Raw genomic sequence first — 144179 nt, forward strand, 5'->3', positions numbered from 1 at the left:
AACAAACAAAGGCCCAGGACCAGATGGCTTCACGGGTGAATTCTATCAAACATTTAGTGAAAAGCTAACACCTATCCTTCTCAAAGTTCCAAAACATAGCAGAGGGAGGATTACTCCCAAACTTGCTCTACAAAGCCACCATCACCCTGATACCTAAACCAGACAAAGATGTCACGAAAAAAGAAAACTACAGGCCAATATCACTGATGAACATAGATGCAAAAATCCTCAACAAAATACTAGCAAACAGAATCCAACAGCACATTAAAAGGAACATACACCACGATCAAGTGGGGTTTATCTCAGGAATGCAAGGATTCTTCAATATATACAAATCAGTGTGATACACCATATTAAGAAATTGAAGGAGAAAACCATATGATCATCTCAATAGATGCAGAAAAAGCTTTCGACAAAATTCAACACCCATTTACCACTGCAACAAAAAGAATAAAATACCTAGGAATAAACCTACATAGTAGGTTTATACAGGTAAAAGACCTGTATGCAGAAAACTATAAGACACTGATGAAAGAAATTAAAGATGATACAGACAGATGGAGAGATATATCATGTCCTTGGATTGAAAGAATCAACATTGTGAAAATGACTATACTACACAAAGCAATCTACAGATTCAATGCAATCCCTATCAAACTACCAACGGCATTTTTCACAGAACAAAAAATTTCACAATTTGTATGAAAACACAAAAAGACCCCGAATAGCCAAAGCAATGTTGAGAAAGAAAAATGGAGTTGGAGGAATCAGGCTCCCTGACTTCAGACTATACTACAAAGCTACAGTAATCAAGACAGTATGGTACTGGCACAAAAACAGAATTATCGATCAATGGAACAGGATAGAAAGCGCAGAGATAAACCCACACACCTATGGTCACGTTATTTTTTATAAAGGAGGCAAGGATATACAATGGAGAAATATTGCCTATTCAATAAGAGGTGCTCAGAAAACTAGACAGCTACATGTAAAAGAATGAAATTAGAACACTCCCTAACCCATACACAAAAATAAACTGAAAATGGATTGAAAACCTAAATGTAAGGCCTGACACTATAAAACTCTTAGAGGAAAACATAGGCAGAACACTCTATGACATAAATCACAGAGCAAGATCCTTTTTGACCCGCCTCCTAGAGAAATGGAAATAAAAACAAAAATAAACAAATGGAACCTAATGAAACTTAAAAGCTTTTGCAAAGCAAAGGAAACCATAAACAAGAAGAGACAACCCTCAGAATGGGAGGAAATATTTGCAAATGAAGCAACTGATGAAGGATTAATCCCCACAATTTACAAGCAGCTCATGCAGCTCAATATCAAAAAAACAAACAACTGAATCCAAAAATGGGCAGAAGACCTTCATTTCTCCAAAGAAGATATACAGATTGCCAGCAAACACATGAAAGAATGTTCAACATCACTAATCATTAGAGAAATGCAAAGCAAAACTACAATGAGGTATAACCTCACACCAGTCAGAATGGCAATCATCAATACATCTACAAACAATAAATGCTGGAGAGGGTGTGGAGAAAAGGGAACCCTCTTGCACTGTTGGTGGGAATGTAAATTGATACAGCCACTATGGAGAACAGTATGGAGGTTCTTTAAAAAGCTAAAACTAGAACTACCATAAGACCCAGCAATCCCACTACTGGGCATATACCCTGAGAAAACCATAATTCAAAAAGATACCCTGAGAAAACCATAATTCAAAAAGAGTAATGTACCACAATATTCATTGCAGCACTGTTTACAATAGCCAGGACATGGAAACAACCTAAGTATCCACTGACAGATGAATGGATAAAGAAGATGTGGCCCATATATACAATGGAATATTACTCAGCCATAAAAAGAAACAAAATTGAGTTATTTTTAGTAAGGTAGATGGAACTTGAGACTGTCATACAGAGTGAAGTAAGTCAGAAAGAGAAAAACAAATACCTTATGCTAACACATATACATGTAATCTAAAAAAAAAAAAAAAAGGTTCTGAAGAACCCAGGGGCAGGACAGGAATAAAGACGCAGATGTAGAGAACGGACTTGAGGACATGGGGAGGGGGAAGGGTAAGCTGGAACGAAGTGAGAGAGTGACATGGACATATAGACACTACCAAATGTAAAATTGGTAGCTAGTGGGAAGCAGCCGCATAGCACTGGGAGATCAGCTTGGTGCTTTGTGTCCAGCTATTGGGGTGGGAGAGCGAGGATGGGAAGGAAACGCAAGAGGGAGGAGAAGTGGGGGTATATCTATATGTATAGCTGATTCACTTTGTTATACAGCAGACACTAACCCACCATTGTAAAGCAATTATACTCCAATAAAGATATTTTTTTAAAAAGATTACAATTAGATACAAGTAGGCAGAAATATTTTAAATTTATATATAAATTGTTCTAAGAAAATAAGTATTAGAGTGATATTATGGCAATGATCTCATAAAGTTCTTAAATATTCTCTTTGTATTTTATGTTTAACTCACAAATGGTATTACTATTTCGTCATACTTAAATTTAATTAATCAATTTACAAATGTAGGTTATAAACACTTTGGAGCAACTCAAATGCATACTAAATGTGATAGTATTTCAGTTTTACTCTTCACTGAGGATTCATGCATATGAACAGAAACAACTCATGTCATTCAGGGTTAGAAAGATGAGTATACTATAGTGATAACTAACGATATGTCCTCTTCTCTCTGGTTCCTACACAGGCACTGAATCAGAAGACTTCAATATAAAGATATCAATTCAAGTTTACGTATTTAACTTCCCCATTTACCCAAATCCTATTGGAAAGTCTAAGGAAACATAGAAATAAGAAAGATAGAATTAAAGATGGCAGACCAGCTTAGGTATTATCAAAGAGGCAGATTAAGTAATTTGCCAACCAATGGATAATAGTTTGAATTTCAACCCTGCTGTTATGGGTTGAATTGTTTGCTTCAAAAATTTATATGTTGAAGTCCAACCCTTAGTACCTCAGAAAGTTACTGTTATTTAGAAGCAGGGTCTTTAAAGAGGTAATTAAGTTAAAATGAGATAATTAGTGTGAACCTTAGTCCAATATAACTGGTGTTTCTATAAGAAGAGGAAATGAGGACACAGATAGGTAGAGGGGAAAGACCATATGAAGACCCAGGGAGAAGATGGCCATCTACAAGCCAAGGAAAGAGATTTCAGAAGAAACCAACCCTGCAGACATCTTGATCTTGGACTGTTAGTCTCCAGAACTGTGAGGAAATAAATTTCTCTTGTTCAAGCCAACAAGTCTATGGTAATTTGTTATGGCAGCCCTAGCAAACTCATACGGCGGGCAAAAGAAGGTACTACCTCAAAAGTAATTGGCAGTATTTTCCAAACAAATATCTGGAAAACCCTTAAGCATGGAACCATATTTGAAAAGATGCTATAACCTCAGTTTGGGATGGCAACAAAGGTAGATGGAGGAGTCAAATTTAGTTGAGCCCCAAGCAACTGGATGCAGCATTTGTCCAGTGATTTCACTTAATGTAAATGAACACTAATGGCTTCTCATTGAGACATAAAGACAAGAGTGAATGAGGATAGCAATGTAATAGGTAAATTTGGGTTATCATAACAAAAATGAGTTAAAACAAAACCAAAAGGTTCAGAACTCCACTTACTTTCCATAGCATTCCTAGTGTTCTAACTGTGAGTTTCCACTGTCACCTGATGCAGACACCTACAAAATCCAACTAGTAGAGGCTGGAGGAAATGTTGGGGAACAGCTCCAACAGAAAACATATCAAGAAGCTTTGAGAATTTTACAAGAACCCTATGCCTCAAATGACTTCTCTCAAAGTCTACTTGGCATGGAGAACCTGAATCGTTGAGTGGAGACTTTAAACATCTTGAATCTGGTGGACTCCCACATTGAATGCAATACACTTCACCATCTGCAAGTCCAACTGTAGACTAAGCACCAAAAGGAAAAGGAAAACCACAAGATCAAGAGCTCCTAAAAGGGAGACCAGGATAAATTATTTTAAATATTCCCCTAACTAATGTATACCAAAGTAGTTGTGAGTAATAAATTCAAAGAAAAAAATACAGTTAAGTATATCTTGATTTTTTTTCTAAACTTTAATTCCTAAGTTATTAGATTCTAATTCTTGGGTTCTAAATTCTTATTTATAAAGTTTACTTTGAACTTTACAACTAGTTGACTGTAATCATTTAAAAAATTATTTGACTAGAAATGATGTAAGCAACAGTGATGTACTGGAATCAGTTTATAACAGTTCACAAGAGTAAATTCAGCATACATTCCTAATTCCACATCTGGTGGCATTGATGCTGATAGCTTGAAATTTGCCATGGCAGAAATATTTACACCATAAAAATCAGCAACTTCTAAAATTCAGGTATTTTGGTTTTTATTCCTCCAGAGATTTACCTGTTAAGGATTTATCAGTACCCATACTTATAATAATTATATAATGTAGTTTGCAAGTTTGAGGATGAATGAGTCAACTCATCATAATAATTAAAATACAAGATGTTGGGGATTGACTATAGTAAAAATTGCACAGACATACAGGAAGAAAGCTGTAAAAAGTTATTGAAGAACATAAATGAAAACATACCAAGTAGGTAGGAAGTCTAAATTTTAAAAAAGATGTCAAACTTCTCCCAAAACTATTCTTTAAATTTATTGTAATTCCAATAAAATATCTACAATTTGGGAGGTTGATCCAGTTAAAGTTTACTTTGTCCATTTGGAGAAAAAAAGAAATGCTAAAGTATAGACAAAAAAAAAAATGTTTACAGCAGAATGATAATAGATGTCTCTAACCAGATCTTGAAGTATTTTATAAATTCTTTTTATTAAAAGAATATGGGACTTTCCTGGTGGTGCAGTGGTTAAGAACCCACCTGCCAATGCAGGGGAAAAGGGTTCGAGCCCTGGTCCAGGAAGATCCCACATGCCGCGGAGCAACTAAACCCATGCACCACAACTACTGAACCTGCACTCTAGAGCCCATGAGCCACAACTACTGAGCCTGTGCACCACAACTACTGAAGCCCACGTGCCTAGAGCCCATGCTCTGCAACTAGAGAAGCCACAGCAATGAGAAGCCTGTGCACAGTAATGAAGACCCAATGCAGCCAAAAATTAATTAATTACTTTTAAAAATAAAATAAAAAAATATGACAATGAAAAATAATGATTATATCCTTGGAATGATGTGGAGTACAAGAAGAGATAGATACTTAAGTTTATTATATTAAAAAAGATAGCATTTCAAATCCATGAATGAAAGGGCATTGTTTTATAAATAATATTGGAAGAATTGGCAACAGTTGAGAAAAAAAAGTTACATCCTTGTCTCCCACCACTCTATTATGTTGAAGAAGCAGGACTCATAGGTCACAATTATAAACTAACTTTGTCTTGTCTTCATTTTCCTTTAAATATGATCTGAGGTCTGCTGATATCCATTTGTCCCCATTTGTGACCCTTTGGGACAAGACCTAAGCTGACCCCACCTGGTGTGCTTTTGTGCTGAGGGGCATAGTGAAGGAACTTTTGATCATAGGAAACATTCAGGAAATTCTGTTCTGAGAAATTCTGGGAATGCAGATCAGCCAGTCAGCAGCAATCTGTCCTTCATTCTAACATCAAAGAACCTAGTAAGCTAGTCACTTGTCCCTTAAGTTCTCCAACATTCATCAGACACCTATCCACCATGTCCTGAAACTTTAGAGGACACACTGAACTTGCTAAATGGTATCCTTAAAGAGAAGGGAGAGGGCTTCCCTGGTGGCGCAGTGGTTGAGAGTCCGCCTGCCAATGCAGGGGACACGGGTTCGTGCCCCGGTCTGGGAAGATCCCACATGCCGCGGAGCGGCTGGGCCCGTGAGCCATGGCCGCTGAGCCTGTGCGTCCCGAGCCTGCGCTCCGCAAAGGGAGAGGCCACAACAGTGAGAGGCCTGTGTACCACAAAAAAAAAAAAAAAAAAAAAAAAAAAAGAGAGAAGGGAGACCCACCTATGCCATCCCTCCCCATGACAGTGGTAGTGAGATTCATAGGACACTAGGAGCTTTATTGCAAGAACATCCATTCCTTTAATTAGCAAATCGTGACCCTTGTCTATCCTTGATGTAGTTGAGAGGTTGAAGAGTCCTGCGACCATTACGATATAAAACTCTAGTGGCTGCATCATGTTCTGGTCCCTCTAGATAATTTAGCATATAGTATCTATTGTATCTTGGCACCTTAACACAACTTTAATTGTAGGATCATGTTATACATATTTATAAAAATAAACTCAAAATGGAGTTAATATACCATGGAGTATTCGAAGAATATATGAAGATATATTTATAATCTTGAAAAGAAAGGACCTTCTAACCAATTTTAAAAGATCTATAGATTTGATTAAATAAAACACTATACTGAAGGAGACAGAATATTAAAAAAGCAAATTACAAACTCAGAAAAACATATGCAACATAAATGACAAATAAAGGGTTAATATCCTTATTGTATAAAGATTAGCACAATAGAAAATGGCAAAAGTGGCATAAACAGGCAAGTCACTAAAGAAGAAATATGCATGGCCTTTAAATATATGAAAAGATATTAATCTCACTAATAAATGAATGTAAACTAACACAACAGTGAGGATTTTTGTCTATCAGGTTGGCAAATATTACAAAGATTGACAGTTCTTAGTGTTGTTAATTTGGGGCAACAAGCATTCTCACACATGAGAGAATGTATATTTTAGCAAATTTTTGGTTGGTAATCTGGTATAATTTATCAATTTATAAATGTATCAATTTATATCACATGAATTGCCTTTGACCCAGTGCAGTGATGCACCACCCAGACCCCCTTGTAGGAACTCATTCCCCCAGCTGCTGGGAGAGCTGCTGGCAGACAGCCCGAAGCTGTCAACAGTCTTCAGGAGTCTGAAAGAGAGCCACCTTGCTCAAAGGCAGGCCAGCCTCCTTCCTTGGGTAACCTGCAACCAATGACTAATCAATTTAAGGATCATCTACCTCACTCCAGCGTGAGACAACTCAAGCCATCCCATGGGCCAGCCCAGCTTAAAATTTCTCTGGAGGATCAGCTAAGGTTCCTTGAGACTGCATGGCAGCCAACTTCTCACTAGTCCCCTTCCCTTCCATTCCACTGGCATTGACCCAGGAGCACTTCCTAATATACCTCCTAAATGTAATCTTCATTTTAGAGTGTGCTATTAGGAGACCCAACCTGCAATACCCAGCAATTTTACAGGTAAGATTTTATCATATTGGAATAATCACAGTTTTATGAAGGTGTAACAGGCAGAATGTCCATTACATATTAGTCTATAAAAGGAAAAAAAAAACCACCAAGCTAAATATCCATTAACAGGAGTGTGGTTAAATACATTATAGAAATCATACCATAAAGTTAAAAAGCCAATTATAGAATGATACACATATAGTTAAATGTTTAAATATTCCTATATGATATGTTTAAATATGTGTTTATACATGCATAAAAGGATTTAGGAAGATACCGCAAACTCTTAGGCATGTTTACGCAGGTCTCCACATACTACATTTCTGTGTTTGATTTTGTTGTTTACATAAAAAGCTACTGAGATACCCAATAAACAATGTAAAAACAGGATCACTAAACAAATATAGGCTGAATGTTTAGGCTTGGGTCTCAACTTGGATAAAGAACACAATATGAAGGGGCCTTCTCTAACTTTATGGCCACTGGCATCTTCATGATGCAAGCTCACAAATTATTTTGCTTTCCTCAATTAAAAAGTATTTTATTAGGATAATTGTTAGCATGTCTCTAGAAACATAATCATTCTTCATTTTTTATGCACATTCACATAAATATGAAGACAACAACAGAAAGTGAAAAGGACAACAGGCTATGACTTTAAACATTTAGGTTCAAATTCTGGTTCAATCTCTCATTTAGTTTATAACCTTAAACATGTCTTTGTCTCTCCTCATCAAAGGTGAGAGGTGAATATGAGAATGCGTGTCTTCCTCACTATTGTGAGGATCGGACGCAATGACCTCTAGAAAATTTCTTTGAAAAAAAAGGAAAGTAATATACTAACATAAAGGTAAAAAGTAGCCATAAGTTTTAAATTGTTTTGCCATCTTGGAGATCAGTGTTATCTCACCTGAGTTTTCAAGACCTATTTATATTGGCCATTCTCACACAGCTCCAGTTCCCATGTAACATCTGTGGGCTGGTTTGTTTGAGCCAAATGGAGAAGTAGCTAGTGGGTCTATGCATCAGAGAAACAATATCTTTTCTAGGATGTATATGTGTGACTGGGAGAACAATATTCTAGTCCAGTCTCTGCCAGCAATTCCTGATATGACCTTTACTAGTCACTTTCTCCTCTAGGCTTACTTGATTAAAAATAATAAACACATACATGCGTGCACGCATATGTACAGACATCCATCCATACATACATACATACATAAATAGTTCAGAAAATAATGAAGGTATCAAGCAATATAATATATAAGTTTTCTTCCAGTTCAAAAGCACTTTCACTATGTGTTCTTGGACATACTATTTTTTTTTTTTTTTCTTGCGGTACACGGGCCTCTCACTGTTGTGGCCTCTCCCGTCGCAGAGCACAGGCTCCAGACATGCAGGGCTCAGCAGCCATGGCTCATGGGCCCAGCCGCTCCGCGGTATGTGGGATCTTCCCGGACCAGGGCATGAACCCGTGTCCCCTGCATCGGCAGGCGGACTCTCAACCACTGCACCACCAGGGAAACCCTTGAACATACTATTTATCTTGCTTTTAATATTCAGTTTCTCTGAGCTTCAGCATGTTACTGAGTAAAATATGGACAAACAGTGAAAAAGAATAATCTCTGGGATCACTCTTGACTCTGAAACTTCAAAGTCTGTTTATGGAAAAAGTGTCAAATATGTGGGTGTAGGTGTGTGTACGTATCTCACTTTGGCAGTTAGTCCGCAAGTGATGGACCTCAAGTGGGGAGGCATTCATTCATTCATCCATTCATTTATTCATATATTTTAATAATCTGAGTATTTATTTTTGGTAAAGTAGTGAGGTGAATACAAAAGTGAACAACACAAATGCCCTCTTTCCTGAAGTAACATTTAAATAGGAAAAATACAAATTATATGGAAATAATGACAACATAAGGTAGAAACTAATAAGAAATGCATGAGAAGTATAGATAAAACATTAGAAATTCAGAGTAGGGAGATAATGCTCCCACCTGAGGCAGTCATGGAAAATTTCATTAACAACATGACCTTTGAACCAAACCTTAAATATGGGGAACGAATCATTCCAAAATTCTTTGTATACAAAGATCTCAGAAAAAAAATTCAAGAGCAGAATGAGTTATACATGCAGAATTTTTTCCTCCTACCAGCAAGTCACATACTAAGTAGCTTGCTGTTTATTACAAATTTTAGAAATTTCTTGCCTTGTATTGAGAGCAAATTAGATGAAAATGTAATTTACTGGATTTTTTTCCTTTGGATTTACATTTGAAAAAACACCATTTTACAGCCTAATTGATTATAATAGAAAATCTAAAAATCAATATTACTCTAAAGGTGACCCAGGGGTCTCTGAATAGGTGCACTAATGCTGCTTATTGATAACACTCTCAATAATATTTTATTGTCCTAACAGATAAAAACCCCTATACCCAATAAACTGAATCTGCTTTTTTTTTTATTGCTTTGTCTTTGAAATTGTGGCCCTTGGTCTTAAAACCAATGATAGAGTAGTTACAGATGAGGAAAAGATATGGTCACTTTGGAGTGTGATGCTTACTTGTTAGAAATAAACAAGTCAATTTTAGCAAAATAAAACTGACTTAACTTTGTGCTAAGATCTCAGACTTAATAGCCACTCCAATTCTCTCTGACATTTAAAAATTATAAGGCACTGAAAAAAGAAATTCTTAAATGTCAGAATCCTCATAACTTCTTCAACTTTTGCTACTGAATTCTTAACTCCTTCCCCAACACCACCCTGCCACCCCAGAGTGCCATGCATATAGTTCTGCTAGCAGAAAGGCCAATCAGCCTGAGACACATTTCCCATCATTATCCTCAAACCAGCTCCTCTGAGAGGCTCCTTCAGAATCATTTCATTGCATCATTAGACACATTTTAAAGGTGGAGTTAATGAAAGGAGAAAGGCTGAGAAACTGAGGCACCACAGTTCTCTTCCCCGTGTTTCCTTTCCATTAACTTATCAAGATAACTATTTTTGGCCACTGCAGTTGTGCCACATTTGCCTTTAATCTAGTGAAGTCTGAGTCAAAGTAGAGCTGAAATCATATGGTAATTCTAAATGAGGTGGCGGTAGTAGGGAATTTAATAATAAGAAGATGATGGAGAAGGAAAGATCAAATGTAGGAGGAAAACAAGAAGGGGGGAGGAGGAAGAGGTGAAGAGGAAAGAAAATATAACATTTATTCATATTTACTAAAGGGAAGACACGCTGGAATTTTGTATAAACCATGACACCAGCACAGTGCACCTCTTTTATGTACAAGCAACCAGCGGTTGAGTTTCAGAGGGGTATATAACTTGCCTATGATCACACAGCTAATAAGTGGGAGAACTGGGATTCAAACCCCCACACTATGTCTCCCTAAGACAGGAAGCTGGTAGCTCTAATGAGATGTTTGTGTTTAGGAAAATTTACAGAAATAGTCCTCAATCTAATAATACTAAGTCATTTCACGTGACTTATTGAACGTCTGTCAGTATAAAAACATCTTTTAATCTATTTCTTCTATCAATCATAACACTGAAATGAAGAAGAGATATTCTGATCTGCTTTCTTAGTATTTTATGTGAACTCATTTCTTATAAATTCCAATTTTACAGACCATAAAATAAAGGGAGGCCCCATTCACTTTTTTCTCCTATCAAATTTCAATATACATTCTCATAGATGGTGCGTGTGTGTGTGTGTGTGTGTGTGTGTGTGTGTGTGTGACTAATATGTACATATAAGACACTGCACTTCATAAATTATTATTGTTAGGCACCATCTCAATCAATTCCCTTTTCTCAGTTCTACATTCTGAGGAGTCCTGCTGATTCTGTTTTCAGGGTTGTCATTGTTGTTGTTGTTTTTTCAACATTTACTGACTGCCAGCAAAGGAGATTTTATTTTCTACCAGTTTCCTCAATTTAGAAATAAAGTAATTATCATTATGGAGAGTATTGGTTAATGTTCTACAAAAAGGAGATTTTAAAAAAGGAAACCTTATTTCCTAGTCAATGAAACCATCACGTTATTACAGGAACATTTTCTCTTAATTCTTAAAATATCATCTAATCAAACAATCCAGAAAACCCTGATTTGAGAGTGACCCTTTATAGCAACAGAGGGATTTCATATTGCCTTGTTAGAAGTAAATGAACTGTGTTCTCTCTAAATTCTACCATATTTGTGTCCATTCTCTGATTTTGCTTTAGTTTGGTTGTTGTCTATAAAATTGCTGATAAGTAATAAAACACAGGTCAAAATTATTAAACCCTTGTTGCAAATACCACCAAATTATAACAAGGAAACATCAACTGAAAGCCACAATTCCTAGCATTTACCTGTAAAATATAGCTTAAATAACAGGATTCTTTTTCTTCTTCTTATGGTGGCTTAAGGTTTTGCATTGCTCCCATAGCTTGCCATCCAAATGAAAGGAACTGTTTCTAGAAACTTCTTCGGTAAACTTCACTTGAGAATAAACTATCTTTAATTATTAAATATTCATAGAGGGTTTTAGTTATTTTTGTCTGGCAAGGAGTTGGTGCCATATAACCACTTGTCTCTAAAGTATAAGGAAGGAGGATGAATGCATGTAATACTTGCCCTGGCTAATTCTTCCTAATCCATTTCCCTTCTTTAAAAAAGGACAGTACAGTTTTGGTCTTTTTTATGATGTTTTAAGGTTCCATAGTGCTCTTAGAAATGTTCTCTGACTTGTAGTTCTATATGAATTAAAAATTACATGAGGCTGTAATGCTCTTGCATAGACTAAGACAACCAGGGGTAAAACAGTGAGACCCAGGGGAGAGCTTGGGCAAAACCACGGTGAGCCAAAAAACAATGCTCTGTGGTGATAGTGTTGACTTTTCTTATTATTACATGACGTCTCCCATTAGTAAAAGCTTACTTAACCAATTAGTTGTTCCATTCTCCTCCTGTAACTTGATGTCTCAGTAGATTTATGGCCAGCATTTCTCAACATATATTTTTAAGGAATATTTGGTTCAAAGAAATGTTAGCAGGTGTTAACCTGAAAAGGGGTTCTAAGATCAAAGAAGTTGTTGGACTACTTAGACTATAGAAAGTTAAACAGGTTGCTTTTCTCAAGGTCTTCTTAGAACTTTTAGTATGATAATATTTACTGTGACTCACAATAAGAACCATATACATCTACAACATTTCTTGAATGTATCTGTCCTTTGAAACTTTTTTCATACAATCTGCTTATAAGAATAATGCTCAACAGTATTCACTTTGGAAAACACTGAAATACATAACTACAAAATTACTGCTGGGTGCATCTTTACATGTAAGAGGCAGGCAGAAGGGTGGGTAAATGGAAAGCTTACCTCTGCTACTTTTGAAACAACTGGCTAGGAAGGGAAAGGAACTTGAAACCATTACAGGAGAAACAATTAACAGAAAAATGGGCGTTTTACATGGAAATACTGACTCCAAAGTGATACGATGTGCATTCTCTTTACATAGATGGGTTTAGCCTTATTCTAACCTCATGAGGTCAAACTGGTCACACTAATTGTGGTTACTGTGTAAACTATCTCAAAAGGTAATGAAACTTTTGTCACTGTAGATACTGAAACATAAACTGAATGACTATCTTATAGCAAGTTAGGGGACAATGGGATATTGATTGGTTGAATAAGATACTTTAAAGAACCCTTCTAACCTTGACAGACTATGGTTCCAACACTGTAGTTTATAATAATCGGTTGCTGCACAAAATCACCAAGATACAACTGGTAGTACATTTTTCTCTTAGAAATTCTTTAAAAAGTGTCACAATTGATTATTTTATTTCTTCTCCCCAAATAGTTTAGTGGCTTTCACAATGTGGAAACTAGGAATGCAGGAGGCATTCACAGAGCACATCTATCCATGCAGATTTACAGGGAGAGATTCTTATCTATGTTTCTTGTACCATGTAGAAAATCTCCATAATGCTTCACTCTAAAATTCTGTAAGAGCTTTATTTGTCTCCACAAATCAAAGAATTGAAGATAGTATTCTCAATTCATGTACTGCAAATGAAGTCATGGAATTTTATAAGATATCGCCTGAGAACATATACACAGGTATTTTGGGAGATGAAATTATCATCATCCATAATGACCCTGTGAATGTTTGCAATTTATTTTAAAAATATTTATAAATTATCCATGTGAACTTGTTAAAATGTTATGTTTTTTAAATAGCTAGTAGAACATCTACATTTGGCAGTATCTCCAATTCTTCATCCACTTTGTTTTTCATAAGGTCCTAATGTTAAAGGATTCAACAATCCACATACTCAGCCCAGGAGGTGACCAGGAAAACAAGTTCAGTGTTATGTGAATGCTGTCACTGCAGGACACTGTTAAGTCTACAGCAGCAGTGTGAGGAATTATTAGCCTGTCTCCTCCAGATCAATGAAGTGTTTACTCTTTCAGGTTTTGTGTTTATTCCCTATAAATATCCTAACTATTGATATCTATTTAAAGAAGATTCAGGCTCCAAGGTTTCTCAGTCTCCCACAATGTCCCCTCACTCCAGAATCATGGCTTGAAATTCATTTATTCCTTAAGTCCTGGATAATTTTTATCATCCTGACACAGTACCTCATTTAGTTACATAATAAGGTTTTAATACATAGCTTATGTACATACATATATTCATATGCACAACTATTTAAGCTCTTCTATCATTTAAGAAGTACGAATAATGGAGGATTCCTACCAATTTTCTTCTCTGCATGATATAAGAAAACAACCTGGAACTAAGAGTCGGAAGACCTCTAGGACCAGTCTTTTGCACATATATGCAAACTTTGCTTTTAACTCATGTATCATCAATAGCGTAATTCTCTCCAAGACACACTCCTGAAAATTTAACAAATTCTCAAGTCATAACCTTCAAACTTAACAAGTTTCCAGTAAAACCCACTTTCTAAACTATTTCTAAACTATTTTAAAATAATATTATTTAAATTCCAATATCCAATTGAATATGGATTTCATTCTTTTGTAAAATAGGTAGTGATATTCCATCTAGATCTGAATTTTCTATTAAATGTATTTCTACACAATAGAAATTATAATGAATGGGTTATATATTTGCTTCAAAATTTGTCAACATTACTCTGGCTCCATAAAGTTCATTTCTTTTCATTTATATCCAGGAAAAGTCATGACATATGTATTTGGCTGTATTTGTAAATTAAACATCTTTCAAGTCACAAAGGAACTATATATTGCATGACTTCTTCAGTAACAAGTCATAGAAGAAAATTGCATTATAGGCATATATTTTATGAACAACCATATTATTGAGTATTACATATAGGTAGTTGTCATCATTTTTACAAAAATACATGAAAACATTTCCATGCCCTGTTTTCTTACTTGATTTATCAACAGATATTCAATGAGTGCCTATGTGCCAGGATAAATGCTGCCATGTGATCAACATCTTCTTAGAGTGTTACCACATAGAAAGAAAGATGGACAGTGAACAAAGAATGACAATCATGGTAAGAGTAGGAAAGAGAAGCACAGGATGCTTTTTCTCTGAGATAATATGAGGAACAATAATACTCCCAAACTCCCTCCCAGATTCTCTCACTCTCTGAGACACCCGGTTTGCACAAGAGTGCATCATCTACTTTTTGTGTGCAGATACAAAGATCTCATAAGGGTATGGGATTATACGTCAGTCAGAATCTGGCCAGAAAAATAGAAATGAAGAGAATTTTAAATTGAGAATTGGTTACACAGGTATTGAAGGACTGGAGAGGCAACAAAAAAACATGGAAGTAACACAAAGATAGTAACCATGGGGAGAGGCTACCTCCCTAGAAATGGGGGCCCAGAGGGAAAAGACTGGGGGTAGGAGACCCGAGAAGTTCAGAGGAAGAATCCTACATAGTTAGGCTCCTTCTGAGGACAGGACACTCTCCAGCTAGAGCTGGGGCCTCTGAGGGGGCATAATAAGAATGGTTCTAAGAGCGTGGGGAAAAGGCTGCAAACTAGAATCAATTACCAGTACTCAGGGTGAAGGCCATCGCTGGGGTGCCGTTAAAAGGAACATCACACAAAACAGGAGCAAGTCGCTTCTCCTTCCTTCAGTCACAGAATCTCCCCTTATAAGCCCCCTATTATCAGAACTTAACATGGATACAGCTGGCAAAAGAGAGGTGAAGTTTGCAGAGTCCCAGCCCCAGTATCACGAAGCTTAATATAGAAGAATGAATTTGGAGATAAGAGACAATAGCTTAATAAGAAGTACTGGGAACTGAAGAGTGTGGATCTGAGGGTTGGAAATGCAGCAGCTCATTTTGAGGGCACTTGATACCCCCAACCTCTTACCTCTGCTCCTCTCAGGCCTAGGGAAATAGTTGCTCCCTGCAGTTTCTTTGTGTTTATGTCATCCTGCTGCCCTTCCAGCCCTCCAATAGCAATTCAACCAATTCCTTACTTGAAATTTTTATTATTTCTGTTTTCCCAGCAAAGCATGGGCCTTGCTTGACCTCCTCTATCTAAATCTTAGAGATTCTATACCAGCCCTGCTCAGTTGCTGTTACTTAAGCTGCCTTGCCTGCCTTAAAAAGTCTTCTCTGCCCCACCTGAATCCTGCCCAGCTCTCCTAACCAGTGCCTGATGTTGATTTGCTTACCTCTATTACTAGTTAATACAATTCCACTTTACATCCTGTGTTTCCATCAAAAGCCATCTTACTTCCACTTTGATGGATTTCATTTCTAATCTCGGTATCATGTCAATGTACGGAAATATCTCACGGGAACTTCCAAAGACATTCATTAGAGAATTGCTCTGTATCCCTTCCTAGCCCCTTAGCATGCTGTTTGGAAGGTTTTATGTGGGAGGGTATATCCTTGAACAGTGGGAGGAAAAATTAAGGGAGAAAAATGAATGAATATATATATAACCTAGTTGATAACTTATTCATTCGTTTACATACATTAACTCATATAACTTTCCAAATAACCCTGTGAATTAAGATATTATTCCCACTTGACAGAGGAGGTTCAGCAAACTGAAGGAATTTACCCAAAGCTGAGCCCAGATTCAAACCCAGTCCTACCTGATTTCAAAATACGTATGCCCACTTATTTAATACTTTTCAGTGGAGTAGCAGGGTCACAGACTCTAGTCCACATGAAAACTTCCTAGCATAACTTAGGCAAAGATAAAATACTGTCCCCATATCCAACACTGATTGCACTTTTTATATATAACGATTTGGAATCCAATATCAATCCAATTCAACAAAGACGTATTGAGCCTCATGTATGTGGCAGGCATGTGATAATGATTGCTAACACATTTATTAAGGGCCTACTATGTGTTGGGTACTGTTTCGAGAACATGCCTCATTAATTCTCAGAACAACTCTTGTAAGACAGATGCCATTATTAACAGCCTCATCTTACAGATGATGCAAATAAGGCCCAGAGAGGCAAAGTGATGTGGCCAAGATTCACAGGTGGGAACTGGCAGAGCCAAGAAGAGAAGCTAGGCAGGGTGACTCTGAAGCCCATGGTCTTAACCGTTATATGGTATTTCCTCATGTGTAAAGGCTGAAGAGACAAAGTGAATAAGACTTAGGCAAAGAGATCAGAGTCTAGGTGGTGGAAAACATTAAGAAACATAACAGATATGAAAAAGACACTTGTAAAGAAATATAAACTGTAAAATAGTGACTAGTTTTGCCAGGCAAAATCAAAGATAACTTTTGAGCTGATTCCTAAGGAGATGAAAGTATGGAGAAGGTTGATTCTCTCTTTAGAAGGAGAATCAACAGATCCTGGTGACGTAAGGCATAAGAGAGAGGTGAGAATCCAGGATGGCTCTGTGGAGGAGCAAATCTGAGGAGGTAGATTTGGAGATTCATTTTAGACAATTTAACTTTGAGAAGTAGGGCACCAAAAACGGTCTAGATTTGAAGATAAGAGTCACAACTGTTTTACAGATTTTGACATTTCTAACACAGAAATTTCATGGGAGTGGATGGTTTCCTAGGAAGAAAATGTGGAGACAAAGAAGTTGAATTTCTCTCACTCTTCTTCTGGGCAGGTACCCACCATGATTACATGGGTAGCTGAGATAAAAAAGCACAGAACTGAGAAAGGACAAAGCAGCCCCTGACATCTGGGAACTGGCAGCCTTGTGCTTACTATCAGCTGGGCCTTGGTGTTGTTAGGAGCTGGCCTGGTTCTGTCAGCTACATCTTGGTTTCTCCTGTTGAACATCAAGGATTCACAGAACATCAACATCATACAAGGGCGCTCTGTGATCATGACAGACAAGACAAAGACCAGTCTGTAATCACTTCTGAACACAGACAGAACATGAACATTTCCAAACCACAAAATGATCAAACATCCCTCATCCTGGCTAATATAAGTGACTGCTGCTTCTTCACCAATGACAGCATTAGGCTCGCTCTGGTCTGCCCTCCTGGCTCTGGAAACCTTACGGGAGCTAGGAGTGGATGCGGCACCTTGAAGCCCAGGTGTGATGCTTGGAGCAAGTGTCCAAGGAACTCCCTCCCCTTCAGCACCTCCCAGCGAAACCCCATTGCAAGACCCTCAACCTGGGGAGCCCTCCTGATAAATGAAAACTTAAAATACCCAGTACAGAATTGTCCCCACTTGCAGACAGAACCCAATGCACAGCAAACAACCCCTGCTTACTTGGAACCACTCCACACGTAGCCAAAGTCTAAACCTTATAATAAGTCCTTTCTAACAACCTCTTACTGAGATAGTTCTCTGCAGAGGGCTCAGGTCTGACTGAAAATGTGAGGAGAAGCCTCTAGAACCCCTTGGGGTCCTGGAGAGTGGAGGACCAATGTTAGAACCCTCCCCAGGCCCATGAGTTGCTCCATGGCTACTGGGGACTCGGGACTTCTTAACTTGGCTGTCCCCACCCCACACACAAAGGCCCCAGCCCACTTCCAGAGAAGGTCTGGCAGGTAAAGCCACTGAGTCATCCACGAGTGCAGTGAGGCAGTTGGGAAGGATAGGTGCCTCAGGGACACAGCGCGGGACCCGGTGGCTCTGGGGGAATATGGGGCTCTGGAATCCTCACACAAGGTAGGAGCGGATGCAGCACCTTGAAGCCCAGGTGTGACGCTTGGAGCAAGTGTCCAAGGAACTCCCTCCCCTCCAGCACCTCCCGGCCAAACCCCATTTCAAGACCCTCAACCTGGTGAGAAATTAAAATTAATGAACACTGTACATTGCTACTTTTTTTGACTTGATTTAATATAGCCAATATGCACTTATGAGTCAAATACTCTATTTGTTGAAAAAGCGTCTACTTGCATGACTATTTCACTGTGAATGTAAAGCGAGAAGAGTGGAAAATCTTACTGTGAATGTGACATAACTTCTCAAAAACGTTTGTTCAAATTAATAATAAAAACATTGATCCTTAGTCGCTACTGATTGCAAACACTCAAACTCTAACCATAATTTTAAAAAAGCAATACATCACTAGTAGATTTAGACCCATACGGAGCTATAATTTTTTTATAATACAGGTGAAATAAAATTAGTTACAATGACCATGTGTTGTTTAAATTGTCAGTCATTGGTTTCCTTTATTTTTACTACTCAACATATTTTTGTTTCTATCCTTAGAAACAACGATAGGGAATATTTACAAAAAAATTCTGGTAGACTGTGAAAAGTAGAAAAATACCTTATTTTTCATTGTTTCTTGACATGACATAATGTGATCACATGTGACTGATGCAACCTGACAAATCCAGTCACAATATGAAATGTCACAGGAAACAAGGGAAAACTACTATCTTTATCCAGACTGAAAAGAAAAAAAAATACTTATCATGAAATATAAAAACAAAGGCTTTCGAATATGCGCAAATAATATGCCAGCATGGAGTCTGTTCAAATACCTTATATTTAGCCCTTTTGAGATATATTCTATTATGGATATTAGGCCAGTGTCATGGATTTTAGAAATTATTTTTTCCACTGAAAAGTATTAGAAATAACACAGCCTGAGGCCCTTTTCTGTTTTTAAGCCTGTTTAAATACAACTGGAACCCATACTTTCTAAAGGACCTCTATTCTGTGGTTTCATAACTCAAAGTTTGTGCTTTCTCATTGGCTCCAAGGTAATTCTAAACAGACTACACTTCAGCTGAGCTGTTTTTCTGAGACTGTACCCTGCCTCTGAACTGTGCTAAAATAACCTTGCATTATCCTAATTAGGATTATTCACAATACACACATATTGCAGAGAGCCATTTTCATTTTCAATTAGTTGAAAAGAATTAGTTGCAGTGATACTCCTATGGTCCTGAATGCAATTATTATTAAATCCAATATTTTTTATTGCTGTTAAAATTATGCTCCTTACAGATATAACTTCGCTAATGGAGTAAAAAGATGGTCTCTTCCTGACAAATCATTCTCTTCTACAGAAAACTGTGAAGGTAACAATACATTAACGGAAGAAAATATATGTGTGGTAAAGAGGCTGTTTAATCACAAGTAATGGCAAACCTAAAATTAGTTCCAATTAGAAGAGAAATGCATGAAAACCAATCTGAACGTAGCAGATAAAGGGTGGCATGAAGAAAGATTATTAAGCAGTAGCATATAACAGGCCCCCAGGTGTAGTACTTCCTCATTATACCTATTCTCAAACAGCAACATACTGAATGTACAGTAAACCAAAAAAAAAAAAAAAAAACCTCCAAGAAATAATTTTACATGGTGGCTACACTTCAGATGAACAAGTACATGTTTTTTGGAAGACAGACCACAACAACTTGGTTTTTACTTCCAAAACACAGTGGCATGTTAATTGCTTGATCAGCCAAATGAAACTAAATGTAATTAAAACTAGTGTGGGGTTAATTTGATCCATAATTATGTTATATAAAGTAAATGAAAATTATTTCTTTCCTAAATTGCAATTCATTAAAATTACAGATATTAAAATAAGATACTATAAAATTACATGAAGCATGTACACATTAATAGCCATTAGTAATAGCTTGATATTTCTATCTAAGCAACAGTTTATTAGAATGCTAAAAGGTGATATTTGACCGCTCACATGACTGATTTTTTTTACTTTGTTTTTCTACTCTTCTAAGAAATTATTTTTTTAATGAAGCAAAGTGTTCTAATCTTAGTCTGTTTTTGCCATTTTCTAGATATTTATCATCTGCTTAAATACCTTTGGATTAATGCTCATTGAATCTTCATTAAAATACAAACACAGGTATTTAAAAACTCAAAATGGCATACAGGTATGTACATTTAGTATGACACCAAATGCATACATTACAAGTAAAGTATTTGGAAGATTATTATTCAAAGAGCAAATTCTACATCTTTAATTCAAATTATAGTCATATATCTATTTATAGAATATTTTTGTCTTAACTTCATTAAAAAAGAATTGAATGTAAAAAAATTAATTGAAAGTAAAGGAACTAACATTTACTGAGGGCTTATCCTGCTTCAAGCACTATGCTATGTGCACTTTAAAGAAACTATTTTCATCCCTTTATGAAATTGATATTGTTTATTCTTCTCCTTTTACATATAAGGGAACTGAAACTCAGAGAGACTAAGGATTTTGCCTGAAATCATGGAGCCACTTAGTTGTAGCATTTACTGTGAGGTGGGGAAGGGTTCTCTTTTTTTAGACATGATGACAACACAAGGGAAAACAATTAATCTGCTGTGAAACAACACAGTGTTTTAGTTCCCACTTTAGATTCTGTTTCATTGAAGATAACTTGTTTATTTCTGTGAAAATAAAATCCAGAAGGTCATAGCATATCATCTCTGCACCCATTCACGTGACATTAAATACAATTTGGCCAAACAATCCTATCATTCTAATTCCAAAATTATCTAACAAAGCCTCTTTAGTAACAGAGAAGGAAATACTGACGGCTAATGGATCTATCCTACTGAGTAGTAACGAATGCCTTACACAAGATTCCACACAAAGAAAAAACTCATATTTAGGCTAGGAACAGAAAGCACCAGCTGATTATTATACTGTGCAATTGGAGGGAAAGGAGTATAAAACAGTAGAAGGTGTGTACAGATTCTACTGAAGAAGTCTGGCCTTCCTATATGTAATAATACCCTTTACCATTACTTGTTTTGGGATTGAGGACAAGAGTGGTGACTTGAAGATCTGGTATAATTTAAAAGGAAAAGAAAGCATTTACAGTAGGATGTGCTTACAACACATAGCAATAGCAGTTTATCTGTTAAAGACCAGAGATATTAAAACCAAGTCTAGGGGACTTCCCTGGTGGTCCAGTGGCTAAGACTCTGTGCTCCCAATGCAGGAGCCCAGGTTCAACACCTGGTCAGGGAACTAGATCCCACATGCCACAACTAAGAGTTAAATAAATAAATAAATAATAAAAATAAATAAAATAAAACCAAGTCTAGCTGAAACTTCAATGTGCCACAACACATTTATTTATTGCTATTAAGCAAGGTATCTGCATACCCAGGAGAATCTGATATACTTTGCACAATAAAGTGTCACTATATTACTATTAGTAGTAGCATGCAAATATTAACAAATATTTCTCAATAATTGATTATACTGTACTAATAAGGACAGCCATCCTTTCGATTTCTTGGAAGTCATCTGCATTTCTCCTTAAGTTAAAGCCAGATATCATCCATGAAAAAAACGAAACTAAAGGATAATCGTACTTAACAAGTTGCCAGAACACATTATTTACAGTAAGAATGTGTGCTTAACAAACCAAATATTTAATATTTCATGCATGAGAAATGGGCAGACATAATAGTCATTAGTATTCCAGGTGAGGCAGAACATGCAAATTTACTCAGCTATTAAGGAATGAGTCATATGCTATTTAATATAACAAAATAGTTTATGTATATTAGAGTAAACAGTGAAATGACAATAGGAAAAAAAATGGATTTGGTTCAGATGTTGAGCTGCTCTGTAAACCAATTATCTATCCGGAGGGAAACAGCTCTGTCTACAACTACTTAGGCTCTAGGGCCTATTAGAATCCCTGGAGTGGGCTGTTGTTGCTGTTCTCAAGGGAATTTACCACGTCACACTAGAAATAGCTGACAATAATTGGAAAGCCTGCTCCTGCCAGTATTGCACACATTTTTAATACCTTCCTAAGTATTATGGGAGATAATACACAAGGTCTTTAGAATTCTAGTCATGCCACAACAAGCCATGGAAAGGACAACTAGACAATAGCCCCAAACTGGACTGTGACAGGCTAATTATTGTGGCTTCATTATAAAACCTCTTTTTACATAGGTCACCTGGGAAGTATAATTAAAAATGCATTATTGGTGTATTTTTTATTGAAGCAATTAAATTAAAAAGCCAAAAAAATAATTATATGAGGAGCAAATAATAATGTTGGTCAACAGCGTTTATCTGAGAAAGAGAGAACATGTTAGTGGTTCATTAGCAGTAAATGTGTTAACGGGAATCTGTTTGAAAAATGAGCCATAGAACAGCTTTTAAATACGCAGATTAAAGGATTTATAATGTCAAGTTTAACACAGAAATTACAGACAGTATTACATAACAATGAGTAATAGCACCTTTAATCTGACTTAGTAAAATGATTTACATCATGCTTTGTGCTGCTTCAATTGTATGTGCATTATATGTGCTGCATCTCAGATAGATAATTTCCCTTATATTTTTTACACACTTATGGATCTGCTCTTCCTGCTTTCTAATTATGTGGTACATCTAAATAATTAGATGTTAAAATAGGTATTATCCAGGGGCACAGTGTTTGTCTTGGATATCCATTCTATGTAGGAATACCAGAACATGACACAATTTATTTAGGAAAATTTTTACAAATCCCTAAATGTATCATGTCACATCAACCCTCTCTCATCTCAAAACTCTCCTGGTACTTCCTTACATCATCATCATCACCACCCTATAATTATCATGATCATTAATTATTAATGAGAGCTCTCTATGTGCCAGGAACTAAACATTGCCTATATTGTTTAGACATTTAATTCTCCAAATAACCTTCAGAGATTGGTATTTTATCTCCATTTTTTAAAATGAGGATAATCAATTAATATTTAATCAACCTCTCTGGATATATGTACAAAAACATATTCTTCTTCAATAGACTAGCCTAAAATCACAATCATTTTTTCCTCTATCCTACTGGAAATCTTCCATCTCTTAAGCCTGTTTATTTTAACTGAGTATTTTCCAAATATATAAAAGTAACAAGAAAGCATCTACTAAGTAAGAATCTCACAAGCAACCCTTATAAACCCTTTGGAGAGGAAAACCAAATTCAGGGAGGTGGAGAACATCAATTATAAAGGGCGGTGAATTTCAAGATTAATAAGTGAATGAATGGATAAATGAGAGAACTTTGTGGTTAAAACATGGGACTTTTGATTCAAGAAAAATATTTTTACGGTTTACAGAAAAAAAAGAGTTCTATTTATTTTCCTTTTTTTTTTTTTTTAATCCTTTGTCCTTTGATTCATTTGTAAATATTTTCTCCCATTCTGAGGGTCGTCTTTTCGTCTTGTTCATGGTTTCCTTTGCTGTGCAAAAACTTTAAAGTTTCATTAGGTCCCATTTGTTTATTTTTGTTTTTATTTCCATTACTCCAGGAGGTGGATCAAAAAAGATCCTGCAGTGATTTATGTCAAATACCGTTCTTCCTATGTTTTCCTCTAAGAGTTTCATAATGTCTGGTCTTACATGTAGGTCTCTAATCCATTTTGAGTTTATTTTTGTGTATGGTGTTAGGGAGTATTCTCATTTCATTCTTTTAAATGTAGCTGTCCAATTTTTCCAGCACTACTTATTGAAGAGACTGTCTTTTCTCCATTGTATATCCTTACCTCCTTTGACATCGATTAGTTGACCATAGATGCGTGGGTTCATCTCTGGGAATTCTAACTTGTTCCATTGATCTATATTTCTGTTTTTGTGTCAGTACCATATTGTCTTGATTACTGTAGCTTTGTAGTATAGTCTGAAGTCAGGGAGTCTGATTCCTCCAGCTCCTTTTTTTTCCCTCAAGACTGCTTTGGCTATTCGGGGTCTTTTGTGTTTCCATACAAATTTTAAGATTTCTTGTTCTAGTTCCATAAAAAATGCCATTTGATAGGGATTGCATGGAATCTGTAGATTGCTTTGGGTAGTATAGCTATTTTCACAATATTGATTCTTCCAATCCAAGAACTTGGTATATCTCTCCATCTGTTGGTATCATTAATTTCTTTCATCAGTGTCTTATAGTTTTCTGCATACAAGTCTTTTATCTCCCTAGTTAGGTTTATTCCTAGGTATTCTATTCTTTTTGTTGCAATGGTAAATGGGAGTGTTTCTTTCTCTTTCAGATTTTTCATCATTAGTTTATAGGAATGCAAGAGATTTCTATGCATTAATTTTGTATCCTGCAACTTTACCAAATCCATTGATTAGCTCTAGTAGTTTTCTGGTGGCATCTATAGGATTCTCTATGTATAGTATGATGTCATCTGCAAACAGTGACAGTTTTACTTCTTCTTTTCCAATTTGTATTCTTTTATTTCTTTTTCTTCTCTGATTGCCATGGCTGGGACTTTCAAAACTATGTTGAATAATACTGGCTAGAGTGGACATCCTTGTTTTGTTCCTGTTCTTAGAGGAAATGCTTTCAGTTTTTCACCATTGAGAATGATGTTTGCTGTGGGTTTGTCATACATGGCCTTTATTATGTTGAGGTAGGTTCCCTCTATGCCCACTTTATGGAGAGTTTTTATCATAAACCGGTGTTGAATTTTGTCAAAAGCTTTTTCTGCGTCTATTGAGATGATCATATGGTTTTTATTCTTCAGTTTGTTAATATGGTATATCACATTGATTGATTCATGTATATTGAAGAATCCTTGCATCCCTGGAATAAATCCCACTTGATCATGGTATATGATCTTTTAATGTGTTGTTGAATTCTGTTTGCTAGTATTTTGTTGAGGATTTTTGCATCTATATTCATCAGTGATATTGGTCTGTAAATTTCTTTTTTCGTAGTATCGTTGTCTGGTTTTGGTATCAGGGTGATGGTGGGCTCATAGAATGAGTATGGGAGTGTTCCTTCCTCTGCAAATTTTTGGAAGAGCTTGAGAAAGATGGGTGTTAGGTCTTCTCTAAATGTTTGATAGAATTCACCTGTGAAGCCATCTGGCCCTGGACTTTTGTTTGTTGGAAGATTTTTAATCACAGTTTCAATTTCATTACTTGTGATTGGTCTGTTCATATTTTCTATTTCTTCCTGGTTTGGTCTCGGAAGTTTATACCTTTCTAAGAATTTGTCCATTTCTTCCAGGTTGTCCAATTTATTGGCATAGAGTTGTTGTAGTCTCTCAGGATGGTTTGTATCTCTGCGGTGTCTGTTGTAACTTCTCCTTTTGCATTTCTAATTTTATTGATTTAAGTCCTCTTCCTCTTTTTCTTGATGATTCTAGCCAATGGTTTATCAATTTTATCTTACCAAAGAACCAGCTTTTAGTTTTATTGAACTTTGCTATTGTTTTCTTTGTTTCTATTTCATTTATTTCTGCTCTGATCTTTATGATTTCTTTCCTTCTGCTAACTTTGGGTTTTGTTTGTTCTTCTTTCTCTAGTTCCTTTAGGTGTAAGGTTATGTTGTTTGAGTTTTCTTGTTTCTTGAGGTAGGATTGTATTGCTATAAGCTTCCCTCTTAGAACTGCTTTTGCTGCATTCCATACGTTTTGGATCATCGTGTTTTCATTGTCATTTGCCTCTAGGTATTTTTTGATTTCCTCTTTGATTTATTCAGTGATCTCTTGGTATTGTTTAGCCTCCACATGTTTGTGTTTTTTAGGGTCTTTTTTTCCCTGTAATTGATTTCTAATCTCATAGTGTTGTGGTCAGAAAAGATGCTTGATATTTCAATTTTCTTAAATTTACTGAGGCTTGATTTGTGACCCAAGATGTGATCTATCCTGGAGAATGTTCCGTGTGCACTTGAGAAGAAAGTGTAGTCTGCTGTTTTTGGATGGAATGTCCTATAAATAGCAATTAAATCTATCTGGTCTACTGTGTCATTTAAAGCTTGTGTTTCCTTATTAATTTTCTGTTGGGATGATCTGTCCATTGGTGCAAGTGAGGTGTTAAAGTTCCCCACTATTATTGTGTTTCTGTCGATTTCCTCTTTTATAGCTGTTAGCAGTTGCCTTATGTATTGAGGTGCTCCCATGTTGGGTGCATATATATTTATAATTGTTATATCTTCTTCTTGGATTGATCCGTTGATCATTATGTAGTGTCCTTCCTTGTCTCCTGTAACATTCTTTATTTTAAAGTCTATTTTAACTGATATGAGTATTGCTGCTCCAGCTTTCTTTTGATTTCCAATACGTTTTTCCATCCCCTCACTTTCAGTCTGTATATGTTCGTAGGTCTGAAGTGGGTCTCTTGTAGACAGCATATACATGGGTCTTGTTTTTGTATCCATTCAGCAAGCCTGTGTCTTTTGGTTGGAGCATTTAATCCATTTGCATTTAAGGTAATTATCGATATGTATGTTCCTATGACCATTTTCTTAATTGTTTTGGGTTTGTTTTTGTTGGTCCTTTTCTTCTCTTGCGTTTCCCACTTTGAGAAGTTCCTTTAGCATTTGTTGTAAAGCTAGTTTGGTGTTGCTGAATTCTCTTAGCTTTTGCTTGTCTGTAAAGCTTTTGATTTCTCCATTGAATCTGAATGAGATCCTTGCTGGGTAGAGTAATCTTGGTTGTAGGTACTTCCCTTTCATCACTTTAAGTATATCATGCCACTCCCTTCTGGCTTGTAGAGTTTCTGCTGAGAAATCAGCTGTTAACCTTATGGGAGTTCCCTTGTATGTTATTTGTAGATTTTCCCTTGCTGCTTTCAATAATTTTTCTTTATCTTTAATTTTTGCCAATTTGATTACTCTGTGTATCAGCATGTTTCTCCTTGGGTTTATCCTGTATGGGACTCTCTGTGCTTTCTGGACTTGGGTCGCTATTTCCTTTCCCATGTTAGGGACGTTTTCAACTATAATCTCTTCAAATATTTTCTCAGGCCCTTTCTTTCTCTCTTCTCCTTCTGGGACCCCTATAATGAGAATGTTGTTGTGTTTAATGTTGTCCCAGAGATCTCTTAGGCTGTCTTCATTTCTTTTCATTCTTTTTTATTTATTCTGTTCCACAGCAGTGAATTCCATCATTCTGTCTTCCAGGTCACTTATCTGTTCTTCTACCTCGGTTATTCTGCTATTGATTCCTTCTAGTGTATTTTTCATTTCAGTTATTGTATTGTTCATCTCTGTTTGTTCTTTAATTCTTCTAGATCTTTGTTAAACATTTCTTGCATCTTCTCAATCTTTGCCTCCATTCTTTTTCCGAGGTCCTGGATCACCTTCACTATCATTATTTTGAATTCTTTTTCTGGAAAGTTGCCCATCTCCACTTCATTTAGTTGTTTTTCTGGGGTTTTATCTTGTTCCTTCATCTGGTACATAGCCCTCTGCCTTTTCATCTTGTCTATCTTTCTGTGAATGTGGTGTTTGTTCCACAGGCTGCAGGATTGTAGTTCTTCTTGCTTCTGCTGTCTGCCCTCTGGTGGATCTATTTTCCATGTTAAAGCTGAGTGTTGGTCTAGAGCTAGTTATTACCTACTGACTCTAAATTATATCTTGACATACTATGATTAGATAAATTAATAGTTTTAGTATTGTTATATTGCATTAGTTCTTTATTGTTATTTTTTAATATCAGTAGCACCCATTTTTGAATACCTACTGTAAACCAGGTCTTGTGCCAGAGCTTTTACATGAAATATCTCTGAACCTTCATACAAAACAGAAACAAATTTTTCTCATTTTACAGATGAGAAACTTGTAGTTCAATAGGTCAAGTGACTTTTTCAAGGTCATGTGACTGATAAATTGAAGAGTTCAGATTTGATTCCCATTCTACCTGACTCCAAATTGCACGCATTTTTCCAGTATTCCACTTTGTTTATGAAAGAATTTATAAAAGGTATTAACATAATTTTTATTTTTTTCACATGTAAATACTCCTTAAACCAAATTTCAAATTCAAATTCATTTTAAATTCATAAAGTTCAAGTAACCAAAATGGTTTGCTGGGTAATGTATATTGGTAATTGGGACTTATCAGGATAACCATAATAATTATACTGTTTTGGGTTTCTGAGAAAAAAAAATAGATGAACTAAAATTGTGAATTGAGTGTTAAGTATCTATCTTTAGAGTAGAGTTATTAAAAATTGGAAATCCAAAATCCATAGTGATATGCGTAACTGTTACTTTGGCTATTAATCAATATTCATGTGGTCAATATTAAATACATGGGAAAATACTGATTTATCATCTGTGAAATATGATATACTAAAAATCTAAGGTTTACTATGAGTAACCTAAAGTACTATGAGTACTTTCCTCAAACAGCATGTTAGTTTTTTATTATAGTCATTTAAAAAAAATTTTTTTTTTTTAATTTTTGGCTGCGTTTCATCTGTTGCTGAATGGGAGCTTTCTCTAGTTGCACTGAGTGGGGGCTACTCTTCATTGCGGTGCACGGGCTTCTCATTGAAGTGGCTTCTTTTGTTGCAGAGCATGGGCTCTAGGCACATGGGCTTTAGTAGTTGTGGCACATGGGCTCAGTAGTTGTGGCACACGGGCTCTAGAGCAGAGGCTCAGTAGTTGTGGCGCATGGGCTTAGTTGCTCCACCGTATGTGGGATCTTCCCAGACCAGGGATCGAACCTGTGTCCCCTGCATTGGCAGGTGGATTCTTATCCACTGCACCAACAGGGAAATCCCTATATTCATATTTTAGTAGTACATTTGTTGTTTGTAATAGTAGCTGCTCTAAATTTTATGGAACTAATTGCATATATTGATTGTCAGAACATTATATACAAATTGAATCAAAAAAGGGAATCTATGATTCACAAAGTAGGACCACTTTAGAGTTTTTCCACTGAAACCTCAAACTAACAGCTATGTCTTGGCAGAAGATGAGCTATAAATTACAGCAGAGTCTAGGATAATGGAGTGAATACAGTAATGTTAGATCTCTGAAGCATATGGCAATAAATTGTGAGATTATAATGAAAGAGAATTAAAGAGCTTGTTCCCAAGGTAAATAGCTGATATTTTAAGAAATTCGGTAACTGGATAATCACTGGGTGGGCACATTATCTAAATGGTTATTTAAACCCTCTTTACAGCGTTGTTCTACTCTCCTGTAACCCAACTGGATAAAAGATATCATTGCTGTAGATAGTCACAGACAGCATAGGTGTTCAATAGAGCACCCAATGTGCATCTAGCACTTTAAAAAGTTCAAAGTTAATTGTAAAAGACCAGGTCCTGAATCTCAAGGGTTTGACAGCAAAATTCAGAATAAACGTATTTGAAATATACGAAACTCAAGTTGATTTGTCTCTAACACCTATCACCTGACTTATCTTTTACCTGTGTCTGGTCTAATGCTGATGTTTTATAAACGAGTCCCAGAAGCAGCCCAGTACACCAAACTGCATAAAAGTAACTGAAGTTAATGGAATTCTTTCTGAACCAGCCATTAACACATTGCCTTATTTATTAATTATTTTGTTTGTTTGTTTGGAAGAGGAGGCATCATTTCTGGTCACCTCTTCAGGCCTTCTACTTAATGTCTGCAACTCTTCTTTTTGACCTTAAAAATTTTAATTGCTAAAAATGCTCTCTTGACATACCAGCTCTGATTCTAAGACTTAAATAATAATAAAGCTACCTAGAATTTACTGCACCCCAGACACTACATGCAGCGTGCTTTATATATGTCTCATTTAATCCTCACAGTAAATTACAAGGTAGGTAGGACTATTATTCCTATTTTACAAATGAAAAGAATTGAGGCTCAGGAAGGTTAAATAGGGCCACACAGATCACAAGTAGTAGAGCTGGGATGCAAAACTAGGTGCATTTGACTTTAAACTCTTGCTCTTTTCCATTATGCCCTACTGCCTCAACTAGACTACAAAGAAACAATCTCCCTTCTAGTCTCTTAGGTTGACATCGTGGTAACAGACCCTATCTTTTAGAATGAATTTTACAGGCAATACTGATTAGGAGAAACTCACACACTTGTCCCAACCACTACTTTCTGTCATAAAGGCAAATGAAACATTCAACTCATGAATTACACTGAGTCCCACAGCAACATCTGAGATGCCCAGGCTGAAGCTAGAAGCCTATGATTTTGGGAAACTTGGTAGGTAGAAGCTAAAAAAAAAAAAAAACATTAAAAAATCACTTTAAAGCTGCAAAAGTTTCTTATATGACAAGAGATAGAGATTTCGAGCAGATTTCTTCTGAGAAAACCACACTAATGGTCCTCTTAGAGATACAAATAAAAACCAAAGACCCTCTACCAAAACGGAAACTAGAACTCCTTCAGGTACAAGAATATAAATACTGTCTATATTTGAGACCAAGGGAACTTTAAAGGAAATATGTCTTATCTAGGAGGCATGAAGGTATTGAGATGTCACATTATTGAACAGGATTTAAGACAGGTAAGGGCCAGAAGTTGATGGATCTGTCACCAAAAGAGATTTTGTGAGACTTTAAACAGAAGTAGAACTTCTTCAAAGTGCAAGCTCTGAAGTGAGGCACAGAATTAAGGAGAAGAAATGTTTCAGTCTTCCCTTCTCTGCTCCAGCACGTTGGTCTTGATAGGCTATTTTGAATGGCATCTTCCACTTTTTATTTTTTTAGTTATTCATTTTAGGTTTTCTTGGTATAAATTCTATAACTGACAAATGATGATGAATATGCTTTCTTCTTACCCTTAGTTTGTATATTTTTCTTTTATTACCATGGTTCCTGTAATGGCAATTATTTTTAAATGATATGAAGTCATTAAAACAGTGAGTTTTTGAGCATCTTTGGGAAGGATGGACTTGAAAAAGAGAGGCCAGAAGGAAAGGGAGCAGCTAAGATGCTATTGTGTGATATGATGATGGCCAGGACTAGGGCAACAGCTAAGACAATCAAAAGGAAGGAGTATATCTGAGAGACTAAAGAATTGTTTGGCCTCGGTGATGTAGTAAGGAAATGATTTAAAATTTTCCCAAACTTCAAATCTATATCATAACTTTAATTTACTATAACCACAAAATTGATAATATTTTATTTTTTCAATGTTTATTTATTTTTTACTTTATTATTATTATTATTATTTTGGCCATGCCCTGTGATGTGCAGGATCTTAGTTCCCTGACCAAGGATTGAACCTGTGCCCCCTGAATTGGGAGTATGGAGTCTTAACCACTGGACCACCAGGGAAGTCCCAACCATATTTTTAAAGTAGATACCAATATATCCGTCTAATCAAGGTAAAAGAAATTGAATAAAATTATCATTTTACAAGAGTTTCAAAAGATTAGAAGCTTAAAGAGAAATTAAAATATTTAAATGTTATATCTCTATATACTGATATTTAATTTAGTGATGTCAAAACAATTCTTAATATTTAATATGTTTACAATACTTTCCCAGTTTTCAAAGTGACTTTGCATATATTATCTAATTGATTCTCACTATAACTCTCTGAGATAAATAACAGCAGTGATACCCAACATGTTTCTAGCACTTTACAGATTGTACAACGCCATTGCATTACTGATGCCCACATTTCCATCAATCATTCTATTGCTCAGTCTGGGGTTTCTATGTTAACTGAAATATATTTTCGATACCAGTTCATCAGATTTATTTTACTGAATGTGATCTATCATCTACAATGCACAGATATTAAATGTCAATCCATTAAGTTAGATTATTTTTATCTGTGGAGTTTTTCTGACATTAATGTCGTATATGATGGTTACAGTCTATTTCCAAAAACTGATATGAATGCTCAGCTTTATAAAAAACTTTCAAACTATTTTTCCAGAGTGGCTGTACAATTTTACATTCCCACCAGCACTGTATGAGTGATCCAGCTTCTCTGCATCCTCACCAGCTTTTGATGTTGTCATTATTTTTATTTTAGCCATTCTGACATGTGTAATCATACCTCTTTGAGGTTTTAACTGGCATTTCCTCAATGGCTAATGCTGTTAAACATCATGTCATGTGCTTATTTGCCATCTGTATGGCCTCAGGTAAAATGTCTGTTCATGTCTTTTGCCTATCCTCTAATTGGATTGTTTGATTTTTAATGTGCAGTTCTGAGTTCTTCATGTTTTTTCTTTGTTTGTCTTTTGTTTTTTTGCTGTACGCAGGCCTCTCACTGTTGTGGCCTCTCCCATTACGGAGCACAGGCTCCGGACGCGCAGGCTCAGCGGCCATGGCTCACGGGCTCAGCCGCTCAGCGGCATGTGAGATCTTCCCGGACCGGGGCACGAACCCATATACCCTGCATTGGCAGGCAGTCTCTCAACCACTGCACCACCAAGGAAGCCCAATGTATTTTATATACTAATCTTTAACCCAGTATGTGTTTACAAATATTTTCTCCCAGTCTGGAGTTTATCATTTCATCCTCTTCACGTGAGATTTTGCAAAGCAGAAGTTTTTCATTGTGATGAGACCCAATTTATCAGTTTTTCCTTTTGTACTCTCAGTCATTTATCTGAGAGAAATGAAAACACATGTTTACAGAATAGCCTGTACACAAATTTTCTTAGAAGATTTATTTGCATTTGTATTTATTTATCTGGTCTTAAGGAAAATCAGAAATTAAAATAGATATAATTTTTTTTTCCCTAGAACCTAAGCCCCAAAACAATCTCACTCAGTTCTCGTCTTGCTTTTCATCATTCCTATCAATCATCTGAATTCTTCCTAGAGGGGAAAAAACAGTTGTCTATCACATGACATTTAGTAAGGTCAAAATATATTTCACAAAAGATTTGGTTTGAGTAATGTGTGGCTTATGGCCATATGGATAATTATTTTGATTAATAACATTTCTTTCAAAAATAATATTTGGTATCAATTCAATAATACTTACTAAGTGTCTACTATGTGCAATACCACAGATACAAAAAAGGTTTATTAAGTAATCTCCTCTAGTTGCTTAGTCCATATCAGAGTAGAGATGTGAACAAATCATTGCAATATGGTGTGATAAGTATTGTGATGGAGGCGCTGAAGGAAGAAAATAACAATGCCCGGAGAGGTGATCAGGTAACGCTTTACAAAGCAAGGGTTACTTGAATCTAGTCTTGAAGTATTGTGTAGCAGTTCATCTGGTAGACAAATTAGGGGAAGAGCATTTCAATCCCAGGAAAAAGTATAGAGGCACCAAATAATGTGACATATTTAGGAAACTGCAAGTCACTGGGTATGACTGCAGCACACGGAGTGAGTTGGGGAGTTGTGGAAGATGAAGATGGTTGAATGGTTCTACCTGAACCATATTTTGCCTATAGTGAAAAGAAAATCATGACAATATTTTTTGAGTATAACAAGGCTATGATCAGATTTAAACTGTTAAAAGCAAACTTTGAATTATCTAGGAGATGGTATTAGAGAAAGCTGAGGTTAGAAGCAGTGAGACTAGTTAAAAGGTTGTACTCAGGTCCATGTGAAAAATGTAGCATCTATGGAAAGTGACAGTTGGGGGATACGCTGAGGAAATATTAAGAAATATTCAGAAAACAGAAACGACAAGATGGTAACATTATATATGGGTGGTGAAGAAGAGAAAGGGATCAAGAAAGGATTCCTGGGTTCCTGACTTGAGTTACCCTATGAGTATACTGTCTCCTGACTTGGATAGAGAATGCAGGGAAAGGGACAGTCTTACAAAAGGAAGAACAGAGTGTGAAGTTTGGGGTATCTCTTGGACATCTAGGTACTCTAAATCAGCACCTCTTAAACTTGAACATGCTTACATGAATCATTTGAGCATCTTGTTAAAAGGCAGAACCTGTTAAAAGGCAGAAGCTCTTGTGGTAGTGCCTAAGATTTTGCATTTCTAACAGGCTCCCAGGTGATATTGACGTCATTGGTTCTCAAAGCACATTTTGAATCCCAAGACTATGGCGTGCTGACATTTTTAACCTGAAGTGCAAACAGGATGCCTGCTAATGACAAACTGAGGTTTGCGGAAGGAAGGGACGGAGGCAGGGAGGGAGGGAGAAAGAAAACAAGAAAACAATAATAAGAAGGGAGGTGGGTAAGGCAGAGAGAATGAAGGTGCTGCAAGAAAAATGAGAAGAAATGTGCACTAAGGAGTAAAGAAGTATTGATAAGTAGCAGTTTGTCAGCAACAGTGACCTTAGTTGCTTTTAAATCACACCTGTGTCAAAGGATGCCTATCCCGCCCCTATCAAGAAAATATTATAAAGTGATGTAAAAAAAAACAACTTTTTAGAATCTGCCAAAGTTTAGTATCAAAGAGCCACTGTGAACTAGAGAGACATAAAGGCTGTTCTTCTGAACCCAAAGTTTTTATTTTATTTAACCAATGTAATGAATGTTGTATAAGGATACAGTTGGTACATTTGCAACAAGATGGTCAGTATCTCATAAGGAGTAATATTAAATCCCAGGATAACATGAAAAAAGAAATTGCTGGGAAAAAATAAAGAGCAATTCAAGAGATCCAAATCTATCTCCCATGCTACAGGACTTTAGTTTTTAACGTTGTTTTGTTTTGTTTTGTTTTCAACATTAGGCTGAATTCTTACAGGCTTAGTAGTTTTTAGTGTGGTCCTGCCAGAAAGGTGGTAACCTCCATGACCTCTCCAAGTCCTTTCCAACCCTCAAATTCTATGGCTGTGCACTCCTCTGTTTCTCCTTTTATCTGTCAAAGCTTAACTTGTCTTTTCCTATTGCATTCAACTCAACAAATACCAAGCGTACTTCATTTTTGTGAGTTTAGTAATTGTTACTCATTTTCATTCAATTATTTTTTTCATCTAATTGTTTCAAAATGTTTTAAGTGTATCTAAAGGAGAAAATAACCAAATGCCCACAAATGTATCCCATTTTGAGAAGTAAGCACTGGTCTATATATTCCCTGCCTAATCATCTAAACATAGTCATAGACAAGGAAATTACTAGGTTAATAGTAGAAAATAATCATTTATCAGGAGAGAATCAATGGCACATTATTTTTAGCATTATTTTATCTAGGTAGTTTTGTTCTATCAAATATTTGTTCTGGTGCCAAATTAGGCCGCAAGTTTAATTTTTACCAGGGAAATATATATATATATTTGCTAAACCAGAAAGGAGAAAGTCCATATTAAAAGTAACTATGATTACTGAGACATTCTATCAAAGCCATAAATAATTATTTCCATTTTTCATTCAGATATCCCAAAGTGTTTTAATATTTCACAATAATGAACTCATTAATCCTTACATCCCCTGATGGTACAGGTAAATAATCTGATTAACCTTGCTTTGCTATTTTTTTTTTTAAGATAATTGTAAAATGACTTGCAATGCTGTTGTGTTTTCAGGGAGGGGGATACTAGACAATTCTTGATTCTTTCATCTTCACCAAGACCCTTTTACCACCAAGTATCAGTGAATGAATTTGTGTGAAATTGACTGATGTTTTTGTTACTAGTTGTTGCATTTTTTTCTTTGTTTTTTTAAAATTTATTTTCAGCAGCCCATATCTTGCTTGCCTTCTTACTCTGTCAGCAATATTTCACTCATAACTTGTTCATTTGGTTTCTTTCTAGGTCACCCTATAACCAAATTTTTCTGCTTGGACATTCTTCCCAGTTGAACACTTTCTCTTAATATTATTACAAATTGAATGCTTCCTCCAAGGCTGTGTATCTTATTATGTAATATCAAACTTTATTCCATTTTGGTTAATTTTACTTTAAGTTATTTGTTCTGCCCGAGGTCACTAAATTGAATACTACCACTTCTATTCCCTTTCTTCCTTTTTACTCATGAAAAATCATTCCAGTTACATTTCAGGAGGAATCATCTGCCCCAAACCATTTGCCTAAGCTGTGTCTCTAGAGCATAACCCAAATAAGTCCTTCTTTTTTATTTTTCCTCCCACTGAAAATCAGAGCAAGCCATTTCAAAGATTTACCTATCAGTACATTGCTAATTATACTAAATCATTTCATTTTAAAGATGAAGAAATCTGGGAAGCAGTAAAAATATAGAAGAGAAGGTTTATTAGTGTGTATATAGAGAGATGGAATTCAATAAAGAAAGGAGAAATGATCAGAAGGCATAATGGGGGAAAAAAAAAGCAATACTAATGTGGCTTTTCAAATTAACATGAAGTAAAATACTGGAAAGACCAAAGCTATCTTCTTTCTCCTCCCCCCTCTCCAAGACACAGGGTATAGAAAAAATTATCAGAAAGTAGAATCTAGTTGCTTCTTTTTGGCAGGGGAGTAGGTTCCTGTTATTCCATATGATGTAAAAAATGAATTTAAAAGGGTTATTCACGTTAGGTTTCATCTGACATTGCAACAACTAATCTAGCTATCAGAATGAACCAGAGTGGTGGATGGTTAGAGAAACCAGATTGTCACACCAATCATGTCTTTTCTACAGTTCTTTCTAATAAGTAATCAACTATATACTTATCTGTGTACGGATTGGTAAAATATGGCTGTCCATTAATGACAAAACAGCAATTCATTTCTTGCATATAATATTACACACTGTGATGGCTAATTTTATATCTCAACTTGGCTAGGCTATGGTGCCAAATTTGTTTGGTCAAATACCAGTCTAGATGTTGCTGTGAAGGCATTTTTTAGATGTGATTAACATTTAAATTAGTAGATTTTGAGTAAATCAAATTACCTCCCATTATGTGGTAAGCCTCATCGAATCAATTGAAGGCCTTAAGATCAGACACACTGAGGTTTCCACAGGAAGAAAGAATTCTCTTCAAGATTTCAATATAGAAACCTGTCTGTTTCCAACCTGCTGCCCTACAGAATTTGGATTCAAGGACTGCAACATCAACGTTTGCCTGTGTCTCCAGCCCATTAGCCTTCTCTATGGATTTCAGACTTTCCATCTACCAAAATTGAATGGGCCACTTCCTTAAAATCAATCTTTGTCTCTCTTCCTCTCTCTCCCCTGTTTCTCTAGATAATCCAGACTAATACATGTGCTAAAAGGATGTCTTCGGCTGTTGCAATACAATTTATATACACCTCTATATCATTTCATTCAACATTAGAAGAACGGTTTATATCCATTACTTTGGATCAGTAAATATAAATCAGAACACTTTTAAATCATTATTTGTACAAAGACCCTATTCTTACTGGCACTCTCCAAGAACCAGGTCCTCATCTACTAATGCCCAAATTATCTACATGTCTTATTCTTCCTTCTCCTATATAACAATGCCGGTTTTATCTTGATAAAACACATATATCAAAGGGTTATTTTAATAGACAAAACTCTAAAAATTCTGTAGTATATAAATAAGATAAAATCCTCCCTGACCAGTTCCTAGTACTGAAAACCCTTCACAATTAGATCTGCCTCTGTAACTTTATTATCTCCACAATCCCCAGCATAAATCCTATATTCTAGTCAGAGCAAATTCCCTGTTGTCCCTAAAGATGTCAAGTTCATTTTTGTCTTCCTTTTTCTTTCTGCTTCTTTCTTCCTTTCTCACTATAATGATCTTACTCTCCTCTACTGCCTACCTAAATCGTACCTGCTTTTCAAAACCTAGCCTATGTTTCATATTTGCCTAAGAATTCCTAGACTATTCTAGTGCAAGTTGAAGAGCCCCTATTTGAGTGCTAGAGTATGTCACAGAGTATCACAGACTCATGAAGTCACAAATTTTGAAAAGCCATCAATAATCATCCATTCCAACCATTATCAAAGACATGAAAATACCTTTACAGCATTCTAAACAAGTGGTCTTTCATTCCTTTCCTCCACACCTCCAGTGATGAAGAATTCAGTACCTCCTGACCATTTTATTTTATGAACAGCTCCAATCTAAGAGAAGTCTTCCTCTAAGTCATATTTTGACATGTACAGTAACATCCAAGAAATGAAATATTTTTGAGACATAATTTATAATATAAATGCCAATATAAAAACTACCAAAATACATTAAAATGATTATCCCTGCATAGATACCAAAGCAAATTTTGTCCAAAAATGTCCATTGGAACAATTTTTACAGTCCAGAATTTGTCTTTTTTTTTTCCTAGTCTCTATTTTAATATTAAATAATGACTTCCAACTATGTTCCAGTTTGGCTACAATGATATGCTTATACAGACAGATTGGGTTTTTAATTAATCACGTGATGCTTTACATCTGCCCTTGTCTTTATTCTTTAGCAAACTAGATAATAGTCTCCTCTGAGTCAGATGCTATCCTAGAGCCCTCATTTTTCTCTCTTTGTACTTAGATCAGTGCAAGGAACATCAACTTCTCTCAAATAATTGCTGATTTTAAAAACTGATTTAAGGAAGGAAAATGTACACAGCAAAAAACATTCCTGGGACTTCCCTGGTGGTCCAGCATTTAAGACTCCGTGTTCCCAATGCAGGGGCCCGGGTTCAATCCCCGGCCAGGGAACTAGAGCCTGCATGCTGCAACTAAAGATCCCACATGCCACAGTGAAGATCCCACAGACGACAACAAAGATCCCACCTGCCACAACTAAGACCCGGCACAGCCAAACAAATAAATATTAAAATAATAAATAAATTTAAATTTAAAAACTCCTAAAATATTTGGTAGAATCCAATTTCAAGATCAAGCCACAGAGAAAATTTCCTTTTACTTTTTTTGTTTTGCCTTTTCCCCCTTGAAAATATATGCCTAACAACAAATAGTGAAGTTCTTTACTCAAAAAAATGTGCTGGTCTTTTTTTCTTAACTGAAAATATGTTACTGGAATGAAGTTGACAGATATAGATAGCAATAAAAAATATTGTACCAGGGCTTCCCTGGTGGCGCAGTGGTTGAGAGTCCGCCTGCCGATGCAGGGGACACGGGTTCGTGCCCCGGTCCGGGAAGATCCCACATGCCGCGGAGCGGCTGGGCCCGTGAGCCATGTCCACTGAGCCTGCGCGTCCGGAGCCTGTGCTCCACAAAGGGAGAGGCCACAACAGTGAGAGTCCCGCGTACCGCAAAAAATATATATATATAGTACCAAAATCTTGAAACAAAATGATAAAAACAAGCCTACTTACCCATATATATTTTCAAATTAAGTACCATCTGTGAGCTTTAACTGTGATTCTTATATATGAATCTCTTGAAGTTTACCTCTGCTTTACTGCACTTTCCTGTAAGTAAATTGAATCCAGTGCTAATAGTTTTGCAGAACATTGTATAACATGAATTTAGAGTTATGTCTGTTTGTTTGTTATTTGCCTGTTTTTACTCTCTTGTGTATCCTTCTTGCTCAGAGAGATACTGAGGGGGTCATTCTTTGTACATCTTCTTCATCCTCTGATAATCTTGCAAGGTAATTAGTTTAAAAAAAAAAGATGTAGAAGGTATAGCAAATATGTAGCAAATTGGTAAAAGAAATAGTCTAGTTGGGAAATTATGCTTAAAAATAAAGACATTAACTGTACTGGGCAGGGAGGAGAATATCTAAAGGCATAATTGGCAAGGTGATTGACAAGATGACCTACTAGATTATTGTTTCCATCTCTAATTTTAGTTTATCAAGGAGGATTTTCATACTGCAATTAAAAAAATCTTCCACGTGTCAAGTACTTCTTTTTTGTGCGTAGCTGATACGTAAATGTTTCTCAAAATGTACACCAACAATCTTTCTGCCAATATAGCCAATCAAGTTTCCTTCCTTACTAGTCTCCTAGGAAACCAGTACAGTTTCAGAAATGGATAGCAGAGAGTGGAAAACAAAGGGGTAACCAATCCCCCATTTTAATGTCTAAAAAAATGCAGCTTTGTCATTATTAAATGGCTAAAAGCTATATATGAGCACTCATTATATGAGGACCACCTCAAAAATTCTCCTATAAGGGAGAGTATTTATTTAACTTTATAAGTTTGATTTTCACAGGAAAAAAGACATAGAAAAGTCTTAACTGACTGCTCAGATGTGAAAAATGGTGGCCCTTAGTTTTTTACAAATATGTTGTGGCAGTTTTGCTCGTGCCTACCTCTTCTCAGCAAGATTCTTTTTCCTGCCATTATTCAGTAACATAAGCACTGTTTTTGTTTAGAAAATCCATTCTTTCAGAATTGTATCTTCCAAACAGACAGTTTAGATCTACTAGTGCATCCAAAACCTTATGCATTGATTCTCTTATTTGACTCTAAATCCATAATTCCCTCTCAATAGTTTCCCTAAATTCTCAGTGGGAAGAAAAACCACTGCTCAGCATTCCCAAAGAAAAAAAGTGAGTATCTCCCAACTAAAATTCCAAATGCACACAAAAAATGAAAAAGTAGTTTCTCCTAAACTTCCTCTCAGGACACACAAACAGGCCTTCTGTACCCTCCCTTTATTTAATTCCCTGTCCTCGAGCTACAGCTATTTGAGCAGCAGCCAATCATTGTGCCATCCCCAGGCTTATTTACCAGGTCTTGTGTACTCCTGTTATCATCTAGTATCTAGTTGTTCCTATAACATATATTTTTTTCAAGTAGTAATAACTGCTGTGAAACAGAGAATAGGCAGACAGTGGACAACTGCAGAGAGTCTTTAGGCAGAACAGTTATGCATCCTGCCACATTCTCACTGGCATGTGGTTGTGGTGGCAGCAGTGGCAATCCCTTTTGACTTTCCCCACCCTACACTAGGTGAGTGCTAACAAAGCAGCACCCTTCCCCTTCCCACTAAGGCAACAGAAGAGCACTTTTACCTTGATCTGTCCTACTCCGGGTAAGTGCCAGCAACAAGGAGACAACACTCCTTGCCAGCAACAAGGAGACAACACTTCCCAGACTTCTAGCCTGCAGAACTAGGGGATAATAAATGGATGTTATTTTAAGGCAAAAAAAAAAAACCTAATAAAATAGAACAGAGTAAACTGTGAGTGAACTCTTGATTAGGTTGTAACAATTTCACAAGTTACCTTAAAATGGGTTTATAGGTTTTATCCACAAATCCCAGGAAGACTAATGTTCATAAAGCACTCACCAATCATAATGACCATATAAAAAGGACTGAGTTCAGCACTTCTAAAAGCATTATTTAATGCTTTTGTAAGTAAAGTTATTTCTCATTATTCAGATAGCAAAACCTGACTCACTGAGGTTAAATGACTTGCCCAATGTCACATGGAATTGATACAATTAATGGCAGAGGTGAGTAGAAGGAGGGATTATAGAAAAGGAAAGGAAAGGCCAACTGGGCAAAAGTCTAGGCTATTGATGCAGGAAAGCACAGAGGAGAAAGGGAAAAGGGTAAAAAAAGAGTGAATACATACATAGGAAGCTGACATTCCCTGGAGTTCAGAAGTACAGATCTACATGTGGTCTGGCTCTAGATAGGGAACTCCCCTCCCAGATAAGCTGTTTGGTGTGCTGGTGACATCAGGGGTGGTAGAGGATATGCCAGTGGAAGTGTCCACACATCCAGGTTCCTGACAGCTGGGTGTGGATGTCCAAGAGTAGTTGGAGCAGAGTTGAGCCTAGATGTTACAGAACCATAAAGAGCATGAATTCCAAAGTGGAGAGTCCAGGACAGTGTTTTTGAAAAACAAAAAGGAATAAAAAAAGATCTATCATGAAAATTAGTTAAAAGTAATTAGTCATAAAATGGTTGTCCCCTGAGGCCAGAGAAGCAACTGGCCCTAATACATTTGCCTGTTTTACCCTGAGGAAAGGAAAAGTTGTTCCAGGCAGAAAGTAATAATGACTGGTGCTTGCAAGGGTATCCAATATAAGTAGGTATTCAACAAATGCTTGTTGCAAAAATTAATACCCAAATGAGTGATTTAATAAATGAGTGAATAAATGAGTGCTAGACTATGAGTCCCAAGATCTGAGCTTTAAACCTATTTTAATTTCCAAATATATGGATTATCTTGGGCTAATCACTAAGTCTCATTTTTTACAAATTCAAACAAATAAATTACCAATCAAGAAAGTACCTGCCAACTATGAAAGAGAACACTTAGGAAAAGCAAATGAAACTTTGACTATGAAAATACTAAGTCTGAATTGCTACACAAATGAAAGGCATTGCATTTATTATTTGGAATCCATTGGAAAATATGTAAAGTGCTGGGTCAAGGAAAGACAAAGATTTGGGATAAAAATCATGGTTTTCATAATAATACTTTTCAGAAAGAAAAAAGTAATGGGAATTACTGATGAATCCTGATGAAGGATCCATAAATATATTTATATCCATAAATATCTATATTGTGAATATCACCATATTTAAATAAAAACGTATAAAGGAAAAACAACAGTAAGAAGAAAACACAGTTTGTACATTTTTGTTTCCAATTTTTTCTTTACTTTTCCCATATAAAGTAAGTGAGGCATAAAATAATACCATAGCAAATTGCCTTTTCTCAAAAAGTATAATATAAAATATAGTAAAGTACTGAGTGATCACTAATGGTTACATTATACTTCTCATATTTAATTTATATTCCCCCCACAACTTACTTTTTTTCAGCCTTTACAATTTATAATTTATCATATTTTTAATGAATTGAATCCCCTCAGTTATACATGGTTTCCAGAAACGCTTGGTAACTACCCTGTTGTTTTCTGCAGAAGCAGTTTTTGAAAAACAGTCAGAGACTCCTAAACATGCTTCTAATAAGTGCCTTGCACCCTCAGAGATGTTTCCTGAGCTGTTGTTCAAGTTAACACTGAAGAAGAAGATTTAATGATCTGCCCCTTGAGATTTTTTTGTTGGTTCCCAGGAATGTAGCAAGTGTACAATAATCCCTTTATTAAATGCTTGTGACATGCTTTGTTACTACTGATGTATTAAAGAAAGGCAATTTTCCACAATTCATACTTTCTTCTATCTGCAAAAATTCTGATAAGAAAAAGAGAAGGGTTTCACTGTACATCTATCAAGTTGTAGGTAGATAGTTATTATTTAGACAGATTCATAAACATATAGAATCCAAGCATGCTCTCTCCCCTATTTAAATATACTAGATTTTACTTCCTTTAGAAAAGAAACTTCTTGCACTAAACTGTGTAATGTTGGAGTCCTACATACACTACAAATAACCCAATTTGTCATAATATTTCATTTCCTAAAATGGTTTGATCTCCATTACATAATTTTTATTTTAATGTATCCAAACAATGTTCTCAATATTAGTTTATAAGGAAGAGAAAGACAGGAATTTATGTCAACAAAACTATACACAAAACCCAGCAGCTCATGAGAATGGAGGTGATTAATTTGTGCTTCAGCATACCGCTGTGGCCATCAGGAGTCTGGGACAGTTCCATTCTCTTACACAAGCATGCTATGTGGGTTTGGCCAAGTCCCCTACTCAACGAAGCTTCTGTATCATGAAAGTAAAATCTGTGAACTTTCTGTAAACATCACCTATGAACCTATGAGTTGCTCACTGAGAAATACTTGAATTATGTCAATTAGATTTATTTGGTTACCAACAAAAGCAACTGACTGGCTAGCTTACAGAGAAATGGAAATTATCAGAAGGATATTGTGCAGCCCACAGAAACCATGAGACAGCTGGACAACCAGGCCCCAAAAAGGACAAGAATAGGAGCAACTCTCAGGTTCCATAGGAAATAAAGAGCATTCTCTTCAGGGAGCTGATTTTTTTTCTATCTTTGTAACATTTAACTCAAAATTCCTTTTGTTAGAAGAAAGAGTTCCATGGGCCTACCTGAGCTTATCATTGGCTAGAGGGTATCAAACCCCCTGATTTAAAGTTTTCCTAATCTGACTCATAATGATGAACAGTATTTATACTGAAGAACTGTATCTGTTATTAATTAGATAAGATTAGATTAACTAGATATTAGACTATCTCGAGGTGAATTCAGAAGTGAAGAGTTGATTCTAAAAAACGACAGAAAGAGAAGAATCAAACATTTAGTTGGTCATTTAATATATCATTTTTTTAGACTTTTTGTAATGTGGGCACATTTTTTATGGAATTTAGGATTAAAATGACAAATGCAATTTGTTTCCAAAGAGTGGAAAATAAGTGAGCACTGATCAAGAGAAATGGTGATTCCACAGAAATTAGGTTCAAGTATACACTTGGGTTAATAGATTTGCCCTCAAGTAAGAAAATAGCCAGAGGAAATACTTAGATATACTAAATCTATGGATTTTTCAAACAATTGAGAAGTCTGGTGTGCTGTTTGCTTCCAACAGAGCCAACCTTTAACTTTGATGGCATATGATGCTATTTTACTTGACAAGCTTCTCCTCCAAATCACCTCTAAATTCTACCACCAGAGAACCACCATTTTTCTTCTCTCTTTCATTCATGTGTCCATTTGTTTACTTGTTCATTTGTTTGTTAGCACACAAATCCCCCTACTAGATATAACCCTTTATATCAAGAAAGCATTAATATTAAATGCTATTTGAATGCCCTTCTTCTTCACAAAAGGCAGCCTGGACATCTGGGATGTGTTAGAAACTGACCAGAGGCACTTAAGAGGCAAAGAGAAGGAAAGCACTGGAAACAGGGAGGCTGCCTGAGGTCCACTCTACTGGAAACCAGCTCTCTGGGCCTCTCCACCGAATAGTTACACCTAAAATCCCTAGTGGTTGATGAAACTGAAAAACTATATCTACATGTATTTGACATAAAAGCTATAGCCCTTGATTTTTATATAAACTCCCCGCCCCCAATTAGCTATATTTCTAGTTTGTCTTTGCTTGAAATATAGACCAAATATTGCATGGGGCTAGTTAACTAAGACCTGTTATACATGTTGGACATGATAAATTGTGAGCTTTTCCTTCCCTCAGTTATGTTAGTGCCTCTTTAATTTCACTTCAAATTATTGATTTTATTAAAGTTAAAAATTCAATCAAAATATTCTTTTTAATATAATAAACAAAAAACATGTCAGTAACCATTTCTAAATTGTTCACCTATATCTATCACAAACTTCAAGTTTCACGGCTCTCCAGTACATTATAAAATACAACGTAATATTATGGAAAAGCCTGAATTTCTTAGGGCAAAATTTTCTTTGGGTCACTGACTTTAATTAAAAGATTGTAACAAGCTTATACTTAAACACACAGAATATGCTTACAACTGTCTTCATAATGTTTAAATACCTTCTTAACAGTGAAAAAATAGGCAACCACTTTATTTGTTTGCATTAAACTTTTTAAAGCCTGGTTGTTTTCTTTCCCCACACTGGATCAACTTATTACTTAGCTTTATTCTATCACAGTAATGATGAATATTTTGTATTTTAAGTACATACAATCCATAGTTAAAATTAAAATGTTCTAATATTTAAAAATATGAAAAGAACCTCTGAACAATATTCCTCAAGAGTAGAATAAAGATATCAGGGTATGTGTAGTTTTAACGTTTATCCTGGCAGTTATAACATACACTGTTAGGATCATTATAGTAAAATAGACAGTGACACCAAAGTGAAATTTCAGTTTTAAAACCAAAACTAAGAAAAAAGAAAAGCATGAGGCAACAGTTGTAAAATTACAAATAATTTTAAGTAACTTTTAAAACTTGGAACAGAAACATAACTATTTACCGATGAAACATTCCAAACTGAATTGCTCCAGGGCTGAGTGCCATTACCTCTCCTGGTTTTCTTCCATCTGTCTCTCACTTTCTAGATTTTGATTTCAGACTTGTCAAATTTTCTCTTTCTCAGCAGTACACGTTTTTGACAGTAGAGGGCACTTTGAATTTAGACAAAGCCCAAGAAATCTCTGAATCTTCATTCAGAGAGCTTTTGTTTGACTATAAAGAAATAAAATGCAATTTTAGTGTACATTTAAAATGACACATTTTTAGACTATGTGATGCTAAAGTTTGTTTCTATTATGTGAAATCAGTCTCTCGCTTTATATTATTTTATAAAAATACTGTAATATGAATTTCATGCAATATCACTGTGTCTAGAAAAGATCTATGACACAATAAAATAACAAACAAATTAGGATCAATCTATGAATAGATAAATCTTTGATTTTTTTTCTAGTTAAAAGAGCCAGTGAAGAACAAAACTGCATGTACATGTTAAGTGACACATTAAAAACTACATGAAAATCCTAAATTACACTATAAAACTATAAAATGTCTAAATGAAATTGGAGACACAAAAATTCTATTTACTCAGCTCACCACAGAAGTATAAAGACTTCATCCTTCTTTTTATAGCTACTTAAAGAATATTCTTAACGGAATGTAAGTTTTCACGTAATCTCACATATCATTTTATAAAAATTCCTTCATTGTCACATTGAAAAAAGTATTTAAATGACCTGACAGTCTGTTCTCTTGTCTTTAAGAAAATTCTTTTCAAAATCTTCTAAAATGCTACATCATGTTGAAATATGTAAAATAATTTATCTAAATGTAGTATAATTGTTTTTCTAATACAAAAGAATATCTTGATCACATTCATTTATGTGACAAATGTAATCTTACTTGTAATTATTCCACCCCACTTCAAATAACCAAATAACAAAATGTAATGCGTTTTAAAATTTCAAAATAGACAATTACTTCTTCTGTATACATTTGTCACCACATCAAATAATTTCCTCTTCTAATTTAAGGCACTAAGTTCTTTCCTACTTAAAAAAATTTCATTTCTTCATTTAATTGAAACCAATTATCTTATATTTACAAGTTGAAATTTTGAAGTTTGGCTTATTTATTCTTCCTAACCAAAAATGCACCTACTTAAAGCTAATTGTGAGTCTGGTAGCTTCCAAACTATGGAGAAATCCCCAATTTTGCCATTTAGGGGTTTATACTCAAAAACACAATAAATCTATTTAATTCTCCAGCAAGTGAACAACTTGCCTAAACTCTTCAATTGTTAAATGGCCAAGTGTATAAAGACATATATAATTTGTACGGCGGAGTTAAAGTTCATATATGTAAAATATTGTAAACTTTTAGGGTAGAATTTAAAAGTCACATGGGGTAGGCTTAATGAAGGCAGACAGGTTGGCTATAAATGCCAAAAAATGTACAATTAGTATTGCTTGAATATTTACTAGAGGAGAGAAATCCATACTAAAAAGGCTCATTGATTTTTTTGTTTATCTAATTAAGGAAAATAAAGTTGAAGGCTTCCACTCACCCAGACTTCCAAAAATATGAGAAAAATAATATAAAGATGTGTGTGTCTCATATATAACCTTGCCCTGCATAACTTTCATAAGAGAAAAGCAAATAAACAGCAATTGTCACTACTCTAAATGCACCCGCACTCCCTAAGATTTATCTTTACCCCTTCACTCATTTATTATTGCCGGTAAACTATGTATTTGCCACTAACACTGTCTGAATAGATCTGAAACAGTAAGTGTAACAGGCTCAAATGGACGTGCCTATTAACCCTTCCCTCTTCTCTCTTGCCCTTTAATGGCCTATAAATTCATTCAATCTGTAGCTACATTTGTGTTCCTTTTCCAACAAAAAGGGTCATAATGTTGTCTCTGATAATACTGAAATTGCCTCATTTGTTCATCTTCTTTCAGTGCCTTGGAGCTGGTACCCCTCTCAAGTGATGCCCAGGTTATCCCCATCAACTTTGAAAATTACGGTCTTGTTTAGTCCCTGGCAATCTCACCCACAAAATGTCTCGGGGTTTGATGAGCCAACCGGAAGACAGATGCCCAGGGAGGCCCAGGTCTAACTGGCTCCGGGAACTAAGGCCTGAGGCTGCAGGGACAACTACTAGAACCAACCCGGGTGTCATTCTCGTGTATCGCGGAAAAAGAAAGGCGGCTTTGCCAATCCCCAAGGCAAGGGAGGGAGCAGCCGGTCAGCTGACGCTGAGAAGGGAGCGAAGGAATGAGAAGAATGTGCTTGCTCAGAAGATGCGAGAGATAGGGACTCCCCACTCTGACCCCAGTGCTGCGGCACCGGGGAGAAGCCGGGCCTCCCCACAGCTGTTACCACTCGGGCTGTCACCGCGGCGGCCGCTCTGCGCGCCGCCGGGACGGTGATGCCGGGGCTGGGCCGGCCGCCGCAGCTGCTTCTGCCTAGACTGTTGCCCCTGACCCTTCTGCTGTTGCTTCTTTGATTTTAGCATCAGCTTTTCTTTTCTTTCTTTCTTTTTTCTTCTTTTTCTCCCCCCTCCTTATTACAAGAGGCAATACCTCTTATAAAAAGCAGAAAATAGCCTCCACCTTTGCCAAGAGAGCGAGGGCGCCCGGGAGAGGAGGGAAGGGTGGGGTAGCTAAGGCCTCTAACACATCTGGGTTCCTGGGGCCCCTCCTGTCTTTTCTCCCCCGCTCTGCTTAGCATTTTCCTTCCTGCTGCAGCGATGCTTTGTCAGCCTTGGGCTGGGAACCAACTCCCGCGTAGTCCCCTCCTCCTTTCCGACTTTCGAGGACGCTTCACCCCTCACCCTTCCAACCAGGAGAAAAATACTAAAAGGTAGAAAAGGGACGTAAATCCTCCAAGAGAACTTCATCTTCGGCAGTACACATTTTACAGGGATTCGTGTAAGAGAAAACGGATCTTTTCAAGTCCTGGGACAATAAAATAAAATTCAAACGGATGAATATGGCAGGTTGGGGAGCAATTAACCGCTAATTTGGAAGAACTCTTCTGGAGGATTTTCCTGACCAGCCCATTCATGTTACTTCCCTTTCTAAGATCCTCTTCCCCTTTCAAGGCTAAAAACGGGGTATGATTCAGCTCATAAAAATATGTCACAGCAATTGGAATTTACCCTTTGACCTTCTCTCTCTCACCACCACCTCACCTAAACACACACATACACACACACACACTCACACACTCACACACAGAAGCTGCAATTCACTAGCTAGCCCTGTTTTCACTAAACAGATGGCTGTGTCACCGGTGAAAACTGCCTTTTTGCACAAGATAAAACTTCTAAGATCCTAGGATAGCACCTATTTGCAAAAGGAGCTCAAAGCCCCATTTTTCTGCAGTGCACGTGTGAATGCTGAGATAGTCTGGGCAATAGAGAGGTAGATAGATAAATAGATAGATGTTATATGCAGAGGAGAAAAAACAAAAAAACCTGTCAGTAAATAGCAATCTTTCTTTTAACATCATTCTCTATGAAATTTGTTTTTATGGGTCAGTTATGGATGATTATATTCAGCATTTCACATTCAGAAGCATAACTCTTTCAGGGATTCTAGTGACTAGATTTAAAACACACAGGAAAGGGACAGAAAGCTGAGTCTAAAATGTATGAGGAAAGTTTTCTAGTTTTTCTAAAACCCTGTTCACCTTTCCAAATAATTTTTCCTTGCCTTTGTGCTGTGAAAGCCCCATTACCAGCTATGGAAAAAATAGTGCTAAGTGTTTTGTACAATTTCTTTTTGTGTGTGTGAAGCTTGAAAAGCCAAGAAAATGGGCAAAATACTGAATCAGGCCACCAGGGCCAGTTCAAATGCACAGAGAGACATTTTTACTGCATTATTTGAACTATTACTAAATAAAATGCTTTCTTCCTCAGAGCTTGGCTAAGTACTAATTTTCCAAAACATGAATACGACTTCTGGTGGAAAGTTAGAAATAATTTAAATGCATGACTACACTGTTGCACCCTCTCAAATTAACAGTATTCCTTCAGCCCTACCCTACATCCTGAGAATGGTGCAGACTCAAATCACGTTGGGAGGGTCTAAAATGTCCAGGAAGCGTTCGAATCTAGAGGTTTGAGAACATAAGGGACAAGTTTAAACACTGTTTTCTCCGTGAATGTGGGGACTAGAAATGATAAATCAAAACAGTTTCTGGAAGTATTACCAGATGCCTAAGTAATGACTAACTGACAAGTTAAAAAAGAAATTGCCAGACGGGAATTAAGTATGTATCATACTCTTCTTTTTGAAACAATTATTTCACTCTTCTATGTTTGCACAACATGCTGCAAACACTCACATGCTTGAACTCACAGCCCAGAACTTACAATAAGAATAACAATGCATAAAAAACTACATAAGGTCTTTACTAAGTAACTCGGCACCATTTTTCCCAAATCTGGAGAAAAATCTCAGATTTTCTGCAGTAATTATTCACATTTACTAATGCTACCTCTGCTTGGTACAGCACAGATGATAATTTAACATCAGTCTTTAGGTAATAATTTTTCTCTACTATTTCTATGTGCTGCTTAAGGTTTGGGGGGGGTTCCTTCTTTTTATACTCTCCATTTTGTTTGGAGTTCATGAATAAAGATAAATCTGCAAGTAATCCTGGATACCCTTTATCACTGTCTCTAGCTTAGTGGTGGTCTGCCATTTTTATTGAAACTTGGGCACCAACTGCTGGTTAGAAATATTTTTCATGGAATTCTTTGTACTTTAAATAAACTACTACTTCAGGATGTGCCATATGTCCCTCATTCATCTTTAAGGCACAGAATCTCATGTACTTTTTGTGAGCTTTGACTGAAATATCTGTCTCACATATGCAGTCTCCAGCAATCTCTGAACTCATTGCAGTTTTACTGATGACCTACAGCAAATTAGGGCAGAAATGTGTACTTTGAAGGTTTGTGCTATGACTCATCACGCAAACAAACAAAATTCATTTTGAAAAATCGAGCCTATATTCCTTTTTAGCTCTTTTTACCAGAGACCAGTTGTAAAAGGTCTCTGTGTGGGTTTCACGTAATGAACATCACAGAGGGGGAAAAACTGCTATTCCCTTTGGCATTTCTCCTCTTAAGGTAGAAAAATACGCATCTGCTTTTCCCGTGGAGAGGGAGATAATATGATAACCTTCTGATTATATACATAAGCGGAAACTGATCAGCTTCTCTTTTGGTTCATTTTTAAGGGCAAGTTCCAGTTGGATTGTGCTAATGCACATATTCATGAATCTCTCCAAACAGGATTCACGGCTCTCCAGGGAATCCTTGAAGTGTGCATCATTGTTTCAATGAAGTATCTTCATTATAAAACATAGGGACTATAAAAGGTGAATATCATTTGCCTCAGCCTAATATAAACTCTGGTCTGACTTTCCTCCACTATGATTTCTTTCCTTCCTGCCTTCCTTCCTGCCTTCCTTCCTTTCATTCTTTCCTCTCTTTTTTAAACAAAAAGAAAAAAATGACAAAAAAATCATATAAGATATTAGACAAAATCGAGGAAAAAATGTTTCTTTTCAAAGTCAAAGTTAATCTCCTTTGAAATGTTATATAGGTAGGGTTAGAAAACTTAACTCCAAAATCCAAAAATCCTTATATTTGTACAAATGTTTTATTTGATAAAAAGCAGCTTATGGAAATTTTTGGTCTCTGGGTGTGCATAAGTTTCTTGCATTGAAAAAATAAGGCCAAAGGTGGAAGGTATAAAAAATAAGTAGGTAAACACTGTTAAAGCAGGCAAAGAAGAGAGGCACTATCATCAGAACAATGTGATGAAAACAGGCACACAGATTCTTCACCTCATTGGCATTATTGTAAAGGGAACAATATCTTGAACGGATCAGTCTTTTATTTATATTTGTACCAAATATAAATCCTAATGTTTCCCCTTTCTTCTCTTTAGAATTCTTCCAGAGAACCTGAGATTTTAAGGAGTTCTACTAATGCGTGTGTTACAAAGAGGTCTTTATTACAGAGGACATGAATAGAGGTCTGAGTGAGACTACAAAAGCCCTACACTGCACTCGGGTATAATGGGGTGCTTTATAGGGAAGGAACACTGTCTTTGGGGTATGAAGGACAGTTTAATACAACATCTATTGCAAGGGAACAAAGGAGTTATATAGCTCACAAATTAGGGTATTCACATCCAGATATATTAGTGGTGGAGTGTAGAGACTTGGAATTCAGTGTAAAATGATCTTGTCATCCAACAGAGCACACTGTGGAATGTGGCATTCCTTGGATGTAAGTTGTATAGTCATCAGAATAGATTGTACAAGTCACAAATAACTGACACTCTGTGACTCTATAGCGATTAGCTCCCAAAGATAGTAATTCTTAGTGGCACTAAAAATAAGATGAGACATCTATGATTAAGCAGGAAATGACAAATGTAATTCAAGATACTATATATTCCAGTTGTCTTAGTCTCTCCGTGAAAATTAATTGAGGATAATATTTTTTAAGAGGCGTAAGGGGCACAGCACATACAACGTGGAGTCCATGATTTATTGTTTCAGTTTAAGTCACCACTTCAGACAGACAAATCTCAAATCTCTATTGTTTGATATGCCACGAGGTGGGGAAAGGAAACAGGAATTGAACAAAAATTTAAGAACTCAGCACCATGCTATCGGAGCTGCTTGTCAAGTGGACAGGCCAACAGGCAGACTACAGTACACTCCCTCCTCACCACTGAAATTAGTAAGGTCATGGCTAGTTCTATGTTGCTAAATCCTCTGGATTTACTTTCAATCCTTGATTTACTGTTACTGTTTTACATTTGACATTTGCATTTGACACTTAACCACACACTCTCATTCCCTTGGCTTCCCCACCCTCAACCTTCACAATTTTACCCCAACCCTCTCTAGCCACTCTTTTCTTACCCTGCTTCTTGGGCCCCTGTGCCTTAGCCCACTCCTAAAACAGAGCTATTCCTCTTAGATCTGTCTTCATCCCTTTGTTCTGTCCATTTTAAACCTTCTACTTGGATGATGTCAACTATTCTCATGGCTTTAATTATCTGTATAATTATGAGGCTGACTCTCCAACCCCAGCCCTGATTTCTCCTCTGAGCCCATGCTCATGAAACTAACTCTCTCCTGGAAAACCACATAGATCCCCCACAAGAACCCTGAACTGGATGTGTCCAAAGCTCAATTCATATTATCCTCCCCCCTCTCCCAGATTTCACCTATTCTCTGCCTCCTGTTTCCTCATCTTAGAATGGCATCATCACCCAAACTGTTGCTTAAGTCAGAATGAATCATCCTTCTCTTTTATGCTTTACCACCAGTTAGTCATTAATTCCTACCCTCCATCACCATTGGAGAACCACTGGTTCAAGCCACCATGATCTGTCATTATGATTATTGCAACAGACTTCTACCTGGTCTCCCTACTTTAGTTATACTCTGATCTAATACTTTCTTCCCAATTTTCTTTCTGACAAAAAATACAAATCTGACTATGACAAAAGGGTAATGTGTTTATGTAGGGTGAAGGAGAAGGCAGAGAAGATAGATATTATGCACAGCATGATACTTTGAATACTCACCCAATCCATTAGCACATCCTGTTGGCTCCATCATCAGAATATGATTTAAATAAGATTTTCCACATAAATTACTGCAATAGTCCCTAATTAGTCTTCCTATCTCAGTCCTTATTCTCCTAGAGTCTATTTTTAAGAGAACGGTCAGAGTAATAGAGTTACCACTAAGTCAGACCGCATTGTGCCTCTACTCAAAAGCCTCTAGTGCTTTTCCATTTCATTTGAAGTCAAGTCAAACTCTTAATGGCCTACAATGACCTACCTGATCCAGCTCCTGATTTCATCTGATTTCATCCCCCACAGTTCTTCCTCTAGTTCACCATAGATTCAACACTTAGCAACACAGACCAAGAAAATCGAGTCGACCAATGCCAAGGTAATTTTGGGACCAAATCCAGGTTCTACAATTACCTGGTTTAAAAACCCTCAGCAAATTATTTTATCCCTCTGAGCATCAGTTCCCTCATGTTTAAAACTAGGATAAAATGCCCATTTCAAAGGGCTTCTGTGAGGAAGTTAGGTATGTAATAAGATGTATGCCTGCCATGTAAAAGGCATTGTTAAATTTTATTCTTTTTCCCAATTTAATCACCTTCAAAACCAATTCAAGAAGGATTTCCTATTTTGAACACAAAATTTTTCCTGAAAACAGTTATATTTATTAATTTTTAAGCCTAGTAATTCATATGTCCTATAGTAGATCAGATTTCAAAATGAATCATTGTTATTCGTGTTATTTTATCCTTAGAAAATTCACTGAATTGTCTTCATTTATCACTGCAGTCTAGAAACATATAGAATCCTATTATCACATATAATCTTGTTATAGTTTTCTCTTTTTTAATTTTCTAAAATATTTTAATATAAGAACAAAATGCTGACATGACACATTGAATCAATTATTTGAATTGTACTGGGATTACTTCAATAGATTGCTAAAATAAACCCTGGAAGAATTCAGTTATTTAGGTTATAGACTTTGCAGCAGTGTCATGAGTTTCATATCACACATTTATAAAAGAAGGCAAGCCTGTGTTCAAATCCCAGTCCCAGCTTTCACTAGCTCTGCAACCTTGAGAACATTATATAACTCTGAGCCTCAATTTCTTATTCCATAAAATGGGGTTAATAAATAGTAGCCACTTCATAGGAAAGTTTTGAGAATTAAATAAAATATGCAAGTAAGACAGCTCAATAATGGTTACTAACAGTAGCATAGATAAGGGTAATACTCATAGTAGTAGTAGTAGTAGTAAATTAGTCTCCTTACAGTAAGACTAGGATTCTGGAAAAGAATGTTGAATGATCTTGAAAACTCTGTATTAAGATTGCTCTCTCCATTCTATTAAGGGACAACCAAGTATTTCTTTACCCTCTGATTTTTGTAATTTTCTTAAATTCTCATATGTGAATCAAACATTAAAATTATTTTTGACAGAGTCAGGAAATCAGCGTGAATGAGATACTGTTTCTGAAAAGTCAAAGTAAACACTCAGACATCTTCAGCCAGATTTTTCTGAGGCTGAGATTCATTGTCATCTGAAGAAAACAGCCATGGAGAGACCTGGTTTTAAAAGCTGTAGGTTCCAGTCTCAGCTCTAACACTCACTAGTTGTAGGCACCTAAAAAAACAAAAACAAAGAACAAAACACACACAAACCCATTGACTGAATACCCATTATGGGCTTTGGTGTCCAGTGGGAGTAGAGGGCAGAGAAAAGGATAAATTTCATATGGTCCCTGACCTCCACAGCACAGTACAAGGGCATGACACACACAAAGGTAAGTGTGTTCCTTCACTTATTTATTTTACACATATTTATTAAGAGCCTCCTATGTATCAGACACTGTTCTAGACAATGGGGAGAGAACACTGACAAGTCAAATAAATAAACAAACAAACAAAAATTAAAATCTGACCTCATTGAGCTTATATCCTAGTGAGCAGAAATAGACAAAAACCAAAATATATAAATATGATATACAATATGTTATTAGAACAAGTTATAAGTTCTATAGAGAATATAATTCAAGGAAGGAGGATGGAGGCCCAAGCCTTAAACATGTTGATCTCATAAGGCCTCACTGAGACGATGACATTCCAGGAAAGACCTGAAGAAGGTGAGGGAAAACTCAGGCAGACATTTAGAGGAAGAGAATTCATGGAAAGAACAGAAACTACAAAGGCCCTGGGGCAGAAACATGTGTGATGTTTGTGGGAAGCAGCAGGAAGGCCTTGTACCCAGAGCAGAGTGAGCAAGGGATGAGACCAGAGAGATGGAAGAGGGGCCAGATTGTTCAGCACCCTGGAGACAAGACAAGTCTGTGAACAGATGTCACTTGGTATATTACAGGGACATAATGTGTTGAAGATAGAGTATGGGGAGAGAGGGGCAGAAACCAAGGAGACCCTGCAGGCACTCTTGTAACAATCAACAAGAGAGGTGATGTTGGAAGTTACAAGAAGTTATCTGATTCTGGGTAGGTTTTGAAGGTAGAGTTGACTGCATTTACTGATGCATAGGAGGAATCACTCTAACATCACGTTTATCGTGTTATAAAACATGCAACAGGAGTCTAGGTCTCTTTTTTTTTTTATCTTTTCTTACCACCTCTAAATATGCATACATCACAGATTAATTTTGTCTGAGAGGTTAGGAAAGACTGCACAAGAAAAATGGCATTTGACATTGAATTTGTTCTTGAAGAATGACTAAAATTTTTTGGCTGGGAGAAAGGGAAAAAGACTCCAGGGTTTTGCAATTAGTAAATCATTGGAAACTGATAAAATCAGTGTCAGTGGGGGTGGAATATACAACATTTACAAAACATGTGAGAGTGTTGGTTCATGGCCTGATAGGAGAAAGGTGAGTGACCACATGTATACATGTGGAGTTGGTCTAGGAGCCTTGGGTTACATAATACAGAAACTAAATTCAAACGATTGTATTTAAAAAGGAATGCAAGCATGGCTGCATCCAGGATCAGAAGATAAAATATGTTTTTAGAGCTACAGATCTTGTGAGGGATTGGGTATCTATGGACTCCATGATATACTTACCTTGAAAGCTGCTTTTTAAAATAGACTTTATTTTTTAGAGCAGTTTTAGATTTACAGCAAAATTGAGCAGAGGGTACAGTTTCCATACACCCTTTCTTCCCACATACACAAAGCCTCCCCCACTATCAACATCTCAGCACCAGAATGGTACATTTGTTACCTAACTCCCAATGTGATGGCTTATGGGAGGTAATTAGGATTAGACAAGGTCATGAGGGTGCGACCCTCATAATGGAGTTCGTGACCTTACAAGAAGAGACACCATAGGGCTTCTCTGGTGGCGAAGTGGTTGAGAGTCTGCCTGTCGATGCAGGGGACACGGGTTCATGCCCCGGTCCGGGAAGATCCCACATGCCGCGGAGCGGCTGGGCCCATGAGCCATGGGCGCTGAGCCTGCGCGTCCGGAGCCTGTGCTCCACAACGCCAGGGGCCACAGCAGTGAGAGGCCCACGTACCGCAAAAAATTTAAAAAGGGACACCAGAGACCTTGCACTATCTCTCTTCCCAAATGGGTGCATAACGAGATCATGTGAGCACACAGGGAGATGGCAGCTGCCTACAAGCCAAGAGAAGAGGCCTCAGACTGAAACATAATTTACCAGTACCTTAATTTTGAATTTCCCAGCCTCCAGAACTCTGAAAAATAAATTTTTGTTGCTTAAACCACTCAGTCTACGGTATTCTGTTAGGGCAGCCCAAGCCAACTAATACACATGGTAAATATCCATCCCTTTACTTTTAATTTATATGTCTTTATATTGAGTTGGCCAAAAAGTGACTTCAGTTTTTAACTAAAAATAAAAGACACATTTTTCATTTTCACCAAGAACTTTATTGAACAGCATATTTACCCTTTTGTTCCACTACCTTCTGCCATTTTTCAGGCAACTTCATAATTCCATCTTCCCAAAACGTTTTACCTTTTTGAGCAAAGAACTGTTCCAGGTGCCTTTTACAGTCTTCCAGGGAATTGAAATTTTTTCCATTAAGAGAATTTTGTAAAGACATAAATAAAGGGGATCTGAAGGTGCAGTGTCTGGTGAATACAGTGGATGAATCAGAACTTCCCAGCCAAGCTATAAACGGTTATTCCTTGGTCATCAAAGAAACACACAGTCTTGCGTTATCCTGATGGAAGATTATGCGCTTTCTGTTGACTAATTCTGGACACTTTTCATTGAAGTGCTGCCTTCAGTTGGTCTAACTGGGGGCAGTACTTGCTGGAATTAATCATTTGGCTTTCCGGAAGGTGCTCATAATAAAGGACTCCCTTCCAATCCCACCATATACACAACATCACCTTCATTGGATGAAGACTGGCCTTTGGTGTGTTTGGTGGTGGTTCATTTCGCTTACCCCATGATCTCTTCCATTCCACATTATTGTACAGTATCCACTTTTCATCACCTGTCACAATTTGTTTTAAAAGCAGAACGTTTTTGTTATGTTTAAGTACAGAATTGCATGTGGAAATACGGTCCAGAAAGTATTTTTCGCTTAACTTATGTGGAACCCAAACATCAAAGCAATTAACATAACCAAGCTGATGCAAATGATTTTTAAAGCTTGATTTGGATATTTGCAGTACGTCGGCTATCTCCCGCGTGGCACAATGTTGATTGTTCTCAATTAGTGTTTCGATTTGATCGTTATCAACTTCAACTAGTCTACCTGACCGTGGAGCAGCGTCCAGTGAGAAATCGCCAGCACAAAACTTTGCAAAGCACTTTTGACATGTCTGATCAGCCACAGCACCTTCTCCAGACACTGCACACATCTTTTTTTGCGTTTCAGTTGCATTTTTACCTTTCTTGAAAAAATAAAGCATAATATGCCGAAAATGTTGCTTTTAGTTCTTCCATCCACAATATTAAAATGGCTACACAAAAATTCACCAATTTTGATGTCTTTTTAAATGCACGCTGATATGATGACAGCTTTCACATACACTCTAACAAGATTGTTTCAAATGAAATTAAAGACAACTAAGTGCTATTAGAGCCATCTTACTGAAAAAATAATGAACGAAGCTTTTGGCCAACCCGATATTTAAAATGAGTTTCTTATAGACAACGTAGTGTTGGGTTTCATATATTGATCCACTCTGACAATCTCTGGATTTTAATTGGTATATGTAGACCACTGACATTTAAAGTGATTATTGATATAGTTGAATTAATATCTGTCATATTTATTACTGTTTTCTATTTATTGCCCTTGCTCTTTGTTCCTATTTTTGTCTTCATGTCTTTTCTTGCCTTTTTTGGTTTTAACTGAACATTTTATATGATTGAATTTTCTCTCCTTTCTTAGCTTATCAGTTATACTTCTTAGGAACTTTTTTAGTGGCTGCCCTAGAGTTTGCAATATACCTTTTCAACAAATCCAAGTCTACTTTTAAACAGCACTATACCACTTCACACATGAGTACAAGTACCTTACAATAACAAAATAATCTAATTTCTCCCCATCCTTGTATCCGTACTGTCATTCATATCACTTATATATGTGCATACATAATGTGTGTATATATATATATGTGTGTGTGTGTACATAATTGAATACATTGTTGCTATTATTATTTTGGAAAAAAAACAGTCACCTGCTAGATAAACTAAGAATAAGAAAAATAAGTTTTTATTTTACCTTCACTTTTTCCTTCTCCAATGCTCTTCTTTTCTTTGTGTAGATCCAAGTTTCTAACCTATATCATTTTCCTTCTCTCTGAAGAACTTCTTTTAACATTTCTTGGGAGTAAGGTCTACTAGCAACAAATTCCTCCAACTTTTGTTTACCTGAGGAAGTCTTTATTCTGCTTCATTTTTGAAGGATAATTTCACAGGGTACAGAATGCCATTTGGTGTTTTTCCCCTTAAAATCCTAAATATTTCACTCCAGTCTCTTCTTGCTTGCATTCTTTCTGAGAACTTGAATATAATTCTTATCTTTACTCCTCTGTAGGTAATAAGGTGTTTTTCTTCTTCTTTCAAGATTTTTCCTTTACCTGTGATTTTCTGAAGTTTGAATACCACATGCCTACATGTAGGTTTTTTGGGCGTTTATCCTGCTTGGAGCTCTCTGAGCTTCCTGGATGTGTGGTTTGGTGTCTGATATTAATTGGGGGGAAATTCTCAGTCATTATTGCTTCATTTATTGCTTCTGTTTCTTTCTTTCTTCTCCTTCTGATATTCCCATTACACGTATGTTTCATCTTTTATAGTTGTCCCACAGTTCTGGGATATTCTGGTTTTTTCAGGCTTTTTTCTCTTTGCTCTTTCCTTTTGGAAGTTTCTATTGATATATCCTCAAGCTCAGAAATTCTTTCCTCAGTGTGTCCAGTCTACTAATGTGTCCATCAAAGGCATTCTTTATTTCTGTAACACTTTTTTTGATCTCTAGTATTCCTTTTTGATTCTTTCTTAGAATTTCCATCCCTCTGTTTACGCTGCCCATATGTTCTTGAATGTTCTTGCATTACTTTATCCAATAGAGCCCTTTACATATTAATCATAGTTGTTTTAAATTTCCACTTTGATGACAACGTCTCTGCTATACCTGAGTCTGGTTTTGATTCTTGCTCTATCTCTTTAAACGGTGTTTTTTGCCTTTTATTATGCCTTATAATTTTTTCTTTTTTTCTTTTTTTTGATGACTGGACTAAGTAAAAGGCACTGAGGTAAGCAGGACTTTAGTAATGTGGTGGTAAGATATGAGGGGCAGAAGAAGCATTCTGTGATGTGATGTTATAATTAGGTCTCAGTCTTTTAGTGATCCTGTGAATCTGGACTGTGAACAAGTTCTTCTCAGTCCTCCCCTTCCCCCAACTCCTTAGGTGGGACAGGATGGCTAGAGTGGGCTAGAGTTGGATATTTCCCCTCTCCCATGTAAAAGCATAGTGGCAGTTGGAACTGCATATTTCCTTCTCCCACACAGATGGCTAGAGCCAGCTGGGGTTGGGTATTTCTCTCCCCCAAGTCAGTTAGGCTCTGAAAAAAAACCTATAGTTTAGGCTCTGGTAAAATATTTTCTCTTGGGACTTCCCTGGTGGCACAGCGGTTAAGAATCCGCCTGCCAGCTCAGGGGACACGGGTTCAAGCCCTGGTCCAGGAAGATCCCACATGCCACGGAGCAACTAAGTCTGCGAGCCACAACTGCTGAAGTCTGCATGCCTAGAGCCCGTGCTCCGCAACAAGAGAAGCCCCCACTCGCCGCAACTAGAGCAAGCCCACACACAGCAATGAAGACCCAACGCAGCCAAAAATTTTAAAAATTAAAAAAACAATTTTTTTCTCTTGAGGGCAGGTCTTGCTAAGAATGGAATGTTCTGAAACCATATTTCAATATGGTTCCTTTTCCCCTCCCCCAGAGGGAATTTTTCTCCAGTATTCACTGGAAAAGCCTGGTCAAGTTTGCAACAGAAAACTCACAAAAGTTTTGGCACCCCTCCTAGGACTGGAATTTTTAACTCTCAGACTTATCCACTTTAAGCTGCTGGCAATTCATCAATGGTAGTTCAAGTTTTCCTACCCTGGCACTGCTTCCCAGAGAGGTTTCTGCCAGGGCGTATGCTGTGATTCTCTGTATTTGTCTGTTTCTCTAATTTTTAGGGGTAGCAGTTTGCCCTGTGACCTCACTTTTCTGATAAATTTAGAAAGAGTTGCTGATTTTTCAATTTGTTTAGCTTTATCATTCTTGTTAGGGCAGAGTGGCAACTTCCAAATTCCCTACATGCTAGAACCAAAACCAGAAATCAAAAGTGGCTTTTTAAATAAATTTCTAAAATCTTTTGTTAGACTATTTTCATAAAGATGGATGTAGACAAAAATATGTGCTATTGAGTTTTCTTTTATATTATTTTCATCTAGTTGAAGTCTTCATATTTATTGGGCCATTGTTGTAGACAATTTAGATTGATATTTACAGTTTTATAATGCCAATCTCAGATGTAAAACAAATCATATCACCATGGCATCATATGTCTTTACTTTCTGGCCAGGCTTTTTGGTTGCAAACAACAGAAATTTTCTCTGGTTAACTTAAACTGAAAAGGAATTTATTGGAAGGGTGTGAGTTAGCATAAATGATAACCAGAAAGTCTGGAACACAGGACTGGCAAGAATCCAAGGGAGTAAAGAATAGCCAAAATTCTCTCTTCCTGTTTAAGATGTCATCTAAGGATACCTAAGAACCCTGGAGGGATCAAACTATAAATCCTCAACACTGCCAGTTTTGCTATAAAAACAACTTCTATAGGACTTACTGCCTTTGTCTCATGCCCCCCAAATTCAAGCTTGGGTAGAAGTGCCTGACTAGACACACATAGGTCATTTGCCTTCATCTCTGGGGCTGTGAGAGGCGAATTATTTGCCAGGACTATGAATGCCATTTACATTTGACATTGAAAGGCACTGTGTGGTTTTTATAGCAAATTTGTCCCCTGGTTATGCTTAAACTTAGTAAGAAACATAGAACTAGTAAATCCTTGAGCCCATACCGCCTACTAGTAGGGGAAGGTGGCTCAGAAGCCTGCTGGGTGTCATTAACCATCTACAGAGAGAAAATGGCATACTGGCTAATGAAGGATTAAGGAATATTTTCTAGAGTACTTTGCTGTGGTTGGAAGGACGTCTAAAGTCAGAGATTTTGGCACAGCACAACTTTGAAGTTGCTTATCCTAAGCTTTTTAGAAAATATTGAACCTGTTCAGTCAGAAAATTGGGCTGTAAATCCCATGATACTGAATATTTCTTATAAAATATCAAGAATGTTTATGTTTAAATTGGGTTGGAAATTCTGCAAGAACAGCACTTTTTACAGTAGTGCCATATTTCTGACTGATGCCTGTCCTAATCCCAGGCCATGCATGCAAAGCTTCATGAAATGTGCAGCATCAAATAAATTACCAAACATTTTGAAGTTTGAAAAAAAGACAAAAACAAAGGTTTAGAGATTCCTTTATTTAAGCCAAATTGTTCCACCTTTATCACAGTGTAACAACATATTTTAAAAACCTCAAATAAGTTATCCATGTAACCTTGTGACTTCAATTTTCACAGGTTCTTTTTGTCTCTGGGCTTGTATACCATACCACGCTTACATCTCCGCCTCTTTCTGCTATGGGCTACAAACTGTATTATAGCAGAGTTTCAAAACTGCCAAGCATCATGGGAAAGGTAATATTTATACAAAAAAGGCAGAGGAGCTGCTATCTGTTCCCTTGATGTTCACCTTCAAAAGTTCTTCAGGTGTCCTGCTTGTATACCCAGCCGCTACCACAGGGCAGCTCCATGATGTTTGGCGAAAGAGTCATTTGAAGAACAAATAGCAGAAGGCAACTTTGGTCTATAAATTAATAGGTCCCTGCATTAGCAAGGCCTTTCTTGCATTCAGCATTTTAAACCGGGATTAAAATTAAAAACAATTTCCAAGAGAGTAAGAATTAAAATCTCCCATTGCTAATTAAATGCATTTAATTATAGGATAGTGATTGCTTCCAGTAGAAGAAAAATAAGAAAATATTTGAATATTAGAGGAGTATGAATTGAGAATATTCTAACAAAAGGAGAAAGTAGGGATTCATTAGTATAAGAAAAGCTATATCTCAAAAAGTAGAGAAATTGTACATTATTAATTTCATGTAAGCTGGTTAATTAGTTGTTATGATGCAAGTAAATAAAGTAAATAAGAAGTATTCAGTATTTGTATTGAGCATCTATTCTGTGCCAGGAGCATGTGCTATGTGATGACGCTGTTCAGGTGAAGTAAAAAAAAAAAAAAAAAAAAAATATTCCCTACTCTCAAGAGTTCACATTTTAGTGTAGGAGTATAGAAATGCAAGCAAATGAATCAAACATATTACATTCAAAGGAATATTACTATCTTTTATAGAAGGTGTGAAATATTTTTAAAGCTGAGATTATTCACAATCCTATATTTTAATGCTTCCATAGATTTAGCCAAGTATTATTTTATTTGATTTAACATCAGAGCAAAATAAGATAATCTCAAGCTCTACAAACCTGAGCTCCATGCCATGTGTGTAGTGTTTTATTTTGTTATTAGCCTAGAAACCAAAAGAGAAATTATAGTTCTCACATTTCATAAATTTTTTGAGTAACGACCAGATTGTATTTTCATATCTTTAAAGAACAACAACAGTTTTGCTGGCAATAGACAGCTGACTAGATAAAATCCAGTCCTTGCCTGGGAAACTCTATCAATAAAGAGAAAATGAAAGACACTAGGAAAAGGTGTGTGACTCACATTTTGGGAAAGTAGCTGTTGTTAGTTTCAATTTCCTTCAATTAGGACGGATGTTTGTAAGGATGTTAACCCCATCATTCTGGCTTAAATCCAGCTTGGATAATTACATTCTCTGCCTACTTAAATTCTCTTTGGGTCCAAAGAGATCCTTCATTCTCACCTCACACTGCTGTGTGATGTTGCTGCACACAGCTAAATAGAGGCCACATTTAACCCTGGGAACGGCAGCTTCTCTGTGGTGAAAACTTGATCCTCCTGCATAGTGTAAGTATAAATTCACTTTTGGGGTAAAGGTTTTAGAACATGTAACATAATAAAGCAAAAGAAGTCATACGACATTCTTAACTAAAGATACACTCACAAAAAATCCAATAGAATGAATTGTCCCTGATAGGGTCTCTGCAGTAATGGGAGACTTTTTTTTAGCTTGCCCTAGCTGCAAATGTAAGATCATTATCATTAGATCTTTAAAATACCAACAAGCAAAATATGAAGAGATTTAAAGTCACCTTTAAAATCACCCCAAAAGTTCAGTCTCAATTATCTACAATCAATGTCATTCTCCTTGGCTAGAAATTGGTACCAGAGAATAAATTCTAAGAAGAGGAAAATTTTAAAGTACAATTGATGCTGACAGTTTATCAATGGAAGTGCATTTCTAAGTCGTGCTCATCTACACACCAAACCTCTGTTTATTTCTCTGCTCCACCTACTTTGCACTTTTGCCACATTTTTGTAGGGACATTAGACATTGCTCAAGAGTAACCTTTCCTACAAATACTTCAAACCATTTCTGTGAGATTTCATTTGGAGATATGCACCGAGCTCCATGTACTGTGAGATGGCAAAAATTTTTACAAACATTTAAAAGTTTCCATGGAGATTTCTTTCTCTCTGTAACACCTATGAATAAAGCTGCTGAAAGTTTACTTTCCTTAGACCCATTTATTTAATGACAATATATATGTAACATTACACCTATGTATTATAGCTACGACACAATTACCCATATAAAATGAATATCAATTTTAAGATATATTAAGCTAAAAATAGACAAATTGACAACAAAAAGATAACAGAAAACCCTAATATATAATTGGACAAAGAATAGGTATAAGTGATTTATAAAAGTGAAAAGAGCACAAGCAATTTATAAAAGTAACAAAGGAGGGCTTCTCTAGTGGCGCAGTGGTTGAGAGTCCGCCTGCCGATGCAGAGGACACGGGTTCATGCCCTGGTGCGGGAAGATCCCACATGCCGTGGAGCGGCTGGGACCGTGAGCGAGCCACGGCCGCTGAGCCTGCACATCCGGAGCCTGTGCCCCGCAACGGGGAGAGGCCACAACAGTGAGAGGCCCGCGTAACGCAAAAAAAAAAAAAAAGTAACAAGGAGACATTTTCATGTCACAGGAACTGCAGTTAAATAACTAGCATATAATATTTTTGACGTTGTCAAAAAATAGCAACACTCAATATTGATGAGGATTTAATAAAGTAAACATTAGTACATTGTTGGTGAGAATGTAAATTGGTACAATCCATTTGGATAACAATTTGGTAATATTTATCAAGAGCCTTAAAAGAGTCCTTCCTATTCCCAATAATCCCATCTCTGGGAATCTATTTTAGGAAAATAATCTTTTTAAACAGATAAAGATTTATGGACAAAGGTGTTTATAGTAATAAACCAAAAAATTGCAATCAATAAATTAATAAGTAAAAGAAACACTAAATGCCCAACACTGGCCCCTAGAGAGCTTACGTTTATTTGGGGGAGAAAAACAATAAATAATAAATGTGAAATGTAAGTTACTTATATAATATGTTAGATGGTGGTAAGTGCTAAAAGGAAAAAAAAAGAGAGAAAGTCAAGCAGGATAAGAGGGAATGGGAGTACTTAAGGCTGTAGTATCAAGTAGTGTAGTCAGAGTAGGCCTCATTCAAAGTGAGATATTTGAGCAAAGCTAGAAGGATGTATGAAAGTTAGTCTCACAAATACTCATGGAAAGAGAATTCCAGGCTAGAGGCAGAGTTATAGTGAATGCCCTAAAGTAAAAACATGCCTGTCATGTTCAGGGAACAGCACAAGTGTCAATGTGGTCCAAGTATGGTGAGCAAAGGAGAGAGGAATGGTACCTGAGGGCAGGGGGGCAGAAGATAGCCAGAGCATGGGGCCTTGTGAGCCCCTGTAATGACTTAGACTTTTACTTGGAATGACATGAATGCCAGACATGGGTTCTGAGCAGAGAAATGACATGGCCTGACATGTTTTCATGCTATCAGTTTAGCTGCTGGCTTGAGAAAACAATATCGGGGGCAAGAATAGCAGCAGAGAGGCCTGTTAAAGAAGCTATGATTTTATATAGACAAGATAACAGTGACTTGGACCAGGGTGTTATCTAAACGAGAAGTGATCAGATTATGAAAATGCTCTGAAGAAAAAGTCAACAGGATTTCCTAACAAACTGGATGTGGGAGTAAGGAAAAGGAAGGGTGATAGATGATTCTAAGTTTTTTGGCCTGAGTAACTGGAAGGGCAGAGTTGAGGTCAGCTCAGCTTGGGAAGGCAGAAGGAATAGGTTTGAGGATGAGAGAGATCAGGAATCCCATTTTAGGAAAGTTGATTTGAGATGTCTATTAGACACGGACAGAGAGACGTTGAACAGGTAGTTACATATAAGAGTCCAGAGCAGAGGTCAAGATTGGAGATAAAAATCTGGGAGTCATCAAAAAAAATGGGGGATTTATCAGCATATAGTTAATATATAAAGTAGTAACTCTGGATGAAATCACCAGGAAAGTAAATATAAGTGGAGAAGAAAGACGCAGAAGGACAGAGCTTTGGGATTCTCCAATGCTAATTGTTCATTTGTGTGGAAGAGGAGAAATCAGAAAGGAGTGATCAGTAATGTAGGAAAAATAGTATATGGTGTTCATCAATTTGAATGAGAAAAGTACATGAAAACAGAAGCAGTGATCAATTGTATTACGCGATGCTGATAATCAAGATGAATACCAAGAATTGATCATGGCGTTTAGTAACATGGAGGTCGTTGGTAACTGAGATGAAAGCAGTTTTGTGGAGTGATAGGAATGAAATCTTCTTTGGACCAGGTTTAAGATACGCGTTAAGAAGAATTGAGCCATCTCTATCGAAGACAATCACTTCAAGAATTTTTTAAAAAATGTTTTTCTGTTGTCTGTCACTGACTACATCTGGTGGTTATTTTCTTCTATTTTATTTCTTCCAACTCCAGTTATATTCAGAAAATGTTTTCTTAAATTGAATAATGGCTCTAAATAAAACTTCATTTACCTCCAGAGAGAAGTATATAAGAAGAAAATCTGTCTAAATTTACGCCTGCATGGTTAGTATTTGGATTTACTGCAACATTACTTGTAAGATCTTAATCAATATTATTATTATTATGATAAATAAATATACAATTGGCCTTGCCCAGTCACAAAGCTTGAAACACTTGACTATTCTAATTAAGATATGCTGGAACCCTATTTCAACTTTGAGCCTTACCTACACATTAGCATTGATACTAGGACTCACTTCTTACGTCCTCCGTGGAGGATGTTGTGTAGCCGGAGAATGTAAACCCCATTCTTCAGAAGCGGTCCTAAATACTCATGGATCATCAGGCCATCATAGATGGCACGTGGGATGGATAAGAGGCAGTTCTTTGCCAGTTCTCAAAAGTTAGCTCCCTTAGGGATGGATGGTGCTCTCACCTCAAACTTATCCCATCTAACATCCTACCTGAAACTTTAAATAAGCCTCTAACACTTTGGCAAAGAGATCAAAAGGAGGACATAGATTCTTAAAGGCAGGAGAGGTATTGTTGAGGGTGGGCAGGACAAAGTAGCAAAAAATAAAAAATAAAAGCTGAAAGGAGAAATTAAAGAGAACAAATTAAGGATACTAATAAATTTTTAAAATATCCATACTTTGCAAAATTGCATGTGATCAATCCCCTCAAAACCAGCTTAAATGCCATCATTGGAATTCCTACTCTCCTCATAGCCCCCAGCTCGTTTTCCTAAACTACTCTAAGAATCCCACGTGCATGATATGATCTTTATTTACTTATGTTCAAGTTTATTCTAAAAGTTATTTGAGGTTCCTTAAAGAAACACTACAACACCAAGACAGAAAACAAAACGAGAAACAAAACAAATAAACAAACACACAAAGGTAAAGGTATCAGGGCAAAAGGGAAACCATACAAATCATAATTAATCAAATGACAAGTGTTTCATGCACCACGAACTGTGCTAGATACTATAAATTGTATTATTTAGTCATAGCAACTCCATGAGGAAGGTGTTTTTAGTTTCTTTTTTTTAGATGAAGAAATGAAGACTTAGAGAATTTAAGTTACTTGTCTAAGGTCACAGTGCTAGTAATTACCAAGAGCTAGGATTCCAGTCCCTGGTTGGCTGACTCCAAAGTTGATAATGTTAATCACCTAGATGTTAAGTTACATAAAGTGTATACAATAAAGTCTAATACAATAAAAAGGAGTGGGCTTATGTTTGGACTCGGAGTCTTAGGGCCAAAGAAAAGAAAAAAACAGAACTGTTACAGGATGCATGTACAGATAAAACAAACAAACAAAACTTACCCTTAGGAAAAGCAAAATCTTCACTCCCCGTACGCCCACCGCCAATGCACATATTCATGTATTCCAAGAAAGGACAGGTAAAATGTAGTGGATTCTATCCTCAACACCATCCTATAATAAATATAATACCAAGTTTTGTATAGTCTTTGTTCATCAAGTTTCTCAACGCAAGCCATTGTAAAAATCCAAACTAGAATTCCTTAATTCCATTCCAGGTTGTGGTAGAAATAGAGAGGGAATGCAATCCAGTTGTGCAGCTCTCTGATGGTCTGGCTAGACCCAAAGGAAACAGAGCATTTAGGATATCTAATGGGGTGGCTCTCAACTGGTGACATACTTCATCACCTGCTTGTCCCCCACAAGGTACAAGTGTCTCAAGAGGGGAACATGAAACATGAGGCATATTCACAATTAAAATATTATTTAATATTCACAATATTAAATAATATTCTTATTGTTATAATACAATATCTATAGAAAGTAAAGCACAACTTATTGACTGGCAGAAAATAATTATACTCAGTAGATATGCTTTTAAGACTCTAGGAGAGTATGAGATTTTTATGTTTATTAAATGGGAACATAGGCTTAAAAAGGTTGTGAAACACTGATTTTCACGAGTAGACAGACCACATATTCTTTGTGCAGTACTCACTGTAGCGAATTTGAGTCTATATTCTGGCAAGAAGTCAGAGTGCTGAAATTTTGTGTTACTGATTAAGATACATAAGCTTTAATAATTAAATGAGCCAAAAATAAAGTTTCCGTCCTCTCATGACAATTAATAAGTTTAAGCAGGACTTTAATCTTAACAGATAGTCCCCACATCCACATAGAATTGGGCCACAGGAAAGCTTATGTAAAAAAAAAAAAATTACCTTTTCTAAACAGTCCTGGGTCCACTTTATAGACAAGTGGCCATTTGCACTCTTGCCTATCAAGATTAACATTCTGAGAACAGTAGTATTTAGAGAGGAGTTCTGTTGATCATCATTTGGGAGCATGATTCCGTAAAGAATACTCCGATTTTTGTAAGAATCTAGTAAGGAGGTAACTCTCTTTTCACAAGCCGTGTATTTCCAGCCCAGAATCAGAAGGCCTATTTTCTCTCTGTACACTCCTTTCTTGCTTTCAATCTTCACCCATGGTTCCCAAGGCCAAATCTCAGTCTGGTTTCCTGGTGGGATGTTATTGTTTTCCTTCCTTTGGTGAAAACTAGATAAGAAACCCCCCAGGGTGAATGGTTAGGTGAGTATCCCTGAACAACAAGGTCTCCTGGATCCTACATGTCTGGGTGGCACTCTCAGCCATTAGCAGTTGCCCCTGCTACCCACACACACCAACAGCCTCCTGTGCTTTCACAGCTCCTCCAAAGAACGGCAGCTTTTACAGAATCCTGAAAAGCTCCAGGAGTCCTTCAATACCTAAGATCAACTCTAGCCTCCCTTAAAAATTTCAGAAGTAACTCTCAAATTTTATTTAATAAACAAAGTTTAATAAGCCTTTATGCTCTTCCAAGAACTCCAGGGGCCACACCAATGTCATATAGTTTTTGGAAGAAACAAAGTCATAGTACTTTTGATGTATAAAATGAACACAAGTTTCTATCAACTACAGTGTCACATTTCTAGCCATTTTCCTGGACCTGTTGCTGCTGCTGTTGTTGTCTGAGGCAGACTAAACTGACATTTCCACATCTCCTCCTGGCAATGATCAAATACAAGTATCTAAAGCAGACTTTTTCTTTTGTCTTGCCAGTTGTAAATTAAGACTATTAAATCCCCCTGAGACAATTATATCTCAACAACCTAGATTAAAGCTAAAACTATAGTTACTCTATCCCCCCCACGCACAATTTCCTTACTAAATAAAATTGCTCCTTTTTGTGCCACATGAGTTTGTAATATAAGCTTAATTCTAATATCAATATCAAATTTGTTCTTCCTGTGTTTTTATCCCAATGCAGTATTCTCAAGGTCTGTTTAACATTTTTCATTATCTTATGATTTAGGACCATGACTCAAAAAAGATAGTACCTATTAGCACTTGCATACTTCCCAGACTTTAGAAGAAACCAAACTACACTAGGATTTATTATAGCATAGTGTGCTCCCACTGAGATCAGAAGCAATCTGCAGAACCAACAGAGGAAATAATTTTCTCAGGGAGTTTTTTTATACCAGTTGTGTTGAGTGATCACAATCCTTTCTCCTCATCTCAGACTCCAGTCACTGGACTGTGCCATCAGGAAAAAGGTAATAAGACCTACTATGTAGAGCAAGGTGCCATCAACCTCTGCAGTGATCACTGGAATATATGGTTTTCAAGGTAGTTCATCTGTGGCCAGCCACCTCTGCTGTCAATGTGCCAAATTCACAAAAAGTAAAGAACCCCATCACACTCTGCTAGTGTAGAATTTAGAAAAAGAAGAGAAATGCCAAATGATATGCTAATGAAGCACTGAAGCCATCTAATAATTTGAGAACATACTGAATTAAAATCAGTAAGATTGTTGGCATTTTTATTCCATCACATGGAGTAGTCCATGACAGAGTAGAGTCAATTCTTCTCTTCACAAACTGCTGTGTGTCTTACAGGAATGATCTAACTCAGCGTTCGAGGTCCTGCTCAAATGTCTTCTCTTCTTTCCGCTTTCTTCAAGGACCAATTCTCACAGTTACCCAGATGAAATTAATTGCTTCCTCTTCTGTATTCAGACTATACATTACACAAACCTCAATTTAGAACACTTTTTACATTATACTATATCCTGCCACCCACACATATCAATAGCTTCCCATGTTTTGGAAACTTCCTACTATGTAGTATATCTGCACATAAGTAGAGCTTTTGTTGTTTCCTAGTAGGCTGTGAGGACAGTACTCTGTCTCATTATCTTGAAATCTTCATTACCAAGCATCATGCTTTGTACAGAGTAGGAGCTCAGTAAACACCTGTTTCAACTTTCTCCCTTGCTAGTTTTGCTTATAAGAAAAATGACTGCCTTGTATGAACTTTATTATTTATTCAGTATGCTTCAAAACTATAATATTATATATACTAAGCAATAACAGGAATAATGAAGAAAGAAAAAACTAGTTATTGTTCAAAATGTAATGGCTTAATTAAAAGATCCATGAAAACAATACAGGTGCTTTGCTATTTGTCCTGCATTGTGCAGACTTTCTAGTTTCATTTACTCACTTTATAAGCAATATAAGCAAATGCTCACCAATTTATAAAACAATTGAGTGAGATCTGAGTTTCAGTTCCAAAATTAATTTTTAACTGAATAGGTTTACATGCTTATTATATTTTTAAAACAGTATTAACTATTGACGTCAACCTTAGATTATGGATATATTATACAGCTATGATTACATGTAAGTGCATGTACTCTTCAAAGATGTAAGTAATACTGGTGAACTAACAGATATAGAACATATACCAAGCGATAAAATTGGAATGGCTATTACGTTACAGCCAGAAGAAAAGATACACATGATAGTCACCTATAACACTTTTTGAGAGAATTGTTCTGCATAGCAACTTTTCTGCTAGATTCATTCCTAAGGTTCTTTTAGTCACTGAAAAAGAGAGTACAAGATCAAAGTTCTTCTAAAGTACCAAGAATTATCTGTGGCATATATGCCCCCATTAGATCCTGCAAGTTGAGTAGATTAGTTACTAACATAGTTCAAAGTGGTGAACCAAGAGAGGAAGCGCTTCTGCCAATGTAGCATGAACTGAAGCTTTTAAGTATATATTCTGAAATTCTTCACTCTATCAATTATAAAGAAGTCCTTAAGATAGAACTCTACCTGTGTAGACATAACAGAGTAGAATTCAAGACTACTTTACTTCTCTACAGACTTCAAATATTGTAGTTTTACTGAATTTTATTTCATGGTAATGCACATATATTCACATATATATGTGTGTATATGTAATAATGCATTTAAATATGTAATATGTACATAAAAATAGCATGTTTGATATTCCAATCTTTTTTATCCAAATTACCAACCCATAATTCTTGTGCAAATTGCCAAATAACCAATAGCTATAGGCGGATTAGTCTTTAAAATATTTTCAGTTATAGAAAATAATACAGCATTACTGAAAATTTTAAAGCAGTATGTGAATGAGTATTCCTAATCCTACTGACCGCAACACAACTGTCACTTGTGTGCCAGTCCTTCACGTCTTTAATCCTCATGTATGTTGGCATAATTATAATCATTGTATGACTGTGCAACCTTTCATTTTTCCTCCATGTAACTATTCACCATTTTGCTATAGGGTTTGTAACAGTATTTTTTTCTGCTATAATCTTTTTTATTTCACTTTTTCTATTTGCCACAAAAGTGCACACTAGCTGTAAAATAAATAAATAGAGAACCATATAAAGAAGAAAGGAAAAATCCCTTGAAATTCCATAGTCTGGACACAACCAACCACAGACAGAACTTTGTTGAATAGCTATAACAGTTTATGATTCAGTACAAAAATATACTTATCAACATATAGGAAGCATATAATTTAAATAAATAAGTTCCTTCTATATACACTGCTTTGCAGCCCACTTCTTCTCTCAACAAGATTTTGTAAAGGTTTTACCATGTCAATATATGTCTTTGCAGAGATGTCTCATAATTTACTTAACTAATGATTATAGAAAAATCTTTAAGCACCCCTCCCACTGAATCCTATATTCATGCATCTTTACACTTTTGTCTGAGTATTTCCTCCAGATAGATTCCTACTTGGGTGTATCAATTTAAAGAACACAAATTGCCTTCTGGAATGCAGGTATGACACTGACTTGTTTAGGTAGGTTTTAATTTTAAAATCCAGCCTTTAAGAGTTTTTAACTGCTTCCTCCAAATTGTGCTGTAGCTTATACTTGTACAGGGGCCCTGCCAGCCCTACCACCCCTCTGAAGACAGTGAGGGAAGTGACGCTTTCTGCAGAAAGCTGCTGTGACTCTTACAACACGCACTGAGTAAAACCAGACTTGCTAACCAGGACCACACACTTAGAAGAGAGATCAGTGCACAGACCAAAAGGATGCACTTGGCAGCTGGGCCTGATGAAGGACAACAAAGTTTGTCAAGTCTTAGGAAGAAAACAATCTGGTGAAAACAAGAGTAGCTAAGGAAAACCACTTTATACAGGTTGGTCAGAGAAGACCTCTCTGAGGAAGTGACATTGGGCGAAGGCCACAATCACCCATAGGGAGAGCCAAGTTATGTCTGTTCCAGGACAAGAACAAAGCAAACAAGTACAAAGTTCTGGAGCTGAGAAAAAACTATAAAGTCCAGTAACTATGGGGTGAGCTGCATGAGATGCAGTTGAAGATGGGATCACAGAGAGAAATTTTGATTTTATTCTAAAAGCGGTAGACTGCCACTCTAAATAGAGCATGTGCGGGTGTGTGTGTGTGTGTGTGTGTGTGTGTGTGTGTGTGTGAGTGTGTGCGTGTGTGTGTGTGTGTGTGTGTGTGTGTGAGAGAGAGAGAGAGAGAGAGAGAGAGAGAGAGAAAATCAGATTTAGAGTTTTAAAAATTCACTCTGGCTGCTTTATGGAAAATGTTTTGTGTTGAACGAAAATGAAACCATTTTAGAAGTTCTAGTTGTCAAGAGATGTTATGGTTTAGACTAGGTGGTAGCAGCAGAGATATAGAGAAGAGCCTGATTTCTGCAAGATTTTCTGAGTGATAATAGATTTTTATCCCTATGACGCTTTTGAAACTCACAAACAACAGAATAGTACCATTTTTAAAGCTCAGAATCTAAAGTTTTTTACAGAATGTATCAGAGGCTTAGAACATCAAGGAAAGCACAGACATCATTGTACATAGTAGGATTCTGCACGAAGCCATGGAAATTAAATGAAGGTGTCATATGAGAAAAATGGAAGGAAATTTTGGCCTTTAAAGGCCATGAAACAAAATACGTAAAACAGTTTTGTTCTCAAGAAATATTGTGTATGCATGTTTGTGATATTATCCACTGCAGTATTCCCTCAGTACTTTTTTTTACAGGCAAAATCGTTAACATGTTATCAATGTGTCCTCTAAAATACGACGCTGTCACTATTGTCCATATTACTTATTGCTTAAACACTTGCGCTTGCTACCAAAGAAAACTGGAATCCTAATCACGGTAATTCTGACCGTTTAAAGCAATGGGTGAAGAATGTCACTCAACCTCATTACTGGAGATTGTGCTCCCAAGTTCAAGGGAAGCTGGGGCTGTGTGGACTAATTTTAAATTAACAAGCAGGATGACAGGACATCTTTCTAGAGGTTTTAGATTGGCAGTGGGGAGGGAAAGGATGAAAGTTAACATTATTTAGCTCTATTTCAGAAGGTATATCAAACTCAGTTATCCAGGGCTGATTATACAGTCAAATAGCCAGTGTCTTGGCTTCTCTTCTTTCTAAATTATAAAATTAAAGCATTTCACTAGTCTTTAAAATCCTGGTTTGGACTTCATATCGATATCTGAGTGCCCTTTTGGTTGAGATGAACAGAGCTCATTCCAGTCAGTTAAATAATACATTAGAAACCTGTTTTAATGATACACAAAGAAATAGCAAGAGATTCTATCATGTTGCCAGGCTTTAGGAAGACAGGACTATCTTCAGGGTCCAAATGTAGCTCTAGCAGGCTGACAAATTCCCAAAATGTAATTCCAACATGTATAAGTAATTCCAAAAATGTACAAGGATTGCTGAAAAGTAGGTACCCTTGATTCTTACTTTAACACTCTGAAAATATGCCTTGTATATGCCTCCATTATGTAAATTGATTATTTTCCTATACTTGGCTGATTTCTGAAAAAGAGAAGATAATTGGGCCTGTTGATCACCATTTTATATGTCTGGGCAGAGCTTCATTCAAGGACAAATCATAGTTACTTAGGGTTAGGGATCTACTCATCCAATTATCCATGTTACCAGGCCTATGGGATAAAACACAAAGGGAAGTACTAGAACTATTCTTTCAGCCAAAGACTGTGGCCAAATGATGGTTACTAAACTGTGGCATACATGAAAATCACCTGAAGATCTTAATTCAGATGTAAATTCCTATAATCATCAGACATTCCTCTTCTTTAGTAGTTTTGTCTTGGGACCCAACAGTCTTCCCTCCTGATACGGGCAGTCCTTACAGCTCAAATAAGAGTACTTACAATTAACTGTAGGAAACAGCTGTGTCTGTAGGTCATAATAGTTTAATATCAACAACTGCATATGGTTCAACATAACTAGAGGGGTACAAGGTACTATCATCCTTTATGAAGTTCTTCAGCTGTTCAGCTATCATTCATTCATCTTAATTCTTATTCTCCATTTGTGCCATAGTCACTATTACTTTGAATATTTCTCCTTATTTTTAACACTGTGACTCTATTCACATACAAACACACATGGAAACACACACACACAATCTTCCTGCCCAGTTACTTTTTGTAAACTTAGCCCCTCGCCCAAATTCTTTCAAGAATATGTTTCCTGCTTCTAAGCATTTATTTGTTTTCCTTCATCATTTATGCATTTTTTGAATGTATGTATCAATACATTGTTTATTCTTTTTGCCCTAGTCTTTGGTTATTTTTGTGTGCATACTATCTGGGTTCCCATCCTATTTTAAATCTTTTTTAAAGGCATGAACTCATTTTCTACCACCTTTGTCACAATCAATACTCTTCACTTCTCCTTGTTCTCAGAAGTGTGCCTCTTCTGGATGTGTCATTTTGGGGTTGACTAAGGTCTGAAGAATCAAAAAACAACTGCATGTTCAACATTTATAAAGTTATCATTTATAAATATTTATACACTTTGCTATTTATTAGAAACTATTATAAGAGATTTAAAGAGATAAGAGATTGTAAAACTCATATCTATGTTTTCCTTATAGTATCTTGATGATTTTATAGTATTATAATGACATTGTAATGAGGATTAGGTATATTGGGAGATTTATTACTTGTGATTAACCTTCCAAATATTATTTGAAAATCACTAGGATTTGGTAGATTTTGAAACTTTCTGAACTTCACCTGTTTCAGATGATACAGGATTTCTAAATAATGTTTTACAGCTTAAAAATACAATCAGGGCTTCCCTGGTGGCGCAGTGGTTGAGAGTCCGCCTGCCGATTCAGGGGACACGGGTTCGTGCCCCGGACCGGGAGGATCCCACATGCCGCGGAGCGGCTGGGCCCGTGAGCCATGGCCGCTGAGTCTGCGCGTCCGGACCCTGTGCTCCGCAACGGGAGAGGCCACAACAGCAAGAGGCCCGCCTAGCACCAAAAAAAAAAAAAAAAAAAATACAATCAGTCTGTGGTTAAATTGGGTAGCTCTGAGAATTAGAGTGGATCTTTCCAGCATCCTCTACCTGGAAATTACTGAAAGTTTTCTAATAATATTTTCTAAAGTTGTGTTTAGCTACTCCTTCATAATGATTTATGACTAAAGATTATGTTATAGATAATTCTGAGGGTGAGTATTTTGAGTCCATGATAATTCCATTTTGCAAACTAGTGCTTAAGGAAAAACACACAGTTATGTAAACTGTATCAATCTGATGGGAAAAAATATTTCTTTTCAAACATGAGATCATCTCTTTTCAAGAGAAGCTCATCTTTCTTATTAAATTTTTATACAAATAATGATGTTAATGCAAATGTATTTAAGAGTTCTCTAATCATTTGGCAAGAAGAGATTGCCACATGGAAACAAGCCATTGAAAATACGTCATGCCTTCAGTTAATACAGTGTCATTTTCCCAAAGCGTGCTTAATAAATATAACTTGTTGATAATGGTTTATGAAATCAACAATATGGGCAGTTTAAAAAATACTGGAGATTCTTATTCGATGATCATGAAATGCTGCCTGCACGGTTTTGAAGAACTGGCCATTAGTTCTGTGATTCCTCAATGCTTCATTCCCCTCCTTGACCTCAGTTTCTTTTTAACATTGTTGGCTTTGTTAGCATGCTTAACCTTGAGTTTCAGGTACATTAAAAAATACTGAAAGTGTATAGCCAAGAGGTGAGAAGGGCTACTGTGTAAATGAAGGAATGAACATTTTGTATATTATGGTAGAAGTCAGACCAAGGGAAAGGAGGCAGATTTCAGTTAAAGAGAGGAACGAACCTTACAATAATTCAAGAAAATAAACAACAGACCAAATTGCTTCTCCAAACACATTCTCCCCTCACTAGAATGTTTCAGGAAGAGCTGAATGGCTTTAATGGTATGAAAAGAAATCTTGCATTGGGAAGGAGTTTGGACCACTGGATAATCCCTAATGTCCCTTCCACAGAAGCATTTACAATTCTAGGAAACACAAGGCATAGCCATGTACTTATTCCTAAAAATATCTCCCAATAAACTTACTATCTTTCCAAATTTTACCTTTAATCTCAATCTAAGTTCATAAAATTGGCATAATCTTGGCACTCTGTTTCTTTTATAAAGTCATAAAGTACCCAAGTGTAACATCAGTCTCTTGAACTTGAGAGACAATTTAAAAACTTTGGCTTTTGAGTCAGGAAGACCAAATTCTTAATTCCTGTTCAGATATCCAAAGTGCTTAGACTCTGAGCTTTGGTTTTCTCATCTAGAAAGTGGGAATAAAATGGCTAATAAATGTATCCTGAAGGATTATGCTAGCAAACAAAGATAAGATGCTTTGGAGATGCAGACACTTCTCTAAGACTTGCCATGATGGAGAGACTAGGAAAGTCTTGAGTTTTCCACCTGATTAAAATTTTTGCTCATGCACAACACAACATAAAGATACCAAGAAAAATAACATATCTTAAAGATGGTCTTCCAATCTGTTTAAGAGCATCTCTAAAACCAAATTCTTCATCTTATCAATGCAGGCATTAGGCTAGGCACATATGACATTACAGTAAATGAGTATTCACAGCATGTCCATATTATTTTTTTCTCTCATTTTTGTTCGTGGTATTGTTTACTTTTTTGTCTGTTATTGGTTTCTCTAAACAAAAAAAGAAGGTTTCTTCCAGGAGGATAAATTAGCCTTTTTTAAGAAAACATGTCACCCAAGTCATTCAAATAAATCTCCAGTGTCTGAGGAACTCCTTAAGAATTATGCTTTTATCCTTGACTTTGGGAATCAAATATTATCAAAGATGCTATAGGAATTGTGCTCCAGAAATAAATACCCAGACCTACTAGACTTGAAATGTGTTCCAGACTCTTTTAGGGCCAGGAATAAATGGACAACTTGGGCCTGTGGAGAGCCAGATTTGTGCCAGCTCTGACATTTGGATTTCCCTACGTAGGTTACATGTGGTTTCTGCCCCTTTTGGTGCTAGGGCCAATGCTAAGGCCATATTTAGACACAGCAGCCACCTGAGAGTCAACCTTTGGAAACCAACTAAGAGAAGGTCATTTCTTCAGATGGAATAATATGAAGAAAATTTCAGAAGTATAATTACCCATTCCTGACCCCTAAAAACAAATAAAATTATTTATACAGAAAGCCACTAGCTATATTTGTAAAATGTATCTTATGTGTTTTGAACAAGTTACTCTTGGTCATCTGATATACTGACAGTAATATGAGAGAGAGGATTTAGGGTCAAGTCAAAATTGACAATTGTGGAAGCCTAAAACCCATCATCTTACTAATCTATGCTATAATTACTGGTTTATCTTCTCTCCTTGCACCGTGTTATCAAGTCCTCCTGTGAAGACAAAATATCTTATTCCCTCAATCTATCACATATTAGAGGTTTAAAAGAAGTTTTGAGAATGTGCTAATACAACAAAAATAGCAATAAAAAATAAAAATCGGTAGGTAGCTGATACTCTTTCATGGTTCCATGAAAATGATTATAAGCAACTTTTAATTTTATGCACACCTTTAATTATATTTATTTATTCTTATACAGCATATCGACAGTTTTATACTAATTTATTGGCTTATTGGTACTTATTATTGAACTTAACAAATAGCCAGGAAGCCTGAATCTAGAGATAACTCAAGTATTGCACAACAAAAAAGAACACAGGATTTGGAGTCAAGAATCTGAAATCTGATCCCAGGTCCTCCACCAACTCAATGGATGACAACAGAAAGTGATTTCAGCTCTCTGAACCTCAGTTTCCACATCCGTAAAATAGTGAAAATTATTCTTTCCTTATTGCATAGAGTCGCTGTGAGAATTGGATGATATAATGGATGAGAAATCATGCTGAATGCATCAACAAATCATTATCTATATTTAGCCCTAGACTAAGAATCATTATTTGCAATTAAAGTAAGCTATTTTCTGCACAGTAGCTAGAGTCATGTCACAGTATTTTTAGGAATGTTAACTCCAATGTCATTTATATTGGAAAATAGCTACATTTACAGTATTGACTAATTGAAATCACACACCAAAAAAATGTGTTAATGAAATGCTTCCATTTTGCCTTACCCCTAGGAGAAGGAAAATATTAGAAACTGTCATTGTCCTGCTTACATCACCCTGGTCTCCGCAACAAGCATAGTGCTTTTTACAGAGCAAAAAGAGATATGATCTCTTAATAAACTACTGGAGCTAGGCAATGATCAATAATGACTACGAAAACCTTTGACTAAAAAGCTAATCAAGAACTTTACAATGTACAGATGAGATGATAATATTTATCTAATTCCAATGACCAATCTAAATATTCCAAAAAGAGACATAACAGATCATATGTGATTCCTGGTGTATTGCAATGGAAAATATACTACACCACTTTTACAGCTTCTTTGCAAAAACTCAATCCTGAATCTGATCAAATTGGGATAAAGCATCACGATAAACAATACTACAGGAATGCAATCAGCAAAATCCAGTATGTAGGAAATTCTTCCACAAATAAATTGCAATAAAAAAGAGAGGAAACTATTGATTTGAAGTGCCTTAGAAACACATGAACCAAACGTAATGTTGGGAACTTGTTTGGGTTCTGATTTGAACAAACCAACTGGAAAAATATGTGACAATAAGGGAAATTTGTACACTGACTGGATATTCCGTGATACTAAGAATTATTTTAATTATTTTAGATATGATAATGCTACTATCTTATATAAAAGAGTTCTTACATTTTTAAGGATACAGACTGCAATATTTACGAATGAAATGATGTGATATTTGGCGTTTGCTTCAATATAATCAAATGGCAACAGCAGGAGAGTGAATGGGACAGTTGAAAGAAGACTGACGTGTTGATAACTGTTAAATCTGCGTAATACACACATTGAGTTTCATAATATGATTCTCCTTACTTGTCTGCTTATATATGTTTGAATCTTTCCACAACTATAATTTACAAAAATTGAATTAATACAAATTGGGAAGAATCTTACCCCATGCAACAACTAGAACTAGAATCAATGAAGATATACACAAGAAAAAAATACATATTTTTTATACCCTCAAGCATATAATGATACAACTATACATACGGTTGAATTCTCAATTACACGATGTGTTCCGAAATATAGAGAAACACAAGACACTAGAAACCTGTTAGAATGACAGTAAGTAACAAATTCATTTTCCACAGAAAGAGGCACCATATAGTCCTTGGAATAAAACTTCACACCTGTTAGAATGGCTATCACCAAAAAGACAAGAGATAACAAATGCTGGCAAGGATGTGGGCAAAAGGGAACCCTTGTGCACTGTTGGTGGGAATGTAAATTGGTACAGCCACTATGGAAAATAGTATGACGGCTCCTCAAAATATTAAAAATAGAGCTACCTTGGGACTTCCCTGGTCGTCCAGTGGTAAAGAATCTACCTTACAATGCAGAGGATACAGATTTGATCCCTGGTCAGGGAACTAAGATCCCACATGCTGTGGGAAAACTAAGCCTGTGAGCCACAACTACTGAGCTCACACACCTCAACTAGAGAACCCGTGTGCCATATATATATGTATATATATTTGCCATATATGCCAAACTACAGAGCCCATACGCTCTGGAACCTGTGTGCCAAAACTACAGATCCCATATGCCCCGGAGCCTGCACGCCACAACTAGAGAAGAGAAAACCTGCATGCCACAACTAGAGAGAAGGCTGCGTGCCACATCAAAAGATCCTACATGCCTCAGCGAGGATCCAATGTGCCACAACTAAGACCCAATGCAGCCAAAAATAAATTAAATAAATAATTTTTAAAAATAGAGCTACTTTGTGATCCAACAATTCCCTTCTGGGTATATAAGTGAAGGAAATGAAACCACTGTCCCCAAAACATACCTGCACCCCCACATTCACTGCAGCACTATTTACAGTAGCCAAGACCTAGTAAAAACCTAAGTGTCCATCTACAGATGAATGGATAAAGAAAATATGCCATATATATATATATACAACGGAATACTCTTCAGTCTTAAAAAAAAAAAGGAAATCCTGTCAATTGTAACAATAGGGATGGACCTTGAGGGCATTATACTAAGTGAAAGGTCAGACAAAGAAAGACAAATTCTGTATGTTCTCACTTATATGTGGAATCTACAAAAAAGCAAACTCAGGAAAACAGAGATCTGAATATAATTAATATGTACTAATTTATGTATTAATAATGAATTGTCATATTAATTTTAATTTTTAGATTAAAAAAGCTCAATTTGTTTCCAAGTGGACAAACATTTCAGAACTGAAATTATAGGGTTTTAAATGTCAAGGTGATCAAGATCACAAATGCCAGATTTGGCTGCCTGTCAAACAGCGTTCCTCTCTGGTATAGCTCAGCATGTACCTATGAGTCCAGTATTATTGCTATTAGATGTTTTTGGGAATTGAAATAATTACACTTTAAAAAGCTAAGGTATAGGTTCTATATTTTAGAACACTGAAAAGGAAAAAAGATAGCTCTACAAGCCATCTGTTCCTCATTATGACTAAGTAGGTATTAAGAGTCACTGATTAACAAATAGCAATGAGGTGTGCTCTTAAATCATCTATGGTAGTCTCCTTCATATTCTGTGAAATAAAAAAATAATGTTTTTCTTAACTGCCTTTAAACACAAACATGGGGGCTTGGGGCTACCCTGGTGGCGCAGTGGTTGAGAGCCCGCCTGCCGATGCACGGGACGCGGGTTCGTGCCCTGGTCCGGGAAGATCCCACATGCCGCGGAGCGGCTGGGCCCGTGAGTCATGGCCGCTGAGCCTGCGCGTCCGGAGCCTGTGCTCCGAAACGGGAGAGGCCACAACAGTGAGAGGCCCGCATACCGCAAAAAAAAAAAAAAAAAAAACACAAACATGGCTAATGAATGGCTATTTTAAAGTCACAACATAAACACCAAATGCTAGGACTAGTCAACTTCTCAGGTGTAGCTTGCAATCCATCTGTACCATATGTTAGAAGCACTCAGTATACCTTAAAAGTCTGACTCAATCCTTAGGGAACCATAGTTACTTTTTTCCTGGAACTTTCCATTCATCACAATATTATAATCATACAAAGGAATTTTTCCTCTATAGAACAGGTGTTAACAGTGACCGTAAGAAGTGATTCTAGGGACTTCCCTGGTGGTCCAGTGGTAAAGAATCCACCTTCCAATGCAGGGGATGTGGGTTCGATACCTGGTTGGGGAAATAGGATCCCACATGCCGCAAGCCACAACTACTGAGCTTGCACGCCTCAATGAGAGAGCCCATGTGCCACAAACTACAGAGCCCGTGCACCACAACTAGAGAGAAGCCCACTCACCACAACGAGGAGCCTGTGCCTCAACAAAAGATCCCACGTGTCTCAACTAAGACCCACCCAACGCAGCCAAAAAAATTAAGAAAATAAATAAATAGAATAGAGATTTTTAAAAAGACTAAAAAAAAAAGAAGCGATTTTATAAAATTCCACTCTTTGCCTTTGAGAATATTCCAATTTTACATATCAGAAAGTGAGCTATTCCTTTGGATTCTCACTTTCACCAGGTTTGAGTGATTTCAAATAAATCTGTGACTTAAATATGATTTATACGCACAAAGACCATTTAATCCTCAGAAACTTGTCCTACGTTATCAAAGTCTTCTCAATGTCAAATAGTGGTCAAAATGTATACAACCCCAAATATTGCCCTACTTCAATGGGGTTACTTAACCCCATTTCTTTCTTTCTTGTACTTTTGGCAAATCCAAGTCTTCTATGTCCACCAGAACACATTTTACACTATAAAAATGGGTTTAAAATTTAATGGAATTTAAAAAAATAAAGCAAAAGGAGATCAAAATCCATCTATTTTCATTATTCTGCAACAAAATTAATTGGATTAAATGCACATAACAAGAGTGTTTACTATATAGTAGAATTCTAAACCACAGTGTTGGGGGCATAAATTCTGAGTATGACTTTTGTAACCTTTATTGTTTTATTTATGCAATTATCTGAAAATGTTAAATCTAGTACATTAATGCTGAACAATTTGGGGGGTAGAATTCTGTCAGTTACTAAACACAATGGTTAGCTTCATTAAAGACACATATCACGGGAGAGGAGAAAAGCCAATGCCAGAATTTTAAGATAGACAAGCAAGGCCTCCATTTTACCAGGGTATCTGAGTGTGGTCATGGGCATTATATTCATAGACCTAGGTGGGCTTCTCTCAGAGTGCAATATTTAAAACACGAAGCTTGATCTGAGACAGCTAAGCTGACACATAGCTTACAGATGGTATGCCTTTCAGTTTCTAAATGTTCAGTTATTGCAATGGAAGAAAAGTGCTGCTTCTATGAACTGTAACTGACATTAATTGTATGTGTCTTTATTTCATCTTCACTGGGTTTTCTGGGGGGAAAACCTGTCAGAATATAAGAATTGATAAAGAAGAAATATTTACTGTATTATTTCCTGGTAGTGTATTATACTTTCAGAATGTTACAGAACAGACAAAAACGAGTCACTGTCCAGAGATCACATGGTAACCAAGATGAACAAACTTTCCAGAGAGTGTTAATATTTCAGCAGTTGTTTGTTATGTGTAAATTGACAGAAGAAAAGTAATCTGAGTTTCACTTTCTCAAACCTCAGTATAGTGTTAACTATAGTAAGGTGGTCTAGGGTGGAAGACTTCTCTCTGAAAAATAAATAAATAAATAAAAATGCCCTACATCTGAATCAGAGGAAAATAAATTCATTTTTTACCTCTTCCCAGAAAAGGATATTAAATTTGGGCAACCCTATGTACTGTTTCAGTCAATATGGATTTATATTAGAAAAGTAAACAAAGACTTGATCTCTTCAAATATGCAGAGAACATTTCCTTTAAAGAAGTGTGCATGCATTGCACTTACTAAACTCAGAGACTCAAAGGGCCAGAAGTGGCCTTAAAATTTGTCTAGTCCCATCCCCTGCCCCAATTCACTACTGGTTTCATAGGCGAGAAAATGGAGACCCAGAGAGTATCCTGGACTAAGCCACAGTCTCGAAGCTAGTGAGAAGGTGGTGTTAAAATGGAACTATGTCAGTGTGTGTGCCCCCAGAGCTAACTCTTTCAATGAGTACAACACTGTGTTGCTGACATCTTGATATTAAAATTTGAAAACATATTTTAAACTTAGCTGGAAACTCAGTACATTATTTCAAAATGCTCATATAACTTCCCACAGCTGCCCTTTTCTTATCTTTGGAACAGCACAAGAAACTTTAGATGTTGGCGAACACAGACACTGGACAACACAACATACAGCAGCAGATAGTAAGGTAGAAATGTAAGTGTTTCTTCTTCCTTATTATGGAAGTTATGCTGTTTCTACACTTACACAACATAGGCATAAATCTTTAGCAAATATTGTCCAAAGATCTGAAATGGTACTTACTGAACAGCTGAAATAATCACAATAAAGCTTTGCTGAATTTTAAAAATGGTTGTGATTTTACCCCCAGTTATAGCATAACCATTTTCAATATAAGGAACATTGTTCCTAATCAAAATTTACAAAATAAATGTAGTATTCACATCAAAGGAACATGCTTCGTATGCTATTTATTTTTCCAAAAGGCAGTGATCTCATTGAAAGAAGGATTAAACCAGACTTAAGGTAATGTGTTTATGTAAAAATAGTAGATACATGTTCAGGCCTTATCCACTCATGTTGCAATATATTGAGAACCTGGAGAAGACTTGGGAAATAGAAAACATTTGTACTGGGGTTACAGGAGAATTACAAGAGGTAAGGTTATTTGGCCTGAATTAAGGAATAAAATATGATTCTGCATGGGCATCAACAACTGCATGGAGGTCTTCATTATCAGGAGGACATACCTTGTTAAAGCTCATTATCTCTAAAGAAGATCAAAGACAAATAAAAGGGATTAGATTTGTGAATAGAATTGTTTAATTAGACCATGAAGAGACTGCAGAATTCTTGCTGTGTTAGTCCACATCCTCCAAGAAACAAACAACATGACAGAATTAGATGTTCAAGAGATTTATTGGGGAAAACACATATGAATGATAAAGAGAAGCCCAAGCAGGAGTAGGTATGGTGAGCTTTCAGGGCATGATGCAGGTCTGACACCTGGAAAAGGACAGAGGGAAGGAAGGAGGACTGAACAGGGGAATCACAGTTCTGAGAAAGTTTGGACCAGGCTAAGGAAGACTCTCAGAGAAAGGATTGCCTTCCTAGGAGTGCCTCTTTGCAGGAATAGCCTGGGGCTAGTACTCCACCATGCTCAGTCATTGGCTGGGAGAAGCCCAGGAAGGAAGTGGCTTGGTGTGAACATTCAGGCAGATCAGAAGGTGTGGAGGGACATATCTACCAACTATGTCCCTAGCAGCAGCTTCTCTTAAAGGAAGGTCTGAGCCATTCACCTCCATTGCCACCACAGGGACTTTACAGATTAAGTCACCAGTAAAGTTAGAACAATTTTAGTTTTAAAATGCCAGGGATTCAGGAAGTGAAAGCAATAACCATTGGTAAACTTTTCCACCACATTCACTTTGGTTTTGAACTTTTATTTGGCAATATGCTTAAACAAAAGACATCAATCTTTAAACTGAATTATTCAATATCAGTCTTCTTTTATTTGTCATAAATTAAAAACATTTTGTTCATTCTCTCAGGCATTTCATGACAGCTAGTATACTGAATTAAAATAAATTTTAATTCTTATTTGAAGACAGATCACAAGCAGATTGCCTTTTGTTCTTCTGGATTGATTTAAAGCAAATTACTCTATGTGCTACAGCAATTTTAAATGTATTTAAAGTGTTTTTTTTAATTGGAATTATGTGAAATAGTCTTAACAGTTTAAGTTTAGAGGAGGCAATTAGCTGGTTACAACTGGAACTACCAGTGCCTATTTAAAATAATGAGGTCTGACAGTTATGGAATCTGAATTATTCATTGATAACTAGCTTTTCCTCATCTGCAAACCATGGGTAACATTAATAACAGAGGTGTAAGTGTGATAACCAAAGAGTCTGACATTAAGAACACACACGAAAAGTGCTAAATTCTTATTTAATTAAAAAGGATCATGATAGTAATATTTTTCCTGAAAGAAAATCATTAGGCAAATTGTGTTTTCTCATAGGTTTCATCTTTGCCTTTCCTGATGTAGATTTTGCATAAGGAAATAATTGTTTTTGACTGCACACAACAAAACAATTTCCTACTCATGTATTGTCAGTAAAATGTAAAGAACCATAAACATTTCTAATTGTTACATCTTTAAGATAATCATCTTAGAATTCTAGTTTCCTTGTAATCCCTAGAATCAAGTAAATTATATACTCCAACTTTCTAATTGAAACAGAATAGTAGACCATAATAAATTATATGCAAAAAGGCAAATAACTCTATTGATGATAATTTAATCGAAGTGAATACTGTGATTACCATGAACCAATTTACTTATTGGCAGTGCAGTTCAAGGCTCATGGAATAAAGCAAGTTGTTGTTCCCCCTAATTTTGCAACAAAGAAAGAAAACTTGCAAGAGGTCACTAAGCATAAATCCATAGTGTCCTTTATAGTCAAAAGTGGTTTAACTAAAGGAGGGACTCTACCCCTGTATGCATGTATGCATGAGCAAAACTAAAAGGCATGACTACAAAATGTTCCTAAGAAAGCATGTTTACCAAAAAAAGTAAAATGTAAAGCAAAACTAAAAAACCTATCCCCTGGTTTGTTACTCTGGTTGTCCTATGTGCCTCTCAACATTGGAACAAAATGAGATATTCAATATCTAATTTCCCCATGCTCATACTTAGGTTGTTTATAGCCTACAATAATCAGGTTGACTATTTGTCCCACTAGACTCAGGATAGCACTGGCTTATGCCTGTTTTTCAGTATGATTATGAAAAAATATACAGTGACCCTGTTTATCTCCAAATTTTCCTGATTTGGCCATTCTAATAATAATAGTAATAATGATCCCATTTATTGAGGACTGACTGTGAGGCAGACCCTGAGCTTGGGGCTTGTACAATATTACTATTATCTCCAATTCATACTCAGGAAAACTGAACTTCTGAGAGGGCAAGTAGCTTGCCCAAAGTCACACGTTTAGGCTGGGTCGTGATTCAGACTTTGGTCAGCCTGAATACAAATCCGTGCTCTTACTCTTTACACTAGAATCCTACTTCTCTTCAACTGATGAAAACCCATGCCATATTATAGAAAACCATAAACTTACAGACACAAATACATTTCAAACGTCCCCTAACATCAGAAAGCCAAAAGGTTTTATAAAGCATGAGTGGCAAAATAATTTTAAGCTGAGAAATTTACACAAAGAAAAATATACACCAATACAGATGAGGTAAAATAGCACAGCCAGCTAATAGGGCCAGAAAATCCCCTATGTTTCAAGTTTTCTCCCTGGTATTCATCAGCAGCACAGCCTAGAGGAAGAGTAAGTGACTCTTGTTAAGCCTGAAGTGTCCCAAGAGTCCAAGTAAAGAATGTCCCAAAATGGGCTTTCAGATATGTCTCTGTTGCTGGATTTATGGCTCAGTGCCTATGCATTTGTAACACAGTGGTCTTTTTAGTAAGACTTTCAAAAGGAGGATTTGAAAAATGTTTTTTTTTTTATTAGTGCAGATATACATGCCATAGCCCGATTGTTTTTCAGTACAGCTGTCAGTTACAGTATACCTATCATGTTCTGCAGATTGTATCATTGGTCAAGAAAGGAGAGAAACCCAAATATAATGATTAATAATCAATGTGTCTGGCCTTTAAGTCCACCCAAAGGAGAAATGAAACACTGATATAGAATCTCTCCCTGAAGGAAGAAAAACAGTGAGGGTGGAAAAAGAGGGCAGGATGAGCTACCCTTAGAGGAATATAAATAGTAGAGCTGTCTAGTGTTGGGTTCTGACTGGTTTGGTCTAAAATGTTGTAAGTGAATGATACATGAGGTTTACATCATGGTTTCTTTTTGTAATAAAGCCATTAATATAAAATAAAGTAAGTAAAATGGAAGAATATCATTTTAGTGTTTGGTTTTTTTTTTTTTTTTTGACAGCTGACCTGATGCCTCCTTTTTTCTCCCGACTAAGCGACATGGTTTGAAACAGATAAAGGAAGATTTGGCCATTGAGTCTATTACTAATGATATCTGGTCAGGGAATTATTACAGTTTATTCTCAGGGGCTAGAATCTAGTGAGACTGTCTCTTAAAAAAAAATCTAATCTGCATGTTTGCTGTTGCTTATCTCCTTAATGTTTTACTCTCCTTTTCTCCCCTCTTTCCCTCTCTATTTTCTTCTGTTAACTACATTTGTCCCTTAAAAGAAAATTTGGCAGAGGTATTTGAAACTCCAGTATATAATTGCACTGATTGTTTTATGCTAATGAATGAACTATCTAGCAATATAATATTTCACTTTCTGTGCCCTCCTGGTGGTAGCATAAGATAAATTCTAGAGTACCTTTAATTAACTAAAGGAAGCAGAGAGAAATCTCTGTGGATTATAATATTTATGGCCCTAAAATGAACAAAATAACAGATGAGGGTGGGAGGGGGCAACTAAACGGTAGACAAATCTTAGAGAGTTAATTAAAACAAAACTCATGCTTATTTTGGCCTTTTTATCTGCATACGGTACTCATGCCAGGGAACAATAAATGGAAAATTTTAAATGTTCTCATTCTTCCTCCAAGCCTATTTAGTCTAAATATCCCACCCTCCCCCATGCCTCCTTTCTCCTACCCTCCACCACCATCCCACACACATACTTCTATACATAACCACTCAGACTTGGCCCTAACACCTTCTCACAAAACTCCAGACTTTGTTCAAAATGATGGTGACAAGGCTCCTCAGACAGGGGCCCTCCCTCAATATCTGTTTGATTTGTAGATTGAAATGAAGTACTCAAAATAAATGAAGCTACGTGCATACTAACAGCCTAACTGCTTTGTTCCCAAGCATTGAGAGAGGCTATCACTGAAAATTCTTACAGAAAGAACAGAAGCAATTCATAGAATTTGGTCCTAGTTATTTTCCCAAAAGTCACAGTAAAAACCAAGTTGTTACCAACAAAACTGGTTATCAGAAACAACTGTTACGAAGACTGAACAGACTGCATGGATGACAAGGGCCAAGACATCTGAGGCTAGATAAAAGAAGAAATAGGGAACAGGTCAAAGACATGCAAACTAGATTGACCTTGATATTTGGTCTGCAGTAGACCTCATGGTCTTGAAGACAAATGAACAGCATCTTCTTGATTTTAACTAAATAGGAAAGAAAGAAAAAAGGCAGACATAAACAAGTCTGGGATAAGACCTGTATCTCTTAGTGGGATTGTAAATTAATTTCTATTTCATTCTCAGTATATTTGTATTTTCAAAATTTTATATGACAAGATATATTACTTTCATAGTGACTACTACTGCTAGCAGTACAAACATAGTAACAGGATATATCAATATATAATATTGTTAACTAAGTAACAGGTTCAAGAAATATCCAAGCCCAGTGACTAAAGAGAAACCTGGAGCCCCTTATTTGAAAATTAAATTAATACTTTCTTTCAGAAAGAATTTTGAAATCTTCACAGTCTGCTATAATCGTCCCTAAAGACTACTTAAAATGCCACAATAATCAATACCCCCTCAGTGAAAAACTAAAAACACCTAGATCCTTTTCTAGGCTCAATATTAGAGGGAGGTCACTTTGACAACATCTTCAAATAACTATGATTCTTCCTGAACCAAATCTCACATTTTCCACATTAGTTCCAGCTTCTACCCTACAGGGTGGAGCCTCAGTGAGCCTATAGCTCTGTAAAGCTGCTAATGCTCCTTGCTTCCAGGATACACCACAGACAAGAGGAAGGTTCAGCCTTAAATAACGTTGGTTCTCAAGTTTATAATAAGCATACTTTTTTCCCTTTTCCTAGGGGCCTATGACCTCATGTAGTCCACTGGGAAAAACTGGGGCTGCCAAGTAAGGTTGTGTTAAGTTGTGCACACAGGTACTGAGGCAAGGAGGAATATGTGGAGCTAGGAGTCCAGCTCATACTCCCCCGACCTACAACCTTTGTGCCCTGGCTTGAGGCTACATCATTTGAATTTTAGTAATTCAACCACCAATGATAAATTCACAAAAAGGTGCCATATGTGCTAGCAATGAGCAAGAGAGAAGCCAGTTTTGACAACCTCTTAGCTATTCAGTTTCAAGCATCCCCGAAGACTCTGAATCTTCCAACTCACTATTGCAATTCCCCTAGCCTATGTTCCATGCCCTTAGGGTTCTATTCAGAAATAAAATCTGAAAAATAATTCAGACTAAGGTATTAATGGTTAAGATCATGTGTTTGTCCTTCTAGGAAGCATTTTTGCAGTTTAACTGATGGCTTTGACTTGCTTCTAGAACCACAGGAAACTACCACAGGAGCCCTACCTACCTAGGGGAAGAGCTGGCCCCTCCAGCTGTTCTTTGTAAGCCAACAATATACTTGATACCTTCTTTAAATTTAATCCAGGTCCTATGCACTCAAAAATGTGGTGGTTGTGCAAAACCATTGGTTCAAGATATGAAAAATCAATAGGCCAATGTCTGACTATATAGAGATACTTTTAAAGATTTCAGCTCAAATCCTGAACACTTATAACGTGTGTGACTTTAGTCAAGTCACTTCACTTGAACAATATAGTATTATTCTAAAGAATAAATTGGACATTTACGGCAAAATCTAGCAAAATGGCAGAAAAATAGCAGACACAAAAATACAATGTGTGAAATTGGAAGCAGAAAAATTCATAGTTCCCATGGATCTGGTATCACATATGCTACTAGTATACAAATAACCAAAAGATGTGTTCATCAGATAGGGTAATTTTAATAGAAAAAATGCAATTAATAATACAAGTATAGCCATTTTAAATTTCTGTTTCTGAATTTATTTGTAGTACTACTAGGTTAAGATGAAAAGTAAAGACTACAGGCATAGGCATGTTTGAAGCATCACCAACCATATCAGGCTTATCATGGGAAAATATTTCTTTAACATTAGGATTCTTTTTTGGCATCTTCCCTCATGGGACTTGTTCTTTCATTGGAATTACTCATTTTAATTGAGAATTATAAAACCACACGGGGTATCATCATGCTGAGATGAAAATGACTGAAGTTTTCATAGACTTCTTTTGTGTGGTAGGTTGATGATGGCACACTCTAGCTTAATAATAGATAAAAGAGTTCTGTTTCTTAAATACAGAAAATAGATGAAATATGTTTGCTTTTCACAGCCAAGGTCTAAATAATTATATTCCTAATTTTCATCTTGCACTAAAATATTCACAGAATATTTCATCAATAAAGTGTGCCATTTCTTAACATCCTTGTCAGTCTGATTTTTAAATTGTTTCCATTAACTTCAGGAAAACACTTCCATTCATACTTCCTATGGATGTCTTCCTATCCTAAAATTTTCCATCATCCCATTGCCAAATTATACTGTGAAAACCCTGCCCTATAAATAAAACATAAAGTTAATGAAATGTGTAAAGCGAAAGGTTGGTGGTATAACAAGGTCAGTTTATATCAAAATATTTAAACTCAGACTTGGAATTTACATATACAGACTAAAAACGTAAACAATTATAACTTAAAATTAATCTGGCACACAGCATGAGGTTGCCCAAAATGAGATAGCAAAAGAAACTTTTAAAAAAAATTACTAGGTACTAAGATTCTAGAATTTCAAACATTTTTTAAAAATGTAACATTAGCAAGAGCTGTGGAAATGATGCGATTCATACATTTTCCTCTTAAAGATAAGGAATCTGAGGCCCAAGTGTCTAAGTATTCTGCCCCAGATCAAAAAAGAGTTAATGTCTGAGCCAGAGGAACCTGGTTCCCTGATTCCTGTGTGAAGCTTCCTCAGAACACTGTACAGCTACTGGATCCAGATTCTACTGGAGGAAAGCAAATTGAAGGACATGTTGATGGAAGTTCAAGCTAGAGAAGGACAATGGGCAGAAGAAGAAGGAGCAAATATGCCTGCAGAGAAATCTGTCTTCCCCACTCCTGTCACATGAAGTTCACTCAGACTCTGCATTTGTTTTTCTAGTCTTTGTACCTTTTTTAAAAGCCTTCTTATGACTTTGGGAAAAGTCCCATTCACATTAATTTTTTCATTCTTCAAATGCCCCATCTTCTTTAAAATCATTTCCAAAATACTATCTTTTAATGGAAACCTATTATCATAATAAAAATAACTGACATTTATTGAACAGTCAACCTGTGCTCCCAAGTGAAGACCGGAGACTGATGGCCACATATCATTGTCACAACTACTCCTCTCTCACAAAGCCACATATGTACCAGGACCGTATTCCACTTGGGATGCTTACTGTTCTAAGGAGTGTGGAGGTTGCAGTTAGTCTGAGTTCAAGTCCTGGTAAAACTCCACATCTTAATAGCCATGCCTCATTGGGCGATTTACTCTTTGCTTTAATTTTCTCATTTATGAAATGAGCTAATACTATCTCATTGATTAAAAGAATTAATTCTTACAAAGAATTTAGAACACTTCCTTGTATACTGTAAGCCACTGGTAAGTTTAGATATTATTATTAGTTCACCTTTAGTTATTTAATTACATTTCACTTCTAGACAGAAAGCTCATTGAAAGGAAGGACCATGTATGACTTACCTTTGTATGTTTAGCACTTTGCTCAAAAGAGATTTCAATTTGGAATGTGGTCCCTGGGACAGTGATACATACCTAACACATTTCTTCTTCCTGGGCACATAGCTCAATTACAGTCCCTTTGTACTAGGTCCCCAGCCCTTTGCACCAGGGTAGAGCCATGGACTGGGTCTCACTAATGAAATATGAGCTGAAGTGACTTGTCTCTTCTGGGCTGGTTAAGAATGAGTATGCCCTGGACTTATATACACTACCAAATGTAAAATAGATAGCTAATGGGAAGCAGCCGCATAGCACAGGGAGATCAGCTTCGTGCTTTGTGACCACCTAGAGAGGTGGGATAGGGAGGGTGGGAGGGAGATGCAGGAGGGAGGGGATATGGGGATATATGTACACATATAGCTGATTCACTTTGTTATACAGTAGAAACTAATACAACATTGTAAAGCAATTATACTCCAATAAAGATGTTAAAAAAAAAAAAAAGAATGGGTATGCCTGCGCCATTCTTTCTGTCTTCGTGATTGGCTGGTTGGATGCTGAATTTCATGCACTGGAGTGGGTAGAACCACTATCAGCCTGGCTCTCTAAATAACTATGTGGAGCAGAAGTCTCTCCTTCCCTCTCCAACCTGCACTGAACTGTGAGATAAAAAAGGAGAAAAAAGCCTTTGATGTGTTAAGTCATTTAAATTTTACAGTTGTCTGTTAACAGCAATTAGCCTGCCCTGGTTAGTGAAGTCCCTATCAGCCAGACATGACATGTAGAAGAAGACAACAGGAAACAGCCATTGAGAAAGGGGTTATTTGTTTTCAGTTTTCCTAGCAGCTCTTCTCTCAGAAACTTTTTCCTCCCAGAATCACAGGAATAAAGTATTTAAACCCTTTAATATGTTTTTCATATTAGGTGTCCACAGCAGCATTTTTTTTTAATGGCTTAAAAACCACTGGATTGGGCTTCCCTGGTGGCGCAGTGGTTGAGAGTCCGCCTGCCGATGCAGGGGACACGGGTTCGTGCCCCGGTCCGGGAAGATCCCACATGCCACGGAGCGGCTAGGCCTGTGAGCCATGGCCACTGAGCCTGCGTGCCTGGAGCCTGTGCTCCACTGACAAGAGAGCCACGACAGTGAGAGGCCTGTGTACTGCAAAAACAAACAAACAAACAAACAAAAAAAACCCTTTTCATAAAAATTTTAATTTTTTTAAAAAACTAAATGCTCAGCATTTTACCAGAAGGGAAAAATAATAATTTTTATCTTCAGAGATTTTAAAATGTTTAATACTAGAAATCATACTTCAGATAATAAAAGTAAATACCAATTAGCCATATCCTAAATGTGAAACTTGCTAAATAAAGCTTGTTAATGTTGCTAAGTGCACTTGTTAGATATGCAAACAAAAAATAAACTGTATCATTTTTTTTCCTCCACAAAGATTATCTTCGATAGTGAGTTTTTAGAGTTCTGTTCACTCTGAGGTTAAATGTGCAAAATAAGAGCTTTCCCATATTTTATTCCCTTAGAATTTTTTAAGGAAAGATTAACTTCTGCTATGAGCACTTTTACGATTTTTTAACTTACAGTGTCTTTCTCCTGATTTTACCTTACTATTTCTGGTTCTATCACCTCGAATCAGAGCCTCCTCTTGAAGTTTTTTCAAACCTCTCAAATGCTTGTAGACAATGATGGAGGTAGGGAGAATGCCAGCAAACACAGTTCCAAGACCTCTTTGCCCCATCAGCCCGTAACTCATTTAACAGTATACAAATGATTTAACAGTAATACCAGCCGAGTTCCCACAGGAAATCATTTCCATTCCCACCACAGCTTGCAGATGGAGGTCATGTTTCCCTCTCTCCTTAGTCACTGCTCAGCCAAACTATTCATATTTACATAATTCTCCCAGTAGTATTAGGTAAACTTTTTGAAATCAGAGCAGTTTGTAGAGTTGCATTTCCAGAAGGGGTTGTGGAATGGGAGGACTGAAGAGATCCTGCACCAGGGCATGGATGATTTTTTAGTTGCTCTATCCTGGAATATTGTCTATTTTCTCCTCCATATTCACTCCTACCTTTATCCATTCTCTGTGCCCTTGGAGGCTAACTTGCACAGCCCTGTCCTCTGATTTTCTGTCGGGTTTGATCAAACTGAGGCACTGAGGAGATCAGAGGGCAGGAAGAAATTGGAGCTATAGTATTTATAATTACTGGGTTTCTCCCTGCTGTGCCTCAGATTGGCAATGAGTATATTCCTATACCAACAACCACAGTTTATTTCTTAGGGCTATCTCTTACACCTACAAATATTCCCTTTAGATTCTAGATGCAGTTTCTTCTCCTTCCCTCTTTAGGCTTTAGGTTGTTAACATCTGTCCTACTATTGTTAGTCCCAGGGTGATTCACCATCCCTTAGTTTCCCTTAATACTACCTACTTCTTTGAAAATAGTACTTTTGCTGAAGTTTCCTCAATTGCCCTTTTTTTTTTTTTTTTTTTTTTTTTTTTTTGCGGTATGCGGGCCTCTCACTGCTGTGGCCTCTCCCGTTGCGGAGCACAGGCTCCGGACGCGCAGGCCTAGCGGCCATGGCTCACGGGCTTAGTTGCTCCGCGGCATGTGGGATCTTCCCGGACCAGGGCACGAACCCGTGTCCCCTGCATCGGCAGGCGGACTCCCAACCACTGCGCCTCCAGGGAAGCCCCCTCAATTGCCCTTTATAAGTGTACTCCCCTTTGCTCACTGGGACCCAGGCTGATATTGCTCTAAACCTGGATTGTACAGATAATATCAGATAGCCTCAACCAGGTTGAAACTGGTGGTATCTAGGTGGTATCTAAGTAAACAAAAAAGAATGACTTTTTTCTTTCTGAAAAGTCAGTGAAATCTGCATTATTGGGAATCCAGAATTAAGGACAAACTTAAGGTGAGACTGCTCAAAAAAAAATTGATTAGAAGTCTATTAACTTCAAAGCTCCTTGAGAAACTTATCATTTCTTTCATGTATTGAACTTCTTAGTCCTCTCACATATCAGCAAATACCTCCATTTGATGGGACCAGCACATGGTACAGTGGATATGATACCGTTGCGGGAGCCAGAAACTCCTGTTCCAGTACCAGCTCTTTCACTGATAAATTATATGACCTTGGACAAGTCACTTAATTTCCCTAACTTCAGCACTTTTTCAATCTTCAATAGGACAAAGCTGTAATTCATGGGCTACCAGTTCCTGCTACATCTTTAATATAGGCACAGTCCTTCTCGACAGTAAAATCCACTGGTGAAGTACTGGCCTGATCATGTGTGCCAAATCCTGAAGTCCATATTTTCATGTAGCCTATAAACCATTCTGCATTGTCTTGAGTTATAGTCAGTGAGGGAGGAGGGGGCCTGCCCTGAAAAATCTGCATTGTCGTCTTCTTGGCTTAAACAGGCAGTGACTGTGTTTTATATCTGACCTCTCAAAACTCTGTGGCTGACGGGGTGGTGTTTTTGAGTTGAGATTTAAACGTGAATCAGGACTCTTTCCTGACCTGGAAAGGATGGACCAGCAATAATGTAGCATTATTTGATGCCTTTTCTCTAGATAAACAGCTTTTGAATCTGAGCTAATCATACTCTATTACTTTCCTAATAAGCTAAATCTTTTCACAACTCTGTGGTTTTGAACATACTATTTCCCTCTGCCCAAAATGCTTATGTTCAAGTTTTTTAACTTCTCCTTTACCTTCAAAACCCCATTCAAATATTAATTCCTCTGTGAAACATTTTCCTGCACTCCCACTTTCTTCTCTGCTCTTCCTACCTCTGCTATGACAGTATCGTATTACAGTATGCTTATCCCTTTACCTATAGTACATCTCCCATCAGTCCCAATAGATCAAGAGCTCTTCTGTCTCCCCTTTAGTCCCCAACAGAAAATACAGAATAAAAATGTGTAATTGAGTTATAAAAATATTAATGAAGAAATGTATGATAAAATAAAACACATTTCTAATGATAGAACTGCAAGATGTCCTTGCTTTGACTTTCTTTTAAAACCAGTGACCCGGGCTTCCCTGGTGGCACAGTGGTTGAGAGTCCGCCTGCTGAGGCAGGGGATACAGGTTTGTGCCCCGGTCCGGGAAGATCCCACATACCGCGGCGCGGCTGGGCCCGTGAGCCGTGGCCGCTGAGCCTGCGCGTCTGGAGCCTGTGCTCCGCAATGGGAGAGGCCACAACATTGAGAGGCCTGCGTACCGCAAAAAAAATAAAAAATAAAAAATAAAAAATAAATAAATAAATAAAACGAGTGACCCTTCCTTTGTATGGACCCACCCTAAAAGCCGAGACACAACTAGCCTGACTGGGGCAACAACAGCAATAAAACAACAAACTACAGAGGGTAAGATGACATAAAATGCTTAGTGGCAGAAGAGAGCTGTAATACCTTTGAAAGAAAGCTGTCCTGTCAGTAGACATAGAGCTAGGAATAAGAGAATAAGAGGAAAAGGAGGAAACTTTTATTTGGTTGTGGTGGTACTGGTGGTAGTGGTGCTTGTGGTTGTGATGATGCTTCTCGTTGTTACTATTTTCCCAAAGCCTTCTGAAAGTTGAACAGTATGGCCTGAACTGGAGTGGAAAATAAGTCTGCAGACAGCTGTCATGACTTCTGCAAATTTTTTACTAGGGTATGTTGTTGCAACTACTCTGGTGCAAAATGCTCATGAAGTAAGTAAACTTTTATTATGGACTTACATGTTCTTAGCTCTAGGAATAAAAATAGTATTAAGACACATTCACTGTCCTTGTCTTAGAGGACTGCATAATCTAGCGTGGGAAACTTACCCATACCCATAAACAACTGCAAACACATTTGCAGGAAGAGAACGAAAGCAGAATGAGATCTGTGAAGAAGAAAAAACAAATACAAGGAGATATAAAAGTATACATCCTAAGATGTAGTAAGAGATATGGCCAGAGATGAGATTTAGAAAAAGGAGGTTGGAATGATCTTGGGAAGGTCTTTGAGACACCAAGGAATCATTGATAAAAGTTTTGCTCTATCCTAGGCATTTGTGATTCAAGTATGAAAAACACCCTCCAATGAGTTAGGAAAGAACACAGAAGAAACAACTTTACTGTTTTCCTTGTGTCTGTTTTTCTTATGGCTCTTCTCACTAAACCTGATTCCTTCAAATAGCCACTCACTCTTTGGTCTTAATCCCTGTCCTTCTCCTTACCAGTGTATACATTTACCATAATCCTGTTCACTGACTTCATGATTCATCTGTTGACTACATGAACGTAATTTTTTAAATCAAATAAATTGTGAGTATTTATGTCTTCTACTCCTCTGGGAGACACTACTTTATGCTTTGAGGGGGATAAACCCAAATCATTTACTGACACACTTATTTATTAGCTTGTAAGGTCTTCAAGGGTAGGAAATAAGTGTTTAGTTTAATAATATACCAGCTAGGGAAATTCTAAAACCTAAGCTCAGAATTTTTCATGTGGCTGAATAGTCTTTGCTAAGGTCAAAAAGAATTTCAGACTGGATTGTTTAAATATTAAAACTTTTTAATAAGGAATATGCTAGGGTTATTAAGAATTTCAAAATGAGTTTGTAATCGGTATACTTTAAAGCTTTTTGAAATGTCTTCTCCATTCATTTCATTTCTAATGTTTTATTGCTGTTATTGTCCTTATGTATTTGTAAAAGGAAAGAATAACATTTTATGTCTACTACTGCTACTCTTCTAACTACAATCAGTTACCATAAGATATGATAGTTACAGCTTTGTAGTCTTTTTTCTTTCTTTCTTTTTAACATTTCAGGAATATTTTAAGACCATCAGAAGAAACCAAGCTTATACTTCGCTCAAATCTTTGTTTTATATTTTATTTTCCCATAGTACTGCATGACTTGAAGAAGCAAGCTAAAAATTGTCAGAATATTGTCAGGGGCAATGCATGCAAAAACCAATCTAGTTTCACCGCCCATATTAGCTTTTCCACTTTCCATGCAAAAATTATTTCTGTCAATATTTTAATTTCAACTAGATGGGGTGGAAGGAATGAGTGACATCTAAGCAGATGGTTGTCAGAAAACTGATGACTACATACAGTAGTGTGATTAAGAATTAGGGAATAAATATATGCAGCTAGTTGTAAATACCTGGCATCTACATATATCCCCCTAGAGAACTCAATCTTAAGGATTATATTTGATTAATAGAACATATTTTGATAATATATTTTAACAAATGACTAAAGTGTTACATAAATATTGGCTATGCTTTAAAGGGCCAATAAAAAAAGTTATTTTAGGTGGACATAAATATGATGTTAAAATCGTTATTCAGCTTTCTTATTAACTTTCAAAACACCTTGTAAGATGTGTCAGCTGCTCAAATAGAAAGAAGTATAATTAGAATCATACAAATTATTTGCCTGTGGTTATTGGGGTCAGAGAGGACCACCCCAAATCAGTACACTTTATACCATATTGCATCTTCAAATCAATATACAATTTCGCTCTTTTTGAATAGCTTGGTTTTAGGGGCTAAATGTGGACAAGAAATACCTATGCAGAAGCTCTCAAACTTTTTTGACCATGACCTATCTTATGGGTTGAACTGGGTCCCCCAAGAGATGTTAAACTCCTAATTTCCAAGTGTTCCTGAATCTGGCCTTATTCAGAAATAGGGTCTTTGCAAATAAGTTAAGAAGTCATTAGGGTGAGCCTGAACACAATATGAATGTGTCATTATAAAAAGGGGATATTTGGACACAGAAAGAAAAATGTACAAGTAGAGAATGCCACGTGAATATGAAGGCAGAGAGCAGGGTGATGTGTCTATAAGCCAAGGCATGCCAAAGGTTGCCAGAAAACCACCAGGAAGTAGGAGAGAGGCATGGAATACATTCTCCCTCACAGCCCTCAGAAGGAACCAGTCCTGCCGACACTTTGATCTAAGATTTCTAGCCTCCAGAACTGTGAAACAATAAATTTCTACTGCTTAAGCCATCCAGTTTGTGATAGTTTGTTATGGCAGCTCTCACAAACTAATACAACCCACAAACAGAAAGGCATTGAAATCGACAATAACCACACCCATACAGAATGGAAAGTTTTCACAAAACAGTGTTTGTTGTTACTCTGAATGATGCATTCTGACATTTTCTAATCCACATACTTCAAAACTTTTTCTTGACACATCTCATGAAATCGATTTTTTACAGTTTGGAAAATACTAGCCTAATAGCTAGAGCAATATTTAATTCCTACACATGGGTCCCTTTTATTTGTTGTGACCGAATAAGATTTGAGACGAGATAATATTTTAAAAGGACATGGTAGCTACCACTAATGGAAAACAACATCTAATCTACAAAACATGACAAAATTATTATTTTTAATAGATCTTTATTGGAGTATAATTGCTTCACAATACTTTGTTAGTTTCTGTTATGAGCAAAGTGAATCAGCCATATGCATACATATATCCCCATATCACCTCCCTCTTGAGCCTCCCTCTCACCTTCCCTATTCCACCCCTCGAGGTCATGCAAAGCACCAAGCTGATCTCCCTGTGCTATGCTGCTGCTTCCCATTAGCTAACTATTTTACATTTGGTAGTGTATATATGTCGATGCTACTCTCACTTCGCCTCAGCTTCCCCCTCCCATCCCATTTCCTCAAGTCCATTCTCTATGTCTATGTCTTTATTCCTGCCCTGCCACTAGCTTCATCAGTACCATTTTTTTTTTTTTTAGATTCCATATATATGCGTTAGCATACAGTATGTTTTTCTCTTTCTGACTTACTTCACTCTGTATGACAGTCTCTAGGTCCATCCACCTCACTACAAATAACTCAATTCCGTTCCTTTTTATAGCTGAGTAATATCCTATTGTATATATGTGGCACATCTTCTTTATCCATTCATCTGTCGATGTACACTTAGGTTGCTTCCATGTCCTGGCTATTGTAAATAGCGCTGCAATGAACATTGTGGTACATGTCTCTTTTAGAATTATGGTTTTCTCAGGGTATATGCCCAGTACTGGGATTGCTCAGTCATATGGTAGTTCTACTTTTAATTTTCTAAGGAACCTCCATACTGTTCTCCATAGTGGCTGCATCAATTTAGATTCCCACCAACAGTGCAAGAGGGTTCCCTTTTCTCCACACCATTTCCAGAATTTATTGCTTGTAGATTTTTTGATGATGGCCATTCTGACCAGTGTGAGGTGATATCTCATTGTAGATTTGATTTGCATTTCTCTAATAATTAGTGATGTTGAGCATTTTTTCATGTACCTCTTGGCCATCTGCATGTCTTCTTTGGTGAAATGTCTATTTAGGTCTTCTGCCCGTTTTGTAATTGAACTGTTTGTTTTTTTTGATATTGAGCTCCATGAGCTGTTTGTATATTTTGGAGATAAACTTTTGTCCCTTGTTTCATTTGCAAATGTTTTCTCCCATTCTGAAGGTTGTCTTTTCATCTTGTTTATGGTTTCCTTTGCTGTGCAAAAGCTTTTAAGTTTGATTAGGTCCCATTGGTTTATTTTTGGTTTTATCTCCATTACGCTAGGAGGTGGGTCAAAAAAGATCTTGCTGTGGTTTATGTCAGAGTGTTTTTCCTATGTTTTCCACTAAGAGTTTTATAGTGTCTGGTCTTACATTTAGGTCTTTAATCCCTTTTGAGTTTATTTTTGTGTATGGTGTTAGGAAGTGTTCTAATTTCATTCTTTTACATGTAGGTGTCCAGTTTTCCCAGGACCACTTACTGAAGAATCTGTCCTTTCTCCATTATATGTTCCTGCCTCCTTTGTCATAAATTAGGTGACCATATGTGTGTGGATTTATCTCTGGGCTTTCTATCCTGTACCATCGATCTATATTTCTGTTTTTGTGCCAGTACGATACTGTCTTGATTACTGTAGCTTTGTAGTATAGTTTGAAGTTGGGGAGCCAAATTCCTCCAGCTGTATTTTTCTTTCTCAAGATTGTTTTGGCTATTTGGGGTCTTTTCTGTTTCCATACGAATTGTAAAATTTTTTGTTCTAATTCTGTGAAGAATGCCATTGGAAGTTTGATAGGGATTGCACTGAATCTGTAGATTGCTTTGGGTAGCATAGTCATTTTCACAATATTGATTCTTCCAATCCAAGAACATGGTATATTTCCCCATCTCTTTATGTCATCTTTGATTTATTTCATCAGTACTTTACAGTTTTCTGAGTACCAGTCTTTCGCCTCCTTAGGCAGGTTTATTCCTAGGCATTTTATTCTTTTTCTTGTGATGGCAAATGGGATTGTTTCATTAATTTCTCTTTCTGATTTTTCGTTGTTAGTGTATAGGAATGCCAAAGATTTCTGTGTATTAATTTTGTATCTTGCACCCTTAGCAAATTCATTGATTAGTTCTAGTAGCTTTCTAATCACATCTGTAGGATTTTCTATGTATAGTATCATGTCATCTGCAAACAGTGACAGTTTTACTTCTTCTTCTCCTATTTGTATTCTTTTATTTCTTTTTCTTCTCTGATTGCCATGGCTAGGACTTCCAAAACTATGTTGAATAAGAATGGCTAGAGTGGACCTCCTTGTCTTGTTCCTGATCTTAGTGGAAATGTTTTCAGTTTTTCACCATTGAGTATGATGTTTGCTGTTGGCTTGTCATATAAGGCCTTTATTATGTTGATGTAGGTTCCTTCTATGCCCATTCTGGAGAGTTTTTATCATAAATGGGTGTTGAATTTTGTCAAAAGCTTTTTCTGCATTTATTGAGATGATCATATGGTTTTTATTCCTTAACTCATTAATATGGTGTATCACATTGATTGATGTGTGTATACTAAAGAATCCTTGCATCCTAGGGATAAATCCCACTTGATCATGGTGTATGATCCTTTTAATGTGTTGCTGGATTCTGTTTGCTAGTATTTTGTTCAGGATTTTTGCATCTATGTTCATCAGTGATATTGTCCTGTAGTTTTCTTTTTTTGTGACATCTTTTTCTAGTTTTGGTATCAGGGTGATGGTGGCTTCACAGAATGAATTTGAGAGTGTTCCTCCCTCTGCAATTTTTTAAAAGAGTTTGAGAAGAGAGGTGTCAGCTCTTTGCTAAATGTTTGATAGAATTTGTCTGTGAAGCCATCTGGTCCTGAGCTTTTGTTTGCTGGAAGATTTTTAATCACAGTTTCAATTTCATTACTTGTGATACGTCTATTTATATTTTCTAATTCTTCCTAGTTCAGTATAGGAAAATTGTACATTTCCAAGAATTTGTCCATTTCTTTGTGGTTGTCCATTATTTTGGCATAGAGTTGTTTGTAGCAGTCTCATAATCCTTTGTATTTCTGTGTTGTCAGGTGTGATCTCTCCTTTTTCATTTCAAAATTTACTGATTTGAGTTCTCTCCCTTTTTTCTTGATGAGTCCGGCTAATGGTTTATCAATTTTGTTTATCTACTCAAAGAAGCAGTTTTTAGTTTTATTGATCTTTGCTATAGTTTGTTTCATTTCTTTTTCATTTATTTCTTACCTGATGTTTATGACTTCTTTCCTTCTGCTAACTTGGGTTTTTTTTTTTTTTTTTCTTTCTCTAATTGCTTTAGGTGCAAGTTTAGGTTGTTTATTTGAGATGTTTCCTGTTTCTTGAGGTAGGATTGTATTGCTATAAACTTCCCTCTTAGAACTGCTTTTGCTGCATCCCATAGGTTTTGGATCGTCGTGTCTCCATTGTCTTTCATTTCTAGGTATTTTATGATTTCCTCTTTAATTGTTTCAGTGATCAGTTCGTTATTAAGTAGTGTATTCTTTAGCCTCCATGTGTTTGTATTTTTTACAGATCTTTTCCTGTAATATCTAGTTTCAGAGCATTGTGGTCGGAGAAGATACTTGATACGATTTCAATTTTCTTAAATTTACCAAGGGTAGATTTGTGACCCAAGATATGATCTATCCTGTAGAATGTTACATGAGCACTTGAGAAAAATGTGTATTCTGTTGTTTTGGGGTTGGAATGTCCTATAAATATCAGTTAAGTCCATCTTGTTAAATGTATTATTTAAAGTTTGTGTTTCCTTATATATTTTCACTTTGGATGATCTGTCCATTGGTGAAAGTGGAGTGTTAAAGTCCCGTACTATGACTGTGTTACTGTCGACCCCCTTTATGGCTGTTAGTATTTGCCTTATGTATTGAGGTGCTCCTATGTTGGGTGCATAAATATTTACAATTGTTATATCTTCTTCTTGGATCGATCCCTTGATCATTATGTAGTGTCCTTCTTTGTCTCTTGTAATAGTCTTTATTTTAAAGTCTATTTTGTCTGATATGAGAATTGCTACTCCAGCTTTCTTCTGATTTCCATTTGCATGAAATATCTTTTTCCATCCCCTCACTTTCAGTCTGTATGTGTCCCTAGGTCTGAAGTGGGTCTCTTGTAGACAGCATATATACAAGTCTTGTTTTTCTATCCATTTAGCCAGTCTGTGTCTTTTGGTGGGAGCATTTAATCCATTTACATTTAAGGTAATTATTGATATGTATGTGCCTAATACCACTGTCTTAATTGTTTGGGGTTTGGCAATGAAAACACGACCACCCAAAACCTGTGGGACGCAGCAAAAGCAATTCTAAGAGAGAAGTTTATAGCAATTCAGTCTAACCTCAAGAAACATCTCAAATAAACAACCTAACCCTACATGTAAAGCAACTAGAGGAAGAAGAACAAAGAAAACCCAAAGTCAGTAGAAGGAAAGAAATGATGATCAGAGCAGAACTAAATGAAATAAAAACAAAGAAAACAATAGCAAAGATCAATAAAACTAAAAACTGTTTCTTTGAGTAGATAAACAAAATTGATAAACCATTAGCCGGACTCATCAAGAATAAAAAGGACAAGACTCAAATCAGTAGAACTAGAAATGAAAAAGGAGGGGCTTCCCTGGTGGCGCAGTGGTTGAGTGTCCGCCGGCCAACACAGGAGATACGGATTCGTGCCCTGTTCCAGGAGGATTCCACATGCCGCGGAGGGCTAGGCCTGTGAGCCATGGCCGCTGAGCCTGCACGTCTGGAGCCTGTGCTCCACAACAGGAGAGGCCACAACAGTGAGAGGCCCATGTACCGCAAAAAAAAAAGAAAAAAAAAAGAAAAAGAAAAAAAGAAATGAAAAAGGGGAAGTAGCAACTGACACTGCAGAAACACAAAGGTTCATTAGAGATTACTACAAGCAACTATATGCCAATAAAATGGACAACCTGGAAAAAACAGACAAATTCTTAGAAATGCACAACCTGCCAAGACTGAACCAGGAAGAAATAGAAAATATGAACAGACCAATCACAAGCACTGAAACTGTCATTAAAATATTACAACAAAAGCTCAGAACAAGATGGCTTCACAGGCAAATTCTATCAAACATTTAGAGAATAGCTAACACCTATCTTTCTCAAACTCTTCCAAAATATAGCAGAGGGAGGAACACACCCAAACTCATTCTATGAGGCCACCATCACCCTGATACCAAAACCAGACAAAGATGTCACAAAAAAAGAAAACTACAGACCACTATCACTGATGAACATAGATGTAAAAATCCTCAACAAACTACTAGCAAACATAATCCAACAGCACATTAAAAGGATCATAAACCATGATCAAGTGGAGTTTATTCCAGGAATGCAAAGATTCTGCAATATATGCAAATCAATCAACATGATACACCATGTTAAAAAATTGAAGGAGAAAAACCATATAATCATCTCAATAGATGCAGAGAAAGCTTTCGACAAAATTCAGCACCCATTTATGATAAAAACCCTCCAGAAAGTAGGCATAGAGGGAACTTTCCTCAACATAGTAAAGGCCATATATGACAAACCCACAGCCAACATCGTCCTCAATAGTGAAAAACTGAAACCATTTCCACTAAGATCAGGAACAAGACACGGTTGCCCACTCTCACCACTCTTATTCAACCTAGTTTTGGCAGTTCTAGCCACAGCAATCAGAGAAGCAAAAGAAATAAAAAGGAATCCAAATCGGAAAAAAAGAAGTAAAGCTGTCAGTTTGCAGATGACACGATACTATACATAGAGAATCCTAAAGATGCTACCAGAAAACTAATAGAACTAATCAATGAATTTGGTAAAATAGCAGGATAAAAAATTAATGCACAGAAATCTCTGGCTCTTATACACTAATGATGAAAAATCTGAGAGTGAAATTAAGAAAACACTCCCATTTACCATTGCAACAAAAAGAATAAAATACCTAGGAATAAACCTACCTAAGGAGACAAAAGATCTGTATGCAGAAAATTATAAGACACTGATGAAAGAAATTAAAGATGATACAAATAGATGGAGAGATATACCATGTTCTGGGATTGGAAGAATCAACATTGTGGAAATGACTCCACTACTCAAAGCAATCTACAGATTCAATGCAATCGCTATCAAACTACCACTGGCATTTTTCACAGAACTAGAACAAAAAATTTCATAATTTGTATGGAAACACAAAAGACCCAGAATAGCCAAAGCCATGTTGAGAACGAAAAATGGAGATGGAGGAATCAGGCTCCCTGGCTTCAGACTATACTACAAAGCTACAGTAATCAAGACAGTATGGTACTGGCACAATAACAAAAATACAGATCAATGGAACAGGATAGAAAGCCCGGAGATAAACCCACACACGTATGGTCACCTTATCTTTGATAAAGGAGGCAAGAATATACAGTGGAGAAAAGACAACCTCTTCAATAAGTGGTGCTGGGAAAATTGGACAGGTATCTGTAAAAGTATGAAATTAGAACACTCCCTAACACCATACACAAAAATAAACTCAAAATGGATTAAAGACCTAAAGGTAAGGCCAGACACTATAACACTCTATGACATAAATCTCTGCAAGATCCTTTCTGACCCACCTCCTAGAGAAATGGAAATAAAAACAAAAATAAACGAATGGGACCTAATGGAACTTAAAAGCTTTCGCACAGCAAAGGAAACCATAAACAAGACTTTCAGACAACCCTCAGAATGGGAGAAAATATTTGCAAATGAAGCAACTGACAAAGGATTAATATCCAAAATTTACAAGCAGCTCATGCAGCTGAATAACAAAAAAACAAACAACCCAATCGAAAAATGTGCAGAAGACATAAACAGACATTTCTCCAAAGAAGATATACAGATTGCCAACAAACACATGAAAGAATGCTCAACATCATTAATCATTAGAGAAATGCAAATCAAAACTACAATGAGATATCATCTCACACCTGTCAGAATGGCCATCATCAAAAAATCTACAAGCAATAAATACTGGAGAGGGTGTGGAGAAAAGGGAAACCTCTTGCACTGTTGGTGGGAATGTAAACTGATACAGCCACTATGGAGAACAGTATGGAGGTTCCTTAAAAAACTACAAATAGAACTACCATACGACCCAGCAATCCCACTACTGGGCATATACCCTAAGAAAACCATAATTCAAAAAGAGTCACGTACCAAAATGTTCATTGCAGCTCTGTTTACAATAGCCAGGACATGGAAGCAACCTAAGTGTCCATCAACAGATAAATGGATAAAGAAGATGTGGCACATATATACAATGGAATATTACTCAGCCATAAAAAGAAATGAAATTGAGTTATTTGTAGTGAGGTGGATGGACCTAGAGTCTGTCATATGGAGTGAAGTCAGAAAGAGAAAAACAAATACTGTATTCTAACACATATATATGGAATCTAGAGAAAAAAAAAAGGTCATGAAGAACCTAGGGGTAAGACGGGAATAAAGACACAGACCTACTAGAGCATGGACCTGAGAAAATGGGGTGGGGGAAGGGTAAGCTGTGACTAAGTGAGAGAGTGGCATGGACATATATACACTACCAAACGTAAAATAGATAGCTAATGGGAAGCAGCTGCATAGCACAGGGAGATCAGCTAGGTGGTTTGTGACCACCTAGGGGGGTAGGATAGGGAGGGTGGGAGGGAGGGAGATGCAAGAGGGAAGAGATATGGGAACATATGTATATGTATAGCTGATTCACATTGTTATAAAGCAGAAACTAACACACAATTGTAAAGTAATTATACTCCAATAATGATATTTAAAAAAACCTACCACATACATAAAAATACAAATAGCAAATTAGACAAAGTGAGGTGACAAAGGAATATGGTATACAAGAAGAAACAAGATAAAACCCTAGAAGAAGAGCTAAGCAGCATGAGAGAGGCAATCTACCTGAGAAAGAGTTCAGAGTAATGATCATAAAGATGATCAAAGAACTTGGGATGAGAATGAAGGCACAGAGGGAGAAATTAGAAGTTTTTAATAAAGAATTAGAAAATATAAAGAACAACCAAACATAATTGAAGAGTACAGTGAAAAATACACTAGAAGGAAAATAGTAGACAAAATGAGGTATTAGAATGGATCAGTGAGGTAGAAGACAGACTAGTAGAAATCACTGCTGTTGAACGGAAAAAAGAAAAAAGCATGAAAAGAAATGAGAACACTTTAAGAGACCTCAGGGACAATATCAAGTGCACTAATATTCACATTATAGGGGTCCCACAAAGAGAAGAGAGAGAAAAGGCCTGAGAAAATATTTGAAGAGATGATAGTTGGAAAATTCCCTAACCTGGGGAAAGAAACAGTCATCCAAGTCCAGGAAGCACAGAGAGTCCCATACAGAATTAACCTGCAGAGGAACACTAAGACACATTATAATCAAAATGACAAAAATTAAAGATAAAGAGAGAATATTAAAAGCAACAAGGAGGGCTTCCCTGGTGGCGCAGTGGTTGAGAATCCGCCTGCCGATGCAGGAGACACGGGTTCGTGCCCTGGTCCGGGAAGATCCCACATGCCGCGGAGCAACTAAGCCCGTGAGCCATGGCCGCTGAGCCTGTGCGTCCGGAGCCTGTGCTCCGCAACGGGAGAGGCCACAACAGTGAGAGGCCCGCATACCGCAAAAAAAAAAAAAAAAAAAAAAAAAAAAGCAACAAGGAAAAAACCAACAAATAACAGACAAAGGAACTCCCATAAGGCTATTAGCTGATTTTTCAGCAGAAACTCTGCAGGCCAGAAAGGAGTGGCATGATATACTTAAAGTGATGAAAGAAAAATACCTACAACCAAGAATACTCTACAAAGCAAGGCTCTTGTTCAGATTTGATGGAGAAATCAAAAGCTTTACAGACAAGCAAAAGCTAAAAGAATCCAGCACCACCAAACCAGCTTTACAACAAATGCTAAAGGAACTTCTCCAGGTGGAAAAGAAAGGGCCACAATTAGAAAAAGAAAATTACAAAATAGAAAAGCTCACTGGTAAATGCAAACATACAATAAAGGTAGGAAATCATCCACACACAAAGCTAGTAGGGAAGTTAAAAGATAAAAGTAGTAAAATCATACGTATATACAATAAGCAGTTAAGGGATGCACAAAACAATTAGATGTAAAATATAATATAAAAACAGTAATTGTGAGGGGAGAAGTATAAATGCAGGATATCTAAAATTCATTTGAAATTCAGAGATCAGCAACTTAAAACAAGCATATATGTATATATGCTTATAAAACAAGCATACATAAACACACGCACACAAACACACACACACAAACACACTTCTAAATAAAAACCTCATGAAAACTGCAAAACAAAAATCTATAATAGATATACACACAAATAAGAAAAAGGAATCCAGATATAACACTAAAGATAGTCATCAAATTACAAGAGAAGAGAGAAAAAGAAGGTAGGAAAAACAACTACAGGGCTTCCCTGGTGGCACAGTGGTTAGGAATCTGCCTGCCAATGCAGGGGACATGGGTTCGAGCCCTGGTCTGGGAGGATCCCACATGCCGCGGAGCAACTAAGCCCGTGAGTCACAACTACTGAGCCTGCGTGTCTGGAGTCTGTGCTCCACAACAAGAGAGGCCACGATGGTGAGAGGCCCACGCACCGCGATGAAGAGTGGCCCCCACTAACCACAACTGGAGAAAGCCCTCGCACAGCAACGAAGACCCAACACAGCCAAAAATAAATAAATAAATTTTAAAAAACAACAACAACAAAACAACTACAAAAACAAATCCAAAACAATTAACCAAATGGTAGTAAGAATATACATATCAATAATTACCTTAAATGTAAACAGACTAAATGCTCCAACCAAAAGACATAGACTGGCTGAAGGGATACAAAAACAAGACTCGTATATATGCTGCCTACAAGAGAGTCACTTCAGATGTACAGACACATACAGATTGAAAGTGAGAGGAAGGAAAAAGGTATTCCATGCAAATGGAAATCAGAAGAAAGCTGGAGTAGCAATACTTGTATCAGACAAAATAGACTTTAAAATAAAGACTGTTACAAGAGACAAAGAAAGACACTACATAATGATCAAAGGTTCAATCCAAGAAGACATAACAATTGTAAATATATATGCACCTAACATAGGGGCATCACAATATATTAGGCAAATGTTACCAGACATAAAAGGAGAAATTGACATTAACACAATAACTGTGGGGGAATTTAACACCCCACTTACACCAATGGACAGATCATCCAGATAGAAAATCAGTAAGGAAACACAGGCCTTTAAATGACACATTAGGTCAGATGGGCTTAATTGATATTTATAGAGCATACCAACCAAAAGCAGCAGAATATACATTCTTTTTAAGTGCATATGGAACATTCTACAGGACAGATCACATGCTGGGCCACAAAGCAAGCCTTGGTAAATTTTTAAAAACTGAAATCATATCAAGCATCTTTTCTGACCACAGCACAAGAAAAAACACAAACATGTGGAGGCTAAACAATATGCTACTAAACAATAAATAATTAACTAAAGAAATCAAAGATGAGATCAAAAATATGTAGAGGCAAATGAAAATGAAAACATGACGATCCAAAACCTGTGGGACGCAGCAAAAGCAGTTCTAAGAAGGAAGTTTATAGTAATACAAACTTACCTCAGGAAACAAGAAAAATCTCAAACAACCTAGCCTGATGCCTAAAGCAACTAGAGAAAGAAGAACAAACAAAACCCAAAGTTAGTAGAAGGAAAGAAATCATAATGATTATAGCATGAATAAATGAAATAGAGACCAAAAAAATAGAAAAGATGAAACTGAAAGGAAGTTCTTAGAAAAGATAAACAAAATTGAAAAATCTTTAGCCAGACTCATCAAGAAAAAAAGGGAGAGAGCCCAAATCAAATAAAATCAGAAATGAAAAAGAAGTTACAACCGACACCACAGTAATACAAAGGATCATAAGAGACTACTACAAGCAAATATAGGCCAGTAAAATGGATAATCTAGAAGAAATGGATGAATTCTGAGAAAGGTACAATCTCCCAAGACTGAACCAGGAAGAAACAGAAAATATGAACAGGCCAATAACCAGTACTGAAATTGAATCAGTAATTTTAAAACTCCCAATAAACAAAAGTCCAGGACCAGGTGGCCTCACAGGTGAATTGTACCAAACCTTTAGAGAAGAATTAACACTTATCCTTCTGAGACTATTCTAAAAAACTGCAGAGGAAGGAATACTTCTGAATTCATTCTATGAGGCCACCATCACCCTGATACCAAAACCAGACAAAGAAATCACAAAACCAGAAAGTTACAAGCCAGTATCATTGATAACTATAGATGCAAAAATCCTCAACAAAATACTAGCAAACTGAATGAAACAATACATTAAAAGGATCAGACACCATGATCAAGTATTTATCTCAGGGATGCAAGAATTTTTCAAAATCCACAAATTAATCAAAGTGATACACCACATTAACAAACTGAAGAATAAAAACCACATGATCATCTCAATAGATGCATAAAAAGCTTTTAATAAAATTCAACATCCATTTATGATAAAAATTCTTCAGAAAGTGGGTACAGAGGGAACATACCTCAACATAATAAAGGCCATATATGACAAACCCACAGCTAACATCAGACTCAACAGTGAAGAGCTGAAAGTCTTTCCTCTAAGATCAGGAATAAGAGAAGGATGCCCACTTTCACCACTTTTATTCAACACAGCTTCGGAACTCCTAGTCACAACAATCAAAGAAATAAAAGGAATCCAAATGGGAAAAGAAGAGGTAAAACTGTCACTGTTTGTAAATGACATGACACTACATAGAAAACCCTAAAGATGCCACCAGAAAATTACTAGAGCTCATCAATGAATTCTGTAAAGTTGCTGGATACAAAATTAATATACAGAAATCTGTTGCACTTCTATACGTTAACAGTGAAAGATCAGAAAGAGAAATTAAGAAAACAATCCTATTACCATTGCATCAAAAAGAATAAAATACCTAGGAATAAACCTACCTAAGGAGGCAAAAATCTTTACTATGAAAACTATAAGATGCTTATGAAAGAAGTCAAAGATGACACAAACAGATGGAGAGATATACCATGTTCTTGTATTGGAAGAATCAATATTGTGAAAATGACCATACTACCCAAGGCAATCTACAGATTCAATGCAATCCCTATCAAATTACCAATGGCAGTTTTTACAGAACTAGAACAAAAATATTTTTTAACTTGTATGGAAACACAAAAGACCCCGAATAGCCAAAACAATCTTGAGAAAGAATAAAGCTGGAGGAATTACGCTGACTGCAGACTATACTACAAAGCTATGGAAATCAAAATAGTATGGTAGTGGCACAAAAACATAGATCAATGGAACAGGAGAGAAAGCCCAGAAATAAACCCATACACTTATGTTCAATTAATCTGTAATAAAGAAGGAAAGAATATACAATGGAGAAAAGATAGTCTCTTCAATAAATGGTGCTGGGAAAACTGGAGAGCTACGTGTAAACAAATGAAGTTTGAACATTCTCTACACCATATACAAAAATAAACTCAAAATGGATTAAAGACCTAAACATGAGACTGAATACTATAAAACTCCTAAAGGAAAACATAGGCAGAACACTCTGACATAAATCGCAGCAACATCTTTTTGGATCCATCTGCTAGAGTAACAGTAATTGAAAACAAAAATAAACAAATGGGACATAATTAAACTTAAAAGTTTTTGCACAGCAAAGGAAATTATAAACAAATCAAAAAGACAACCTATGGAGTGGGAGAAAATGTTTGCAAATGATGTGATTGACAAGGGCTTAATTTCCAAAATATACAAACAGCTCATACAACTCAATATCAAAAAACAAACAACCCAATCAAAAAATGGACAGAAGGCCTAAATAGACATTCCTCCATGGCCAACAGAAAGACCTACAGTGCCAAAGACCTACAGATGGCACATGAAAAGATGCTCAACATTGTTAAGTATCAAAGAAATGAAAATCAAAATTAAAATGAGGTATTACCACACACCAATCAGAATGGCTGGCATCAAAAAGTCTACAAATAGGGGCTTCCCTGGTGGTGCAGTGGTTGAGAGTCCGCCTGCCGATGCAGGGGACACAGGTTCGTGCCCTGGTCCAGGAAGATCACACATGCCACGGAGCGGCTAGGCCCATGAGCCATGGCCGCTGAGTCTGTGCGTCCGGAGCCCGTGCTCCACAACGGGAGAGGCCACAACAGTGAGAGGCCCTCATACCGCAGGAAAAAAAAAACTCTACAAATAATAAATGCTGGAGAGGGTGTGCAGAAAAAGGAACACTCCTACACTCTTGATGGGAATGTAAGTTGGTGAAGCCACTATGGAAAACAGTATGGAAGTTCCTTAAAAAACAAAAATAGAGTTACCATATGATTCAGCAATCCCACTCCTGGGCATATATCCAGAAAAGATGAAAACTATAATTCAAAAAGATACATGCACCCCAATGTTCATAGAAGCACTATTCACAGTAGTCAAGACATGAAAGTAACCCAAGTGTCCATCAACAGATGAATGGATAAAGAAGATGTAGTATAAATACACAATGGAATATTACTCAGCCATAAAAAATAGTGAAATAATGCCATTTGCAACAATGTGGATGGACCTAAAGACTATCATATCATACTTCACATATTAAGTGAAGTAAGTCAAACAGAGATAGACAGATATCATATGGTATCACTTATATGTGGAAACTTAAAAAATGATATAAATGAACTTATTTACAAAACAGAAATAGACTCACAGACACAGAAAACAAACTTATGGCTACTAAAGGGATTAGTTGGGGAGGGGCGGGGGGAGAGAAATAAATTAGAAGTTTGGGGTTAACATATACACACTACTATACATAAAATAGATACACAAGAAGGACCTACTGTATAGCCCAGATAACTATATTCAATATCTTATAATAACCTGTAATGGAAAAGAATCTGAAAAAACATACATATATATGTATAACTGTATCGCTTTGTACAGTTGAGACTAACAACATTGTAAATTAACTATACTTCAATTTAAAAAAAACAGAATAAAGGAGAAAAAATCATATGACTATTTCATTACAGACAATAATAACAGAATAAAGAAGAAAAACTATATACACATTCATCATAGAAATCCCTAGAAGTTAGTAAATGAAGGAAACTTCAATTAACTGATTTTTTTAAAGTTTCTACAAGAAACTACAACAGCATTATACTTATTACTGAATAAGAAAAAAGAATGATTTTAATTATCATTTCTAGATGACACTGCACTGGAGTTCCTAGCCTATACAATATTACAAGATAAATTAATGACAGAATGAATGAACCAACAAATGCCAAACAATTAAATAAATGGTAGGAGCATCTGAATGGAACAAATAAAACCATTATTTGTAGTTGTCATAACTGCATATATAGACAATCTAAAAGAATCTACAGATACAGTATCAGAATTAATAAGTAAATTTTGTTTTCTCACAAGGTACAAATTCAATACAAAAATCAACAGTATTTGTATACACCACTACAAAATTATAAAATGGAAAATTGAAAATCATATATAATAGCTTAAATATATAAAATACATATAAATCATTCTACCAAAAACATATGCCAGACCGCTACACTGAAAAACTTAATTCTGCCCCAGATTGACCCGTATATTTTATGTGATACCAATTTAAATCCCAATAGGTTTAGTCTGTGGAAACTGACAAGCTAATTCAAAAGTATTTTATGAAAAACAAAGGGTCACTAATAGCCAAGGCAATCGTGAAGAACAAAGTTGGAAACCCACACTTAGCTATCAAGATTAATTATAAAATACAGAAACTAAGATGCTGTATAAGGATGTACTATAATATATGCAAGGATAGACAAATAGAAAAATGAATTAGAACAGAGTTCAGAAAGAGTTCCACACATATATGGTCACTGGATTTGTGACAAATATGACACTGCAGTAAAGAAACAATGTCAGTTTTACAAAAAATCCTAGGTCTTGACCTCTACTTTATATCACATAGAAAAATCATTTCCACATCAATTGCGGACTTAAAATTGAAAGGAAAAACAATACAGCAATCTAGAACATACCACAGAAGAATATTTTCATACCTTTGGGTTAGTCAAATAAATCTAAATTAGGACAACAAAATAGACTAACTGAATAGAAAAAGATAAATTTGACTTCATTAAAATTAGGAACTTCTGTTTATCAAAAGATATCATTAAGAGAATGAAAGGCAAGTTACTTAGGGGGAAATAGATAAATTTTATATATTTGGTATATATATATATATATATATATATATATATATGTAGAAAACTCATATCCAAAACATATAAAGAAGTCCTAGAATTCAGTAAGAGAAATAATAACAACCCAATATAAATATGGGCAATAAATTCAACAGGTATTTTCCAAAACGAAAAATCCATTTGACCAAGGAAACATGAAAAAAAAACCAAACAAACAAAAACTCATGTTCTTTACACAACTGTTCTATGAGATACCACTACACACCAAACAGAAAGGTTAACATTTGAAATTTAACAATATAAAAATAATAGTATGTTTTTGCCATATGTGAAGCAAATATAATTCCCATATTCTGCCAGTAGGAGTATAAATTTTGGAAAACTATTTATCAGCATCTACTTAGGCTGAGCCTACATATAAACTACAACCCAGCAATTCCACTCCTGGGTTTATATCTAAGAGAAAGGCATATCTGTGAGCACCAAAAGACATACACAAGAATGTTCACAGCAGCTTTAGTCATAACAACCCAAAGGTCCATCACCTTTAGAATTATAATTTGTGACAGTTTCATGTTATGAGAATGAACATATACTGATACACTTAGCAATATAAGTCAATCTTATAACCAAACACAAATTTCAGTCACAGAAATTCTGTCCATAGAAAGTTCTAAAACAGGCAAACTAATCAATAGTGATTAGGAGAGCAGTGACTGAGGAAACAGGAGGGCACGCATGTCTTATTTCTTGATATGTGGTAGTTACAAGGTATGTTTATTTTATGAAAATTTGAATGTAAAACACGATTTACTTTTTTGCATGTACACTATAATTAAATTTTTACTTAAAAATTTAAATAGAAACCTATAAATTACTGATTTTTGACACACAATAAACTGTATATCAGGAAACCACCCGTCTTCACTTCTGCCTATACACATTGGCCAGACACAGTGTAACAAATCTAGAAGCAGTGTTTAATATTTGTTGAGGGTTTCTATGTGCTAGGATAAATGCATCCCATGAATTAGCACAACAAATTCCTCAAACAATGCTATGAATAAATACTACTATCTTAATTTTACAGATGGTCAAACTGTGGTTTAAAGCAACTACATAATTTGCTCAAGGTTACAAAGCCCAAGGTGTGTCAACACAATTCTACTGTCTTTGCTTAATGCTCAATCTCTTGATCCTCACAGACTTGTTCCCTATGAGAGCACTTGACCTGGCATAAATAGAGAAGTGAAGTATCCTGAAAGATAAGAGTTCCTAGTCCTGGAAAGAGACTGGGGGTGGGGCAGAGGGGTTCCTTTGCTCCAATTGCATCCAGGGATTAAAAATTGAGTCCAAGGATTAAAAATGACCATGTTTGATGTCTCAAATACAGTATCAGAGAAAAATGGACAGGAGACTCAATTTAGGTCCTTCTATTCATTTGCCTCCTGGGTTTTCCACATGGATGAACATTAGAGGCACAAATTAGTCTGAATAATTAAACCATATTTAAGATACACTTCAGTTCCAACACTATGGTTCTTCAATTCTCAGAAATGTCATAAGTGTGAGAGTTGCTAAAACATTTTTCCTAAGCAAGAGAGCAAACAAATACTGCTATGAGAATGTTGAATTCAATATTTTCTGAAGTTTCCCCCTGCGCTCTGAATGGCAAAATAGTTTCAGGGATGCACATCTTAGATGCTATCTCAATCTCAAGATTCAAGGATTTACACATGCTGATTCACAGAGGCCTTTCCTAAAAATTTTGTAAAAGTAGCATAGATTTGGAATACATACATATGGCAATATTATGAAATAAGACTGATGAAAAATGGATTGCCATCTCTTCTTCAATAGAGTAAGTCTTTATTATCACAAGGGATGCTATAATCCCCAAAATATCATCTCATTGCAGGCCAAAATCTAATTTCCTTCCTGTTTTCAAATTAGACACCAATGAAATAAATTGAGCAAGAAAATACAAGGCAGAGAATTTAATTTACTTAGAATAAAAAAGAACTAAAATAATCTCAACAATTTTAATCTACTAAAGTTCTCTAACAGTGTAGAAGTAGTTTGCCAAGAAAGAGAACGTCATTTAGAATCAATTCGTATTTGACACCATTCTGGGAACTCTTGCAAAGAAACAAATGTTTTTGGGAAAAAGGCTGGACTGAAGAAGAATATAGCTTTAAATGATTAGGATTTAGCACAATCATTTTGAAGGTAGAAAATAAAATGGAAGTGTCCAATCTTGACAAAATATATGAGACACTATGATTAATTTTTGGCATTTTGAAATTCATACTGTGATAGAACAAAGGTGCTTGATACTTACAATGATAGATAATTTTAAGTTCTTAAAAAGTAGATAATGCTAACACTGTTGCTATTTATTTCACAGAACTGAAAAACCAAACTGTAACAGGTGTGGAATTCACCTTGTTAAGACTAAAGCTGAATTTGTGATATTAAAAGAAGTTGCAGAATTTTTTAGAAAAAAAAAAATCAGACATTGAAATACGTCCCAATGAGAAATAAGGCCACATGTCCAAACATGTTGTTCAGAAGTAAAAAATGTAATTCTGTGAACACACGGAATGTTTCCCCTGTATTACTGTGCTATTATGGTATTATAACTAGGTAACATTTTCAGCTTAATGGAAAAAATTAATTTTAAGAAATAAACCAGCTTCTTAGAGTCTTCATAAACCATACCTATCTCATCAGATTGATGAGGTTAAATAAGAAAATTCATATAAAGTACTTAACAGCCTACAAGCCACACAGTAAGCACTAAATAAACTTTAAGCTCATTATTAAGATATTATTTGATTCATCATAGCAAGGATTTAAGAGTGAACAAGCAAAACATTTGTAGCAGTATATATTTAATTCTTTTAGAATACTATTGCAATTTCATTATGGAAATAATTCATGTTTTATTTGATAGAGTTAAATATCCTAGAGTAAAATTCAGACTCTGATGCAACATTTTTAAAGAACAGGTGTTATAATTATTGAAGGAACACATTTATTGAGAAACTACTATGTGCAGTATTTTTTGCCAGATGCTGCTTTAGCAACTCCAACTTCAGAATCTGAAGTCACCACTATTTAGAATGTCACTTAACTGAGAATTTTATTGAGGTCCTCCAAGAAAACATGTTTCTTCAATATTTTTCTAACCACCACCACCATCACCTTTCACGATGGCTGAATTTAGGAAGGAAATTCTCATTTTAAACAGTGCTTTTACAGCAACTTATCAAACAGTGGCCTTTAGTGGTTGTTCTGTGACAGCCACTCTATTACAATCTTGATGTAAATAAATGGAGAAGGTGAACTAGAAGTGCAGATATTTGCACGGCATTACTGTCTGGTAAAATTTTTTGACTACAGCATCTGAAATCATTTAAGGAGACAAAATGTTTTGTCAAAACATACTGCTGGGAGTCACTGTGTGTAACTTCTTTTTATGTAATTCAATTTAGTCCTGTTGTTTGCATGAAAGAGAACTTCTAGCTGGGAAGCCATAGTGAGCCAGTAAAAAGTGACAACATGGTGAGCACCAGAGGCAATTAAAATTAAATGCTTTTAGTTTTACATTTTATTTCTTAATAAATGGGTAATTGCACTGTGTGTACCTGGTGACAGACTAAAAGAGTAGATATCAGGCATATTTTCTAGCTCTGTCCATCAAATATAAACTTATTTTTGAATTCTACATCAGATGGAGGAAAACCCTAGGCAAGTTTTCTTTCCTAAAATATGTCTGAGGGGCTTCCCTGGTGGCGCAGTGGTTGAGAGTCCGCCTGCCGATGCAGGGGACGCGGGTTCGTGCCCCGGTCCGGGAAGATCCCACATGCCCTGGAGTGGCTGGGTCCGTGAGCCACACAACAGTGAGAGGCCCGCGTACCAAAAAAAAAAAAAAAAAAAAAAAAAAAAAATATGTCTGAGAAATGGGGTCACTGTGCCATCAGCTGGAGTTATTTTGACATAGGTAGAGACTTAGTCTAGAAACAGCAAATGATGGAATAAGATAAATGAAGAAAAGATTTGTTTAAATTGGGTCTTAACACAGCTGGTACTAGCGGTAGTGTTAAACACCAGCAGTATAACTGTTATGGTAGGTAAATAATCCAGAATCCTCTCGAGTTTCCAAAGGCAAACTTCTCTGTCTAGCAAAGTATGAAGTTTCAAAAATAGATACATTCTTTAAATTAACATGAATGGAGAGAAGTGTGAGAATATGAGTAAACCTTGATCATTTGGATCCAACTTATTAAACAAATTATACAAGATTTTATCAAATACCTATTACACACCAAGCACTTTACTTGGATCTGAGAATGAATGCAAAATTAGATGTGACATTCCTGTCCTCAAGCAATGTATAGTCTTAGGGAGAGAAAGGCCTGTAAATGAATAAATGCAACAGGAGATTAAGGTATTATAGAAACAGCATTAAAGTTTGAGTGGAGGGCTTCCCAGGTGGCGCAGTGGTTAAGAATCTGCCTGCCAAGGCAAGGGACACGAGTTCGTGCCCTGGTCCGGGAAGATCCCACATGCGGTGGAGCAACTAAGCCCGTGCGTCACAACTACTGAGCCTGCATGCTGCAACTACTGAAGCCTATGCACCTAGAGCCCGTGCTCCACAAGAGAAGACATCGCAATGAGAAGCCCGCGCACTGCAACGAAGAGTAGCCCCCACTTGCCACAACTTGGGAAAACCTGCATGCAGCAACGTAGACCCAACACAGCCAAAAAATAAATTAAATAAATAAAGTAATAGAAAAAAAATTAAAAGAAAAAAGTTTGCAGTGGAGACTCAAAAGTAGCTGTGTCCATCTTAAAGGGCATTGTAGAAGAGACTGTTCAGATTTAGGACATGCTCCCCATATCACAGCATGGGTGGAGAAGACATGGCTGGAAGAAAGTTCCAAGCAGTAGACATGTGAAACAGTACGGACTGTTGGGGAAAAAAAATAAGTAGCATAGGGAGGTGTGGAGATTTGGGAGCTATGGTATTTAGGGTTGTGAGTTTACTAGAGATAATTTGGGAGATTTTGCAGAGGCCAGATCATGCTAAATAAAGAGTTTGGATTTCAACTCCTACATAATATGGAGTCATTGATGAAAGCAGAGAAAAAAAATCAGATTTGCATGTTAGAAACATTAGTTTAGCAATCATGCAGAGCATTAATTAAAGCAGAATATGATCAATAGCAAGAAATCCAGCTGTCATTTATCATAATTAGGAATAAGGACTAGACTAAGGAAGTAGCAAGTAGGGAGAGAGAAGATAGAAAAGTGACATTTAGAGAAGAGACATTCTGCTGACACAGAACTGACAGCACTGTTGGAAAGTGACATTGGTGGTAGCTGCTAGGTTTGGGGTTTGGGTGATCAAGTGGGTGGTGACATTCTTTACTAAAATAGTATGAATAATAACAACAACAACTAGCACTGAGAGCTTAGACATTCATGATCTCATTTGGTTTTTATAATATCTAAATAAAGTAGGCACAATTACTATTTGTCTTAGTGTAAAAAAACATGAGGCTTAGATTAGTTTACTAACATGCCCAAAGTCTCTAAGGTAGTATGTGATAGAAACTACATTCAAACCCAGAAATGCTTGACTCAAAAGTAAGTTATTTTAGGTATTATTTTATATCTAAGAAAATGAGTGGAGTTATTTTTGACACACTGAGTTTGAGATGCCTGTTGAGGTATTTTGTAGGCAGGTGGATAGAAAGGTCTGGAATTCTCAGCATGTGACTGCTGCTAGTTGAAGGTACAGAGTGTATACAGAAAACACAGAGAAGAGAATTGCAGGCAGAAGTCAATTATTTTATATTTAAAAGGCAGGCAGAAGATGATGAGCCTCTACAGGTGTCTGAGAGATTAAAAGAAGGAGAAAAAAGGAGAATCCTGGTGTTCAGTTCTACACTATACTGTGCTGATGTCCACCTCCATGTTTGCAAATCCTACCAGTTGTTTAAAATGTAAGGAAAATGTTACTTCCTCCAAGAGGTCTTCTCTGGTATTCTTATTCAAAGTTAATCTTTTTCCTCAACTCTTCATACTAATTTTCATAATTTTTACCACTTTCTGTTCTTGTACTATGCTGATATGCACATTATTTCTAGCCACCTATAGTTTTATTCAAGGTGAAGTCAATTTTTTTCAGCTTGTATCTCCCCATAATATACTTAGGTGGTCAATGGTAATTAGTTGGGTGTATGGATTAATGGATAGTCTTGTTGAAATGCTAATGAAATTTTGGGCATCAAGGAATCTATTGGAAAAACAAAATAAAAGCCAGCCAATATGATGTTAATCCCAAACAATACAACACAAATGCATATGCAACAAATCACTAAAATATTCCTATCACTGCATTTCACACAAGATATTATTGGATTGGAAAAGTTCTACAGGAAAAAGTTATCCAAGTGCAGGAATAGTGCAAATATAACAGCAGACTCAAAAAATCAGTCAACCAAAGACACAGAGGGGAAATACATGAAGTCTTTAATGATGATGTAGTGAGCTGAAGCCTTAAAAGGTAGTTGATAACTTACAATTTTGAAAAATCTTAAATTTCTTAGTTTAATTTAAAAATCTTAGTTTAAATTTCAGTTTTGTCATTTGCCAATTGTGTGATCTTGGTCAAGTTATTTAATACTCTGAAGGTTTTCTATTCTTTAAAATTAGGAAAATAAGTTGTAATTTATAAAGATGTGTTAAGGCTTAAATTTCAGTATATGTCAAACACTTAGCATAATGGGGTTTATTCAGTAAACTCAGTAGTGTTGCTGTTGCTGCTGCTGCTGTTGTTGTTGCTAATAAATGTTCAGGCAGAAACAATTAGAAATCAAAGTATTTTCTACTTTACCCAGCAGATGATAGACTACTGCAATCCATTATAACTAAGATGTGGGGTTAAACACAGGAAATAGGAAGATTTTAGAAAAGATTTGACAGACAGCAAAATCCAAAGATGAAGTAAGTGTACACCTAGGGAGGATGTCATGCCCTCCCTGGAATACTGGACATTTCCAATTAATACCAACTTAACCCTGGAACACTGGACTAGTAGGCCATGTGGCTCATTCTTTTTTTTTTTTTTTTTTTTCCAATTTATTTTTGGCTGCACTGGGTCTTCATTGCTGAGCGCCAGCTTTCTCTAGCTGTGGCGAGTGGGGGCTACTCTTCCCTGCGGTGCGCGGGCTTCTCATTGCGGTGGCTTCTCTTCTCACAGAGCACGGGGTCTAGGTGCGTGGGCTTCAGTATTTGCAGCACACGGGCTTGGTAGCTGTGGTTCGCGGGCTCTAGAGCGCAGGCTCAGTAGTTGTGGTTCAAGGGCTTAGTTGCTCCGCGGCATGTGGGATCTTCCTGGACCAGGGCTTGAACCCGTGTCCCCTGAATTGGCAGGTGGATTCTTAACCACTGCACCACCAGGGAAGTCCAGGCCCATTCTTTCTAATAAATATTTTTTAAGCAAATGCTATGCTATTTGACTGGTTGTATTTCTAAAATATTAATGTAAATAAATAACTGTGTGAAAAAATAAAGAATAAATTCTTCTGTTCAGAAGAATTGCAATTTGTATAGACACTCTGTCCTTAGCAGGTGGAACATGATCTCCCTACTCCATAAGTGCAGACTGTACAGAGTAACTTCTTCTTTCCAAAGAGAAGTATGAGAAGGGAGGGGAAATAAGGGTAACTTTACAGTGGAGAAACCTTACAAACACTACCTCAGCGAGGTGACCAAGGTTAACATCAATGCTGGTAAGTCCCATGTACCCTTAATATATGTGAGGAAAATGATACTTTATCTCTGAGGTCTTCTCTCCCAAAATTCAAAGACCCAGTCTAATCATGATAAAAACATCAGGAAAATATCAAATGAGGGACATTCTACAAAATATCTGACCAATAATCCTCAAAACTGTCAGGGTCATTAAAAACAAGGCATGTCTGAGAGACTATCACAACTAAGTGGATCTTACAGAGACATGACAACTAAATGTAATGTGGTGCCCGAAATGGGATCTTGAAACAGAAAAAGGGCATTAGGGGAAAACTGAGGAAATCTGAATGAAGTGTGGACTTTTCACATAATATTGCATCAATATTGGCTCATTATTGTGACAAATGTACCATACTAACGTAAGATATCAATAATAGGGAAAATGCAGTGTGGGGCATATGGGAACTCTCTGTACTCTTTCATAATAATTCTGTATATATTAAACTGTTCTAAAATAAAATTTTATTTTAAAAATCAAGGATCTCTGTATAAAGTGTGGACTTTGGTTAAGAATAATGTATCAATATGGTTTATTAATTCTAACAAATATACCATACTAATATAAGATGTTAATAATATGGGAAACAGGGTGTAGGGTACATGGGAACTTTCTGTACCATCTTTGCAACATTTCTGTAAATCTAAAACTACCTTAACATCAAATTTTATTTTTAAAAATATGAATGTAATAAAAGCATTTTAACTAAAATGTTTCTTCATTTTTCTCAATTGTTATTTCAAAATATATATTCTACTTAGATATTTCAGATTTTATGGCCTTACATCTCTACAATTTTTGGACAGGCGGAGAAAATCTCCAAAACAATCTATGATTCTCATGCATATTCAATGAAATATTTTCATTACTTGTATAAATCTGTAAAACAGTATAGTTAATTCAAGTAGATCACCACAGCTGATTTGAAATAAACATCAGACATAAAAAAGATAGTATTTCTACATAATCAAAGACAAGTCATTTTCTCTTTCACAAATTCTAGGTTCAACAAGACTGTCTATGTCATATATCGTAACATTGAGATGGATGAGGGAGGATTTCTGTTTAAGATGCCAGAAACTGCAGTAATACCAAAGAAGTCACTTATCTTTTTTTCCCTCTTCTTCCACTTGCATGTTTATTACTGTACTTTGTAAATGGTTTAGCCTTGACATGAGAATCCAGAGGCGGGTTTTTTATTTTTTATGGTATCTCTTTTTAAGCATAGGACGTGAAGCATGTATGTCTGCTTTAGACAAGAATTTCATACCTCCACATCACAAGCTGCCAATATAACCTTGGCGTTGAAATTTGTCAGACTACAGTCTTTGTGTGTTCCATATGGCAGAGAAGTACTTAGCATCTAAAAGAATGTGAATAAAAAGCAAAAACAGTACTAAAGAAAAAAGTATTCATATAACAACTATAGATAACAATGTCAGTTAGTGAGATTTGAAAAAAAAATCATTTTCAATGAAATACTATTTTCTGTTTTATTGAGTGCACCAAATGTCCACAAAATTAAATCTTCTGAATAGATCTTGTTTTCAATAGCCATTACTACTTATATGGTAACCTGTCGAAATGATTATAGTGTTCCTAACTATACACTGCCCCCATCCCACACACAAAAAAACCCATTATGTATGGCATCTTTCTTAGTTCAAGGATTGATTCCCAAGGAAAAGTATCAGGCAAAGACAGATAATGGATGGATGGATGGATGGACGGACGGATGGATGGGTAGACAGATAGGAGAATATATATATGTAGATATTACATATATAACACAAACACTTGAATATAGAAATACTGTATTCTGCATACATGTATATCTTGCTTTCAGAATATCTATATCCTCCTTCATCAGAAGCCCATTTGGGGACTCTGTGGTTTCAGGGACACACATGTGATCTAACTTAAGCCAAGCAGAGCATTTTATCTCTGTGACCACAGTAATTGATTCAGGGGCAGACAGCAACTTAAACTGGCTCATTCAGGAGGATGCTCAGGACTTTTGCAAGAAATGCTGAGACCAACACACACTTTTCCTTGCTGAATGTGAATAAGGAAGCATTTTCCTCTGACGCTGCTGGCATCCATCTTGGGAAAACAGAGCCTTGAGACTGAAGGAAACTGAGCTCTTAGTGACATCATTGAACCAGTAATTCAAGCCTTGCCTGAAGCAAGTGCTAATTCTAGTCTTTTTAATTATGTGAGCCAGTAAATTATTTTTATTGTTTCCACCAGTTTAGGTTAGGGTGATACTTGTAACTAAAGGCATCCTAAATAATACACCATTCTTGAATTAAGAAAAAAAAGTGGGGTTAGTTTAGGTCAACTGTCAGGAACACAAACTCTATAGCCCAACTTCCAGGCTTCAAATCTCTGGTCTGTCACATACTAGTTGTCTGAACTGGGTTTAGTTTACCTTACCTTTAGGAATCAATTTCCTCATCTGAATAAAGGAGGTAGTAAGAACACTAGTTTATAAGGTGATAATGAGGTTTAAAAGAGCCAATGCATGTAGAATATAGTTCCTGACACAAAGTACGTGCTCAGTAAGAGTTTGCTATTATTATTAAATACTAAGCTAATGCTATTTGACAAAAATAAAACAAATTTATTACATATTCTGTGAAGCCTAAATTTAGATGGTCTGATGTAGTTGTATGAAATGATTGGCATCAGAAAATAATAGACATGATTTAATTTCACTCCCTAGAAAATGATGTAAGTAAAAATAACATAAACCAAACCCTCCTGGGATCTAACCTATTTCTACTCTTCAACTTCATAAAACAATGCACTAATTCTTTCAAAGTACATGATTATATTTTAGAAATTTGTATATTAGTCAACTGTCTGAATATACAAATTTTTAGCAACTTGAATCAAATACAGTTGTTCCAAGGCATTTTAAGTCACACTGGTATTCAAATTCATTTATATGACAGAAAGAATACCTGGTGATCATGATGTTGTTTCCAGAACAACATAAAATAAAAAACATATTAAATTAAATAAGTCATAATTTTAAACCTATTTAAAATAATCTACAACATAAACAAGCAATACCAGGCATCAAACATTTAAGAAAACTAGCAGGAGAAAACGAAAATTGATAAAATTTTAAGCACTAAGTTAACTACTTTCTAGAAACTGGGGAAAAAAATGTCTATTTTATTTTAGTGACAAGACCCACTTGGCTCTGCTTAAAATGCACCAGGACCATAGTTTAACAAAAATAGCAGAGACAAAACTGTACACTTAATACAGTTCTTTACACACAGAGGGCACATAATAAATGTTTTTGATTGGATAACTGGGAGAATCTGCTTTAACATTTATTCTTCACCAAACCACTGCAGCTTACAAAGTACCCACAGAGATGTTACACTTTCAAATATTACACATGGCCCACGGAGTACAATGTACTAGTACCCTTTCATAATATCTTCCATTATGATCTTCTATCAATGATGAATGAAATGTTAAAGTGAAGTATGCATGTGGTGATTAGTGATCTAGCCTTTCATTTCTTGAAGATTTGGGATTGATTTGACTACTTGTACCAATCCAAAAGGGGGGATTAGCTATTACAGACTGAAAGAAATCAGTGTACATTATCCTAGAGCATTTTCAACATGTCTTCTGAATAGGAACAAATCCACATGTTTGTATTTGTAGAAGATAATACTTTTCTGATGTGTTACATTTAGGATCTCTTACATCCTGTGCTTAATACTATAATAAAATAAAATCTGTGAGCAATGAACAAGTTTGGTATCTTCAATGTGTTTGTTTCTGACAGATGATGCTCAGCCTCATGATAACTGGTGAGGCATTAGTGTAAAACTGAAATTAAGTTCCCAGTAAATTTTACAGAAGGTTATAGATTTAAATTTTTGCTTTTGTTGTTCTACACTATCATAAGAACCTTCTGCTTTTGTTGTTTCATACTATCATAGGAAACTGTGAAATCAGGTCTATACTGATCAGAAGATAATTGTTATTTTATCAATATCAATAATGATCAGAGTGCAAATTTAATGTATAAATTCCAAATAAAGTTGTTTGGCAACACGTCTCAACATAAATAATTGATAAATATTTCAATAGCAGATAGAGAGGTATGAAGATATGGGAAAGCAAAACATCTATGGTTGAATTTGGAATCACTATTGTCATAAGTTAACTGAAAATCTTAAATGTAAATTACAATGGTTAGCAAAATAGTGTGGAAAACTATTCATTCTTAAGGACTCCTACACAGGCACTTAGCTACTAAATTTAAAATTAAGACTGAAATATTTATTTTATTGCAGATTGATCTCATAATCAACAAAGTCAGCAACAGGACAAATCTGTGCTTAATAATTCCACTCATTAATTACATTTTGAAAGCACACAATGTCAAATGGCATCAAATGTTGCCAAGATCCAGCTGGATGTAGATTTCATTTGCTCTTTTTTCCATGAATGAACATGGAAGCATCTAGTTATTGGCTGAAAAGTATCTGTGTTAATTTACAACTATTGACAATAGCAGTGGTGGATAAAAAAACTGTGTGTGTGCTTGAGTTATTCACTTAATCCTTACTATACAACATGTAATATTATGCATGTGTTACCTCTTATGAAGTTAAAATACAGTGCTTAAAGGCGCTTATAAAAATTATTTAAATAGTTTAATATAACTGAAGTATTTAGAACAGTGGATATCAGGCCCAGAAAGCATATTAGATCTCACGCCTTAAAAAATATTGGCATTGAATTTAAAAAATGTGCTTTTAAGTCATTCCCTCATACCCAGGCTCCAGTTTTCCAAGGCTCTACACTTTATTTTTACTTCATATCTGCACCTCCCCTCAACTTCTAAAGTCCTTTCATTCTGGGCCTTCTGGAACTTATGGTCTAGCATCAACAAAACAATTTCTTCTACTAAGCCCTTATAGCACCATTTTGTGAGTTAGAAAATGGAGCTTCTCCTTAAGGCACTTTACTTCCATTTGATGGAAAATTGCCAGACTAAATAAAGCTGTGAAGTCCTTGCTGTGTATGAAACATCCTTAGATGTGGCACTTCTACGCAGTGCAGAGCCCTTCCCTTTTCTATTTTCACAGAAGCCTGGCTCTGCAGAGGACTCTATTTCACATCTAGCCCTTTCATGTTTTCTCCCAACCACTCTCCTGCTTTCCAGCCTGAAGGTGTGGCAAGTGCTTTCCATGTTCTTCATTGCTGCTTTCACACCAATCTCTTCTCCCTAAAAAATCCCAAATTTTGAATCCCTTGTCAGACTCTACCACATACCACCTGTCATTGTTGCTTTGTGTCACTCAACGTTCCTGGAGTATTTTCTCTGGTAATTCTTCGCTGGTACTCTACCACATTATTCCTGTCAAAATTTCAGTTATCATACAGACTGATCTTTCCAAAACTCAGGATTCTGAGTCCCATGACATCTTCTTCTCCAGTGGTCTTGTCATTTACCTTTCCACGTTTCCCAGAATAAATCCCAGACCTTCTCATTACAATGACTGCAACTTTCCCACTGTCTCTTATCCCATAAGACCCTCACATCCCTACTCTCCAGTTTAAATCTATGGTGTCTTCATAATTACTCTCTTCCATACACACTCAACTCCCTGCTCCTCTCTAGTGTCATTGTACAACCACGTCATAACTTCAGCCCTGGTTAAATAATACTACTCCCTTACTCTGCGCCTGTACTTATACAGCCAAGTGTAGTTGAAAGAAAATAGACAGTCATGCTACATAGTCTTACTTTAATTTTATGACCAGTAACATCAACGGTGCCATTAATGCTACCAGCAATCATAACACATTTTCCTAAACAATTTATTGTTCCACTCCTTTCCCCTTCCTCCTTAAACCTTTAATAACCTCCCCCCTTCCTCAATTTTAGTTTCTTAGTTCTCTAAGAAGATATAGTAACAGAGAAGAACAATCCAAGTTTCCACCACTGAATGAATCAACCCACTTTTATCCGTGCCCATATATTCTGGCTATTCTCATAACCAAGGTCAAGCCCATGATTTTATACTAGACAGTATCTCCTATGCCTATTCAAGGATATGCTCTAATAATTTTCTCATCCCTCTCCTATATTATCAATTATTCCTTTACTATTGGACCTTTCTCAGCAAAATACAAATTGGCTATAATTTGGATATAGACTGTAGATTATATAATAGTATTGTATCAGTATTAAATTCCCAGATTTTAGTTATTATACTGTGGATAGGTAAAAGAATGATCTTGTTCTTAGAAAATCCACAGTGAAGTATTCGAAAGGAGGGCATGGTAGTTCCAAATAGCATTCAACTGGCTCAGAAAAAAAGCAGATAAAGAGAGGAAAGGAAGGAAGAGAGGGAGGGAGGCAGGGAGAAGGAAGGAGAGAGTGAAACAGAGAGCAAATGGAGGAAACGTAAAAAAAAAAAAAATCAGTGAATAAATAAAGGATATAGTGAATTCCTTGAACCATTCTTGCAGCTTGCAATTTTTCTGTAGTTTGAAATTACATAAAAACAAAAGTTATAATATAAAAACCTTCCAAAATTAAAAAAAAAATTCAAATAGGTCAACAGATGATTTGTATTGCTTCATAAGATTTGGGTAAAATTCTGCATAAAATACAACAGATTACGGCATATTACACAATTGGTTAATACATACTTCAAACTCTTCAGCAGATATAAGTGTTTCTGAGAAGTGTGTGGCAGCCAGATCACCAAGTGGTAGCTTGGCTATATATATATATATATATATATATATATATATATATATATATATGTCTGTGTGCGTGTATATGTGTGTGTAGACAGATAGATATATAAAGTTATTTAAAAATTCCTACCAATCTTCTTTTACCACTAGAATAAGAATATATATTTTATAATACTTAATGTTCACTTTATTTAAATGATATCACAATAGAGGCTGCATTATGGTAGTAAGAACCTTTCAACAGCAAAAGTCAAGAAGCATATAAGATGCAAATAAGCTTCTTTATGTTGCAGGTATTCTGGAATTTATTTTATTTGAGTCAAAAAGCGGTCCAGGAAATGGCCATTTGACATATCTAAACCAAGCAAACATAGAATTGTTTAAAGTATGAGGATTTCAGTAGGTGAGTTATTAGGGACTCTCTAAAATATGTTAAAAAGCAGAGTATAAATGCCCTGAAGTTCCAAGATTTTTAAATAAAATATACTTGCATTCTGTGAGTGTGTTTAGAGGGTCCATAAACAAATGCATTTCTTAAGGTAATAAATAACAATAATTTCAGGACCACCAAGTATTAGAAATCTGTAAGTCTGTAGAGGTTGCAACTCTGGTTGGCAGCTCTATGTAAAGCTGGTTACAAAAGGCTTGTTTATGCCTTATATTTTATTTCATTCAAGCTGGAATTTATGGTAAGGTCTTTGCAGTAGTGCATTTTCCACAATACTGACAATGAGGGAGGTTAGGGATGACAAGCAAGTGGTAGGTGTGCCCCACTTACCCCTTGCTCACCAATGAAAGCTAGGGCTCAGAATTCACTGCACTACCTGGACCCCACTTCACAATCCTTCTCAGCACAAGACTCTAGGCAGCCACTCAGCATGAGCTGAAAGCCATTTACCATCCTCACAGTGGGTGGAAATCTGCTGTGATGAAAAATTATTTAGAAAGCTTAGTCGAACTATATTGACACAATTAAGGTAATCCTTTGTCAGTTTTCTAGGCCCAAATTCAGAGGAGATAAGCACATCTCTGTAGGATTTGTCATTGTAAAATAGTAACTACTAGTATTCCAGAGGAGGCATGCTCAGAACAGGTTCAGGAATAGAAAAGACTTCAGATCTCATCAAACTCAACCCCCTTATTTTCCAAATAAGGAAAACTGAAGACTACAGAAATGAAAATGACTTATGCAATGAAACCCACAGGCTTAGGAAGATAGAACACAAGATTCTTCCTTTTCTGACTTCCAGCCAAGTACTTTAGCTTTTGCACAATGTAGCCTCTGATTAAAAAACAAAAAAAAACCTTATCCTTCCTAGTGTATGTGAGAGAGAGAGAGAGAGAGAAGGATGAGAAGGGAGACAGAGACAGAGAGAGGAAAGGAGAGAAGGAGATACAGGAAGAAAAGGAGGAAATGAAAAAAGGTAAGAAATTATTTACCTGGACTTTGTTTTATGTATTTGACTATCCATTGATGAGCTGAACTCACATCAGTAGGACTCAATCATTTGAAAAGAGCAGACAGAAATAAACTGTACCTAATGACACATCCAATCCTCTTGACATCTAAATTTCCATAACTAGCGAGTGATAACCATGGGTGTCATAGTGGGTGGTGACTGCATTTGAGCATCACTTAGAATCGAATGTAATACTCCTCCACAGAACTGTGGAAAGAGTTAAAATGCAGACATTTCAAGGCAAGTTTCTCTCTCAATCAGACTCAAAAAGTCAGAAGATTTGAGAGCTATTAGGACTATGATAGATGATCCTCTTTCAGACACCTTTCTTTTTTACTGACAAGTTGCTGTTGAAAATTAAAGTAAAAAGAGGCCTCCGTTTTTGCTGCACATTTTTAATGGACCCGAAGCCAAAATAAGTCAGACTAAATTATGGGAGTAAATGACCTCCCAGAAAGTATTATACCAAACTCCAAAGTACTAAAAAGACTTTCCTTTGATCTTTTCAGCTTCACAGCCTGAAATTCAAAATCTGTATTTAATTTTAGATTGCATTTACCAGCTTTTAAATTTTCTTTCCAAAATGATACATCATTTTAAATGATAAGACACCTTTAACTTGTATTTCCTAAAACTGCTGACCGTCATTTCTTTATTCTTTTACTCTATAAAAACAGATATAGATATAATTAATTGCTAAAAGTATTTGGGTTTGGGTGCTATAATGGATAAACCACTGACCTTCACTTAAGAGACAGCACTTTAAACTCTACCTTAGCTCCTAAATGAAATGACTCTGATCCAAAAGGTAGTTTCAGTTCATACCTGAGAAAGATGCTGCATAGAATAAAAAGAAGACTAAAAAGAAATAAGACTTTCTAATCCCTGCTTTTTTAAATTTTGGATAACTACATCTTATCCTCAATGCATCTTTTAGCGGGTTGCAAACAGGTGTACTCATTTTCAACACAGCCCTTTCTGTAGTTCCACAGATGCCTTAATTGTGCAGCCTTTCAACATAATTCATGCCCATTAACACGTGAAAATCATTCCACCTTCTTAAACAGAAACAGCCCACTCTGGTAGGTAAAACGAATCTCTTGGACCTTTTCTGTAGATGCTGACTGCAAATGTCTTTATTACCTTGTTTGTAGAGACTAGTGCTGCATCTGCTATGGTAAAAAAAAAAAAAAAAAGAGTATACAATAATAGTTTGATTTCATAACTAAGGCTTGCCAAAATTCAAGTGTCATCTGTTAATTCAAATTTAAGCCTGATTGGTGTGCTAGAAACCAACAAAAACAACAAGAAGTAATAAAGTCAATGTGTACCACCCAGAAACCAAAAATAGTATTCTTTCAGGTTGTGAAGCATGAGGGATATATGGGGACAGATCCTATGAAATTTATATTTACTACCACTGCTCTAAAGTATTCACATGGCTTTGATCTAAGTTTGACTAGCACTGCACCTGGCTTTCTGGTACTATAAAAAAATTGTGTATCCTACCCATATTTTCCGAAGTTATTTTTCTATTTCCCTTGATCAGTCTTCTAGGTTCCAATATGGTCTTAGGGAAATCACATTAACTTTCTATGCCTGCTTCCCCAAAGTCATGAGAATAAATTTTGGTCTACCCACCCCAGGTATAACTGATGGTAGGGTGAGACAAGTGAGGCACCTAGTGCACAAAATTTAAGAAGCACTCACTCCCAAGACCATGCAAATACAGGGTCATTCAAGGGCAGGCTTGAAACTTGCATGACCTTAAGAGTGAGTACCTCCTTAAATTTTGTGCCCCTGGTGCCTCATTAACCTCACTCAAGTCTCAGCCCTGCTCACAAGGTTGGTATGAAGTTGACACAGACTTAGGGTTTGAAAAGGTTTTAAAGAGCATGAAGGATTAGAAGCCACATGCTATTAACAGTACTGCTCATAGTAAGTTTCAGAGCACAATATCTCTCCTCACCACAACTAAACAAGGAGTTGGTAATTTATTAGTTTCTTCCCTTTTAATCACACAGCTTCAGGGGAATCATAACCTCTTGTAAATCTGAAAATAATTTTTGTTACTTTTATTTTTTGGAGATCATTTCTCATAATAATTTTGGGCAGAATTTGGGAAATGGGTTTTGAGAAAAGGTTTAATTTACCAAGAGTCTCTGTTTTGGTTCAAATTTGCAAGGTCAAAAATAAAAATAAAGTTTTCTCTCTATTTTGCACCTCTCTGTTTCTCCTCACCTTAGGCTTTTTCATGAGTAAGAGTCCTTGAACTAATGTTGATCTCGGGTGTCCTCAGTCTGCAGTGGCTTGAAGCAGGATTTTGGTTCCTGGCCAGAGACTGAAGTCAGGCCACAGAAGTGAGGGCACTGAATCCTAGCCACTAGACCACCAGGGACCAGTGGCCAGTGACAAGGCCCTGGCTGGTCAGCTGTGTAGAAATGAATTTCCACATAGAGACAGAAAGTAGTGAAACAAGTAAAGTGTTTATTAAGAAAAAAAGGGTAAGTGCGGATAGACACACCAGCAGGCTGAGATAGAGACTTGCACCCTCGTGGTAGTCTGAATCACTTGTATGGGGTATGTCTTCCAGGTTTCCTTTGGCCAATCATCTGGCTTTGCCTGTTTCTGAGTCCGTACTTGGTATATCTCAGGGTCCTCCCAGGTGTTCACACACATCTCTTAGCCAAGATGGATTCTAGCGAAGAGGCCTATCTTATAGGTTGACATCACTTACTATCGGGTGGTGCCCCCTCCCTTTTTGACCTTCAAGAAGGCTTACTGTGCATGTGTAGTCCGGAAGGTCTCCTTGACTTCAAGAATGAGGAACATGTGGTCTTTTGTCTCTCATCTGCACAGGGCTCAGCTTCTCTCCCCCTGCTATTTTGGAGTCTCTGTCCACAGGGGACAACTCCAGCTGCTCGGCCTGGGGCCCATCTATCTCCTGCCTCAATGTCAGGTAGGAAAAATGTTCCTCCTTTACATTCTTTGGAGCTCTAGTATAACTAAAATACCAATTATGAGATGTTCAGCACAAACTCAGAATTTAGTTAATTACCTCACTCAAAAATATTTGCTAAGTGCTACCCATGGGCCAGGAACTGGGCTAGTTTTATTTCAGAATATTTATCTTCCTGAGTAAAACTATAGGAGCTGGGCAAAACACACACACACACACACAAAGACAGAGAGGGACAAAGAAAGAAAGCACTGTCTGAGGGCTGTGGAAGATAGCCAAGGGAACCAGAACTTGAGAAGCATATTTCCTAAGAAAATGGAAAATCACTGACGTGACCCTAACATTTAACGTTGTATTTTCTCCTTGAAAAATGTGCCAACTCACATCAAGGAGAATAGAGGTCAATGATACTATTATTGATATATACCAAAAAAATGATAAAAAGATGGAGAATTTCACAGTAGAAAGTAAATCTATATTAAGGTTTCAAATAGAAATTCTAAACCAAAATAAAAAACAACTAAAATTAAGAAATCAATATATGGATTTAATAGTAATAGAGGTAAGTAGAAAATCAAGAATGAAACAATAAAGGAAAAAAGGATGAAATATATATAAAATAACATAAGTGGCATTGGGTCACAGAGAAAGCTCTCACATATGTATAGCTGGAATCGAAGGAGAAAAGTAATGAAAGGGTAGAAGCAATATTTCAGAAGACATGGGATAAGAGTTTTCCAAACAGAAACAAAAAGGTCTACTAACTTTAAAGAAGGGTAATTGCCATATATATGTCTGTTACTCTGGTTGCAGAATCATTTTCATTTTTTATATGTGTGAAGAAATTCTCTTCTGATGAGATATTTCATATTAAATTTTCTAATTTTTCATACTGTTGCTTTCCTATGAGTTGTGAATACTGTGATGAGTGCTTAGTCTGGTGATGCCAATGTATACTGTATTCTTTTAGCACAGCTATAGTGTTATTGTTAAAAAACACAATGCTTTGTCATCTAATTTGATAACAAAGTAATTCACACTCCACTGTGTCTTAAAAGCATGACAATCAATTTGCCATGGTGGCTCTGCACTAGTATAAAAAAAAAATAAAGTGTTGCAGTTCAGCAATCTGTATGGCTCTCAGAACTCTGATGAATTAGAACTGCACTACTGCAACATGTAGTGCACTTACCAGCAGTATAAAGTGATGAGAGCACCATATATGGTCTCTGCCACAGTGACTGCCTAACTCTGCTGTTGTGTTGGAAAGCAGCCATAGAAAACATGCAATGAATGAGTGTGGCTGCTTTTCAATAAAACTCTATGAAGATAAATTTTAAATTTTATATAATTTTCATATATCTTAAATGCTATTGCTTTGATTTTTTTCAGCCATTTACAAATGTAAAAACCAATCTCAGCTCACAAGTCATTAAACAAACAAACAAAAAACAGGTAGTGGGCAGGATTTTGTCCATGGGTCATAGTTCCCCAACTCCTACTTTAAATAATGATAAAAGATGTTGGTGCTTTAAAAAAATATGTAGAAACAAAAGAGATAAATGGAGTTAAGCATTCTAAAGCCCTTGCATTTTCTAACAAGTGGAAAAAATAATAATTTAAGGTAAATTCTAGAAATTAAGTGTTCAAATTATAACCTCTTGAATAACTACTAAAATATCACTATATGAATATATGACTTTATGACAGTGAGTTTCACCACTTCAATTAAATGAACAAATCTTGGAAGGAAATCATTATTTAACTTTTGGCTATGACTGAGCCAAATTCATCTCCCCAAAAGCTACTCTGAAGTTTTACAAAATTAACAGAAAACACTTCAAGACTCTGGAAAGCACACAGAGGTACACAGTATTCTGAGAATAATTTATGCATGAAAGCAGCTGGGATTTGAGAAAGAGGAGTGGAAATTATGCATTCTGTTTTGGGTCAGCTTTCAAAACCCCTCCCGAGGGCAGTTGGTGAGCCAGGGCAAGGCAGACCAGGTAAAGCAGCAGCTCCCTACCAGGGTTTGAAAGGGTCTCATTCAGTTCGGAATGGTGGGCAACACCCAAATACATTGTCAGTTTAAGTTATTTCTCACAGGCAGGCAAAAGTGAAGGACCAATGTCTCATTACAGATATGCCATGTTCATGACTGGACAATTCAAAACTGCAAAGATGCCAATTCTCTCCAAAATTAAACTGTAAATTCAAAGCAATCAAAATCCAATAGGTTATCGTGTGAAGACTGACAAGTTGATCTTTATGGAAATGCAAGAGGCCCAAAACAGCAAAGGCAAAGAAGAACAACAAAGCTGTTGGATCTACATTATCAGACATCAAGACTTTACTTTAATGACAGTAATTAAAATGTGTGTTGTGAAACAATGAGAGAGAATAGAGTCCACAAACAAATGTATATATATATATATGCTCACCTGACTTACAACAAAGCAGTGCAAAGGGGGGAAGAAGGTACAAAAATAATTGGATATGGAATTGAGGAAAAAATATATCTTGGCCCTTATTTTACAATACCAAAAATAGGCCTTGCAACCATCAGTTGCTTGTGCCCTTCTGATCCCATACCTTGGTACGTTCAGCTCCCTACCCCCTCTCGTCGATGGTTGCTTCACTTTGAGGACCTGCCGCGGCTGGCGGCAAGTGGCGCCCGAACAGGGACCTGACAAGAGGGACATCTGAATCTCGGTAGGTGAATCCCCGGAGTGAAGAGTGAAAGTGTGGCCACATAGTAAAGTTGATAGTAACTCGGGGCAATAGTCAGAAGTAAAAAAATATGGGACAAAAGTATCCAAGAACCTACCTGAGATCACTGATCAAGAGAAGGAGTTGTCCACCAGTGCTTTCCAGGCTTTCACAGCTGGAAATTATGTCTGTCTGCAACATCTTGCCTGCCTACAAGATATAAACAAAGACGATTATAAAATAATTTTGAATACGGCAGTAGCTGAGTTTTTCAAAAGTAACCAGATAACAACAGATAGTTTAAGACAGACACTTAACCAGTTGAAGAATCAGGTGCACTCGGCTGTTGAAGAAATGGATGGACTACATGATCTTGAAAACAGTATGTTGTATTACAATCAAGCAGTCATCCTGTATCATGTCTGACAGTATACAGAAGCCATATCCATTGGTGAAAACTTTATCAGTTCATAGAACCTTTTGAAGAAAAATTTGCCCAAGCAGTGTGTTTTTTGTTCGTAGACCTGTATATATTAACCTACCAAGCTGAGAAAGCTTTACATCTTCTTGCTGTTCTAGAAAAAATGATTTCACAGGGCAACAATAACAAAAATGGAAAGAATGAGACTGGTAATTACAGCAACAAAGATGGGTCTAATCATAAAGCTGAAAGTGGAGCTCTAATAGAAGCTGCAAAGTCAAAGATACTATTTTTGTGTTGAAGTATATGTAGGAGGACAAGGGACTTTACTGGCCAGCCATAGTTTAAAGGTAGTTAAAGCTGTTACAAGTTTGACGTTTCCCTCCTCTTTTCCTTCTGATTTTCCCCAATCTGATTTTGAATTCTCAAATCTGGTGCACCTTAAATTATAATAATGGTACCATTTTAATTTCTTCAGTTTCTGTTACTAATAATAGTTTGGTTTTTTATAAGCATTGGGATTTTGGGAAGTTTGCATTGTCTTATTCTTATCAACCGGTTATTACTTGTGTTACACCCTCATATGCCTTGCTAATAGGAGATTTACAGATTGAGTTTACTTCTGGTTCCTTACCAGAATTGTATTTTTAGTACTTGCATTCTGCCTATGAAAGGAACTTTTTCTGTTATGATGTTAAAACAACCTTCCTATGTAATGCCGCCTGTAAATATTTCTGAACCATGGTATCATAGTACTAGCATGCAAGCTTGGCTAGAATTATCTGAAGCTTTAAAAAGACCTACACAATTCATTGGAATATTAATATGTAGCATATTAGCCTTAGCCGCTTTAACAGCCACAGCCACTACTGCCGGTTTAGCATTAAGTAAAACTGTACAACAAGCACATTATGTTAATCAATTGTCTAAAAATACCAGTATTGCATTAGCATTACAAAGTCATATTGATACTCAACTAAAAACAGGTTGATGAGTTAAAAAAATGCTCTCATAGGTTTAGGAGACCAAATTATGGCTTTAAAATTGAAAATGCGTTTGATTTGCCATGCTAAATATACTTGGATTTGTGTGACTCAACACGCTTATAATGAAACTGACTGGGATTGGAACAAAGTAAAAATGCACTTTTTAAGTGTATGGACTGATGGACACATTAGTTTGGACATACAAAAACTTAATGCAGAAATACAAGCAATTCAAGAAGCTCATCTACAAGAAGACGGGCCCCAACAATTAATTCAAGGACTCTTGGATCAGCTTCAGTGGTTAAACCCAAAGCATTGGTTTCAAAATGGACTCACAGGATTGATTACCGTGGGGTCATGTGTATTGTTGATGTTAATTGCCTTACCTTGTTTATTACGCTTTATTGTTGGCCGTCTCGCTGCTCTTCGTCAGGAGGTGTATGGGTTGAAATTGCATTATCAAGCTTTAGAAAATAAAAGAGGGGGAAATGCGGCGAGCATTGCCCTCTGAGGAAGGCACCATTAAGACCCTCATAAGCCTCAGGGCCCGATTGTACTCTCCTTGGTATGCATCCTGGACTTTATGGTATGAACGTAAAAAAGGAGATGGCCTTTAGCCAAATCGCTCCAGGGACCCGCTCAGTTACTGGGAGTCCCTGGTTGTTCCCTAAAGCTAGGGAAAGCAACCCTGGAGGGGAAATTGGTGCCTTTGAGGGAGAAGCCGAGAAGCCAATCAACCAGCTGATGCCGATAAGGCGTGACTAAGCAGAGAAGCCAATTAACCAGCTGATGCCGATAAGATGGTGACTAAGCAAATTCCCTGCTTTAGGGGTATATATATGGCTATGCTTTGTTATTAAACTTGCCTTGCAACCATCAAAAAAAAAAAAACCAAAAATAAACTCTAGATGGATCATAGAAATAAATGTGAAAGCTACAGCAATAAAGCTAGTAAAAGATAAAATAGAAGAATATCTTTATGACCTTGGCTTAGGTAAAGTCTTCTTGAATAGGACACAAAGAAAATAACCACAAAGAAAAACTGAGTTTGAACATCATTAAAATTAAGACTTAGGCTTCCCTGGTGGCACAGTGATTAAGAATCCGCCTGCCAATGCAGAGGACACAGGTTCGAGCCCTGGTCCGGGAAGATCCACATGTTGTGGAGCAACTAAGCCCATGCACCACAACTACTGAGCCTGCGCTCTAGAGCCCGTGGGCCACAACTACTGAGCCCACGTGCCACAACTCCTGAAGCCCACACACCTACAGCCCATGCTCCGCAGCAAGAGAAGCCACCATGATGAGAATCCCGCACACCACAAGGAAGAGTATTCCCCTGTCGCTGCAACTAGAGAAAGCTCCGTGCAGCAACCAAGACCCAACACAGCCAAAAATAAAATAAATAAAATAATAAATTTATTTTTAAAAAATTAAGACTCACTGATCATCAAACATACCTTAAGAGAGTGAAAAGACAAACATTCAAGTGAGAGAAAATATGCATATAAAATGTATACATTATATATATTATATATACACATATATAAGCAGATATACTTAAATATGTATGCATTTAAACTACAGATCTATCACAAAAAAGACTGTCAAATTAAAAATGGGGAAAAGCCATGAATAGACATTTCCAAAAGAGGACAGCTGAAGAGCCAGTAAGCATAACAATAAGTTCTTAATATTGTTAGTCACAAGGATGATGCAAATTAGAACCAAAATTACATACCAATACACACACACACACACACACACACACACACACACACACACACACACCAGAAAATCTAAAATAAAAAGAATAACAATGCCAAGTGTTGGTAAGGATATACAACAACTGGAACTCTTATACTACTTGTACACATATGCAAACATCTTGGAAATTAATTGGCAGTATCTACTAAAGCTATGCATGTGCATACCCTGTGGGTAGCAACTGCATTGTCCCCCAAATTGCATATATATGTGCACCAAAAGACATATGCAACAATGTTTAAGAAGCATCATGCAGCAAGACTAGGATGGATAATTGTAATTGTCACATACAGTATAATGGAAAACTACACAGCAATGAGAATCTATGTATTAATACTACAAAATGGATGAATCCCATAACAAAATGTTGAGCGAGAGGATTTAGGCACAAGAATTCAAAAAGAGGTCACTGTAATCTGTTGTGATAGAAGTCACAATATACTTTATCTTTGAGGGAAGTTGAGGGGAAGTTTGGTAGTTAACTGCAACTGCCTCAAGCAAGACTGGCTGGCATGCAGCTAATGTTCTATAGCTTGATCTAGATGGAAGTGACAAGTGTGTTCATGGATGTATTCACTTTGAAAAATTCAGTGATCACTTAGTATTTGTGTACTTTTGGAATATATATTTTCTTAATAAAGTATAAACATGCACACATACATAAGGATATAGAGACACAGACATATACTTATTTTTATACATATACACACACATACCTTATATACGTGTGCATAAGTATGGATGGATGTATGGCTGTGAATTTGTATACACATTATAAAATTACAAGCTGAAAAAGTTCTATAAAGATGTTTTGATAGGTAATATTGGGGGCGGGTACATGAAAGGAAGAATTACTAAGGTCAAAAAATTTTTATCTGTAAATATATCTCTCAAGCTGAGACTTGAAGAATGAGGAAGAGCCCTGCTGGTGAAAAACTGGACCATGCCTTCCAGGCATAGGAGGAAGAATATACATGGCCTATAAGGTGGGAAAGAGTTTGTCTTGGTCTGTGAACTAAAAGGAATCCAGCATAACTGAAGGCCAGTTAAAGATGAGGAGAGGGGTTAGTGATGAAGATGGAAAGGGGAAAACGTGTTTGGCCTTGCAGGGCCTCACAGGCTATAATAAGAAATTTGATTTTATCCTAAGGAATAGTGGAAGTCACTGAATGATTTTAAGCAGAGGCATTACATAATCCTGCTGTGTTGTTGGTTTGCTTTGTTTTAATCATTCTGGATACTTTATGGAAAATAGATTGAAATGAAGGAAAATAATGGGGGAGATCAGTTTTAGTACAGGTTGATGAGGATTATGTAATCTAAGACTTTCACAGTCACATTTGACTTGGGGAAATAACTTAGCAAATAGTATTCCTGGTGAATACTTGCTTTTATTTGTTTAAATTGTGCATTATCATACGTGCACATATAAATTGTGCACTTATTTTTCCCAGAGCAAAGAGGCTGGGTCTTGCAGTTTCTGGTGATGACATGTTAGTGATAAATCTCAATTTACTCTCAATGTTGAAACTTTAAAAATCCAAAAAGTTGGAGATTCTCAGTGAAACTATCCATTATTTCATGAATTAATAAGGTTTTGTATTTCAAGGATCACCTTAAATGTGTAACCTGTGAACATATTTGATCTCATTTGTCAATATGAAGAGTTTTCTCATCTAAAAATAAAGTATAAAAATAAATCCCATCATTTCTCCTATTCTTTTTTGTATTTCTGACAAAAAGGATGGGGGGGCATGAATTAATTTACATGAATGTTGTAAAAAAAAATCACAATCTGAATAAATTTATGGGTGACTCATTTTTACCAGATTTTTTATCACATCAAAAATAAAATGCTTGGTATTGTGAAACCGTCATTTGAGTTTCTATATTTATTTCTTAAAGCCATCTTAGGATTCCTTTTTTTCTTATAGGATCTTCTTTGTCAAACACTTCATGCTTTAGCATTGGGGCTTAAAATAACAATTTATAAAAATGAACAGTATGCAATGATACTCTACAATGGGATCTTCCTACTCTGATTCTGAACTATCATGATTTTTTTCCTCTGTATAGAAACCTAGAAAGTAAACATGTTTAACAAGAAGGAGGAAGAGAAAGAGAGGTAGGAGGAGGAATAGAAGGAGTAAGGGAAGAGAAGGAAAAACGGAAGAAGAGAAAAAGAGAGAAAGAGAGGAAGGGAGGGAGGGAGGGAGGGAGGGGAGGAGAGAGAAGGGGCAGGAAAGAAGGAAAGAGGGAGAGAGGGGGGAAGGAAGGGGAAGGGGAGGGAGGGAAAGAAGGAGAGAGGGAGGGAGAGAATTACATTTTTTCTTGGAGGATAGGTCAATTAAACTACTATCAAACACTTACTATGTGAATAATGTAGACAACCCATAGCACTTTTTTCTGATTGTCCTGGCTTCTTACTGACCAAATTCAGTTTAATAACTTGCTGTATTATAGATATTTTAACCTTTCTCTGTGTCTATGTCACTCTCACGTTCCATTATAGTATCCCAAATACCTGTCTGTATATATAGATTATCTTCACTTAAGTAGACAAATGCTGCCTCAAATTCAACAAGTCTCCAACTGAAGTTATCTTCATATTTAAAAATTACCACTTCTACCCAATAATCAACTGGTAGCCAGATCACTCTTATAAACATCCAAGTTCATAACCCTGAAGTCTTCTTTTAGCCTTCGATATCTTAATGTCATCTAATTCACGACCGTTAAATATTTTTTTTCTTCTAAATATCTCATAGTTTTGTCCTTTTCGCTCAATCCTCCTCACCACCTTCACAATACCCACCTCCTCCTC

This window comes from Kogia breviceps, chromosome 2 (assembly GCF_026419965.1).
Source record: "Kogia breviceps isolate mKogBre1 chromosome 2, mKogBre1 haplotype 1, whole genome shotgun sequence".
In the NCBI taxonomy this organism is placed as follows: Eukaryota; Metazoa; Chordata; class Mammalia; order Artiodactyla; family Physeteridae; genus Kogia; species Kogia breviceps.